This window comes from Peromyscus leucopus, chromosome 4 (genome assembly GCF_004664715.2).
Source record: "Peromyscus leucopus breed LL Stock chromosome 4, UCI_PerLeu_2.1, whole genome shotgun sequence".
NCBI lineage: Eukaryota > Metazoa > Chordata > Mammalia > Rodentia > Cricetidae > Peromyscus > Peromyscus leucopus.
Genome location: NC_051066.1, coordinates 75,825,314 through 75,969,492, shown reverse-complemented (window position 1 = coordinate 75,969,492; position 144,179 = coordinate 75,825,314).

The following is a 144,179-nucleotide window of genomic DNA, read 5'->3' as shown; positions in this document are numbered from 1 at the left end:
GATGGGCAATGCCATTGGAACCATCTTTAAAAGATGTAGTCTCTTACAGGCATATGTACAATTTGATAGCACTATCCTTTCCCTTTATTCTAATTTTTAATATTTCATGAGAACATGTGATGTGAAAGTCTTTAAGTCTTTGTTGCTACCTTTGGCATCTGAGGTTCTGCAACCAAGTCACATTTCTTAGAAAAGTCTTATTAGAAGGAAGCAATTAACTTTACAATGTAAACAATCCCAGAGAGATGGCTCTTTATAACTGCAGGAACCGATGGTTTTGTGTTTAAGATAGTTTTAAAATGAAGGCATATGTTAAGTATTTCCATTTGGACATTAGTGATTGTTAGCCCACCCAGCAGGAATGTTTGTATTTCCTATGAACAAAGGCTTTAGGGTGCTCCTGTTCATCCCCAACTGTGGTTTCACAGGAATAACTCTGGGTTGGGCACTGACTTGAATTTAGTAAACTCCATGACCCCATCAAGTTCTCTTCTTCCTTTTTCCTTGTGAAGATAAATATCAAATCATCAAATATGTGATCCATCCCAAGGCTTATGTGTGCTTGATTATAAATGATACCGTATATTCAGTCATGTTTTGTAGTTTTAACTGAAAATTTTTCTTTTTGTAGAATCAAAGTAAGGATTAGTTTCTGAACACAATCACAGAACAGACTATTTATTGTTCAGAGCATTGTTCCACAACAGAAGAATAAAACCCTGAATCACGAACAGAAATTATTTAATTTATGTCTCTTAGATATTAGGAAAACAAGATTATCCAGCACAGGAGTTAATTGTGTACTGTACATTCTGGTGAGTGTGAAAAACTTTCAAGTGACTGGAAAGAAAGGACGTTGTGATTACTCCTAGTGAAACAGAATTTAGAACATGTTGCTTCTCCCAAATCTACCATCCTCTGCCTCCTGGGATTGGTGTTTTGCTGAAGCCCCTCATTTATTAATGCATAGCATTCAAGTGGAACATGGGTCACAAAGCTAAGGCTTTGCAATGTAAGATGGACTTTCAATCAGGTGAAAATACTTCCTTTTCTTTGCTGGTGATGGCTCTTTCTTTCTTTTTTTTTTTTTTGATTCATCCATGATATTTTGTGATTGCCTTCTCTCTTCTTGGCAAATATTTAACTTTTTCTTCCTCTCTCTTGTCTTTGAGGGTTTCACTAAACCTAGGGGAAAGAGAAAACACTGCCAACCAATTATGTTACCAAACTTTGAAAGGTCAGAAATGTGAAGGCTGTCTGAGGGAGAGTGTAAAAGCCATTATCAGGCTGATGTCTCATTCGGTGGCTAACAATCCCAGGGGAATACCAGATGGCTCACCCCAAAACCAATTGCTTAGAAGTAAAGGGTATTAACGAGAAAGGAATAATGATATCAATTTCTTCTGTTCTCATTAAGCACCAAAGGCTGCAGTCTAGGGTCCTTTTTGGTTTTTATGCAAAGCCAGTGTGAAAGAAACAGCGTAAAAGAAGGGTCAAAGCAAAGAAACTTAAATTAAAACAGAGCATGGGGATGGCTTATTCACGCAAATATAGGTACGAATTCCAATTTTCAAAAATCCTAAATAAAAATCCTGGCTCTAATTTATCTCCTCATTTTACGTCACCATTGTCCTGCAGGAAGCCCAGGGGAAGAATAGCAACATTTCTGTTCTCAGAACACGTTATCCATTTCTTTGTTTCCATCACTGCTGTTACTCTTTCTTTTCTATCTGCCTTGTTTTCTCTGCATATATCAAAGCCTAATTGCTTTTCTAAAACCTAGTCTCCTGTATCCTTCATGAATACAACACAGAGTCACCTTCCTTTTGTGGAATCCTTCCCTATTCTGTTGGTGATATGGCTTATTTGGCACTTGAATATGAACAGGTTTAAGACATTATTCCATGTATGTCTCAAGGTTCCCAGATACATTAGATTATTCACTCATCGGTCAGTTAAAAATCTATCATTGTATACAAATTTTACACCAGACAATGCCAGACATCAACAAAAAATGAATAAAGTTGTACTTATAACTGAGTAGGACATGAGAGGAGAAAGCAACTCACACATATTGTGTCTAAGAAAGAGTGAATGATACTACTAGGAAGAGAAGAGACTTGAGAGAAGAGACCATGTGAGTGGGAGGAGGTGTTTTATAGATGACAGAGATGTAAGGAAGACAGGAGGTCATGGCAGGAAGAAGAAACAACGTAAACAGTGGTCATGGTGCAGGTGTGTGTTCATGGAGGGGCAAGAAGATTTGAGTAAAGAAAACCACATTGTGCAATATGCATCAGGAATCCACTGAACGAATAGTAGGCCTGGTGATATGGAAGCTCATTGAAACACTGATACTTCATGGAGAGAAGATTTGTGCTAATCTTCAGGTGATGGGAGCCATTGTGGTATTTTACACATTGAAGAAACTTGACCAGATTTGTGTTTCCTGTAATAAACTGGGACAAGATCCAAGACATGAAGAAGAGTTAGGAACTCCTGTGTGTCCACATGGAAAAAAGTTAGACAATGAACTGGTGTGGACAGAGATATAAGATATATGTTAAGCTATAGGAAGATAAAAATCTACAGAACTTTTACCTGACATATCTTGTACTCTTTTAAGCACTTTCATGTTGTGTTGATAATATTTGTTAAGTAGAATTGAACTGTCTACTATGTAAAGAAGACTAGATTTGGTTAGTGAACCAATGTATATTTTGAAATATCGTATTGTGGCATGAGATGTAGCTCATTTTGGTAGAGGTCTTGCCTAGCATACACAAAGCCATTGATTTGTTCTCCATTACCACATAGAGCAGGGAATGGTGGCTCATGATTGTAATACTAGAACTCTGGAAGTGGAGGCAGAGGGAGCAGAAGTTCAAGGTCATCTTTGAGTTCCAGGTTGCCTAGGCTGCTTGTGAGCCTTTCTCAAAACACACAACAATAAACAAATGTTACATTGAACCATAATAGTATTTGTGATTTAACACACTAATGAAAAAAAAAAAACTATTAGCAAATAATGCTTTCAAGAACATGCACAAATTCCCATCTCCTCCTGAAATCTAAGGGCAGATTTATAGCAGAGATTAAGCAATTTATGCAGGATATTGAAGGTTTTTGTGTGGAGGCTTGTTGCAGTCTCAAAATGCTATGGCATTAATTTTTCATAACTGGAATTTATTGATGGTATGGTTTGACATATAAGATGTTCATTTTCATTAAGTAAGCTAGTATAAGGTTGATGTCTGACCTGAAGGAATCTTAAAACTGTGCATCTGTACTAGATAGTCTAAGAAATCACAGACATTGTTGTTCCTTTCTGGATCAGGGTACTAAGTCATTAAATAAGAAGGAAATACCAAGGTTAGGGGGAAAGTCGAGACTTCCACTTAAAATATTTCTAGATACTGATGGAATAGAAATAACCACCAGATTATGACATCCTCCTATTTTCCCACCCCTAATTAAAGGTAATCATTACAGTGATTTTGGTACTAAGCATTAAGTAGAAGCTGAAGTGTACCTTCATACTTATTTAGGAAGAACAATTACTCCAGAAACAGCCATATGAAAAAAATCATTGCAGATGTCTTGAAATTCATGAATGAAAATACTATTTTGGTGAGACAGGAGCATAGTTCAATGCCAGCCTTGGGCTACATAGTGAAATCCTGTATTTAAAACAAACAAAACAGAGTGCCAGAGAGATGGCTTAGTGATTAAGGGTGTGTACTGCTCTTGCAAAGGACTCAAATTCAGTTTCCAACACCCATATCAAGAAGTTGACAAAGACCTATGACTCCCTCTCTAGAAGATATGATGACCTCTTATGGTCTCAACAGGCACCTGTACACTTCAACACACACAAACACACACACACACACACACACACACACACACACACACACACAATTTAAAGTAAAATCTTCAAAAGGAAAAAAGAGAACAATGCAAGTTTAACAAACACAGAAAAACAGGCACAATTTCTTATAGTGTACCTAACCACTCTACAATAAAAACAGGAATCTATGGCAATAGAAACTGTCGAATATATGTGAACTCATGGAGGTACAACAGCCCACTTGAGTAATGAATGAATCAAAACAAATTAAGAAGAAAATAAAAAATAATTCCTAGAATAAAATAAAAATTAAAACCATAGTATACCCAAATATGTGTATATAAGAAAATAACTCCTAAAAAGAAATTTTACAATTATAAATTTCTACTTTAAAATGTCAGGGAGGTTTTGATATAAACAACACAATGATGCAACTTAGGGTTTGGAAAAGAATGGAAGAAGACAAACTCTAAGTAAGTAGTTGGAAAAAGATGAGTAAGATCAAGGCAGAAATTAATGAAATAAAAAAAGAACAATGCAAAATCAATAACACAAGGATTTGGTTCTTTGAAAAGGTAAACAAGATCAACATACTCAACCAAACTAATCACAAGAAAGAGAGCAGACCCAAATTAATAAAATTAAAAATTAAAATGGATTCCAAAGGAATTTTGAAAATTACTGTGATTTACCTTAAGCACTTCTATTATTTTTATTTTTTGTTTTTTGGTTTTTCGAGACAGAGTTTGTGTAACAGCCCTGGCTGTCCGGGAACTCACTCTGTAAACCAGGCTGGCCTTGAACTAACAGAAATCTGCTTGCCTCTGCCTCCCGAGTGCTGAGATTAAAGACGTGCACTACCACCGCCTGGCAGCACTTACATCCGAATAACCTGGAAAATCTAACAAAATGGATGAATTTGTAGGTGCTTATGATGCAGGAGTAAATACAGATATGTAAGTAATGCTTACACCCAAACCAGATAAAACCACATCAAAATAGGAAGTTATACGTTATATTAAGCAAATAAGGCAGTCTCAGAAAGACAAGTACCAGTTTTTAAAATTTTGAATCCTAGAATTTTTAAATTTATACATGAAATTATATATGTAAGTGTCATGATGTGAAAGTAAATTGTTTGGGATAGTAAAAGAAGGGGATTAATAGAAGTGGAGGGTTTGTAAGAAAGTATGGGAAGAATATTCTTACAAAATCAGTACCAAACATGATTTTATATGCTGTGGTGGTTTGAATAAGAATGACCCCATAGGCTCATACATTTGGATGCATAGTCATCACTGAGTAGCACCACTTGAGAAGGATTAGTATGTGTGACCATGATGGAGGAAGTGTGTCACTAGGGTGGGCTTTGATGTTTCCTCTCTGTTGCCTCCCTATTAGATGTAGAACCCTCAGTTATCTTTCCAGCACCTTGTCAGCCTGTGTGCTACCATTCATTCTTCCCGCTGTGATCATGACAGACTAAACCTCTGAAACTACAAGCAAGTCTCAATTAAATACTTTCTTTTGGTAAGAGTTACCATAGTCATGGTGTCTCTTCATAGCAATAGAACAGTGACCAAGACATACTAATAAAAATTGAAAGTGTTTTGAATGCTTTCTACCAATCTGAAAAAGAATCTTCTCTTTCCCTTTGGTAATAATGCCTGACTTCTGAACATATAACTTTAATAATGATGTAGTAGTATACTATATTTCTTTGTGGATTAAAAATTATTACTTCATCATTGTAATGTCTTTTTCAGTGATAGTTAACATTTCATCTCATCAAATAGTAGAATGTATTTTTCTAACAGTAAAACCTTGCCTTGACCTTGTGACTTTTTTGTTCAATGGAATGCAGTCAAAGCTATAATATGACAGTTGTGAACTTAGGTCTCAGTTGGTCTCCAGTGAGCTTGTTCCCTCTTGGTCAGATTAGAATCTATGAGAAGTCAACTATAGGATGGCCTTCTAATATAATATAATATTATAATATTATATGTACATCATAATATAATATGATATATATAATAATGTATATAACAAGTACAACAGAAAAAGCCTTAGTAAATCTTCTAAACAAGGTAGGCCCAAGCTGTTAAGCCACAGGGTCAGAAACTCATGCCAACAAGTTTGTCCCAGCATAGTAGACCTGGAATCCATGCTGCAGAGCATAAGAACACATATTTCAGTGTTTGCCCATGTGTCATGCAGCATTAGACGTTGAGAGGCACCTGATATAGGCAGGTATGGTGTTCTTGATGAGATCAGGCAATTTACAGGTCACAGATCAAGACTTTCATCAAAATCCAATAAGTAAATAGAAGCAGTAAATCCCCTCTGAAGAGCCACATGTCTGGTTCACTGATTGGGTTAAAGATACTCAAGTGGAGCCAATGAAGCAAGTGGTGTATTTCCATGTAGCAAAATTATTCTGATAGAATCTGAAACTAAGCGACTAAGGCCAAGATGATTGATTTAAGCACCAGTAAAATTTATTTTATAAATAAATTTTATATTTATTGGCAATTAAGAGTTTTCTATATGCCAATATAACCTATTTAATTCAATACCTACAAAAGATGTTCCCTGTAGGAAAAAAATATTCTTATTAGTAACTAGAAGAGTCAGGGCACAGACTTGAGTTTTGCCTCTAAACTGCCCTCACATTAGGATCTCACTATGCTTCATTTACTGATGTTCAAAATGGGATGATAATGCTCTCTTTCAAGAGTTGGAGCAAAGATTAAATAAGATAATGTATGGAAGCACCAAGTCATTAGTGCTATTACAAGTTTAATTATGATTTTATCCTCAGAGCTCTAGATTTCCTTGGCAGGCTATATTTTCTCTCTGGAACCTTTGCAGCCTGTGTAATCCTTGTGGAATCTGGGGATCATTCTTTTTATTAGAGAGCTTTCAGTCATCTTCTTATTTGCAGGAAAAACACAATTCTACCCTGACCTGGTAGCTGGCAGACTAGTCAGGGATGATTTTTTTCTTCTTTCCAGTGCACCTAGTGGGTAAGGTCTGGTATAGAAATAGAAATTCCCCATTGAAAGGAGTACTTACAATTTTCTTTGATGTAGGAAATTGCCACAATTTAAAAGTAATGTTAAGAAAATATTAGTCCATGATGAAATGGAAAGCCTGGTATGTTAGAAATTTCTTTTGCATATGTCACATATGTCAGAACACACATGACTTAAAAATCTCTCTCCTACAAGTTTCCTGATTGGAAAAGTAATCCACACATGGTTTTGGAAGACATTCATTCTAAGAAGAGTGGTGGTCATAGACATTGCAAGTTCTACCTGATAGAATAGATATAGTGATTGAATGTCAGGGCAGCTGGGTCATAAGTGATCATCAGACCTCATCTGAAGTGTCCTTTTTACAATCATTGCTTGATTGCCCCAGTGGTTGAAAGTCACAGTTTAAGAGTAAAGGCCACACTATTGTGGAGAGAACTGATGAATTAATAGTGCCCTCTGATTTCACTTACTAAAACCCAGTTTTATGGTTTAAGAAATGCACCATACTAGACTCTCAACTCTGCTTTTCTGCCTTTAAACAAGGGATGCTTTTGGGTGAGGTGGCTGCTTCACGGCTGGAGAGGTGGCTCAGTAGGAAAAGGCACCTGCCACCAGGCTCGATGACCTGAGTTCCATGTCTGAGAACCACATGGTAAAAAAAGAGAACTGGCTCCTCAAGTTTTTCTCTGATCTCCACACATGTGCTGTAGCATGTGCATAAAGACACGCACACAGATGCACCAAACAAACAAACAAACAAACAAACAAATGTAATAAAAACTAATGCCAGCTTGTCCAGAGAAGGCAGCTGTTTATTATGTGATATTGCACTAATGTCAAATCAGATCATGAATAAATTATCTGACACCCAAAAGCCTAAGAAGTCTCTTTGAAACTGAGAATTTGTTAAAAATATCAAAATATTTACATAGTACAAACATTCCAACAGTTCTTTAAAAAATTAAGTGGATGACAGGGGATCCCACAAAAGATAGCTGACCTGAGCTCCTGGGAGCTCACAGGCTCTGGACCAACAGCTAGGGAGCCTGCACAGGACTGACCTCTGCGTGTGTGTGTGATAGTTGTGGAGCTTGGTCTGTTTGTTGGGCTCCCAGCAGTGGGATCAGGACCTGTCCTTGACATTTGAACTGACTTTGGGGAACCTATTCTCCATGCTGGGTTGCCTCGCTCAGTCTTGATGCAGGAGAGGAGCTTGGTCCTGCCTCAACTTGGTGTGCTGTGCTTTGTTCAAGCCCATGAGAAACATGCCCCTTTCTGAATGGAGATAGAGAAGAGAATAGGGTGGGGATAGGTTGGAGGGGAGGAGAAGAGAACTAGAGGAGAGGAAGGAGGGGAAATTGTGGTCGGTATGTAAAATAAGGCTTGGTGGCAAGTGTTTTTTACCAATAGAGGAACCTTTCTAGTTCTTTGTACAAATCTTCACTCTAGGTTTTTCCAAAGTCCTAAACATATATCTCTTTTAATAATATCACTTGTACAACATTTTGAGACTCTTACTGCTATGTTCCTGTGTTAAATGAACTTTTTTTACTTGCAAACAAGACAGTCATATGCAAACTACCTAATCTGTGATGATCAATCTAGCTAGATATTAGAATTATCTGGGAACTCTCAAACATAGATAAGTGTACCAGTCTCCAATTCCTAAGTAGATCTTTTGAATAAAATACTTGTTTGCCACCTGTGCATTCTCTTATAGCTAGAACAATGCCATTTTAAAGAGAAAATAAAAGAAAACCAAAAGACTCCTCAAAATAAGAATAGATGGCAAATACAAAATCAACCCAAGGATATTTTTGCAGATGTTTTTACCTCATATTGCTTTGTTTGGACTTTTTTTTTTTTTTGGCCTTATTGGTCTTTTGCTTGTATATTATGGTTTCTGATTTAGTGTTTTTATGCATTTTGTTTATGTTTGTCTCTCTCTGTATTTCCTCCCTCCCTCCCTCCCTTCCTTCCTTCCTTCCTTCCTTCCTCCCTTCCTTCCTCCCTTCCTTCCTTCCTTCATTCCTTCCTCCCTTCCTTTCTTTCTTCTGCGTTTTCTTTCTTTTTTTGTTTGCTGGTTGATTTGTTTTCTAAAGATAGAGAAGAATTGGCTGGGGAGGTAGGGAAGATCTGGGGAAGAGGAAAAGAACTACTAATAAAAACCAGGCTAAGGAAACTGTTACCATGCCTAATGAACTGAGTTTGATCCTTGTGATCCACGTGGGAGAAGGAGAGAGCCAGTTCCAAAATTTGTCCTCTTATCTTCACACATACTTGAGTATGTGTGCACATACATATACACATAAACACACACTAACAAAGTAAGTGTAAAAAAGTAAATTGAAGACAGGACATAGACTGTACCAACCATTTCCTTCTGATGCATAAGTCCATGTGAGTGTGCTAGCTCTCTCTGAGCTAGGCATGCTGGCTAATGCTTGAATCATTTTAATGTGGTTCCAGGAAGAGCTGCCAAAGGCTGGATGCTGCTACTTGGCTCTCAGTGTGCTCTCTTGTTCTGTTCTCTGAGTACATGGAGGGAAGAATGATCAGCTGACAAGCGAGGTGTTGCAGATAGCCAGCAGTCCTGAGGTGCATTCTCCTGGGATTCGTCCAAGACGATGTGTTGATGAAAAATTTTGGAACACATTCAAGGATTAGCCTTGTATTATAATGGCTTAACTCAACCCAACTAAGGATTAGACCCAAACTGAAGGCTACATTTGTGCTGAACTACCTCTTCCTGACTTATGGGTTGTAGTTTCAAAGACAGTAATTAAACTCTCCTCACAAAGCCGGCTTTAAGCACCTCCTAATTCTCCTAATTAAAAAGTGCCTGCTGTGCCAGTTCCAGTAGTAAATCATTTCTGGTCCTGTGTCTTGCTCTCACGTTCTTGTAGCCTGAGAAAGTGTGCTAATCTGATGGAACCTTCTGTGTCTTTGAACAGTGCTTATTTTCTTGGCATCCACACTGCTGGTTTCCTTGCTACTTCCCACACTCACTGATTTGCATGGGTGGTTGGGTTCATAATTTGTTCTGTACTTCACTGAATTTGAACTTCATCTTCAGTTCTGTGTGAGATGAGATTTTAAAACAAATTGCAGTATAAACATTGCCATTATGATAATATATAACACTTATTAAATATTTACTATATGTTAGGCATTGCTCCCATTTGATTCTTAGAGAGTCTATCATGGTGGGGGGGTCACAATTAAAGCTGAAGTAGCTAGGTCATGGGGCTGCAGGTCTAAACCCTTTCTATGGTTTTTCATTGTCCTTATATTAACTGTTTGTATTCTAACCTCATCAGTGATAGGATTACCTATTATTCCTTCTCCTCTTGTCCTTATTTATCATGTAAGCTTTAGTCTTCTCCCATAATCAGAGTTGAAGGAGTCTTGGTGATAATCAGGACAACCAGTTCTCTCTCTGCTACCTACAGTGTGTTTCTCCAGAGACTGTCATGAAAGTCTTTGCAGGGAAGAGTGGTTGGTGAGTCCCACAAGTAGACCAAGCTGCACAAACACAACATATATGCAGGCTGTCTCTAACACTTTTGCTTGACTTTGCGACCCATTTCCTCCTACTGGGTTGCTTTGTACAGCCTTAGTATGAGAGAAGGTGCCTAGTCATATTGCAACTTGATATGCCAGGTTTGGTTGATATCCCTGGGAGGTCTGCCTTTTTCTGAAGGGAAACAGGGGAGGAGTAGATTGAGGTGGTGGTGGTGGGAGGGACTGGGAGGAGAGGAGGGAGGGGAAAATTCATTCAGGATGTAATGTATGAGAAAATAAAAAAATATATAAAAAGAGTATTGAGTGAGACTTCATGTTGGTACAGCAAAAACTAAAGAGAAGATGGTTATGAACTGATGGCAGAATATTCATTGATAAAGCATGATGATTGGCATTTGGAAGAATGCTTAAAGGGCTCAAACAAACAAAAACAAATGAACATAAAACCAAATGAAAAAAACAAAGCCAAATTATGAATCTTGCTGAGGTATTTTTGATGACAGTTATTTCAGGAGTTGTTAAGCCTGGTTATCTGAAGGATAGCCTACATTCATACTGCAGATGATCCATAAAGAATTTTTAATCTGGCTGTTGCCTCTTACATGTGAGACTGACTAACAGTCTAGCCTCAGTTTACTCACTTTGTAAGGAGGTAAGTCCCACCCAGTGTTCCAACCTGCTGAAATAGTTTTAATGATTAGTTTATTTAATGTAAACAAAATACATTAATTCATATAAGGTGTCCTTGAGGACAGATGAGGACTAGAAAAGAAAGAATTGATGCATGATTATTTCAGATGTATTAAATAATACAGGAAAGATGGACCTGAAGTTTCAGGAAGGACAAAAACAAGTTATTTCTCTGGCCTTCGTAGTTGAATTTTTGGACCTTCTTCCTAGAATGATTCCATTAAAGTGACTCAATTGTAAATACCTGCCAGTATATGTGACCATTTCTTTTCAATTATAGATTTAGAGGATCCATCTCGAGTCCTATTATTTCAGCTTGAATCTGAATCTATCCTGGACCAATCCATCACAGCAGAGTCAACAGTGGTGGTGTCAGCAGGATGACTAGCAGCTAACACCTTTGAGTAGAGGGAATACATTTAACCAGACTACAGCAAAAAGGGGGAAGCAGAGATTAGGTCAGAGGAGTTTGAAAGGAAGCCAAGAGAGGATAACCATATTTTCTGCCAAAATGATATCTGATGCTGAGTGAGCTTTGAGTTTTTAGTTCAGCAGCAAGGATTTTTAACATTCATTCTGCAGAATCAATGATCTGGGGATAGATACACTTACTATCCAACCTCCCTTTATGAGTTCCTGGTGATAGTGACTGCCATGGATGAGAGGATTTTCAAAGGAGGCTGTAGAGAAGTTGCCTGCTGGGCATAGCAGGTGACCTCAAACATGCAGAAAATAGTGAAGAGAGAGGAGCTAGTGAATCACTGCAGTTCGAGTGTGCTGTTTTCTCAAATGTAGATTTTTGGTTATCATTTGAAGCTGCAGTTTTGTGGAAATCTTTAAAAATAACCTAGGCATCTTCCTGAAAATATCCCACTAATTAGAAAGAAAAAGCCCTTCAGTAGGTGTTGCTGACTCCCATGTGCAGATTGTGGGATCAGGAGTGCCTGTGTTCAAGTTATGTCTCTTCAATGTATTAGATATGGGATGACCTTTGCCAACTGTCTTGTCACACTGTGGTCTATGGAATGACAATAAAAGTATAGCAGGGCTGTAAGGACGAAGTGAGGAGATGTAATTAGTTTAGCACAGTGCCCTGGTGTAGGAAAAGCTCCACAAGTGCCAGTCACTATGGTTTTTTACAGTCTACTTTAAAGGTGAGGAGTGATGAATCCCCATGGAAATCCGAATCTAGAATAATTTCTTTTTTTTTTTTTTCTCACATTTTTTTTTTGGCATTTTATTTTTTTATTTTTTTTTACTGTAATTTTTTTTTATTATTATTTTACAACACCATTCAGTTCAACATAATAGCCACAGATTCCCCTGTTCTCCCCCTCTCGCCACCCCTCCCCTCCCCCGAGGACCGGGGTTGACCTGGTAGACTCAGTCCAGGCAGGTCCATTCCCCCTTCCCAGACCGAGCCAAGCGACAGCCTACAGAATGGGAAAAGATCTTCACCAACCCCACATCTGACAGAGGACTGATATCCAGAATAATAAGGAATAAGAAATTAGACATCAAAAGGAACAACAGTCCAATTGAGAAATGGGCTTTAGAACTAAACAGAGAATAATTTCTTTTTGGAAATGGTAGTGGTCAAAGTTTAGTAAAATGCTGCTTTTCCCCTATTTCACAGAGAGCAAATCCATGTGAAGGCTAATGGAACCAATTCATCTAGCCTTGATGACTCATTTAATAAATGAAGAAACTGAGGCACACATTATTATTATTAATTATTTTTAACTTTCTTCTTATTTATTCTTTCTGTCTTTCACATCATGCATCTTGATCCCATTCATTTCCTGGCCCTGCGTATCAACCTTCTGCCCTTGCAGTCCACCCCCCATGAAATTTAAGAGAAAAAAGAAGAAAAAAAAAAGAGAAAAAAAAGGGAGAAAATCTCGTAATGGAAGCTATGATGTAACATAATGAGTCACACAGTAAACCCCTTTGTCCATACATCTTTACTTGCAAGTGTTCGTTGCAAAGAGTCATTGGTCTACTTCCAGGCCTCTGATTTCTGCTATATTATGGATGCTGGACCCTCACTGGACCGTGCAGGAGACAGAATCCCTCCCTCCTCCATCAATATCTCAGGCAGGTGGGAGAGCTGGCCCTGAGGTCAAAAGAGCAGGAGAGCTGGCCCTGCCCCTAGTCGGCTTCGGCTCTTGGGAGAGTAGCCCTGCCTTGCGCCACACCTAGACAAGCCAGCAGAGCTGGCTCTGAAGGAGTAGATATGGACGATCTGACCCTGAAGACCTGAGGGCAGGAGAGCTGGCCAGGCCCTGCTTATGGCTGTAAGGGGTGAACTCGCCAGGACAATGCAAGAGTGTTCCCCTTGTGGTGAGGACAAGGTAGAACGTGTGGGCTGACCAACCCTGCAACTATCCAGGCACAGAACCAGGATTATGGCTTGGCCCACCCCAGTGTCCACCCCATCTGTGATCTTCTGGAGCACATGAAGGGACCAGTCCTGCAAACCCAAAGCTGCAGGATTTCCACAACACAGGGCAATAGCAGGATAACCAAGAGGAGACACGCATTATTAAGTAATTTTTAAAGTATTTATTTTTTTTAAAAGGAAGCAGAAGTTCTTTCTTAGTAGAGCTCAGATGGATGTGCAGCCTGACCTGAGCCCTCCAGGACTTCTTCAGGGAGTGGTGTATTTCCCCTTTGCTGGGATGAGGTGAGCAGAGTCTCTGTCAACTGAGAGTTTTCTGATCCCTTTCCAAAGCTTTGTTCCCAAGTCTTTGCCTGGTGTCCTACATCCAATGAGTAGATAGGTATAGCCTGCCCACAGGTTGGTAGAGACCAGGCAAGGTGCTTTCTACCAACTTAATTGGCCACTGGTAAGCAAGTGCCTCCTGTACCCTTGCCTGAAGCTGTATCACAGTGCTGTTTCTGTTTTCCAGCCCAGCTTCCTCTTCTTTGCCTCTCCAGGTGTCAACCTCTTTTAAATATTCTACACATCACACATTTTCACCATCTGATTCCAAAGAACCCAATCTGTGAGAAAGATCTAAATTCGAATAATAAACCAAACAAAGCCCAAACTTCTGTTCTATTTAAAAACTTAAGTAATTTTGCAGCGCCGCCATGTCATCTCAAGTATCGGAAGGAGCCAGCAATCAGGGAGCGTTAAGCATTTTAATTGCATGGGTGTTGGTTGCTGGGGAATAGACAATGAGATGGGGCAGGAGCTAGCTTTGTAGGCATCTCAGGGATCAACTGGCAATCAACCTCTGCTCCTCTGGCGCTCACTGCTCTCACTGATTATTGTGGTTGCTTTCCATAAGTTAAAATTTGTCTCCCTTGCAGAATCCGTAAGTTACTTGTTATTTCCCTTTGTGTTGCCTCTTTATTGTTCCTGGCCATTTTTATCCCATGTTTTCTGACTTTCTGCCTCAACCTCAGAAAAGTTTTAGAATGTTCACTTAAAATTTTTTCTTAGACTCATGGGAATGTCTGATACAAAGGTGTTCATAAAATTATATCATATAGTTGTAGATTTAAATGCTATAGACGTTATATTTTTCTAAAGGCATCATTTGAAATGGGGTTTTGTAATGTATGTTATATTTTTAAATATTACTTATGGTTATTCATGGAAATAGAGCTTATTTATTTTCACTATTGAATGTCACTGAATAAATAAATAAAGCTTATTGCAGATGATCATTTCTTCACTTTTTTCATAATTACAAAGAGCCCTGTAATTATCATTTCTGTACTCATTCTTTCTAAATATGTATGAATTCATTTATTTTTCTTGTTTTTCCCATCAATTTTTTGAATATTTCTTTCATTTTTAACACCATAATATAATTATATTATTTCCTCCTTCCATTTCTTCCCTCCAAAATCTCTCACATGTTCCTTCTTGCTCTCTTTCAAATTTATGGCCTCTCGTGTCATTAATTGTCATTACATATATATAAAGATTCTAAGATCTGGAGACCAAGGAGTTTGCTGTATGATAGTGTAAGACACACACACACACAAACACAAACACACACACACACACACACACACACACACACACACAAATTCCTAAATACAACCTGCTCAGTCTATGTAATGTTACTTGCATATATGTTTTCAGGGCTGGGCATTTCTTATTGGATAACTAATTGCTGTCCTCTTCCCTGGGAAAGACTTTTTCTCCCCCTCTCAGGATTCCTTAGCTGCCTCCAGTTCTTTGAGTAGGGTTAATGATTAATGGTATTTCCACTGTCTACTTTGGCATGTCTATTGTATTCCTTGTTCAGCTTATGTTTAGACATTCATGTTTGTGAGACATTATGGGTGTAGTTTCTGGCATTCCTCAGAGACATAGTCTTACAGCAAACTCCCTGATCCTCCAGATCTTAGAATCTTTTTTTTTTAAATTTATTTTTCTCATACAATACATCCCAGCTGTAGTCTTCCCTCCCTCCCTTCCTCCCAACTACCCTCCTTCTCCTATCCCCCAGATCCACAGCTCCTCCTTTTCCATTCAGTAAGAGCAAGCCTCCCCCAGTGATACCAACTGAACTCAGCATAACAAGATACAGTAAGACTAGGCATAAACCCTCATATAAAGGCTGGACAAGAAAACTCAGTAGGAGAAATTAGGTCCCACAAGCAGGCAGGAGAGTCAGAGACACCCCCACTCCCAATGTTAGGAGTCCCACAAAAACCCCATGCTAAAGAACCACAGCATGTATGCAGAGGGCCTGGTGCAGACCCATGTAAGCTCCATGGTTACAGCTTCAATCTCTGTGAGCCCCTATGGTCCCTGCCTAGTTGATTCTCTGGCATTCTCCTGGTATCTTCGACCCCTCTAGCTTCTACAATCTGTTCTCCCTGTCTTCTATAGAGTTCCCAGAGTTCTGCCTAATGTTTGGCTGTAGGTGTTTGCATCTAATCTTTCCTGACATTTCCTCTTCTGCAATATTCCTTGAGCCTTAGGTGTGGGATTGTTTTCTAAATGTGAAAGATTTTTTAGGATAAGTTTCTGGAAGTAAAATTCCTAGATCACAAATATATTCTTATAGTTCATTAACTATTTCCAAATTGCTTTCAAATTACACAACAGAAATGTATGAGTTCTTGCCTTCTATCATTACTCAAGAAAATGCTCACTCTACAGCTCACATTGGCATGTACTTACATACTTACATTGTAGACTATGTAGGGCAGGCTGGCCTTAAAGCTTGCATCAATCGTTGTGCCTCAGTTTCCCAAGTATTGATATTACAGTTATCGCCTACCACAGCCATCCTCCACCACTTTTGTAATCAGACATTCACTCTTGCCATTGTAATAGGAACCTAATAGGGTTTTAAACATTTTTATTTGTCCTGTTTCATTTATCAGAGGGGACACCATTGGATAGATTGCCAATTTTGGCTTTCTTTTTCTTTTTAACCCCCTTCTTTTTCTTTTTTAATAGTGTGTAACCACTTACATCTTTATGTATCTTTATTGTATGGAAATTTTATAGAATTTCAATCTATACCTGAGACCATTTTCTTATTCATAGTGTAAACTTCTCTTTGGCTTTGGTTTTAATGGTGTTGTAATGTCTTTTCAAAAAATTAAAAAAAAAACATTCAAATTTATCAATTATTTTTCAGTGCAAATTCTAACTTTTATTTGTTAAAGGACTCTTTTTTTTCTACTCTCAGTTTAGATAGCCTCCTAAAATTTAAATAAGTTTTATTTTAAATTAGGTTAATTTATGAAAGATTCATTTTTCATTGTAATGTGTGATAGGGAGCAAATAATTTGTGTGTGTGTGTGTGTGTGTGTCTGTGTGTATGCGCATGAATTTGTGAGTGTGCATGTGGAGCTAGAAGTCAATGTTGGTCTTCATTGTTTCCCCCTTATTTTTGAGACAAAGTCTCTTTACTAACCTGAGCGTTCACTATTTCAACTACAATAGTTGGCCATCAAGCCTAAAGATCATCCTGTGCCCCAATCCTGCAGGACTGGGATTACAGATATGTGTCACCATGTCTGGATTTTATGTGGATGCTAGGAACTGAACTCAGGTCCTCATGCTTCCAAAGCAAACATTTTAACTCCATATTAACTTCTGATGGAAAAAGCAAGCTTTCTATGTTGATTTGCCCTCAGAATTTTTTCAACTGCAGTTGATAATTTACTTACTTCTAAACTTTAGAATCCTGCATCATTTCTCTGAGGAATTGTGTGGGCATTTTGATTTAATTCCTTCAAAGTATTTTTGGAGAGCAATTAGCCAAGAATCAATGCGTCTTTGTGATTTCTTCAGTATAATAGTCCACTTAATTGTTTATATTGTATTTAAATGCTTTTCGTAAAGATAGCATCCATGGATGTGTTATGTCTACACATATAGATGTAGATATAGTTGGTCGCTGTTAGCTGTAAGTTCTGCATCTGTGAAGTAAAACAACTGTGGATAATGATATTCAGGAAAAGGCACAGAGTTGATTGATCAGTGTTAAGGGACTTTTTATTCTAGAAAACCTGAGTTCAGTTCCAAGCACCTAGACTCAGCAGTTCATTACTGCCTGTCAATCTAGGGTATATGATTCTCTGATGCCTTCTTCTGGCTTTCATGGGCACTGGCACAGTGTGACACACACACCCTCACATATCCACTCACATTCACATACTCACACACACATACACTCACACACTTGCACACACACACACACACACACACACACACACACTCATGTACATACACACAAACAAAAGTAAATATTTTAAAATGCTTAGAAAAGGTATGAAAGGGTCTATAATTTTTGTCTTTGGACTATACATTAAACAATCAATTACAGCAAGTATTTATATAGCACTTATATTTTATTTGCTATCATAGTAATATATAAATGACTTAAGATATAAAAAACTATGTAGGATATTTGCAAATGTGGTTTCACTTTAGAGAGGGCACTTGAACATCAATACATTTTGGTGTTCTATAGTTTCTTGGAACCAATTCACCACAAACTATCTGTCTATCTATCTATCTATCTATCTATCTATCTATCTATCTATCTATTTATCTGTCTTAAATATATTTAGTTATATAAGAGATATTATGGGTTTTTTTGTTGCTTCTGTGAATGGTATTCCAAGGTTACACATTTTAAATGCTGTGTGCACTGAATTTATACTTATCAATCTTATTAACATGGAGTGAGTATGATTAATAATTTGTGTTTTGGGGTGTTTATATAGACAAATTATGGCCCAAGGGAAATTAAAGTTTTGTTTCTTCCTTCCCAAATAACACCCATCTTTCTCATTTTTCCTTGTCATGATGTATTGATTAACATTTACATATCGTATTAACTAGAAGCAAGACTGCTAGTACTGTATCAGCTTTCCTTATATAAACATGAAGGTGGGCTCTGAAAAAAGCTCAGTAAAATACTTGCCACACAAACATGGGGACCTGAGTTCTATACATGGAGGATATATAAAAAAATATCCAGGGCATGCTTATAATCCTGGCACTGTGGAGGTACAGATAGGTGGTTGGTTGCCTGATCCTCTCTGGGTAGTCAGCATGACCCACTAGGTGAGCTCCAGCCAGTGAGTGATCTTGCCTCAAGAAGGAATGAGAATGGCACCAAGTGCAATAAGCATATATACTTTAAGTGGAGTTAACGTCTTTGGCTGACAATGCTCTACTCTCCCAAGAGAGTATTGTTCATAATAAGGACTTCTGGACTAGGCATGGGAAACCCTCTTTTGAGTTGTTGACCAAGAGAGCCAAAGGACTTCCAAAACAATATAGACTATTGCCATTGCCTTTATTTGCCTGTCAGAGATTGAAGATAATTTCTTATTGCTGAAAACTACATGGGCTTTGGAGAGAGGACACAGAAGATTCAAGCTGCTCTAACATGAAAGTCTCCTCCTGAAGACTAACTTTTGTGGAAGTGGAAAGTAATTCTAAGCAAACAGTAGTGTTAACCAGCTATCAAGTCTATGAACCACAACAATAACTAGCATGGTAAGATATCCTTAAAGGCATAATAGTGGCACATATATCTTGGTGCTGACCAGAAGCTATCTAATTGGACTTAAGGGTCACCCAGTAGGAGGGATATTATGCTTTGTACCTAGCCAACTTCCCAGCTCTAGTGAGGTCATGATAAAATTGACTGCCACCACTTTCCTAAAACAGTATAATTTCTAGTTGTGTTCCACATACTTACTCTTATGCCCACAGATGAGGGTAGTTTCCAACCCTCACCAAAGAAGCTTTTTTTTTTTTTTGCAACAGACAGAGACCATTATAGAAACCCACAATGAGTCAAGTGCAGAGAACAAGTGATCATGAGTTTCCCAGCCCCAATGGATACATCCACTACAGAATTCCTGCCCCTACAAGGCCTAATGAATATTGTAGAAGAGGGGCAGAAAGATTGTAAGAGACAGTCCCAGGCAATCTGGGAGGTCATATTTTCTATAAATGGCTGAGAAGCTTCATCCATGATACTTCAAAACTATGGCTTCCAAACAAAACGTGAACAAAGACAACAGCAGCAAGGAGGATCTCATAGGGTTCTCCCCTAGACAAAGACTAGAGACAACTAAGGGATGTTGGGAATGGAAGAAGTAATCTTAGTCTTCCCCAAGAAGAAGCCTTGTAAAATCATGTACACCCCCCCCCCCCCGCCCCACACTTAGGGAGGAAGAGACCCCAGGAGTTTGGGAGGAAATGGAAGTATCATATCAAAACCTGCAGGAAGGAAAGGAAATGAAGGGAAATGATGCTATTATATTTTAATTTTAAAGTATTTAAAGAAAGGAAGATGGCACCTGAGAAATGACAATGGAGGCTGAATTCTGACCTCCACATGCACACACACACACATACACACACACACACACACACACACACACACACTAAAGGCATCTAAAAACACTATTAGTGTCTTTCAAGAGTGATTGGCTGGTTAGGTAACTGTTATACCATCCATTTTGGGATCAATCACGGATTCAGTGTAGTGTAATCATAAATACTGAGCCTTGAAGATTACTATGAGTCACTCATAGCAATAAAAAGTACATTTTTTGTTCTAATCCAGGATTCCAGATGTTAGAATTTCTTTCTCAGTGTAGATGTGAGGAAAAACATAGGCACATAGCATATTAATAAATGCCCTCCCTAAAATACTTGATGGGGTGGCTGGAGATATAACTCAAATACAGAATAAAAGTTTTTATTATGAGTGAGGCCCTTGTTTTGATGAACAAAACAACAGTAAAATACTCAATACATCTGAGTAAAGTTAGCCCCTTGAAGACTTCAAAGGAAAAAGCAATTTCCCCAAATAAAACCCACAGAGTGAATCATGAACAAGAATAGCAGGTAGAGTAAAGATGGTCATGTCGGCAATGTATTTCTAAGGCCCCTAGCCTCTTGCTTGACATCCACTGCTACTGAGAGTATGTCTCCTCTGTCAGAGAGATATACAATGTTTGACCTCTGCCTTCTCATTTTTCTGGTCTCAAATTCCACATGACTGGCAATATAAAATGTCATTTTAGAACTTGATTGTTTTATATATTTCAGGATTGTAGTAGTACAACTGTAAAACCTCTTTTTTAACTGAATTTTCTTGACTTTCATACATATCACTTTCTTTAAACAAGAAGATAGCAAATATTTAACTTTTATGCTGTACTCTCTCTTCATTTTATAAAGATAAGTAAGAATGGAATAAACATTCAGGTTCTGCTTTGTACCTTATTTAAATTCATGTCTAATGAGAGTGAAGGATCAAGTTCAATGTCAGTGTTAGATTTGAAATGAAACTCCTTATTATAAAAATCCTTTTATTGTTTATGCCATTAGTTATATTATATGTTTGTCAGTTCCAGAGAATTCTATATTAGACCTTGGAGTCACTGGAAGTGTAGTTTCTCAAGCTTTTAAAGACTAAACTTTTAATATTGAAGAGGAGAATAGTAAGAAAATACATCAATAGAACAAATTCAGTTTGCAGAATAGTAAGAAAATGTATCAATAGAACCTCACCACTGAACTATTTGTTACTGATAGACTCAGGGAGTCAGGGAATCATTACCTTCAGTTATGTATCCCTTGGTGAACCCAGAAGGCTCCAATGGAAAATTCAATCTAATGTTCACACAGATGACCCTACTTACACTAAGAGGATCACAAAGAAAAACCAAAATTGTGACCCTGTTAATATGGACTTGTATGGATGAGGAAAGAAGGTGGATAGGTATAGGAGAAACATAATAGAAGGCAGAGAGAGAGAGAGAAAGAGAGAAAGAGAGAGAGAGAGAAATTTGAATAAATTATATATGTGTATGAAATTATCAAAGAAAAAATTAGCCAGTAAAATAGGAAAAAAATCCTGTTTCATATGCCCACTATTATAAATCTAGATCACACATGGTAAAAACAAAATGTTTTTTTACCCACTTACAGCTATTTTTTCCCACTTACAGTGAATCTTGTAAAATAAAAATTAAACATGTGATGCAGTCATTTCTACCTTTTCCATGGAATTCAATGACATAGTACTGGTGCTTTCCAGAGCCTTTGAATTGCTAGTTTAGCTACATGCCGTGAACTGTACATACAATAGAATGCATGCAGTTAAGCCAAGATTGCAGATGTCGCCCTATTTTCTCATTGAGCTTCACACGTGTGAATCAGCAGAGCTGGAGATTGCTTTGTTCTCACATAGGATTTTATAGCCTTATAAGTTCAGGACTATCATTCCTTCTGAGCAAGAATCAGATATAAATGTTAAAAGCTTATTTTTATTCTCTTTTAGTCTGAATGTGCCCAACTCCTTTACTGTTTTAAATTTCTATCAGAGAGGCATGTATTTGCCTGCTCCCTCATTGAAATCTTAATTCTTGGGATTTGATCTATACCTTTGGACACAGCAAGAATTTTTGTTTTGTTTTATTATAAAATAAGATTAAAGCTGTGCTTTGGGTGAATTTGTACAAAACTCCACCAGTGAATCAAACCTTTGAAGAATTTTTTTCATCTGATGAGACACTTTTCTAAGGTGGGAGACTTTGATTTTGCTTGTAAATCACATTGATTATCAAAATCTAATAAATTGGATATTCTGACCTCAAAATCTCATAACTCTGTCTTCTTCAGGCAAATCTCTAAGTTGTACTCAACCAACAAATAATGAAGAGAATTATCCGATGAGTACAAGTTTTACTGCTACTGACCCTAAGTTACAGAAAACAACAAGATCTTATTCATTTAGACTTCAATAGTGCCCCCTGACCCAGGTTTTGATTTCCAATCTTGCACAAAAACATGACAAAGAAGTGATTTTTTTCCTTGTTTCATTTTTGTTTTTCTACAAATTTACAAAAGAGGTGGAATAAGTAATTCATCCACTGGCTAATCTCTGAGTCATGTTACCTGAATACCAATGGTATATAATATGTAAACTCAAGCTTTAAATTCATTGTTAAAGAGAACATTCACACCAGCATGGCAAGGAAAGATAAGGGTTAACCAGTGTCGGCTCAAACACATTTCAAGCCTGGGCAGTGGACTATATTACAAGCCTCTGAAGTACAAAAGCATCCTATTTGTCCCCACACGCTAATGTCAATATTTGTGTGGATGATATAGTGTTTTATGTCAAATTATTCTGCTTTTGTGAGAACTTCAGTGGATCTCAGGACCAACATAATGAGAACACATGTGGTGAGGAACAGAAGCATCTTGTTCTTCATGGCATCTTAAAGAGGCTTTAAGTGGCACCTGCCAGAACCTTAGATAAATCCTCTATGCAAAGACTCTGCATGCAGATAAGCATTTCATTGGAAACTTAATCTCTTGAACCAACCAAGTCAGAACATCATCACTATTTTACATCAACAAAATGACAGATTCATACATCTTGTTTTACACTGTGCACCTGATATTATTTAGAACTTTCCACCTCTTCATATATATCATATGGTGTTTGAGCTAGCCTCAGACTGCCCCCCCTCTGTGTGTGTGTATCTATCTCCTATCTATCATCTATCTATCTGTCTATCTGTCTATCTATCTATCTATCTATCTATCTATCTATCTATCTATCTATCTATCTATCTATCTATCTATCTATCTATTTACCTATCATCATCTATCTAAAGCTCTTAAAATCAAGAATTTCTTTACATTATAGTTCTCATTAATTTCAGTGGACACCCTTCAGATCTGTTCCTTTTTTTTTTTTTTTTTTTTTTTTTTTGCAGGTAGATCCAATTACAGAGTTTTGACCAGAATACTATGGGCTGAGTTCACTGCATGCTGCATAAAATGTTTTCTGTGAAACAGAAAATACAGATTTTTTTTCCCCCACACCTGATTATTTCAAGGAGTTGCACAAAGCAAGTAAAAAAAATTAGAGCATGTACTTTGCATTTGTGATACTCCAGATCTAGCTTCATCTCTGAAATTTAAAAATTGAATCTATACTTGTAATTTATGGATTTTTGTCAGTGAAGGGTTTTACATGTGTACCTCCATGACCATAAGTTATAATCACCCATTTCCTTAAACAAAGAGCAAATGCACCAGTCATTTTAAGGTTATTGTGGTTGGATTTGTGAAATCTTCAGAACAGTGTCAATTATAGCAACAGTGAAGAAAGGTAAGTGTGCTCCTTGTTGCATTTCACAGAGTAAGAGTGGCCAACATGATGGATCGACAGTCAGTGTTCATAAGCTGTTTCTGCCTTCCCTGAGCATTCTCTCCTGATTTACACTTTTATTTATATGTCTCAGAGTGCTTCTTATTCACCAAAAAGTTATGGAGGGGGGGAGGGAAGGGTGGATGTGATGTATATTCTTAATGTATAAATTCTCAGAAATTTAAATTAAAAATATTCCAAAGGAATCAGGTGAAGATGGTGCTGACAACTATTTTAAACCCTAGAAGCTCAGTCTACAGTGACTTGGAGTGTTTAAGCCTTAAAATTGAATTTGTACGCTTCATAATGCTTCACTGCTTATGAGGAACCTTGGAGTATGTGAGATTAGCTATACATTGTCATAATGAGGTAGAGAAGAGAAATGAAACAGCCCCATTCTACGCAGGAATAAATGTCTTGTCAGATAGATAAGGGAAACTGCTAAACTAGTTCAAAAAGTTCTTTTCTAGCCAGGGGAGTCATGAAAAGCATCGTGGGTGAGACAGCATTTGACTGAATCTTTAAATATATATATATATAGTGTGTGTGTGTGTGTGTGTGTGTGTGTGTGTGTATTTGTTTGCAGAAAAGTGATTATTACAGCACATTTGTGGTTGTTAGAAGAGAATTTGGGGAGTTAGCTGTCTCCTTCTCCCACAGATGGGACTCAAGTCATTAGGCTTGGCAACAGGTGCCTTTACCAGCTGAGCCATTTCCACAGCCTCTGAGGGAACCTTTAAGGCTGAATTGTTTCTGTCCAGTTAAAAATGTGATGTTGGCTCTAAGGCATTACAATTATTATTACATATAACACTACAAGAAAGTTTCAGAAGAGGGAAGGATGGGGTAAGTTTGAAAAGTAGTGTCATCTTAGTGTAACCAGAGAATAACTACAATAATCTGCATTTATCTTGTATATTAGATATTACACAAGTGAAAAGAACATTAAATACAAAGTCATATGAACATTTCAAGATTTAATTTTACCACCTAGGGGTTGGAAATACGTTAATTTTGATGACTTCTATTTTCCCAAGAAAGACATCAAAATGCATATTGGAAGATATGAATGCCATTTTAGTTAAATATTCTACAGTTTGAAACTTACTTCAATAATTAATGGAAGGTTAGTGAAATAATAATATAGAACTATTATAATTGAAAAATTATGAAAGTAGAACAAATATGTGAAGACCCCAATTAAACCCGTAGGAGAGACTGAAAGAATTATCAGGAATGATTTCAGATTCATCAGTTTTGCAAGAGAGCAAATGGTATAGTAATAATAGGAGTAGAAGGAACAGCAGGGAGATGAGATGAGGCCTAACACATGTTTTGCTTTAGCGTGGAGACTATGTATTCATCATGTTCTTTATAGTGTAGCAGTGACTAATCTACCCTAGGTCCCCAAATTCATTTTATTATATAAATTCTAACGCAGATTCATTTTCTTCTTTGTTAGGCTTGTACATTGCACTGCCTGTTAAGGTAGGTACATTATGGTTTTGCTTTTAGTGATATTTATAGGCCAGGCTATGAGAATAACATGGGATAATTAGTGAGCTGAAATCATACAGGAGAACTAAGAGGAAAAACTGTCACCAGTATCATAAACTAGAAAGAAAAGTTGCTAATAATTTAGCACTACATAAAATATTAAAATAATATCCCACAGGGACTCAAAGGCTGTTTAGTTGAAAATGACAGAATTAATGGATTTATTGATCTAAACTTATAGTACTAATGTTCAAATTCCTTTCCTTTCCATACTGGAAACTCCATTCTCCAGTTATTATAAAAATAATCGAGAAGAGAAGAAAGCTATCCTCACTTGTGTCTTTTTGTTTTTTACCAATGTTTTCTTGTGAAGTAAGTAGAAATAGACTCCACAAGATCATTCTTTCAGTGACCTTTGTCAAGGCCATTGCTAGAATGTACATATTGGGAGGGGGCCTAGTCTTAAAGGAGGCCCATCTAGCACTAACTTCTTTTAGTTAGAAGAGAAATAAGTGCTGACATCATTTTCTTTGTCAGATTTTAATCTGAGAGTGTACAATGGAAAAGCCAGAAAGCTGTGCTCGCCAAGGTATTTTTGCACAGTCCCTATTTTCTCAGTGTTACATTGTCATTCTTCAACATCAGATGTATGACAGAACAATGGCACATTTGTTTAGAGTTGGACACAGTCAGTAGAGGTGATGGAGTAACATAATTCTTAACTGCTATAAAACATAATACTAGCTACAGGACCCAGTCAGTAGAAATGATGGAGTTACATGATACTTAAATGAGTAGGCACATTGAACTTGAAAATAACTTTCTGTAAAGTATTTATGAACTTGTTCTGTGTTTGGAAAAGAGTCAAAGAAGAAGTAGTAAGTAATGGAACTAGGTTATGTAGAACAAGCAGGGATGTCCATGTACTACCCAATAAATATGCAACAATTTTACTGGGCCTATGTTGAAATGTGGTGCCCATTTCAATAGGGACTTTTTAAATGAAATACACAACACAGGTTGCAACAGCAGCTTTAGACAATGTAGTATTGAAGACCATCAATATTTGTGCCATTTTTCAAGTTGGACACAGCTTTACTCATACTTTTCAAATCTATTACACCATCAATTCCCATGTGGAATGTCAGCTAACATAGGTCACTCACCTATATGCTGGCTTTTAACCTGTTCTGCAGCCAAAAATGAACTTGAACTCTTAATCCTGCTGCCTCCAGGAGTTACTGCTATGCACTACCATGTCAATCGTAATTTATATTCCATAATTATATATAAGTAAAACTAGAACAGTTTCAGAAAACCCAATTTTCTAATTGGCTGTTTTTCATCAGCAATGAAGAGTAATTAATAAACCTTCCATAGATCTATTGGTGGGAAGATTTCAAAGGACTATGGCACATTCAGGATCACTTAAGGAGAAGTAGCACTGTAGTTTCTAATGCAACGAATGAGCTTATCTATCAGGAGAAGAACACAGATCTATAAGGTGATCGGTATTTAACACAACTAATAGTTTATTTGTATGAATTTATAAAGCCAAAGAAACTTTGCCTTTGCTAATGGCTGTAAGACTTCTGGTGATTTAGTAGATACCCTTTCTGGAGACTTAGTTTATTGGTGATATATTACTTTAAACATTTAAAATTACATTTACTTAATTTTTGTGTATCAGGAGGGGCATGAAAATGCCATGGTGCTATACATGGGGGTCAGAGGAACACTTGCAGAAGTGGGTTCTCTCCTTCATCATGGGTGTTCTGGAGATTGAAATGAGGCCATCAGATTTGGCAGTCAGTGTCATTCCTCTTTGAGTCACATCACTGGTCCCTTGGGATACATCTAGAGCATTTTCAGAAAATCAAAAATAGCAAAACAAAATGCAACATTTTATTAATCAGTAGCTCATTTGTACAAATTCCATTGAATTAGATATTTTAAAATGTGCTTTTTAAAATTAGGCTAGAGATTTCTCATTTTAGTTCTGATCTTTAAGGCACCTGGAAGCAATTGCTTTCTCCAGAAGAAAAATGGAAAAATTGAAAAACTGATAGATTTCTTCAACTCATTAGAGAACTGGGTTTGCAAGTCGTACCACCTAAAGAACAAATGAAGCTAAAGCTGCACCTGACATCTGCTTTTCAGTGGCACACACTATTGCAAACACATAAATGGTAATCCTGAGGAGTTGCTGAAGTGAAACAGGTACTATCATAAAGGCAAAAACCTATGAGACACGACACCAGGATTCTACCCAAGGAGCCCCCACCACAAGGTTACAGTAAAGATTTGGGAACGATCTCTTTCATGTTTTAGCAAGAGATGGGCTAGAGAGTAAGGACTACAAAATGAACTTATGCTGTTTTTCACAATAAAGACTCAGGCTCTATAGAAAAACTTAACCAGAGCCTAATTATACCTTGTTCATAGACACTTATTTCTTAGGTCTCCTCCAGCATTCTTGTGTTGTTATACAGTGGTAAAAGAAAGTTATACCATTAAGAAGGATTTTGAGGGACCCACATTGAAGGTACCAACCTACTAAATGGTTGCGGGTTCCACTATAGACTATAGAACATGTTTTCTGTATATTGTGCCTCTGTAACAGGGCTCCAGGGAAACAGCAGACTACAGCTGAAAACCTTGCTGTCTTTCTATCATGGTATCTCTTTCATTGCTCTCCCACTCCATTTCCTTAAGTTCTCATCCCCCACCCTCTACCCTCCATTGGCCCCCCTCATCTTCAGTTTACTCATGGAGATTGCATCTATTTCCCCTTCCCAGGGCGATGCATGTGTCTTTCTTTGGGTCCTCCTTATTAGTTAGCTTCTCTGGAGCTGTGGATTAGTCTGGTAATCCTGTGCTTTATATCTAGTATCAATTTATGATCGAGTATATACCATGTTTGTTTTTCTGAGTCTGGGTTACCTCACTCGGGATAATATTTTCTAGTTCTATCCATTTTCCTGCAAATTCCATGATGTTTTTTATGGCTGAGTAGTACTTGGAGACCAGGCTGGCCTCGAACTCACAGAGATCTGCTTGCCTCTGCCTCCCGAGTGCTGGGATTAAAGGCGTGTGCTACCACCTCCTGGTGTACCATATTTTCTTAATTCATTCTTTAGTTGAGGGGTGTCTAGGTTGTTTCCAGGTTCTGGCTATTACAAATAATGCTGCTATGAACATAGTTGAGCATGTGTCCTTGTGGTATGATTGAGATTTCTTTGGGTATATGCCCAAGAGTGGTATAGGTGGGACTTGAGGAAGATTGATTCCCAATTTTCTGAGAAACCACCATACTGATTTCCAAAGTGGCTGAACAAGTTTGCACTCCCACCAACAGAGGAGGAGTTTTTCCCTTGCTCCATATTCTCTACAACATAAGCTGTCTTCAGTGTTTTTGATCTTTGCAAAGGTGTAAGATGGTATCTCAGAGTTGTTTTGATTTGCATTTACCATCCTTCCAAAACTGCACAGTTAGGTCTGTCAGCAATAGTCAACAATCTGGTGCCATTTTATGTGTAGCTAAGGTTTCTATTGCTGTGATAAAACACCATTACCAAAAGCTACTTATGACCAGGCTGTGGTGGCACACACCTTTAATCCCAGCACTCAGGAGGCAGAACCAGGCTGGAGGTATGGGAGGAGGGAAGAGGGAGATCTGTGATTGGTATGTAAAATGAATAATTAAATTTCTTAATGAAAATTTTAAAAAATAAATAAAATTAATCTTTTTCCAGGTTAAAAAAAAACTTGCTGTCTTAGAGTTTCTACTGTTGTGAAGAGATACCATGACCATGGCATCTCTTATAAAGGAAAAAAAAAACATTTAATTGGCGTGGCTAACATTTTCAGAGGTTTAGTCCATTATCATTGTGGTGGAACACGGTGGAATGCAGGCAGACATGGTGCTGGAGAAGGAGCTGAGTTTTACATCTTGATATACAGGCAACAGGAAGTAGACTGAGACATTGGGTGTGGCTTGGGCATATATGAGACCTCAAAGTCTACCCCTACAGTGACATACTTCCTCCAATAAGTCCACATCCACTCCAACAAAGCCACACCTCCTAACAGTGCCATTCCCTTTGGGGGCCATTTTCTTTTAAACCACCCACCACCCTTGCATAATGTGGATGCTCTGAGAAACAGCACAAAGCCAAAAGCAAAAGAGAAGTGGTTTAAAAAGTCATTGGAAAAAAATCTTACAGGAATAAGAATGATGTTGGCAAAAACTACTGAAGCAAAAAGAGAGCAGAGGGACAAGTTTCAAGTTTTAGAAGGAAAAATTCACCAAGCATTTGTATCCTGTTTTTAAAACTTTGCTTATGAAAATAAATATTAGTTTATTACATAATTGAAAAAAGTACAAGTAAAAGCTAATTGACAAAACGTACAAGTACAATTCACTTTCATAACCACAGAAAAGGTGGAACAACAAAGACAGATACAAATAAGGGGAAGATTGTGTGTGTAGGAAGGGTGATGATTTTAGATTATGTTTATCAATGTGGTTTAGATAAGTTGCATTCTTTGTATTAAGTTTTTGATGGTAAAGTCTGTAAAATAATATTTAAGTCACTGGATTATAAAGACAATGGAACAGCCTAAATTTTTTTAAACCAGAAGCAAACTTTATTCCAGAAAAATAAAAAATAAAAAATAAAATACCACAGGGCACAAAGCTTATCAGCCTCCTGAGACCATAGTCAATGTTGGAATTCTGAGGCTGTGGTCCTAATTTTTAGTCTTTTATTTTAAGTCCAAATATTAACAATATAGAGCATTTTATAAACTTAAAATGTCCCATAGCCTTAACAATTTAAATATTTTAAAAACTGTTCTTAAAAATGTTAAGATCTCTCAAATGTCTTTTTGCAATATCAACAATAAAGTGCCTTCTTTTTCTTTAAGAGGGAGAAGACATGGCATCACCACAATCTATATAAAGTAAAACCAAGCTCCAGAGTGCAAACAATCCCAAAGTTCAATATCTGGGATTCATTCATAATCCTTTTGGTTCTTTAACTTAGAGGCTTGGATCATTTCCTTGGATAAATGAAGACCCCATGGGAATAGGAAGAAGCAAAGTGCTAGAGACGTTCCCAGAAATCCACAAAGATACCTCCACAATAGACTACTGGCAATGGTCAAGAGAAAGCCCAAACTGACCTACTCTGGTGAGAGGATGGCCAAAAACCCTAACTGTTGTGCTAGAAATCTCATCCAATGACTGATGGAAGTGGATGCAGAGATCCATGGCCAGGTCCCTTGTGGAGCTCCAGGAATCCAATTGGCAAGAAAGAGGAGGAATTGTATGAGCGAGAATTGTTGAGACCAAGATTGGAAAAAGCACAGGGACAAATAGCCAAACGAATGGAAACACATGAACTATGAACCAATAGCTGAGGAGCCCCCAACTGAATCAGGCCCTTTGGATAAGTGAGACAGTTGATTAGCTTGAACTGTTTGGGAGGCATCCAGGCAGTGGCACTGGGACCTGTCCTTAGAGCATGAGCTGGCTATTTGGAACCTGTGGCCTATGCAGGGACACTTTGCTTAGCCTGGGAGGAGGGAACTAAATCTGCCTGGACTGAATCCACCAGGTTGAGCTGAATCCCCAGGAGAGTCCTTGCCCTGGAGGAGATGGGAATGGGAGGTGGGCTTGGGGAGGGGGGGGGAGCCGGGAGGAGGGAGGACAGGGGAATCGTGGCTGATATGTAAAATTAAATCAAATTATAAAAATTTAAAAATATATATTAAAAAAGAAACAGCCTAACTTTTAATAGTACTTATTATAGATTACATGCAGTTTATACTATATAGTGTGAAATATGTTTTTAGCTAATATTACTCTACTGCTGTGCATCAAAAGGAAAATGATCATAAGCCAGTTAGAATTAGAGACAACTCTTTATTATCTACCCTCCAGTACTTTGTGCTGCTTTGGCTGTTGTGTCAAGTACCTTAAACTATGGTTTACTTTCTTGAAATTCTAGGAGTAAGTAAGACAATTAGCTTTTACAGTTACTCAGTGGTGAGGATGAAAGATCATACATGCCTCATTTGTAGGAAATAAATAACTTTACCCATGTTTAATGTGTGAAAACAGTCTTGCAGTTTTGTAGAAAATCCAATATGCATGTTTTCATTCATTTATTAAATTTTTCATTGTATTAGCTAATTTGAAGAATTGGTTTTAAGCAGATTAAAGTGAAATTGTGTACTCAATTTTTGCATATTTCCATAGGAATAAATGGACCTCAATACAATTCCAAATATGGACTTCAGTTTGAACTTCTGTTTCAGAATCAGTCAGACAGAACTTAAGATAAGAAAGAAGAAAATAGAAATGCCATGAGCTCAATCTTGGCCCAAGCCTGTGGATGTAACAGCCTCAGGCATTGATGTGTGTCAGCAGTATTCTGCAAGAATTTCAGTTCATAGCTACCCCAGGAGTCTGAATCTGTTACACATCTGACCCATGTGTCAAGAAGTAAAGGTTACAAGTCATATTCCTCCTGGCATCGAAGTCCTGGCAGAGGAATTAAAATGGCCAAAGGAAGAAGTATATTTTCTTAACATATAAAGCAATCTCTGCCCTTGTAAATATTTGAGGTCTTTTTAGATGGTTGATGGAAATTTACTAAAAGAAACATGAACATCTGAAAAATAGCTTCCATAGCTTTAAACTAGAATTTCTATTTGTTAGAGAGAAGGGGGCACCTTCTTCTTTGGTTCATTTGATATCAAATTGAATCCATATTCTCATGCTGTGAGACTGGGGATCATGCCATCAATTAAATTAACTGGAAAATTTGGCAACTCCCTAGGTTAGGGCATCATAGTCAAGATTTCTTGTTTCTACAAAATTACTTGAGCACAGCCCTTTAAAAACTATTCTTTCTGAAGGACACAAAACAAAATATTCAGTTGTAGTGTAGTGAACAAGCATTCTGCTTCATTAGAACACAATGATTAAAAAAATGTTAGGATGGGGCTGGCAAGATGTCTCAGGTGGAAAAGGTACTTGGTACTGAGTTTGATACTTGGGATGCAATCTGTGAATGTGAAGAACTAACTCCTGAAGATTGTCCTCTGACATGCACATGTACTGTTGCATACACAGACACACAATGAAAAAGAATGTAATAAAAGTTTTAAATAATGTTAAATGTCCACATTTCATGCTGACAATTAGAACAAAAGCAAGATATGGAATGGGTTCAACTAAATCTAAAGTCATTCATACAAGGAACTCCTAATTCAGTGTAAAATAGTGTGAAGAATATGTACTAAAATGAGATGTTTTTGGTAGTGAGAATATGGGGTTTTTATTCTTTACTTTTCTGAGTTTTCCAGTTTTCTATTGAGTTCTATAAAATTACTAAGAAGAAAAAGTATTTTTTTAAAAAATGTGGTTTGGCAGAATGACATAGATCTCACAGAGGAGGAACTGAAGGTGTGGAAAGGGAGAAGTAATATAGAGATAGGAAAGAGTAACCAAGGGGGATTATGACTAAATCACATTATTTATATACATGTAAGGAAATGTCATAGAAAACTCTTACTCTGAATAATTAATATGCAATAATAAAAACAGATAAAAGCAGTGTGAGCGTCAGATTCTTTGCTGAAGTGTAGAGACTTGGGATGTAGATTTTGCTCTATGATGCTTACAGTGTAGAAAAATGTCAGATAGTTAAGTAATCAAACTAAATGAAATTTATTAGTGGAACATATATGAATTCAAAAATTGTCTAACGAAGGGGATGGTTTGCTGGAGGAGAAGGGGAAATCAAGAAGGCTGTTTCATATTGTCTTACTCATTTTGTAATTGAGCAATATATATATTTAGGGATCAGCACATAAAAAGCCTTTTTCTAGTATTAAGAATCTGACGGTGAACAAAACAGATTAAGATTTCTGCCCTCAAAGAATTTAAACTCCAATGGGGAAGATAGAATATAAATAAAACATGAAGTGATGTACAAGAAAAAGATGTAGTTAGCACTATGGGAAGAAAAGTATAATGAAAAGCAAGGGAGGTCAGAAGCACAGGCAGGGTTTGGGAGCAGTGAGTAGTTAAAATGCGATTTAAGTAAAGAGAACAGAGAGGGCCCCAGTGAGAAAGATAAATGTGAACTAAGATTTGAAGATGGTGAGAAAAAGACCAACGCAGATACCTGGAGTAACATTACTCAGGTTCAGAGAAAAGCCAGTTCAAGTAAGTATCTGCCAGTAAGAACACACTTTGTGTGGTTGAGCAAAGCAAAGAAGGGGCGGGGTAAAGTGACAAGTTAGTAGCAGATGAGTGCAGACTTTTAATATCGTAGTTAGCGTCTGAGGTCATCGCATCAACTTCTTTTCTCTCACACTAAAACCATGAGTCATAGCAAAGTTTTAAGCAAAGAAAAAGCCTTCCCTGACTTCTGCTGTAATGGGATTCTCTGGGCTACTGGGGAGAATACACTCTAGGGACAGGAGGAAAAGAAGGGTGTCAAGTTAGGAGTCTCTGACAGTGATTCAGGCAAGAAGTAATAATGCAAGGGCAATGAGAGTTTCAGGTGCAAAAGTAAGAGGCAGATTATTCAGCAATTTTAAAACCAGAGCCGAGAGACTTCTGACTAAGTCAATGAAAATAAATTGACACTTTAAGATGACTCAAAGGGTTTTAAGCCATAGGTTACCCAGAAAAAAGCATTGTAGAGAAAATTTTGGAAAAAAAAAATTGGAAAAGACCAAATGCTAAATTCTTAAACATCATAAAACAAATAGGGTGGAGAGCAGATGAAAATAAGAAAAGGAGACTAAGAATGAGAAAACAGTGAATGAAGAACAATCTAGAAGAGTCTAAAACAGTATTGTAGAAGCTCGTATAAAATGGACATCAACAGAGAGGAAGTTATGATGTCGTGTACTGCCCATCAGGGTGAAGGCCACTTGGGGACTTTGACATGAGCAATTTGGTTGCTGTGATGGTTGGGATGAAGATTTTAATAAAATAGGATTGTGATGAAAGGAGAAAACAATTGGAAGAGCAATTTTGAGATTTCTTTCAAGTTGGCTTCCTGAAACGATTGCTGACAAACTGTAGGAACCTAAGAGATAGAGAGAAACTTAAAGCAGAAGCAATGTGATCATGCTTTTATGCCTGTGGTTACTACCTATCTGGGAATATGTGTTGATGAAGGATAGCAGAATTGCTGGAGGCGTGTCCATGAGTGAGAAGAGTACCACATAAGGACAAGTAGAAACTTAGGGATTTATGGGAATAGGAAGGGCCCAGTGAGATGGCTTAGTGGATAAAGGTTCATGCCACTAAACCTAGACCTAAGTTCAGTCCCCAGTCTCCAGTGGTGGAAGAAGAGGACAAACTCATGCAAGTTGCCTTCTGACCACCATGTGTGCACTGTAGCACAGACACACCCATACACATAGACACAATCAGTCCATCCATCAGTCAACTATACACTAAATTAATATAATAAAAATTTCTTAAAAGACAATTAAAGGTCATTTACAGAGATAGGATGGCAGATAGACTGACTAAGAGCATCAAAAAAAAAAAAAAAAAAAAAAAAGGATATGGTGGGTATATACCAGCAGGTGATGCTCCAGTTGTTTATTTTTATTTTTTAAATAAAAACATTTGCAATTTTTATAATTAATGGGTTGAAAATATAGGACATTTGAAGACAAAGTAAGATGCTTCTAATCTTGAGCACTGAGTGCCTCCAAGTCTTCAGATTTTTCTATATTTTTCCTCTTCCTTTTTTTAAAACAACATTTTATTGATTCTTTGTGGATTTCACATCATGCATCCTGATCCCATTCATTTCCCAGCCCCCTTGCTTCTGCCCTCTGTCCTTGTCCTTGCAGCCTCTCCCTTAAAGCAAAACAAACTTTAAAAGTAAATCCAAAATCCAAAAACAAAACAAGTCTCAGTGTGGAAGCTATAGTGTGGCCCAGTGAGTCACATAGTATTCCCTTTAGTCCATACATCTTTACTTGCAAGTGTTCATTGCAATGAGTCATTGGTCTGGTTCGAGGCCTCTGGCTTCTGCTACACCCTTGATACTGGGCCCTCACTGGGATTCCTCTTGGATATCCTGTTGTTGCCTTGTGTCATGAAGATCCTATAGCTTTGGATTTGTAGGTTCATTCCCTTCACATGCTTCAGCAATTCATACACAAGGTCGCTGCTGTGGTGGGCTAACTCATAGCTCTGGTTCTGGGTCTGGGTGGTAGCTGGGTTGTCAGCCCTCCAGCTTTCCCTCATCATCACCACCTAGGTGAGCTCTCCAGTAGTCCCCTAGCTAGCTCACCCAATGCAGCACAAAGCAAGGAGCTGGGCCAGTTCTCCTGCCCTCATGCCTTGGTGTCTGGTCACCCACATTCACACAACCAGGGACAGCTCTACTGTTTTGCCCAGGTGAGGTGCAGGACATGCTCTCCTAATTGTTGCACTGGGTGAGGGACAAGGCCAGCTCTTCCATTCTCATGGCCCTGAGTCTGTCTCTCCCGCCTACCTCAGGTGGCAATAAGTAGGGACATCTTTCTCCCACCCATGCCACCACATAGCAGATGTTTCGGGGGTGGGGTGGGGTGGGGGCAGAGTCATCCTGCTTGCTCTCACACTCTTCAGGCTTGCTTACCTGTGCCGCTGCCAACAGGGGAAGCTTCTATGCTGCCCTGGTGAGGTGCAGGGCCTGCTCTCCCCAGTGCGGCTGCCTGTGAGGACTGGTGCCAGCTCTCCCACTCTCATGACCCCAGGGCCAACTCTTCCCCCCACCGCAGGAGTAAGGGGGTGAGGTAGAGGGAGATCGTCTCTCCTTTACCCACTCCCCTGTATGGCAGATGAGGGGTGTGGCCAGATCTCCCATGCACATTCATGAGGCTAGATGACCTGTACTCTGTCAACAAGATCAGTTCTACTTTGCTCCTTGGGTAAGGTACAGGGCCTGTTCTCCTGGTGCTGCAGCCAGTGAGAGGCAGGGACAGCTCTCCCACTCTTGTGATCCCAGGGCCAACTTTCCCAGCATACAGTAGGTGAAAAGTTGCGAGAGGTGAGGATGGAGGGGGTTATCGCTCATGCCACTGTGTGACAGACAGTGTGGCTATCACTCCCACTCTCCAGTATTCAGGGCCATCTCACTTACACTCCTGCCAACAGGGACAGGTCTACTGTGTACCCCGGGGGAGATGCAGGACCCACTTTCCTGAGTGCTGCAGCCAGTGAGGGGCAGGACAAACTCTGTGCAGCTCTGTTCTTACTGCTTTTGGTGTTAACAGGGGCCATGGACATCAACACAGAGGTGTGGCAGGGTCACAGACCCAGACATTACCATGGTCCTGAGTGGTAAGCAGGCCATGCCTCATCTCTTCAGGTCTGCCTCTCTTTCAGATATGACTCATACTGCCTCTCTGTCTGTCTGTCTCCAATTTCCCCACCCGGTACTCACTCACCATAATGGTGCCTGACTGCCTGGTACCAGAGGCAATCAATTGATTTCTCTTGGTTGATTCCTGCCCACCCCAAGCCCAAGGTGGAGCTATGGCTGTCTTCCTCTAGTTGTCTCTTTTCACAAATGGAAAGCAAGGTCATCAGTGAGAATGAGGTTAGAGTTGTTGAGGATTTTAGGAGAGACTGAAATGTATTAGGGAAGTGAAGGGGATATTGGATATAGAAGATGTCATCTGGAGTTCGGAAGAGACTTGTGTGTGTGTGTGTGTGTGTGTGTGTGTGTGTGTGTGTGTGTGTGTGTGTGATCGAGTATTTTCTTCAGTTTTACCCAGGTGTGTTTTGTGGCATCAGCCTGTGAGGTAGCATGAACTGACCAGCTGAGATTGTCTTTCTCCTTCCTTATCCATCTTAAATCCTATGAGCACCATCACCCCCTTTGCAACTCTTTACCTTACTCCTTTGAGTTCATAATGAGTTCTCGACAAAGCCAAGGTGAGTAAACCCTTACCCCTACCTGCTTCCTAAGATCATAAAATAATTCGGAGCAATTTTAATGGATTATCATGGATTCCTGTTATATTAGTTTCCAAGAATCCCAGAAGTTATTTTAATATGATAATGTTAATGAAACAGAATGAATACAGAAATAGAAATCCATATGGACCCTTTTGTACTCCAAGGACTTTCAGTATGAATCATCTTGACTTTTCCTGGATCTGCATGCTCCTTTGGTCAGTATAAAAGTGTCCTCCCTCAAGCAGACACTGCTTCCCCATCATTAAGGAATTATAGTCTATAAACATGAAAAAAATGAAAGTTATTTCTGTTTTAGCGGTTCAGGTTATGATTCTGTTCAACATACCAAGAATACCACACAAGTAGATTAAATTGATTGCCCATCCTTTTCTTTACCAGGGAAATTATCAAGTAGCCAGCACTATGAGAATTGAGTCACACTATTTTGATTACTTCTTAGGCTTTGCTGTCTAATATGGCACCTACATTCTTTGGAGGTGGCACTAGCTCCTGGTCCCTGCCATACTTGCATCTAATAATTGCACTGAATTTATGGGTACTGATTTGACAGGAGCAGTTTCAATTATATCTCCTTTGGGGGAAGGTTGAGAAAGAAGATGAAAGATTGATTAACTGCTTTAGTGTCCTGCAGAGGAAGGTAGTCCTGCAGAGTGAAAGCTTAGGAAGATCCAACTGTTGCTATGAATTTATCTTGTAACACCTGCTCACGTATCATGGTAGTATGCGACTTGAGGTGCTCATTATGCATTGGAGGTGTCTGCCTCATCAAGTTACAGCATCTGGTGCATGCAATAGTTCTCCTTTAACAAACAGAAGTGTTATATGTGAGATACACCTCAAGCAGAACTCTAAAAGTATAAATAACTTATATGAGAAGTAGGTCAGATACCATGGTTCTTATTCTTGTTATATCATTTTGCTTTCCAGCTCACACTTTCACTGTCAGAGGGAATTTTCTATTGTGAATTGGACAATGAAGACGAAATTTAGGCCTGGTTTATATGTGGGACCATACAATATGGACAGTGTATGAAAGAGATAGCTATAGGTCCATAGTTCCATTTTGTGACATCTTTAAAATGCAGTGGTTAAGAAATCTCAGAAGGCCTAAACTGAAGCATTGCACTTGGATGATTCATTCTGTAGCCAGATGTAATGTTTATGTCTATTTATTAACTCTGCCAGTGGTTTGGCTGAATGGTCAGGGACTTACAAGAAACATGTCTGGGAAATTGATGACAAAGAAAATTAGGCAAAGGCATAAAGCTATTTGAATATGTATGTTTATGTGAATGCCCAGCAATGAGTGACCTCGGGGGATTGTGAAGTCATGAGTCAAGAAGATCTTTTCTATGGATACCAACTTCTTTTCCCAGGCCCTTCTTTCATTGTCTAACAGGATTGTACAATAAGTGGCTTTGATGTCATGTGTGTCAGTTTTGTACAAATTCACAATATGGGGCTTCACTCACAAAAGTGACTGCAGATGCTTCTGGTACCAGTTTTCTACATCAGCGTATTAATCCCAAGTCGTTAGGAGCACCTCATTCCCAGGGAATGTCAGGTAACTCAATAGGACAAGTATATTGATGCCTGATGTCATGCAAAAGTGGCACTTTGTTTTTCTTCTCATAGGCCCTTGGATACAGGTGCTGTTCCTGCATACTTCTGCTAAAATATATATGGAGAGTTCCTTGCATACATTCACAAAATAGATCTCTTCTCCTAAGCCTGTGATATGTATTAAATAAGACATTTTATGAATTGAGAATTAGCAGAGATTTATAGAATGACAATGTCCTGAATAAGAAATGAATCTCAACTGGCCATCATTGTAGCTAGGCAATGCTTCCAGTGGCAGGTCTGGGCTGCATTCAGTTGAGTTGTTGGCCGAGGGGGTCCCATGGAAATACTCAAACAATCTAGAATGATGCTAACACAAAAGGTTGCTCCCAGAAAAGTGACAGCAGAGCCCCTTTTCCAAGGACAATATACACACAATTCATTGAACTTGAAGAAGTAGAATGGGTGCCTACCTGGATCCTTCACCCCTACATTCTAATATTTTTGGGATGGGAAGATACTCTGCAGGCTATCAAAAGAGAAACATAAACACTAACCTAGCCACAAAACTTTTAAGCTACAATCTGTCCTGCCTGAAAAATGTGCTAGGACAATGGTGGCACAGAATGTATAGGAGTAGCCAACCAATGTCTGATTTGAAATAAGACCCACTCCAGAAGAAAGCACCCATATCTGACACTGCTTGAGTAACCAAGAACCAGAGCCTAGATAACTCAAAGAAGTAGAGTAAAACGAAACCAAACATGACTGGTCAACAAAACAAAACACTCAAAAAAAAAAAAAAAAAAAAAAAGCACAAAAAGGAGGAGGAGGAGGAGGAAAGAAAGACATGGAAAAAACTCAACAAATAAACAAAAATAAAAGCAAAAACAGAACAAAAACAAACCACCACCAAAAGAACTTTTTCCCAAATGTTGCCTGTGGCCATAACCTGAAAATCAGAATGAATGGATTAGTTTATCCCAGGTAGTTTTAGAATGGCCACTGGCTTCTGTGTTGTTTATTGCATGGACAACTTCCTTAAATATCTCTAGTTTAGAGAACAGGTCATAAGAAGGCATTTATTCCCCTACACATGACCTGCATTTTTCTCCATTAACACTGCATTTGGATAGATTAGAATCCTTTTGAGTAACAGGGAAAACTAAAGTGTGTGTGGGGGAATGAAATATTCATAAGGAACTTTACAAAGGATTTGTGATTTGTGTGATCTTTTAGATCAGGTAACTCCACTTGGAAGATCCAAAGAAAGGACCAAATTATTTTTACATGTGAGTAGCTCAGCGTAAGTATAAATTGAAGCAGATTTTGTGGAGTATAGGGAATACATGGAGGCTCTATTGAATGCAAGGAGTGGTCTTTGGAGTTTGGGTTTCATCCTGTAAGGAAGAGGAGGTATTGAGAGCTTATGAACTAAGAACTGACTAGTTCAAACAGAAATTTAGGGCATATTCTCTGAGGAAAGGATGAGGAAGAAACTGCTTTCAAAGTACAGAGACTAAGTCCTGTGCTGTTATTTTTGCTTATTTTGTGACAGAGTGACTGATGTTATAATGCTGAATATACAATGTGGAATTAAAGGTACAGAACTTTGAAGTAGATTACTCAACACATTCCATGTGGGCAGTGTTTGTTTTTATGTGATGTATTTGGGCTGGGAAGGTTTTTTTTCTTTTTTCTTTCTTTTCTTTTCTTTTTCTTTTTCTTTTTTTTTTTTTTTTTTTTTTTTTTTTGGTATGATAGCAATGCATTTTGTATAAGGTCCAGAGAATTAAAGCAAAATAGAAAGTAAATAAGACATTATGATTTTCATTGTGTTTTGGAAAGAAGACAATCTTTCCAATAAGGGAACAGAGGGAGGAATGATATGTCTTTTCCACAATTCACAGAGTAGGGCACTGTTATAAGCACATTTTTGTTATTTATTTTGGACATAAATCTGATGGCAGCTTTTATTCTTCTTATTTTATAACTGGAAGTTGGAAATCTGAGACAGAAAACTAAGGTATGTGCTGTTGAGGGAAATGAAAGTATTTGAGTGGACAGTGCTTAAATTTCTAAGGGTGTGACAAGGAAAAGGAACAGGAAGAAAACATATCTAATTTACAGAGATTGAGGTGTGAGCTCAGGGCCAGAGTGCTTGCCTACCAGGTGCAAAACCTTGGATTCAGTCACTAGCACTGTAAAAAAAAATCACAAAAATAAGATTAAAACAAGCAAGCAAACAAATGAAAAACAAGGGAATGTATTTACACTGACCATTCTGATGATTTGCATAGATTTCTGAAGTTCATAAGCTGACTTGCTGACATCAGGTCCTAGGTATGAAAATCAAACCATTGAAATCATCTCATTTTAAGCATGGTGTTCAAGGCAAGATAAAAGCTGTGATACAATGATAGCCTCACTACAATTGATGGTCTTAATTTAAAATTATTGATCTTCTGTAACAAAACCTTGGGGCAGAAGCGAGATTAAAATGAATCATTTTGAACATTAAAATCAATGGACAAAAACATGTGAGGACTTCCATAATAACTCATAGAAATCACTTTATCTGCTGATTGCACAACATACAGGTTAAAAAAATATACCTGTTAGGTATGAACTGATTATTTATACATTCCAAGCAGAGTTCTTTAAAGTATCCCATAAACATATTGGTGAATAACGCTCAGGCAAAAACCCTAAATTAATGACTTTCTTATGAATATGTGATTTGGAATTGTAAATAGATTCCAGGCTTCCCCAAGTGTGTTCTGGAAACCTTGTATAGTAAGTCTATCATGTACCTCTTAAATAGGGCTATGATTGAGAAAGTAAGGAAGTTAATGGTTTTAACAAACTTACACAGCTTCTCTCAAAACTATGTTCATGCCAGTGGAACCTGCCAACATTAAATTGATAAAAAGTGAGTGTATTGCTTCTGAAGTGGATTTCTCCATGTGCCCTCCACATTTAAAATCAGTTTTCTTTATAATTCACTTCATAAAATGAATATAAGTATCTATAATATACTATGTTTAATGCATTAGTATGCTAATATATTACCTAATGGTGTATGGAAGTCTATTTTCTCCTAATGGGTAAGTCTTTCTTCCACTATGCCATTATTTAATATGTAATTGGCATTTTCTGATTATAAATTACAGAATGTCATTAAAGTATAGTAAATTATCTTATCACTCTGTCTAGATATGTTTACTACATTGTGTTATCACATATTTTGTTGATGTTATACTATGTACCTATATTTTTAATTCATTTTGTTTACTTAATATTATAATTACCCTATTAAAATAGGTCTTGAAGATATAGATTAATATAGACTTATTTGTGCTTCTGGAGAATACGAGACTACCATGAGGAGAAAGAGCATATTATCAGGAGAAATATGTTTATTTTCAGTTTCTGTTACATATGAATAGAAAGAATAATAAAAATTGAAAATTTGGAAAGTACTAGATATAAAGTTTTGTGTGTTTCTCTCAACATTATGTTTAAAATATTTTTACACATACTTAAATTTGCCTTTAAAGTAATGGCTTTCAACCTTCCTAATGCTATGACCCTTTAATACAGTTCCTTGTGTTGTGGTGACTCCCAACCATAAAATTACTTTCTTTGCTACTTCATAACCATATTTTTACTACTGTTATGAATAGTAATGTAAATACATGATTTGTAGGATATCTGATATGTGAACCCTGTAAGAAGGTCATTTGACTCTGTAATGGGTCAAAACATACAGATTGAGAACCACTGATTTAGAATATGAGATTTCATCATTAATTAGCATAGAATCATTAGTCATTTAAGTATATGCGGGTCACTGTACTTTCTTCCTCTTATGCATTACTTGGAGAAATTGCACCAGATAATTGGTGAGATCACTGTTGACTTCTAAATACTGCGACTATGTGGTTCCTGTGTCTGAATTAGACAGTGATAGAGTTATTAGGTTTCTATGAATACTTTCTATAGTGCTGTGGCTACACCAATAATAATTAGAAAAAAAGCCATTATTATCTGCCTTCTGGCATTTTCTACTCTATATTTAAACAAGCAACAAAAAATTAACATTAACCACAAAAATCAGTTTTTGCATTCAGTTTAAAAATATGAATTCTTATGTAATTAAAAATGTTTTCTGCTGTAAAGGATGTCTATTTTTGCTTACACAATTGGATGATTATCTGACTATCTATGTAAATTGTAGTGCATCTGAAGTGATTTGGACCTTGCAATTTTCAAATATCAGACGTTCCTAGGCTCTTGACAAGCCGCTGGACTGGTACATGGAAAAAACCCAGTCTTTTTCCGCGATCTTCCTCCTGTGCTAAGTGGTGCTCTAAAAAAGACTTCCATTTTAACATTGACTTTACTTTCATTTGACATTAAAAAGGCATGCCACCCAGAAATATAATTACAACATTTCTCCCTTTCTTTTCTTCCTCTAAACTCTCCCATATTCCCCTCTCCACTGTTCTTCAAATTCATGGGCCCCTTTTCACTAATTGTTATTCCACGCTACATGCATAAGTATGTACATACATGTTCTTAAATATAACCTGTTTAGTCAATATAATGTTATGTATATGTCTTTCTTCAGGACTAAATGTTTGGCGCTGGAGAACTAATTAATGTGTGTGTTTTTTCCCCCTGGAGAAGACGCTTGTGCTCCCAGCTTTTGGCAGTTGCCTGTAGTTATTTATGTAGGGCTGAGGCCTACTGGGCTTTTCCTCATTCGCTTTGGCATGTCTGTTAGTGTTATCTTTGTCCAGTTCCCATTTGGATAGTCATGTTAGTTAGACTTCATGGGTGTAGCTTCTGATATCACTAGTAGACACAATCTTATATCAAGCTCCCTGATCCTCTGGCTGTTATATCTTTCTTCCCTCTCTTCTACAATGTTTTATGAGCCTTAGGTACAGGAGTGTTGTTATAGAGAGTGGAATAGCAATGTAAAAATGATCTGATCAGGGAAATGGGAGAGGGGGGACTCTTTAGTGAGTGGGAGGGGATAAAGTTTGGAGGTACTGAAAGGAAGATAAAGGGGAGTAGAGGGACAGGAGTGATCTGATGGAGAAATGGGGAAAGAAGGCTCTTTAGAGAGGGTAGAAGAAGGTGAATGTAGAAGAAAGAGGGAATTGGATAAGTAAAAATAAGGATGTCTGAAAAGATATCAAGAAACTGTACTATTAACTATTTACCTTTACAATCCAATAATATACAAAAGTCCACATATAAATATAGATATATAGGTTTTTTTTTTTTTTTTGGTTTTTTGAGACAAGGTTTCTTTGTGTAGCTTTGCGCCTTTCCTGGAACTCACTTGGTAGCCCAGGCTGGCCTCGAACTCACAGAGATCTGCCTGCCTCTGCCTCCTGAGTGCTGGGATCAAAGGCGTGCGCCACCACCGCCCAGCATAGTTTTAATAAACTTTTCTTATCTTGGCTGACAGTATTCCCTCCAAGAGTCAAAGGCCACTTAACAAAAACTCCAATAGCATACATTAGAAGCCCTCTTTCTTTTGTTAGCCAAGGTTGTCCAAGAGACTCCCAAAATATATAGTCTATTGTTGTTGTCTTTGGTTGCCCACACCTAGAGGTGAAAGTGGGTCTCTGTTGCTCTTCAGAAAGAGGCCCCTGAGACTCCTGAGATGGAACTGACCTGGATGACTTCTCCTTGAGGACTAGCTCTTTTGATATCAGAAGGTGCCATTCAAGCTTCCAAAGGAGGGAAGCAACCAATATTCCTCGGCAACTATGAGGTCTATGAGCCACATTAATGACCAGAATAACATAATGACTCTAAGGGTGTTGTAGTGGCACATATATTTTGGTGGTAACTAACAAATCTCTAATTTTACTTTTAATCTGCTCAACAAGAGGGAAACCATGCCTTGTCCTGAAAAAAACTAGCTAACTACTGAATGCTAGTGACAACATGAATCTTGGAGGAGAATCTGCAACCACTGATTTATTAGCCAACATAATTTCTAACAATAGTCTGTAGATATTTGTCCTTATACCCACTGGTAAGTGTAGTCTTTGTCCTTCATCCAAGAAATGTCTCTTTGGAACAGACAGCAATTGCTACAGAAAACTACAAGCAATCAGAACACAGAGTTGCAGAGTCCAGTCCTAGAAGTTTATTCTGAGGGAGGAACCAGTTGCTAGTTTAAACCATCATTGTTTTTAAATAACTGAAAAAAAAAAAGTTTTTTTGACATGATATTTTGTCACATGCATCAGTAATAGTCTCATTTTCCATGTTATTAATCGGAATCATTGCCCTTCAGAAATTGTCATTAAGTTTTATTTTAGGGGACATTTCAAATATCTACCATGTGTATGTATGCACAATATATGTTGTTAGATGTTGGGCCTTTGGAATATTGGTGTGTCTTTTCTTTAGTAACCCATAACACTCCCTTTCTTATTCAGCCCTCACTTTAAAAAAGATGCTCAGTTTGAGTCAAAGAGCATGTGGGATTATCCTGATTTAAGTACAAGTCTTACGAGTTGAAGTTTTTAAAAATATTTTTGTTTATGTGTATGGATATTTTGAATGAATATATGTCCATGCCTGATTGTAAGAGTAAGGATTCAGATCCCCCTGGAAATGGAGTTACAGATAGCCATGACTTGCCATGTGAATGCTGGGAATGGAACCTATACCTATGCCCTCTGAAAGAGCAGCCAGTACTCGAAACTCCTGAGCCATCACTCCAACCCCTGAGTTGGATTTTTAAGCAGACTTGAGTCCTTTTGAGTTTATTTAACAGGGTTTTTATTTTTTATTTTTTATTTTTTTGAAAACAAAGATTCCAGATTAGGAGAGAGATGGTGAGCTGAGAAAGGCAGTCACTCTGCTGTCAAACAAGTCCCTCCAGATGAATATTTCCGGCTGCTTGGGAAATGTTTGTATTAGTTAATATTTTCCCGCTGCTGCTTTTCAGAGTGTAGGTTAGACAGTGAGCAAAAGAGAAGGCTTATAAAGGACTGGCCTGAAAACATTCTGCTTCCCCTAAGAATAAATCACCACTTTATATATCATACGCTTCAGCACCTAAAGTGATTGCTAAACTGACAGCCTGAAATAAGCATTTCATTTTTCACATATAAAACTAGTCGCAAGTAAGAGTATGCAACTATCTTCATAAGAAAACACAAATTATTTTAAAAGATGGTTCAGAAAGAAAGAAAATGACATGGCAATGTATACAGAAAAAGTTTTGTTTCAAGAAAGTCTGTCTAGAACAAACTGTTCTATTTTGGGCTGTCTGAGAAGATGGCTCAATTGGTAAAGTGCTTGCCTTCCAAACTTGAGGACCTGAGTTCAATCCACAGTACCCACATCAAAAGCAAGGTTGGTGGTAAGTGGTTTTAATCTTAGCTCTGGGGAGACAGAGATAGACAGACATTCATCTGTTAGTCAGGCTAGCCTAACGGAAGAACTTCAGGTATCAAGAGAAACTGAGTAAAAAAAAAAAAAAAAATCAGATGACTGACTTTTGAGGAACACTGCCAAAGGTTGACAATTAGGCTCAGCACACACACACACACACACACACACACACACACACACACACACACGCGCACACACACACACACACAGAGCGAGAGAGAAAGAGAGAGAGAGAGAGAGAGAGAGAGAGAGAGAGAGAGAGAGAGAGAGAGAGAGAGAAGTTGGGGAAATACCATTTTCTCTCATCAACTGATAGCCACTTATAAAAGTTGATAAAACTGATCTCCAATAAATGGGAGTATAAATTGTCACAGTTATTTGTTTTTCACATTTGAAAATGCATACCCATTGTCTTTAAAATTTCACATTATTTGTCTTTACAATTTAGCTTGTAGGAACTTAACTTTTAAAAACCAAAGAGAGATGTATAAATAAGTACATTTACATCTATAGCAGGAAAGTATTAGTAACAACTGAGAGCTCTAGCTTTAGGGAAATATTTGCACTACAGCGCATCCTTCCATCTTGTGTAGTTTTATACACTCATTAAATAATCATGGTTTCAAAGAACATTTAAGTATATCTAGAAATGTTTGTAATAAAATATTGAATGAGAGTTGTAAAACTTTATATTTAATGCTTTCTGAATTTTTGTTTTTTATCACTTCTTCAATTTATATGCCTCTTGAAGCCCAGATCAAGGTAGATAAGGGGCCTCAGGGTAGAAGAACAAATAAATAAAAGTCAGCAAATGTATAAATAAACTCCATGATTCTTCACAATAGACACCAGTTCATATGTTTCCCGAGGGAAATAATTCAGGACTATTGGTATCAGAGCCCAGTGCAAAATTAGAAGACAGAGCCAGTGCTTTAAATAAATCTTAATGGGTACACATATCCTCTGGTCTGCCAGCACCTGGTCCAGACAGATAAGAGGTTCTTGGACCTTCTCTACTCATACTACACTTCTACCACCCTCCCAGCACCTAGGCCAGAAAGATGAAATGTTGCTGAGTCCTTCCTACACTTTCTCATTCATATCATTCATTGACTCCAGGAAGTGCAGGGCCCCACCTGGTGAAGCCAACGAACCGAACTCCCTCTTTTGGCCTCAGTGTAGGCAGACTTATCTGCCCCACAAGCCAATTCCCAAATAACCACACAGAGACTTATTATTAATTATAAATGCTTGGCAGATAGCTCAGGCTTGTTACTAACTAGCTCTTACATTTTAAATTAACCCATATTTCTTATCTACACTTTGCCATGTGGCGGTACCATTTTTCAACATGGCAAATTCATCTTGCTTCTCTCTTTGTCTCCCCATGACTCCTGAGACTCCTCCCTTCTTCTTCACATTCTCTCTTTGTCTCCCCATGACTCCTGAGACTCCTCCCTTCTTCTTCACATTCTCTCTTTGTCTTCAAGTCTCGCCTAACCTATATCTGTCCAGCTATTGGCCAGTCAGTTCTTTACTAACCAATGAGAGTAATGCATATTTACAGTGTACAAAGATTGCTCTACAATGCCTCAGTATACACTGTGGTAGCTGCACATAATTCCTAGGAAAGGATGTAGTCATCCATACCTGTTGCACACACACAAGACATTGATCTCTGTGTGTGCTTCTGCTCATGAAGTTAGAAGCTGTGAGTCTTAAGCCTGATGCCCATTCCTATATCTTACAAACCTTGACTCTAGATCAGGAGATGTGCCAAATGGCTGCTCTTGATATAACACACCCCAACTTTACTGTATATGGTTTGTGAGGTCAGAGGATATGCTTTCCCCTTAAACAGATCTGAGATCATCTTCAGCTATCATATCCATGAGTCCACATAGAGTATGTTGACAACTAGAATTTAAATAATACTTACCTGGGCCAAGACAAGTAAAGCAGAGGTAATAGCAATCAATGGAAAAATTACTCTTCCCTTCAGACTTACAAGAAAGTCAACAAAGTAACATGGAAAGTCAATGCAATATGTCTCCTCCAAAAATCACCATTCCATAGTGATTACCACTAGGGAGACTGACTTAGATTAAATTTAAGACAAAGGATTCAAAGGAATAATTTTAAATGTGTAACAATATCTCAAGGAGGACAAAATCACAGGATATAAATAATTCCCTGGACAAATTCCAAGAAAATACAATCAGCTGAATGAATTAAATATATCAACTCAGCATATGGAAATGGAATTCAAGGAAGTGTTAGAATTACCAAAGAAAAACTAAAATTATGCTGGAGGAGGTGGGAATGGGGGGTGGGCTGGGGGGTGGGCTGGAGGGAAGGGGAGGGGGGCAGGAAGGGAGAGAACAAGGGAATCCGTGGCTATTATGTAGAATTGAATAGTATTGTAAAATAAATAAAAAAATATGAAAAAAAAAAAGAAAATTTCAACGAGCCAGATAAATCCTTATTGGGAAGCCTTGACAAAAGAGTGAGTTTCAGAACTTGAAGACAAGGTAGAGAAAAATCTTAGCTAGAGAAATAAGCCAATAGGAGAGAAATGATACAAATGGCCAAGAAAGAAATCAATGTAACTTTGTTTGTAGATGGTATGATATGATATACTACTGCTTCAAGGACTTTATTTGCTCCTGATAACTCACTCCTCACATCTTCCAAACTATTTCACCTTCTATTAGCACATCTGTTTTATATGTAAAAATCATTTTTTAATTCATTTGCAAGGAATAAACTTAAAATGAAAATAAGAAATTCCATTTGCTATGGTATTATAAAGACTAAAATACTTGGCAGTAAACTTATCCAAAGCAATGCAAAATATAAGTTCTGGAAACTATAAAATATTATTGAAAGAAGTTTATCAAGATAACAGTAATTTGGGCTATGGAAATAGATAAGTAGAAAACTGCCTGTCAGTAAGTACAAGGTCCTGGGTTCAATTTCTTATACAAAAAAAGTCATAATAATTGGAAAGCACTCATGTCTTTTTTTTTTTTTAGTAAATTTAATTAGTTACCTAGGGATCCCTACTAAAGTACTTTGTACTAGATCTGTATGGTTAAGTATTTTGCTTAAAAGCACATTTCCACACACATCTCTAATTAACTTAGCTATATAAGCTTGTATGCACTGCCAGTCTGTCAAATATCTTTCAGTATGTAATTTTGCCATTTTGAATTTTCAAAATGATTGCTCTAAGGTAATCTGACAGAAAATACAATCAGAAAACTACAAGAATAGTCATATACTTTATGCTCTGGTTAGGTAATGAACACATAAATAAAAATCCCTTCTTACTATATTAGAACAGTAGAGTCCCTGGGAAATCCTCCACCATTGTTCAAATTGTCTGATGGGATTTGCTTGAAAGACAACTGGCTTTGTCTGCTTCTAGATATTTCAGGTTCTGAAGTGAATGTATATTTGATTATAATATAGAGGGCCATGAATACACTGTATTAATGTTTCTTCAGCATATAGGTTTGGTTTGACTTATTTATTTATTGTGAATAATGAGCTGAAGATGTTTGAATCATGCCATTTTATGAGAAGGTGATTTCAGAAAATGGGTTTAGAAGCAAAGAGTGTTTTGGTGCCTGTGTGGAATGGCTATGGTGACAGTCACTATTCTAAATAGGACAGTGTGTTCCAGAGCTACCATTTGCTGTGTTTTCTTTTGCCTTTCCTGCTTTTATGTTCTTGGAAACATAAATTATGAAGGTAAAACAGTAAAATGTCTATCTGTTTTGGACCAGGAGCCTTCTTTTAAGAAGAAGGAAACTGTTCCAGGAGACAATGTGAATGCCATCTATTTTTCAGGGCACAGAACATTCTTCTTCTTTTATCTTTATCCTACATTATTTGAAAATTTAAAATTATTGGCTACTAAGCCATACAAAAAAAGGGGTGTCTAAATTTGGACCTTGGACTCTGCAGTTGGCTGACCTCTGTTATAAAAAAAAATCCTTCAAAAATGATCAAGTAAAAGAAAAAGTGGGAGAGAATTAGTACTGAATAAATGAGTGAATGAATTAAATGTAATTAATACTATATGACCTTGATAATAAATGCATCATTATTCAAAAATTAAAATTTAATTGTCAGATCTAGTTAAGTTTTGCTTAATTAATGACTTAATTCCAAAACTGTTAAGGTTACAGATAGTTTTCAAGAATAGTTCATTTTGCATTATAAAAGCAATGCATAGTTACTGCAGAAAACTTGAGAACTCTGAAGGGATAGACTAACACACCAGTCTTCCTCACCTTCTGTCAATACCTGCTATCACCTTCCCATAGAACCATTGACTGAACAAACATCTTTGTGCAGTCAAGAAGTTCCAAGGACATGGTTTCAGCACTATGGTGTTTCTTTCTTTATTCGGCTAGCTCTCAAACTGCATGCCACACCTGCTTGTGTGTAAATTCTACCTTACAGGTCAGCAGTTCCAGTAAGGTTTTTCTCTGGAGCATGACCCATGTCTAACTGTTCCTGCCCAAGCATAAGTTTTTCCTTGCTGCTGAGAAAATGGGAGCAGTCAATGGTTCCAGCAGTTACAAAATATCTGTTATCTCCAAATTTCAGCGTGGGATGTTTCCCTAAATCATTCACTGGAAAGTGACACCCAGCATGGGCTCTGCTATGCTTGAGAGTCCTTTGCTCCAATGGCAATGATATTTGCTCTACTGGAGATCCATCTGTGCAAAGCATCCTCCTATGCATTCTTCATCCTGTCTGCCTTTGCTCTCTCTCAGTCCAGGCAAAGCACAACTGAATACATAGGTTAATAATGTTGATTCCTGGGTGCTTGGCCCCTACCATTTACCAGCTCCCTCTTATACCTCTAGGCTGAATGTGCCTCACAGGATTAATTTTGATGTAATTCCTTTGCTTCAGGACAGAATTTTCCATCAGGCAATGTTCTCTGGAGGCAGGCTTCCTCTTGAGAACACAGACATTTCATCTGTAGGAACTGCACCCTGCTCAGAGCCTTTTGGAAACCTCCAGTGACTATTTTCTTGGCAATTTAGTTTCTTCCCCCCCTCCATTTCTTCTCTCCCTTGTTCAGAAAGCTATCTTTTTGTGGGTGGGCAAAGGAGTGATTGTAGGCATTGCTTTCACTACTAATATTTTTTCCAAATCATTTGTGTCTGCTTCCAGAACTATCTTTTTCCCTAAGGGCTTAGACGCCTGGAAACCAACTGTGGGATGGCAGCGATTTTCTCTGCTTTCCACTGAGTCACATCTCTCCCCAAGGCATTTCACACTATAGAGAACTGGCTTTAATTGGGACAGTGAAGGAGTCTGGGTAACAAAGCAAACTATCTTGAGAAGATATTGGTTTCTACCTAAAAAAAAAAAAATACTATCTGCCTACTGGTTAAAGATAGTTTTTTTTTTCCTTTTCTAATTTACTTTTTTTTTTTAAATCAAACTCTTAACCCATTAAAACTAAATGAACAGCTTTGAACCCCTGTGTCACACATTCTGGAAATTGTGACCTTAGATTATTAGGCTATCCAAAACATTCCTGTTTGTCATTTCATTTTAGGAGAGTTTCAGTCAAGAGAATTCTAAAAGGTATTGATCTGTTTCCTTGATGCCTTCCAAGATACCTATGGAAGGTAAAAGTTCATCATCAACAGTTGAGGTGCAGTACAGATAGAAGGTTTATGAATCTTCATGGCTAAGGAAGGGCTATGATAACACAGCTATTGTTTTCACATACATGGATTGGCCATTGTCACAAGTCAGGGACTGAACTAGATTGCTACCCATCCATAGTAGACATGTTTATCACAGTAATTTGAGAATAGTGACTACCATTCTCAAAAGGTGTTTATTTTTCTGTGAGAATTTCTTGATGCTCTTGTTTTCTACCATGGGCTGTGTGCACTTTGGGACATCACCTTCTGGTAGAACATCCTACAGCAAAGGCAGGGCTGTCTCTATGCTGATCAGTAGGGTGGCTGCACATGAGCACTCTCACTTAAAATGTAGACAGTATGATTAAGAAGAAAACATTTGATTTGGGGGGAGGTGCTGAAAGAGATAACTCAGAAGTTAGGAGGACTTGCTGATTCTGTAGAGGTTCTGGATCCAGTACCAACACACACAATGGGCACCGCATAGTTGTCTGTAACTCCAGGAACAGGGCAATCAACACCTTCTTCGAGCCTCCACTAGTACCATATGCATATTATGCTCATACATACACTTGGACCCACCCATCTACATGCACAATTTAAAACAGTTTAAGAAGGTTTTTTATTGTTAATTTTATAAATGAAAATAATGTGTTTTTAACAAAAGTCTCTCCCCTTCAATTCTTCCCCAACACCAGTTTTCCCTCACAACTTCAGTATTCTGTTTTTTAAACCCACCAAGTCTATTTAGTGCTGACTGTACGTACATGAGTATAGGTCCATCTCCTAGACTGTAGTAACTAGAGCCTAGAAACCACTCAGGGCCCACATCTATGAAGAAAACTGACTTTCCTTCCCTCAAAGCCAATGATTATAACAGGGCTTCAGCTTGGGGTGGAGCTTCCTCAGCTCTCCTACCTGTAGTAAGATGTTGGCTGACTTTATCTTGTGTTTGTTTTGTTCATGCAGTCCAAGGTACTATGAGTGTGCAATATGTGCATTGGCACTGTCCTGATGGGTGCATATTATTTTTACTGGTGTCTACTCCTGCTGGTTATTACAAGCCTTCTGAACTCTCCTCCACGAGGATCCCTCAGCCTCTTGAGGAAGGGGTGTGACATGGTTCTCCCATGATTTTCTGCATGTTGACCATTTGTGGGTTTCTGCAGTCATCATTATCTACTGCAAAAATAGATTTCTCTGACTGAGGCTACTCTATGGGCATAAAGATCAGATCTTATGGGACATTGTATTACTATTTCCATTTAGCAGAATAATAGTATTAGGTCTACCCCAAGGGCTTATGACCTAGTCATTCATGTCTGTCCATTTAACAATGCCAGGCATGGGTTCCATCTTCTAATTTCAACAAAATAGTGATTTGTTACTCTAAAAACTTTCATGTCACTATTACACCAGTGGGCATATCTTGCCAGTCCAGTTATTATTTCTCAAAGGGTTCACAGCTGGTAAGACTGTTGATTACTTTTCTCTCCTAATAGTATACATAGGACCTTCCAACACAATGAAAGATAGCCAGTAGGGATGAAGTTTCTAGGTCAGTACCAACTTGATTTACTCATGATCTATGACTTAAGTACTGAGTGTCTTCAGCTATATAGGGTCTTACCATCAAGTTCTGAAAGGTAACCAAAAGCAATGGCAACAGCTTATGATGTTTCAGGAGGTTGAGAGGATCCTATAGACCAGGGGTTCTGCAACCTGTGGATTCACAACTCCTTTGGGGGTTGAATGTCCCTTTCGTAGGGGTCACCTAAGACTATCAGAAAATACAAATATTTACATTATGATTCATAACAGTAATAAATTTACAGTTATTAAGTAGCGAGTAAAATAATTTTATGGCTGAGGATCACCACAACATGAGGAACTGTATTAAAGGGTCACAGCATTAGGAAGGTTGATAATCATAGTCATAGCCCAACAATGTAAAAAGAGTTAACCCAAACATGGGAATGGGCTCTTCAGTTGATAACCCATGGTATGAAGGACAAGCATTGTCCTTCTGTTCTCTTGTTACAGGGTAATTCCATTTAATCTTTTTTATGTACACAAAAAAATTCAGGAAGCTTCTGCGGTATTGTTTCCATGTGGCATTTTAAAAAATATTTAGTATTTGCTATCCTTCCTCATACTCTCTCCACTTCCGTACTCACCCTGCTTAACCTTTGCTTTTTCCCATTCCGCCATTCATACCTCCTGTGTCCTGCCCCCCTTGCATTGATTGGTTTGAATTTTTATTGGCTTCATTTTAAACAGCCCTGTGGGGCAAATACTTTCCATACTGGAGAGTGCAGCTTTAAAACCTTTTGAGACATCAAAAGTAACCCATGTACTCATCTTCTATCAAGTGTTTAGTGTTTGTAGAACTCTTTGGTTTTGTGAGGCAGAAAGTCAGTCTGTATTATTTCATGTAAAAAGGGGCCTAGTGGAATAGTGGGCCAAATAGTGGGCTAGCAGAATTTTTCAAAGAAGTCTTCTTCGGGCTTGTGAAGTGGGGAACACTCAGGGTAAGAAGGAAAGCTGAGTGCTCCTGTCAGCTGTTATTCTAGGCTGCAGTCCTCTGCTGTGTCTGCATGACAAGCTATACAATCCATGCTCTAAATTCATGCTACTGTCTGCACGTCCTGATATTATTATGCCCGTTCAAAATCAAAGGAGATAGTGTTTGATTGGCTAAGTGATTTACTGATGGATGTCTCCATCCATGAATCCATGCCTCAATCTTTGCTACTGTCTGGATGTCCCAATTTCATTATACCTATTCAAAATCACAGGGAGCATTTGATTGGCTAAGAGCTGTAACATGCCCTTTCTGTTAGTAACTTATCTTGTTGCTGTGACAAAATACCTGACCAACACCACTTAGGGAAGGAGGGGTTTCTTTTGTCTCACAGACAATACTGTGTATCATGGCAGCAGAAGCATGAAGCACCTTGTGTCCAGTCAGGAGTCAGGAAGCAGAGTCATGGATGTGTATGCTTAACTCCCTTTCTTTGCATTCATGTAGGACCTGAGCCTATGGAATGGTGCCACACACCTTGAATGTGGATATTCCCACATCAGTTAACATCACCTAGAGACTCCTTAACAGATGTGCTCTGAGGTTGTTTCCACAGTGATTCTAAGTCCCATTACATTGACAATAAAGAAGAACCAGCACATCATCCAGAAGGTATGAGGAACTGTTCATAAGCTTTCTTCCCTTTACCAACAAAACAGTGCCTGTGTCCAGCACCTGCCTTCCTCCCACCTACCCTGCATACAGTGGGGTAGAAGCAATCCTTCCTGGTGTGTTATCACAGTGTTTCTTACAGAGGTGTGATTAGGTAGATGAAAACACTCCAAGTACTTCTCCATGCAGCAAACACTTCTAGACCTTGTAGGTTAACAAGATATCTTTATCAAGATGAATACAAAGTATTTAAGTGATGAAGTCCTTCCATCTCCTGCCTTTGATAATTTTGGAAAATTACTGAAGTGTGATAAATTAAAAATGATCACTGATTACTAATCTAATGTTGTTGACCTCATTTCAGAGATGAGGAAATTTTAGCCCCTATGATTAGAGTTCTCCAAAAAAGTAATGATGAGTTCTAGAAAAATCACACCTTATTATCCTATTAATAAAAGGATGTGACAAACATTCAGAAATTTCCTTTACTCAACTCAGGGATAATGTAAGATCTGTATTACATGCTGGGTCATATTTATTACTTCGCTTGTTTTAAATGTGTGTGATATGCACTGCGCTTTGCTTTGAGTATACATTGTCAATGAGTGAAATATGCCCTCCCCCCACGTTGAGGCAAGGGGGAAAAAAGCACCTATTATTTATTTAACCCATAGCACAGAAATTCATATATACAATTTATTTCTCATGTTAACATTTCAGGGCTGGGGATTTTGATATTAAAGAGCAAAGTCTATGATTGGTGCCAGGTTTTAAAATGCAAAAGAATGCAGCTGAAAGCCAAAGGTCTCATTTTTTGTTATTGTTTCTAGGGAGCTTGTTGTGTCTACAAAGGCATTTTTAAAGTACTTGTGTGAATTATTTCTCTGGTATCATTTCTAAAGTTGGGGAAATTGGGCAAGTTAAGAAGCCTTTCCCTGGAAACAAATCCAGGTTTCAGGGGTTCTTTAAACATCTTCCAGGAGGTCTCCCTCTTTTCCTCCCTGGGTCTGACCTCCAGTTGGAGAACTAAGCAAAGTATGACAAATAACATCTGGAATGAAGTGTTTTTTTTTTTTTTTTGTTGTTGTTGTTAGTAAACATGATTGAATCACCATTAAGGAGACTTGCAGTCACATCATCTAGCAGTCTGATCTCCCTAAATTCTGGATTGCATGGTAGCACATGGAAGCTGCATACAATAATCTTATTGCCACACTCTTAGGTAAAAGCCTACTGTTTTGGAAGGACACTGATAGGAAAGGGGAAAGGCCAGGGGAGGGGAAAGGCCAGGGGAGTATGACTGAAGTATTTTATACACATATATGGAAAGTGACAATGAAGTATTTTTTACTATTAATGATAAATTGCCTGTTAGATAAACATACTTCCTTACTGTAAGGCAGTTAGGACACTTGGTTTACCACATGCAGACTGAGCCTTGTCTTTCATGCTTAAGACAAATGAAGTGAAAATTCAGTGCATTCAAATATTTCGTAGTATTTTATGAATTGTTTTAGACCTTTATAGACACAAAAATAACATAACAGGGTAACAGAGTTAAGTGTGCAAATGAATTTTTTGCTAATGTGTTCTTCTGTTTTAAAAGAATTATTTAATTTCATTTTGTGTGTATGGATGTTTTTGCCTGCTTGATTATCTATGTACCATGCATGTACAGTGCCCATGGAAGGATGAAGATTGTTGGATGCTCTGTAACTGGAGTTATGGATGTTGTGGGCCATGGTGTAGGTGCTGAGTACCAAACGTGGATCCTCTGCAAGAACAAAAAGTGCCCTTAACTGCTGAGTCTCTCTTTCCAGTGTTAATAAGTTCTTATTAGATATGTGAAGCCTTATCAATATTCTTGTCATACATCAAGCTTGTTGTCTATTCTTCAAACATTAACTTTGTTTTCATGAGCTTCCTTTGGGTTCCTTAATAGCCACTCACTCCTGTGCCTCCCTTCATATCTTCACTACACCCACAAATTTTATGAATTATTGACAAGGTTTCATTCTTTGATGAGTTTTAAGGCTGTTTTCTTCAATTTATCTTTGGTGGCTTCATTTTTAATCTTATCTTCTGGTTCATGTTATAGATCTTTTAGTATTCTTAACCACTAGTCATCAATAAAGTTTGAAACAATCCATTTTCAAAATGAAATTGGTATAAAGTAGTACCAACCACCTCCTCACAGTGTTGGTGAGATTCTTGGATAAGAACATGCTGGTTTGTGTTTGAGGCTGTATGCCTGCACTTCCATTTCCTCATTCAAATCATTACCATCAAACCCAGTACACTGAGCTATATTTACCTTTCTTTATTAAGTACAAGTGGAATGGCATAAAAAATGTGAATGATGGAAACTGATGAAACATGTCAAAATATGTTTATTAATCCTATTAACAAAATCTGAGAAGGAAACACTGAGAGAAATGATTGGGCTGGGGAGATTGCTGAATGGAGAAAACATGTGCGGCACAAGCATAAGGATCTGGGTCTGGATCCCTGGAACCTCTACAGAGCCAGATATTGTTACACGCACTTTAATTCCAATACTCCCACAGCAGCATGGGAGGCAGAGGTGAGATACTCTCTAGAACTTCACAGGCCAGCCAGCCTGTGGTATGCAGTAACAAACAGCAACTAACTCTGTCTCAAACAAGGTGAAAGATGAAAACCCACATCTGAACCTGCCATCTGATTTCCACACATGCACCATGGCACATGCACATCCACAGACATGAACACACACACACACACATGCACACGCACACGTGCACACACATGCACACACTCACCACATACACACACCAAATATACATACACACACACCACACATATACCACACACACACCACATACACACACACCACACACACCACACCACACACACACACACACACACATACACCACACACACAACACTCACACACATACACCACACACACACCACATATACACACACCACTCATACACATACACCACATACACACACACATACACCACACACACACATACACCACACACACACACCACATACACACACCATGCACACACACAACACTCATACACATACACTACACACACACACACACACACACACACACACACACACCATACACATACACATATGCACACACCAAGCACATACACAAAGTTTTGAAAAGGATAGAAAAGGAGTAACATCTATAAAAATATAAATTAAATTGTCTTACCCACCAGGTGGATTTGTAGCCCTAAAATGTTCTATACTCAATTTCCTCAACCAGTGGTTCTCAAACTTCCTAATGCTTTCATTCAGTTACTCATGTTATGATGACCCCCAACCATGAAATTATTTTCATCACTACTTCATAACTGTTAATTTTGCTACTGTTAATGAATCATAATGTAAATATCTTTGTTTTCAATGGTCTTAGGTGACCCTTATGAAAGGGTTGTTTGAACCCCCAAAAGGGTCATGATCCACAGGTTGAGAACCTCTGTCCTAGAGCTACATACATGAAATAATTTTTCAATATAAATATATAGGATATTTATTGTTTTAATTTTTTGATTAATTCAAAACTCAAATGTTTCTCCTAGGCATTAAAATAGTGAAAAAAACAAAACATCTGTCATGCTTACATTCTCCTGAAGGAAAATAATCAAATAATTGTATATAAACTTATAACATATTATGACATGAAGCACATGAAGGAGAAAGAGAATGTAGCATGGCAGGATGGTGACTTACCCTTAGATGTAGATTTTTACCCACAGCAGCTAAGTAAGGCTTTGTTCTGAACTCTGACCTGAAGAACATCAACCATGTTGCTAATTGGCACAAGGCAGCAAGTGTAGGGGGCTGATATGGGTGCTTGTCTGTTGTGTTCCAGGAAAAGATATGAGGCTTTGGAGTTTGGAGTGGAGTAGATAAATAAAGAGCAAGAGATGAAGATGAAGGAGTGATGGCAAGGTTGTGTGATGTCTTAGTTGGGGTTTCTATTGCTATGAAGAGACACCATGATCATGGCAGCTCTTATAAAGGAAAACATTTAATTGGGGCTGGCTTACAGTTCAGAGGGTTAGTCCATTATCATCATGGCAAGAAGCATGGCAGCATGCTGGCAGACATGGTGATGGAGAAAGAGCTGACAGATCTACATCTGGATCTACAGACAGTAAGAAGAGAGAGCTTTTGAAACCTCAAAGCCAATCCCCAGTGACACACCTCCTCCAACAAGGCCACACTTTCTAATCTCTCTCAAGTAGAACCACTCCCTAATGACCAAACATCCAAATATATGAACCTATGGGGGCTGTTCCTAGTCCGACCACCACTTGTGTTCAGCGGAGAAATCATATAGTGGCTTTTACTCCTTGATTGTGCTTTTTAGTGAGATGTGACAATCTGAGTGAAAGGAGTGATGTTTTCTTTTATACATGATTCCGTGGGTTACTACACTGGGAACTGACCAAAGTAGAAAAAGGTAATCAACTGAAGAGAATTTGAGAGGTTACTGTGATGATTCAGAAAACATACAAGTGTGGAGGTATGGGGACATTTCTGGATACATATTTCAAATAGTATCTACAAGATTTGCTCAAGGGTTGGTGTGGATGTGAAAAGAAAAGAGAATGGCTTCAAAAACTCTTTGAACACAAGGACTGCACGCTATGAAGGGTAAAATCAAGAGCGTATGCAAGGAATTGGGAGATGAAAACATCTATCTCACCTTTGTGTTGTGAGTACAAGGAAGAATGACACCTCAGAGTAAATATCTGAAATTATGTACCCTGCCTTGATTAAAGTGTTTGCTTCTGAGGGGTATAATCACAGGTAATTTACAGTGAATGTCCATTCTTTTTTTCATATCCTTCCATATGGGTATGGCTGTTTAAAATACACTTGTGTTTAGTCATTACTCAACAGCTAATAATATAACATCTAGCTTGTTTCCAAGAATCTGAATGGCTCAATCTTGATAATTGTCTATCAAGCTGCCAGGGTTATGTGAATGTGGGTTGCAGGCATTTTAATAAATCATTAAGCACATCATAGCTAAGCCCACCACTTGGCTGTATAAATTAAACAAAATGTAAATGATAAAGTACTTGCAGTGTTCAATTTTATTGTCTTTGAACACAGTATGTTTTTCTGATGTAGTTCACAACTTTGCTCAGAGCCGAAGGAGAAACCACAAGCCAAGGTTTAATTTGCTAGTGAGCTGTCCTTATCAAGCTTGGCAATGTGGAGGGCTCAATCAATCTGACACAGGTCAGTGGGTCTCACCCTGAGAAATCTCTGCAGCAAGTATCTGACTTTGTCCCTTCAGTGGTCACTGAGTGAGCATAGCCTCGGAGCAAACCTCAATGCACCCTGTCTGGAATTAATAGACTTGGGGTTCACCACTGCCTTGCTCTGTAACCCTGGACCATCCATATAAACTCATTTGCTTTCTTTTCATTTGAGGACAGAAATGAGAAAATGAATACCAGCTTCTTACAAATCTCATGGACAAACTGTGGGAGTGTTAGGGGTATAGTAATCCCTTAATGAACAGATCACTTGGCATGTTTGTAGCTTGATATTTTTATTTAAAAATATCAAAATTTGATGATTCCTGAAAAACAGAGCAGTGGGAAATGTCTTACTTGTGAGCAAGCTTCAATTGCATAATTCTCTTTGTCCTAACAAGAGGCAAATAGTAATTTCTTTGGCACAAAGTAATAATTAGATTATGGAATGCAAATCCAGCATTTCTGAGGCAACTAAGCTAAGGACATAATGGGAGCTTCTTCCATTAATTCCACAACTCAATTCTTGTAAAACTGTTACATATCAGACCTCTCTTCCATAACTCCACAGCCACTAAACATTTTTTGGGGGGAGAAATTGGATTAAATGTAATACAAAAACACCTCAAGAGGTGAGATGCTAAAAGCTGTTGAAATGTCTGTATTGGGGCTGCAGATTCTCACACCTGAATGAAGGTGTGATGGGGAAAAATAACCATGCTGAGGCATAAGTAGAAATGCATACAGAATCATTTCTTTCTCAGTGGACTCTCCTTACATAGCTGTGAACAGATTACTACTTCCTGAAACTTTACCTGCTAACCCATTCATTGACTCTTCCTGTTGATAGAGAACTCCCCCCCCCTCCACACACACATGTTTCTTTCTAAAGATCTCATTTAGATCAATTAGAACAAAAAGTTGAGGTCAGAATTTTGGATGACTGTCTCTATTCCTCCTGTCTAGGGCAACATTATAAGGCTGAGAGAAAGCTGAAGATGTGTCCTCCCTTTGATATCCTTTAAGAGATCCTTGAAAGGTTTGAAGGATCAGCCAGTTTGGAAAGCCAGTTGGTACTACATTTTGTACTAAACATTGGATGCCATGAAGCAGATCCCTAGTCTAGACTGAAGAATTTACTTCCCCAGTAGCCGTAAGGGAGGTGTGTGAGTGGATAGCGCTTAGCTCTTGCTCTTTCTGAGACTTGCTATAGGGAATAGAGCTTCTTTTCACAAGATTGTAGCAGGAATCTTTAAGATTCCTTAAGAGTCTTATAAATAAAATGAAACCTGAGGCCAGTTAGTGAGTTGAATGCTGGAAGATCAGAGAGACAGAACAAGCCACAGCTAACCTCACCTGGCCAACTTCTCAGCTGGTCTTGTTTCCTCAGACTGGAAGCCTCTGTGTCCTCATATCCGAATGGCTCTCAGTTGAACTGTGCTGTTCAAAACCTAAAAGCTTAACCAGCCAAATGCTTCTAGTTTCTGGTCCTCACGCCTTATATACCTTTCTGCTTTCTACCACCACTCCCTGGGATTAAAGGCTCACTTCCTGGGATTAAAGGCGTGAGTCACCATGCTTGGCTGTATCCTTGAACAGATGGATCTCTGCCTCTGGAATGCTAGGATTAAAGGTGTGTGCTACCACCTGCCTATCCTAAGTATTTAGTGGCTTTTCTGTTCTCTGACCCCAGATAGGTTTTTAGGGTACACAATATTTTGAGGAACACAATACCACCACACAAGGTGTCCCCTACCCCCACCCCTTTCTTGAAAAGAGCCTGTGTCTAAATGACTTCACAATCGTCCAGTAGTTTTACATAACTGCCTTAAGGTATAATGATTGGAAGCAATCAGAATATCTTTAAGGATCCCTGTGGAATTCAGCTTTGTTTTACTGTCTCACTTCTTTCCCATCTCCCATAGTGTTGAGCTTGTGAGCACCCTGCAGACAGTACATGTAAATTTTAACACAGTATCTGCCCCATGAAGAAACTAATATATGATTTCTAGTAAGGTTGGAGAGAGGTATATTATAATCCAGCAGTTGTATCAATCGTGTTCCTTAAAAGTTGCTACATGATTTGCATCATTAGATATATGAGAATACTCAGAGAATTATGATTTACAGTATCCTCAATTTTGATTGGGCATGGTGGCACACACCTTTGATCTCTGCAATTGAGAAGCTGAGGCAGGGGATCTCTGTGAGTCTGGTGCCAGCTAGGGCTACATAGTGTGACCCTGTAACAAAATCAAAAACAAGCAAGAACAAAAAGATCCCCAATTTGGGAAAATAAAAGTAAATCTGAATGTCCATCTTCTGTAAAATCATTAAATAAGTCAGAAAAAGTCACACAATTAATACATATATGTGATGAAAATGAATTAATTGTAGATTTATATACACAGCATGCTGTATATCTGTTTGCTTGTGTGTATGTGTGTGTGTATGTGGTGTTTGACCTGGTAAGTATAGTAATGCCCATCAGCGTAAATATGCAAAAGTGTACGTTTTCAAATCAAGGGCAAAACATGGACTATATTGTTTTAGAGATGTGTATGTAGGATTAAAATTGTGAGAAAAGAATAACTAATTTGCATAAATTTTTAGGTAAAGATAATTTAACAGAAGAGAGCTAATGATCAGCTAAAAATACACATGGAAAATTTTAGGGAGTGTAATATCTCTGTTGTATATTGAGTTGATATTAGCATGGATGTTTGCTTTTGACTGTTCAAAAGTATTCTGGCATGGAACTCTGTAACAGGAAGGGCTATGTAACTTGGATTTAATTGTGTTATATACCTGTATAAGCTTATCTATCTCTGTTAGTGAAAAATGATTATTATTCATGACACCTTTAAGCACCAGACATGCTGAAAATTCTTTTTTTAACACAGGATTATTACTTGAAGAAAAATAACATCCACACACTTCAATTATAAACTTGGTTTATGTGATCAAATTTAGTTTATACATTTTTTTTTAAAATCGGGTTTGTTACAGGCACTTAACTAAGAATGTTTGGAAGAACATTACTCATGTCTATCTGGTTCCACTACTGTGTTGTTTTTGCCGATCATGGAGCACATATCCTGATGATAGCGGTTGGAGTAGTCAGGAAACAAAAGAGAAGAAGAGGAAGGCAGGGTATCCTCAAATGCCTTTATAAGAGATGTTCTGGATGGCCAGAAGATCTCACACTAAGCTCCACCTCTGAAAAGTCTCCTGCCTCCATCCAGTGTTGCAAGCTGAGGACAAATTCCTGAACAAATGACCCTTTGAGGAATACTTAACCAAACCACAGCACCCATTTTATTGCAGACATTCTCCAAAGTACTAGAAAAAAGAGAGAGAGAGAAATGACAAGAATTTTCTGTCCCCATAGAGACTTTACTTGTAAAAAGCCCAACCCTAACCCTGATAGCCCTCACACCATTATACTCAGTACTTAAGAAGGGAAGTCTTAAAGCTTACTGCTCTGATTTAGATAAAAATTCCACTCATTTTGAAGAACAAAAACAAAAAATCAAAAAATTAAAAAAAGAAAGGGTGGAAACCCTACTCATTTGTAAGCCTGGATAGCTAGTTCCATATAGATAAAGAGTGAGTTCCATGTATTCTTTGTCATAAACAATGATAAATTTTCTTACAGAAGAAAAGCTCAGATTATGATTAAACAAGATGGCTAAATAATAGAATCTAGATAAATAATATTTATCTTGTGTTTGAGTTTCTTTTCTATTGTTGTGACAAATACTGTGACCAAAATCAGCTTAAGGTATGAAAGGGTTCATTTTATCTTGCAGGTTATAGTACTCTGAGAGAATTCATGGAAGATATCAGGCATGAACTTCAAGTAGAAACCATGGAGAAATGATGTTTGCTTGTTTATCTTCAGGGGTCATAATGAGCTAGCTTTATTACGCAGCCCAGGACCACCTGCCTAGGGAATGGCACCACCCACAGTGGACTGAATCCTCCTTCTCTTACAGCAATAAATAATTAAAACATTACCCTGTGGTAATATATTGTGTACCCTAATAAAATTTGCCTGAAGATCAGGGAACAGAACAAGCTACTAGATTAAATATAGAGGCCAGGCAGTGGTGGCACACACCTTTAATACTAACACTCAAGAGGCAGAGATCTGTCTGGATCTCTGTGAGTTCAAAGCTACCTGGGACTACATAAGATTGACTCAGTCTAGGAGAGAAACAGAGCCAGACACTGGTGGCACACACCTTTAATCCCAGCACTTGAGATCTCATGCCTTTGCTTGGGAAGCACACAGGCTTTTAATCCCAGCACTAAAAAGGAATTCATATGGTTGGGCAGAGAAAGGTATATAAGGTGTGAGGAGACAGGAACCAAAGCTGTTTTGGCTGAAGAACTTTTTTGGCTGAGGAAATCCTTTTGGCTAGAGGCTTTTTGGCTGGAAACCTTTCAGGTGAGGACTCAGAGACATTCATTCAGAGGATTTGTGGAGTTGGTGAGGTGAGACTCGGCAGTGGCTTATTCCTTTATCTCTCTAATCTTTTAGCATTTACCCCAATATCTGGCTTGGAATTTTTTATTATAAGACCTATTAGAATTTGTGCTACATCTGGCGCCCAATACGTACGCTTACAGGTTAGTATAATCTGGGAAATTTCTCAATCAGAGCTTTCCTCTCGGATGACTCTGGGCTGTGTCAAACTGAATATTAGGGCTAACTAGGGCATCTGCATCCTCACTAACTTGTGTTGTAAGACTTCTGTGCTCTTCAGAACACAGAAAGTTTCAAAATATTTTTCAACTTCTAAATGCCTTCAGACTCTGAACAGACTATAATATTTCTGTGAGGAAGAAAGAAAGTTGTGAATTACAAGTGCTCAATATACTTTTTGCACAGTGTTGGTCATCTCCCTGGAATGAGTTTTCTGTCTCCACAGGACTCCCATGGATTCCTAGTCATGACTGCTTTGACGCATCTTTCCAGGGGCTGACTGGTTTTCTGCATGAACTTCTTGAAGAAATATATCTTACTTTTGCTGGTTGTGAATGAAGGAAGCCACCCCTATCATGAGAAAAGGGAGATTAAAAAAATAGAGTTTGATTGTGGGTGATAATATGGAGGTCCTGGACTGAATTTATTTTGTGAATATGTTAACTATGTGAACCAAAGCATTCTGTTTATAGACTTCTTGGTCTCAATTTTTGTTATGTCTAATAAAACATCTTCTCAGCATGAAATAGTTCATTAAATGTAACAATTATATTTTGAGTCAAATATCAAAAGCTTTTAATGTAACTGAGAAGTTTACTTAGAGTATGAATGGATTTTAAAAAGTGAGATAGACACTCTGGTACATGGTATTCAAACATATGGTCTGTAAACTTTCACTAAATTTTAAAATTTCTCTCCTGGAATGGAATACTAAAAAGAGAAAATCTGGAAGGAATTACATGCATTTAAATTCTTTAATTTACCATACAAATTAGAAATTTACACATCTAAGTTTAATCGTAGCAATATTAAACTCCTTCACCTACATACCTCCTTGATGCCTTTTATTTCAGTATAGCTTGCTCTTTCTTGCCCCTGGAAAATGCCTCTAAGTCCCTGAACCTGTCAGGTATCACAAGCGTGTAATTTCACTTTAACTAAATTCTAAAAACCAGTAAGAGGTGCATTTGACATGGAAACTGTAAAAGAGTCTTATCTACAGTGACACAACTGTTACTCCCCTAATATCTATTAAGTAGCACGGAATTATAGTGTAACAACTCCGAAATTGCTTGTGACATCTGCATGAATACTAAATAGATTCGTTATGTTCAGACTTATTACAAAAAGGACTTTCTGAATTTTAAATGATTAAGACTTTTACAAATTAATAGTTACCCAGTGAATCACTTTCTAAAGGTACACACATTATTTAAAGATCACAGTTTAGCAGAATGTCAGCAACGACACAAACGATATTGCCACTTGCTTGAAAGTGTCATTTAGAGTGGTTAGTCCTAATGTTGAAAGCTTTCAGATGACATTATTTTAAGAAAAGTACACCTTTCCCCATCACTTTAAACTGATTCCTGTCATTCTTCCTATCTCCCTGGAGACGGTGAAGGAAAAAAAAAAGTAACGAAGGAAGGAAATGATAAATGTCCACATTATGCAGAATTTGCCTTTTTGAAATCCCATTCCCACTGAACTAGCTAGAATTTTATAGAGATATAAATCACAAAGAAATAAGAAGCCAGTAATGAGATAGAAGTATATTTGAAATATGGATGCAAATTCTTACCACCTGCTGAGCAAAAGGAGTCTGCAGAGACTGCCCTGGGAATGGCGGTGCCGTTAGCATCTTGTAAGATCTAAATTTGCAACAGCGGAATAGAGGACTTATGCCTGCGAAATGCCAAAGGCCCCTCTGATTTATCTCTCAGCTGAATGCTTCAGCCACATCTACATAAATATTTTAACGGGAATTTAATTTTCATTTTCATCACGTGACAAATCTTTTTATTACATGCCATCGTTTTGACCTAAATGAGCTGTTTTTCATGCAATTTGTGTTCATTCTTCTTTTGTGTTTGATAAATGCAATTTTAATATACAAAGGAGCAATGGTTTTATTTACACAAGAGCCTTGCTGGGGCCTCTTAATTTCAGCCACAAATTCTAATATGTTCTTTCAGCCACAAATTTATTTTAATGTGATTTATAAAGCTGCTACCAATTGGCTAATATGTAACTGTACCATTTGTTCTTAAGACTTGGGCATTAGGAAAATAGTGGCCATGAGAAGAGGAATTAAAGTCATGTTACAAGGGCATGATCTTAGTGGATGTGCACTTAGAGCATTAGCTGCGAAAGTGTGCACAATATTTTATTATTATTATCACCATTATTGCTGGGTTTCATCAAATGCTATGTGAAGATGGAGGACAGTGAAAGTTTGATGGAGTCACATGCTATTTAAGTTTCTTGTGCTACACTGACTGTTTGACCTTGTGACTGTATTCAGTAAAAAGGCTGGTCAATTTTTTTAGTCCACTGGAGAAAAGTAAAGAGCATTGCTTTTTCCATGCATGCTGAGACAAAGAGTAGCACTAAGTTGACCATCAATCTGGTATGGTCCAGATGCAAAAGCACCTCAGCAACTGGGCTAGTCAGCAGCACATTGACAACTAGACCCTTTGCCCGTATCAGCTCCTCTTAAGTTTTCAAAATATTTTATGACATTTTACTTAAAGACACAAACAGAATAGAGTTGCTTTGAAATGAATAATGACAACAGGACAAGAAAAGTGTTCATAGGCTTTGTTTTTGTTTTTTTGCTCTTGGTTTGTTAAATTTGTTTTTTAGGACTGAAAAGAGGGAATAATGGTTAAGAGCACTTGTTGCTCTTGCAAAAGACCTAAGTTGGCTTCCCAGCACCCAGATAGCTGCTAAGAATCCTTTGTAACTCTTGCTGCAGGAAGATCTGATGCCCTCTTCTGTCCTCTGCCTGCACTGCATGCATATGGTGCATACATATATATGCAGAAAACACACACACACACACACACACACACACACACACACACATATATAAATAATAACTATCTATATATATAAGAAAGATAAAAATAAATTTGTTCTTTGACAATATCATACATGGGTATAAAACATTCTGATTACTCTCACACACACACCCTGGCTGTTTTGGATGAATGGACATGGTCTGAGTAAAACTGGTAAGTTGACACTCATTGTTCCACTTAGTAATTACAAATGGTCTTCTGTAGTTGATTTCAGCTTCTTTCTTTTTACATACAGCTTATTTTATCAATTGGATTTTCTAAAAGAAAGGTCTTTCATTTTTTATAAAGACAAATAATTTTTAAAATTTATACCCAGGAGATGATAGATTTGTCTACGTATGCGATTCCTTTGCTCTACATGAAGGGCCCTAATTTTCATCTTCCTGTGATGCTCAGTCATATAGAGGGGCTGAATCAGTCCAATAAATTTGGCTGCTCATGTAGATCTTTTTGCCTTTGTCCATTCTTTACTGCCTACATGAATCATGCCCAGTCCCAAGTACAATGAACACATCTCTATAGGATATATTTCTCACTTCAATTTCTTAGAAGCATGACACACTCTTTTTTTAAAAAAAAAAAGTATCTCATTCTATTGTAGTTCTTTTTTTTTTTTTTTTGCTGCAATTTGTATTGGGTTTATTATTGCAACTTTCAGGGTTCCCACCAAGTACCTTGTACATAGTAAGGATGCAAAAAATACTTATTAATAGATGGCTGAGTGTCTTATGAAGAAATCATTTTCCAAGCACAAACAGGATTAGCCCAAATTTTTCTGTTACTACTAAGTTAAATGAATAAAATAAAGGTAGATTACTTTTGACTGAATAAAGTTTTAACTAATATGTATAGTTACTGTGTTGACTATTAGCTGTCATTTTACTTCCTGGGTCCATTATTTGTAAATTCTGACATGTTGTGCCTGAGTTTCCTCATGACTAAAAGACAGATGTGATGATTATTAAGGAACCAAGAGAGTTAAATTAAATAGATTAAGGTGTGCAGAACCTAGATGTATGCATGGGAGCCCTGGCTCCCTAAAAATCCTTCACACTATTATCCTCTTAGCTGATCTTATGCTTATTGCTATTGGTAATAAGGTTGGGTTTATTTTCTAAACCCCTTCCCCTCGACTCTCATAAAGTTGTTTGGAGATGGTATATCGCTACCAGTTTTCCTTCTCAGTAGACACATCCTTGCACCCTCAGGTCATTTTGAGGTACCCACCATCCTACTTATACCTCAGTTTCTTAGGCTTAGTACTGGATGATATATTTGTACAGCTGTGTGATTCCCTGGGAAGAACATGGTAAATAGCTCTCTTTGTGGTCACATTCTACTGATATTCCTTTATGTCAAAATAATAATGGAAAATATTTCATCTCTCACTTTTGTTAAGTCTGTGAAAATGGTCTTTTCAGTTCTCATTACGAAATCTCTTCATTTGTTCATTTCCTTTCAGAGAGCTGAAAAGGATGTGGCTTTTTAACGAGGGGAAATATGAATTGAGCTCCAAACAGGTCAGGTTTCGGAAGATACAGTCTCAGAAAAGGCTTCAATAACATTGTAAGTTTCTTAAATGAAAGAGTGGTGGAAATGGAAGAGGGTGTGTCTGTCTCTACCCCAGCTCTGTTACTAGGTGAGAAAGAAAGCAGGCATTTTACATGCTTGAGGAACTGAAGGAAGCCTTGATGGTCTGGAATACATAAATTTAGGGATGGAATATATATATATATATATATATATATATATATATATATATATATATATCACAAAGCAAATGACTTTTAAGATATTAGTTGCCAGAGCAAGCATTGCATGATATTTATCTTTATTTTCTAATTTCCACTTCATTTTAAATAGCAAGATAAATGTTTGGTTACTCAGTGTGGGAGCTGATGGTACTTTATAAAGTATGTTTTGTTACCAGTAAATTCTGGTTTACTCATACTTCAAGAGCCAGGAATGGAAGAAAAAAAAAAAAAAAAAAAAAAAAAAAAACTGTTTTTTTAAATTGTATTTTATTCAAATTTCTGATTTAATAAATAAAACAGAATGAGCAGAAGTAAAAAAAGAGAAAATAATGACAAGAAACACTGAAACCAGAAGACGACGAAAAACCTGTGCTATGATTTATGTGGTTTTTGTTATAGAAAGCAAGGTTATACGTGAAAAAATCCTGTGCGTTCTGACAGTGGACATGTGACAGAGCCATTCAAAAAAATAGCTACAAAAGCAAGTTTCTGACTTGCTTAATGACATTTACAGCACTCTCTAAAAGTTATAGCAACCCAGACATTTCCAGTCATTGTTAGATGTCCCCACTGGTTTCAAGGAATAATTACTAAAGCTCCAGTAAATAAGTGCTAACAACATTTTAAGCACTGGGCTGAACCATCACATTCAATTCTTGTAACAATGCTGAGAGCCACATACCATTGGCTTCAGTTTTATAAATGAAGAAATGGAAATAATGGGAGGTTAAGAAATTTTTCTAAGTTTGCACAGAAAGCAAATGTTGCCAATGATCAAGTGTTTATGGTGTTCTGTGTGACCCCCTCATTTGACATAGAGATGGTTACTAAATCTTTCATCCTTAGTTGCAAAAATAGCGAATTATAGAAAAAGAATGCATTTCAGGAATTTCATCAGGTATCCTTCACTAAATTGTTTGTTTTAATGTGGCACACATTGTGCCATTCTTCTTTTAGTTTCTATAACTATTTAGTTGCTGAGGTCATGGGTGTGTGTGTGTGTGTGTGTGTGTGTGTGTGTGTGTGTGTGTGCATGTGCACATGCTGTGCTACAAGTCAGCCAGTTAGAAGACAATCTCTGTTCTGTGGAGACTGAACTCAATTCTTCAAGCTTGGCGTTAAGTCCCTGTTCAGACATCCCACCAGTCATGCTGCATGGCTTTTATACTAAACAGATTGGATACACCCAGGAAACATAATTAAATGCAGTGTGTACCTTAGATTGAATCTAGAATGAAAATAACAAAAAAAAACCCACATCAATGGAAAAGCTGTTGATATCTGTTTTTTTTCAACAATAACTTCTTAGTTTTAATAATTGTTAGCTTTAGAGGAAGTTAGTGAAGGATATATAGGAATGGGAATTTTCTGTATTATTTTTACTACTTTTCTTTAAGATTCTTTTTGGGTGGATATGGGGGAAAGGAGAGATGGCTGGGTGGAGAGATTGGGTGAAAGGAGGGAGAGGAAACTGGTCAAGATGGAATATATGAGAGAATGATAAAGAAACTTTAAAAAATGAAATATGTAACAATGAAACCACATTATATTTGGGTTCTTATAATTTTTCTACTTTCTATCCACATTTTTTAGTATGGCAAATAGTTACAATCTATAAATTTTAGTTTTTACAACTAAGAAAAAAGAAAACACATTATCTAACCCATTCGTAGACATGAGCTGCTCACTGTACAACTTTAGTGTACAGCTGCTTACTTCTGTCTCTGCTAAGTAATGGCCTGCTATCTCTCTAAAGTCTCATGTCTGTCTCATCTTTCTGTGTCTTTCTGTCTGTCTCTTCTCTCTCTCTCTTTCTGTTTTCCTGTCTCTCTTCTTTGTCTCTGTCTCATTTTGTGCTTTCCTCTCTTTCTCTCTCTCTCTCCCCATGTTAAATATTGAAATTTAATGTTGCAATTGCTTTTAAGTTATAGAATGTGACACAAGTATTTGAGGACGGTGGGGATGGATTTTTAACTGGCCCAGTAGATTTAGTGCTGAATGACTCAGCCATCACACAGATTTCTTTGATAGATGAAAGATTATAGGTGGTCGCACTTATGATGAAGCTAAGAGTATATACTCAATTTCTAGAATTTCCATTAAGAAATGCAAGAATATTACCACTCAATCTGGCTAAGGCATTCTCCCCTATAACGACAGTAAAAACTCAAATAAAAGGAGTAACTTTGTCTAAAGTGTTTAGGGACTCTTCAGCACATCAGTTGTCTTAAAATATCTTTGTATGTATTCCCAACACCAGTGGCTATGCTTTGGGATCTACATAAATTTGATAAGAAAAAAAAGTGGTTTTAATCATAATGAATCAACTGTGAAGGATTCTTGAGCAAAGCTTGTACTAAAACTTAACTGTATTATGCTCCAAATGTACACTTAGGTTGTTTCTTTTCGAGCTGGGGGAGATTGCTCAGTGGATAACAACACTTGCTCAGCAAACACAAGGACCTGAGTGAGAATCTGCAGCACCCACGTGAAAAGCTGGGCATGACTGCTTGTGCCTGTAACTCCAGCATTTGGTGGCAGAGACAGGAGGATCCTGGGAGCTTGTTGGCTGGCCAACTGGTATAGCCCAAAGGACAAGCTTCTGGTTCACTGAGAGAGCCTGCCTACAGGCAGTAAGGCAGAGAAATAAAAGCAGCACATGTGGAATATGATAGGACATATATACGCACTTTGATTCCCACTAAAGATGGATTCTTGCATGGCATTTATTATGTAAGCACCTGTCTCATTTAGATACCAGTTTCTTATTTACCTCAGATAATTTACCTTGCAAGGGTACTTTAATATGCATCTTTTCTCTCTGGAGATGATAGGCCAGGAAATTCTCTGCCATTATCATTGTCTGTTAGAATCATAAGTTAGTGTCCTGGGTTTGAGAAATTCCAGCCCGACTGAGCCAATGCTGAGCCAAGAGGCCAGAAAAGGGCTAGAGGTTGAGGTGAGCAGTTATAGCAAGAGTTGCAAACTGAGCTGGGAATTTGTATTGGGGTTCACCTTTTATCAACTGGAGACTCTAAATAAATTACTTCCTACTTCAAGATATTATGACAAATTTGATGGTTTTAAACAACTTTTTTTTTTCTTAAAATTTAAGAAAGCCAGAGGTTCAAGATCAGTTTTACTGAGCTATCATTGAAATATTTTCAACATAGTGTGCTTTATTTAGGGAGAACCCAGGACTGAAGTATAGGTTCCTTTGATTTTTACAGATGTTAGAAGTGCCTTCCTGAACTCAAGCCTGTCTCCTCTCCTCCCAAATGTGCAGCAAGGCCCACTTCTCAGACGTCAGATTGCCCACTGTTTCCACAGTGAAACCTTTCTACTGCACTTTCCTAAAGAGCTCTGATTATATCTATGACCTACACAGTTAATCCAGGATACTCTTTCCTCTCAAAATCCTTAATTTCATTTTCAAAGTCTCATTGCACATGTAAAGTAGGACCCCACACTCTCAAACTTTAACCTTCTCTTTCTTGTTACTGCATCTGACTACTTGTTCAATCTGTAGAAAACAGAAGCCACCAAGTCCCCTGTTAATCCATGTGCTATTCCAGCAGATGCAGACATCCTGCCCCCTCTCTCTGTTAGCAAATGAAAGGAGCAGACAGGAGAAAATTTACATAGTGTTTTTTATTACCAGTGATTCATTATTCATATTTATTTGCAAAGAAAGAATATATATGTTGGGTATTTCATCAGCTTGGAGTATATTAATCAATACAATGACATTAAGTATTAATCAACTAATGCATAGTCATAAATGGTGACCTTGAAACAGCTTCAGAATTATTGAAAAAGGATTTAAATTTTTAAAATTTAACAATCTTGAAAACAGTGTGCATGATAAGATCTGATTTGGCCACATTTGTTAGACACCCTGATACTTGGTGACAAATTTTTTAGAGCCTCAGAGAACTGGGGCTATATGTGGTGTCAGTTGAAACAACATGGGCCACGAGCTGTTCTTTAACCTTGAAATGTCCTACTCCTCATCTGCTCTTAAACTTCCATGGTTTTTATAGGGTGAATTGCCTATTAAATTGTCTGATCATATTGACTCATTTATTATATTATTATTTCCTCTGACACCCACTTATTTGATACATTCATCATAATACCTAGTAGTTACAGAGGATACAAAAAATTATAAAGAAGAAAGCAAATTACTTCTTGCGCTTCATAAAATAGTTTTTATTAAAGTCCAGAGTAAACAAAGTAGGGCCTTTCCATCCACAGATATGTTTACACTTAAGTGCTTTCATTTTTAATTATATTTTGATTGCTTTTCCATGTCCTTTTTATTTCCACCAAATGTTATTTGTATTTCACTGTATTTCAAATAAAAGAATATTAGAATATTATTAGTTAGACTGTTTCAGTTTCCTATGTAGATGACAATATGAAAGAAATTTGTATACAAATCCTCAACTTTCTGATAACTTTAGCATGTACTTTCAGAAGTGAACTTATAAACTAATGTTCTATAGAGGAATAAGGTAAAAGTGGTGGCAGCACCAATTGTGTGCTTGAAATAGATCATTCAGAGAATTCTGCAAGTTTCCAACACAAGAAAATGATAGCTGTCGTAGGAGTTGAATGTATCAGTTTCTCTAATTTAACCATTGTACGTTACTTACACATAAGGAAAAGTCACATATAAATCTATGCCCACTTATATATTAATTAACCATATTTAAAATAAACACATTCACAGAGTTAAGGTATGCTTTACCTATTGATAACTTTTAGGTCATCATATAATTAATACATATAAGTTAGAGGAAGCAAGCACATACAGATAAAAAATTTCTAAAACTTATATCATAATCACAGAAATAATTACTATAAATATGGTTAGGTATATATTTTTAGACTTCAAAAACTAAATATTGGTATCAACTTTATTTTTCAACAATATCTTTATTAATTTTTTGAGAATTTCACACAATGTACTTTGAGCATGTTTATAAACACCCTCTCTACTTTCCCAAATCTTCCCACCAAGCTTTGAGAGTTCTACTTTTTCTTTCCCTCACTCCAGTTTGTGTTGCCCAGGTAGCCTGAGGAGTAAGACATGTCCTACTGCATTGTAGACTTACCAGGGACTAGGTTCTTGATGAAAATTGAGTCTCTATCTCCCAGCAGCAATTAAGTACCAATAGTTCCTCAGTGAATGGCTGGATTTCCTCTCTACTTCCTCCTTGTATGCTCAGATTCTTTATGTCAATTCAGGGTCTGAAAAAGAATCATTTTGCTGATATTATATTTTGACCTCTTGTGGCTTTCTAAAATAGTCTCTGCTCTGAAAAAAAGTCTTCAGTGAGGATGAAAGGTACACTTACTTGTGAATATTAAGTTTAATTTCAGATTGCAGTTAGGGATTACGTTGCTTTAGTAAGGTGGCGATAGTAGGTTCTTTTCTAAAACGCGCGACCTCATTCACCCTGAACAGTTGGCTGTTTTCAGTACATGCCATGATTTCTTTCCTGCTGAGTAGGCTTTTTGTCTTCAGTTAATGTAATCAAAGAGAGAGCTCAACACTTTGAGAAGGAGTGAAGGGGATGTGGGAGGAGTTTGGTAGAGGGGACATTAGACAGGCTGTAGAGAAGAAAGGGAAGGGGGGTGTGATGTAATTGTATTTTAATTAAAATATTAATTAAAAAGTGTCATTCAGAATGACTTTGGACAATATTCATATAATGGATATTTAAAATTTTATATGACCTGTACTTTTTTTTAATTTGGTAAAGCATGTTTTATGGCCCAGAAAGAGCTACATGTTGGTGAAATATTCCATGGGAACCAGGAAAGAATGTGTATTCTGTTGTTTTGAAATAAAATATTCTACAAATGTCCAATAAATCAAGGTGATTTATATTATACTTCAGTTCAACTATATCCTTGCTGACTTTATGCCAGGAAAAAGCCTCAAGGACAGTTACTCAAGAAACAGTGGAGTAACAATGGCCCTGTCTACGTCTCTATGTCACTTTATATCAATTCTTCATACATTTTGATGCATGCTCTATGCATAGAGAGTTGTGATGCCTTTTTGTAGAATTAACATGTTCATCATTATATAATGTATATCTGTCATTGAAAATAGTCCTGTTCTGAAATCTGCTTTGTCCAACGTTAATATAGTCATTTTTCTACACTGCTTACTTTTATTTTTAAATCTTCTCCTTCTTCTTCTTCTGTGTGTCTATAAGGCTGTTGTGGGATATTTTGATCGAACTCTGGCACTCCGGAGACTACCAATAAAATTTACTTTGAATACGAGCAAGGAGCTAGCTACTAGCTGGCCAAAATTAGCCATAGAGGTTTTGGAGGACTGGGGACATATAGAGAGACACAGGAAGTAGTAGGAAGGGGCTTAGAAAGATTCTTGGCCCTTTTGGATCGAAAAGGGAGAGAGAGGAGGTCACTGGTCACTTCTTCACTGCTTCTCTGATCAATCACGTTATTACCCCAGTATTTGACTTCTGAGTTTTTATTGATAAAGATTAATTAGATAAACTCTTCACCTGGTTTCCAATGTGGGGCACGAGGTCATGAGGTAACCACTCCCTGTCACTGGCTTTGTAGCTGCTAGAGTCCTCACCATGGCTGGATTTCCCTTCCTTCCCCCGGGTCCTGCATGCAAGTCTGGGGTTTTCCCGTTTCAGCCTCTTGCGAGTAGCCTCCAGCTGCTGCCAGGCCTCAGCCACAAATGTCAGACATCTGGGCCCTAAATGCCACTGGAGTTAGCCACCCACCCTCAGCCAGCACTGTCATTCAGGCAACCCCTTTGCCCTCACTTTCTATCATGGGGGCTTCTTCCGCACGTTCCTGTGTGTCTGTTTTTTCAGGTGGCTCACTCCCTCTCCCTGTGGGTTGAGAGCTTCCACTAGATTCCCTCCTCGGCTGCTGCCACAGCAAGTTGGCGGCCTTGACACCTGCTCAGGCTTTTACTGCTGCTGCCACTGCCACACACACTCAGCCCCCAGCTTCACACAGGCAGCTACAGGTGCCCTCAACCAGGCCATGCTCCACCCACATCCTCTGCCCAGCTATGTGGTTCCGTGACAGCCAGCCTCACCCCTCACTGTCATCATAGGCAGATCTGGTAAGATACCTGGGAATTTTTTTTTTTTTTTTTTTTTTTTTTTTTTTTTTTTTTACGAGACAGGGTTTCTCTGTGTAGCTTTGTGCCTTTCCTGGAACTCACTTGGTAGTCCAGGCTGGCCTCAAACTCATAGAGATCCGCCTGCCTCTGCCTCACGAATGCTGGGATTAAAGGCGTGCGCCACCACTGCCCGGCACCTGGGAATTCTTAAGGGGGGAATTAGGTTTTGTTTTCAAAAGTAAGTTTTTACCCACATGAAGAATGGGGGTCAATATTAGGATGCAGGGAGTTAGGTCTCTGTATTGTTCCACAATGGATGGTTTGAAAATGGAAAAGTTAAATGAAGGGAATTGACATAATCTTGATTATAATCATTATCAGTTTTGTAATTCATATCTTATGCTTAAAAATGTGGTTTGATATTGCTGCCAAATATGAAAAATTGATGGATAAGATACAATCTTTAGAAAGACCTATAGCAAGAATCTTAAAAGTTCTTATTAATAAAATCAAACCCAAGGCCAGTTATTGGGGTGAAGGCTGGAAGATCAGAGAAGCAGAACAAGCCACAGTTACCTCACCTCACCGGTTCCTCAGCTGATCCTGTTTCCTCAGACTGGAAGCTTCTGAGTCTTCATCCAAATGGATCTCAGCTGAATTGCTGTTCAAAAACCTGAATGCTTAACCAGTCAAAAGCTTCTAGTTTCTGGTCCTCACGCCTTATATACCTTTTTGCTTTCTGCCATCACTCCCTGGGATTAAAAGCTTAAGTCACCATGCCTGGCTATTTCCAGTGTGACCTTGAACTCACAGGGATCCAGAGGGATTTCTGCCCCTGGAATGCTAGGATTAAAGGTGTGTGCTACCACTGCCTATCCTCTATGTTTAATATTGTGGCTGTTCTGTTCTGTGACCCCAGATAAGTTTATTAGCATGCACAATATTTCGGGGAACGCAATACCACCACAAAGACCAACTAATGAAGCTAGCAAAAATAGTCACAGAGAGACAGAGGAGTTTAGAGCAGAACCTACCACGCCATTATATTACTGAAGAAGAGCATCCCAAGGTTATTAGAAAACAAATTTTAATTTATCCACTTACCAATTCAAGAATGACAACTAGATGATAGGCACCCCCAAGACTACATAGAAGTCAACTGAGATCCTGTAGAAGTGTTAGATTTGAAGAGATTTAAGGAAGTAGTAGTTTCATATGATATCCATTTAATAGTTTCATATGATATCCATTTACCTTTTGTGAAGCAGGTGTTAAATTTATGGGCAATTCAGAACAGAATTATTCCATAATACTGGAAAGATTTAGCTACAGCAATGTTGGAAGCTGATCCTCAGTTACAATGGAAAACACAGTAAAGAGATGAAGCCAGGGTCATAGAACAAGGAAGTAGAGGTAGAGGTATGGAACTTTCCTAAGATTAGCTTCTTGGTCAGGCAAGTATGCTGATTTGCATAGACTGTTTAGATTTGATAATCACACCTTGGCTCTATGCTGTATAGCAGCTTTGAATGTTTGGGACATGATAGAGAATCAGGAAAAAGGACTGGGTCATTTACTAAAATTATACAAGGCCCAAAATAAGCTTTTACTGATTTTTTTTAACAAAGATTGACATCAGCTATAAATAGAATGATTCAGAAATTAGATAAATATTAATTGAATCTTTGGCTTTTGAAAATGGGAATTCTGAATGAAAAAGAGTGATTATGTCTTTAAAGGTAAGATCGGCACCAATAGATGAATGGATTAGAAATACAACTGATATTGGATCTCACACTTATGATGATATTTGGATGGGAGAAGTGATTTCAAAAATTTTAAGAAAAATCAAAAGGTTAGATGTTTTAATTGTGGTAAAGCAGGTCATCTGAAAAGGGACTTTAAGCAAGACATTACTAGAAATAATGTTTTTTTTTTTCTAGAGATAGAAACAAACAGAAGGTCCCAGTCTCCTGGAATCTGCAGAAGGTGTAGCAAAGGCCAGCATTTGATTAATGAATGCAGATCAACAAGGGACAGGCAATGCAACCCTATGTCCTCAGGAAATACCTTAGGAAGCCTTTCTCAGGTCCCAATATCAAATTTGGTTCAATCATTCCCTGTCAGAATTGAGGAAACCCCTCCACAGAGCAATTAAAAGATTTAATACCTGTTGTTAAAAACCATATGGCTCTGAGTGACAGCAGATAAAACAAAAATTTCCAGAGAGATCATAAAACAAGTGTTTTGGAAAACTTTTATAAATAATCAAGGACCAAAGTGAAAAATATGAATAAATGGCATTCTAATTGAAGGTTTACTAGATATAGGCATGGATGTAACAATAATTTTGCCAACATCTTGGCATCCAAATTGGCCTCTTCAGGAGGTAAATATTCAGCTTCTAGGGCTTGGAACTTTATCTCAGGTAAAACAGGTACAAGGTGAATTGAGTGTATACAGCCAGAAGGACAGGTAGGGAAATTAAAGCCATATGTGACTAACATAGCAAGGAATTTATGGGGATGTGATTTGTTCCAGCAATGGGAAACCCAGATGAACATTCCTCCAATCTCAGAAACAAACCATAAACTAAAGTATGCTTCTTAGAAAAATTTAAAAGGTGTTATTAAGAACAATCACTTACCCTTCAGGTTGTACACAAACAGGGCACAGCAACTGCTGATTTTTCAACGGTAGCAACATTCCTACCTTTCAAGTGGTTAACTGACAAACTGTGTGGATAGAACAATGGCCTTTGATATCAGAAAAATTACAGGCACTAGAAGTTAGTATGGGATCAGCTAAATACTCAATATATTGAAGAATCATCCAGTCCCTGGAATTCTCCTATATTTGTCATTAAAAAGAAATCTTGAAAATGAAGAATGTTAACAGATTTAAGAGTTATAAATAAGGTGATTCAGCCAATGGGCTCTTTACAGCCTGGAATTCCTTTGCCTTCTCTATTTCCTAAAGGATGGTCTATTCTAGTGATTGATTTAAAAGACTGCTTTTTTACTATACCTTTACATAACAGGTTAGAAAAAAATTGCCTTGACAGTGCCTACTTTAATAATTCCTAGCTTGTTAAAAGATATCATTAGAAGATTCATCCACAAGGGATGTTAAACAGCCCTACCTCGTGTTAATATTTTTAACAACCATTGGAAATAATTGTAAACAGTTTCCTCAGTCTATAATTTACCATTACATGGATGATATCTTACTAGCTGATTCAGATGCAGATATCTTAGAAAATGCTTGATGATGTAAAGAACATTTTGCCTTGTTGGGGATTACAAACTGCTCTTGAAAAAATACAAAGAGGAGATTCTTTAAATTATCTAAGATATAGAATAGGTTTACAAAAATCCAACCACAGAAAGTAGAAATCAAGAGCAATCAATTACTCACTTTTAATGATTTTTCAAAAATTGCTGGGCGATATTTACTGATTATGACCCACAATCAGATTAAGTACTCAAGAACTAAGTAATTTATTTCAAACCTTACAAGGTGATAAGAACTTAAATAGTCCAAGAAAATAATCAGCTGAGACTGAAAGAGAATTGGCTTTGGTAGAAGAGAAATTCCAGGAGGTACATGTGGTTCACTGTATCCAGAGTTTGATTGTATCCTAGTCATACTACATTCTATGCATTATCCTACAGGAATCCTTATGCAGAGAGAAAATAATATCTTAGAATGGATATTTTTACCACACAAACAGAGTAAAAAATTAAGGACCTATGCAGAAAAGGTTACTGAATTGATTCTGAAAGGAAACTTGAGAGTTCATCAATTATCAGGAATAGACCCAATAGAAATTGTGGTAACTTTTACTAATGCTAAAATTGCCTTGTTATGGGCAGAAAGTGAGCACTGGCAAAGAGCTTGGAGTCACTTCTTTGGAGAGATTAGCAAAACAATATCCCCAAAGCAAGAGACTTCAGTTTATAAAAAGAACTAATTGAATTCTTTCTCACATTGTATGAGGAACACCATTTCTGGATACCCTACATTTTATACTGATGCAAATAAATCAGAAAAGGCAGGTTACAAGTCATGAAGTTTAAGTAAAGTAGCTCAAACCTTTTATGATTCTGTTCAAATGTCAGAAGTATATGCTATTCTTGTGGTATTATTAGATTTTCCAGAAACTCTTAATATATTTTTGGACTCTCAGTATGCAGAAAGAGTTGTTTTACATATTGAAACCACTGAACTTATTAGAGATGATTCAGAATTAACTTTGTTATTTATTCAATTACAAGAAATAATTACAAATAGAAATAATCCCTTGTATATAACACATACCAGATCTCATACAGGTCTACCAGGCCCTCTAGCACAAGGTAATGATAAAATTGATCAACGATTGGCAGGAAATGTGCTCGAAGCCTCAGAATTTCATAAGAAATACCATACCAATAGTAAATGTTTGAAGAAAGACTCTTCTATCCCTTGCAAACAAGCCAAGGAAATTATAAGAAAATGTCCTACATGTCTTTTGTATAACCAGTTTCTACTACCTGCAGAAAATAATCCAAAGAGTATTAAAAGAAATGAAATTTGGCAAATGGATATGTTTCATTTTCCAGAGTTTGGAAAATTAAAGTATGTGTATCATACTATGGATACACATTCAGGATTTCAGTTGGAAATTGCTTTGAGCTCTGAAATGACTGATTCTATAATCAGACATTTATTTGAAGTCATGTTCCCCCCCCCAAGATAGATTACACCATGATTTATTAACTTTAAATTTTTAAAAAGCTAACGAGAAAGGAATAGCACCTGCAGAGAGATTCTGGATTGTAGAAAAAACAAAACAAAACAAAACTGCTTGATTAAATGAGCCTGTATGCTTTAACCATGTGTTAACCTCAGAATGGAGATCAGGATGTGTGTTACAATGGGAAAGAGGTTTTGCTTTTGTTTCTTCAGGAGAAGAAAAGCTATAGATACCATCAAAATGGATAAAGCTTAGATTCAAATAGGAGAGACCATTTGATTAGAAGTGATAGTTCATCAAACAGCATGGCCATTCAATCTAAACTGATTTATAAAACCAACAAATGCCTTTCATTTGATCAGATATAACCTTACAGAAGGGGAAACTCCTCAAAGTTAGGCTTGGGGCAGGATTTTGTTTTTGTCTTTCCAGGTGAATAAAGCATCCAGCTAAGGAATCTGAAGACCACTAGGCAAATGAGACATTTGGAGAAAAAAGAATGAATTATATAGAGTAAATGTCCCAAGAAAAAGGAGTAAATTAATATAACACACTTCCAACAGGATAAAATCTCATAAATCTTCCCAAATGTTTGGGTTTTTTTTTCTGTTCCCTACAGACATATACAGTAAATAGTCTTTTGTAGTTCTAATTCAATTAAAAATTAAATCTGGCTTTGGAGTTGGAGCATTGCTTTCTCCTTCTCTAAACCCAACCATGCTTGTTACATGAAAATCCAAAATCTCTATCTTATGTCACATGTTAGAAGAGCCTCCTGATATGGGACAGAAGAAAAACCATAATTAAGGTACTATTCTATTGCTACTATTTTCATAATCCTTTTATTTTGACTCTTTAAAACTTTTTTAAGGCATGAATATTATCTCAAATTTTACAAGATTAATATATGTTTTCTGTCATGACATTAATGGCCAAATAGAGTACTAATTCTTGAAATAAGTTTCATCTAGCTTCTTGTATGTGATTTCAGGTCTGAGTATGAAGCAGGCAATTAGGAATTAAGTTTGTGTACTACATATGTACGTAATGAATCCTTTAACCTCTCTGAGATCTCCTGCATATGACATTTAAAATATTTAAGTTTTCTGCAGTGAACCATGACCATTTATAGTGACCTTTGAAGTCTCCAAAAGTATAATGGGACCCCACAATGACGATTCCACCTGGATTTTGTGATACCACTAAGCTGACAACCACCACCCAATATCAGCTTTGGACTACAAACTGCTCAGGATAATTTCAAGCTGGTCAGCTAAGATGATCCAGCCTCATAGACTACTCCAGCTAGGGCTTCAGATAAGCCCTGCACTTTCCCATCATACCAAGACTGGACAATAGCTAGCTCTCCCAGGACTTGACCATTATCTCAATTTTCTCAGGGTCCCCTAAAGGTGCTGTTGTCCCCAGACAGCAGGAAGAAATTTTAAGAATATGATGCCCACATTCCCAAGAGTTGGGGTGGGTGGTTTTTGGTCATTCTTCCAATTGTGGATGTTTATCATCATTTGGGGAGTTGTTTGCAAGTTGTTATTGATCGTAGTCAGGGAGGAAACTAAGCAAAGGAAATTAGATTCAGAGATCTTGTTCTGAAAAGTGAAAGAGGGATACAGGAATGATAGGATAAAATGGTAGATTATTAAATCTACTTTTAAACTAAAAAAAACTACTAATTTTAAATATTTTACATTGGTATCAATTTTTCTACATTGATCGACCTTTAAGGTTATATTTTTGTTATACCACATGTATGTTTCTACTATTGTTTAAGGTGTTGTACCTATGCAGGTCATTTAGCAATGTAAAGTTCTAGTCCTTGAAAGTTATTATTACAAACAATTTAGGATAATTAAGAAATACAGGTTAGTAATTAGTCATCTATAATAATCAAACTTGTAGTCATGTTAGGTATATTTTCAAAGTCAAACAGAGATATCTTTTAGGTAGACAGGTGGTCTTCAAATACTTCAGAGATCTAAAGAACATGGAACTTAAGATGCTTTAATAACTTAAGGCTTTTCATGACAGTGAAACATGTCTGCTCCTCACAGTACCATTCTACTTCAGAGAAGATGTTGGGCCAAAGAACCTCTATATGGAGCTTTCTTTCATTGTGGCAAAGTTAGCCACCGGACAAAAAGCTGCCCTTGCTTTGACTGTTGACACACCCTAGAGAATGTGTCCCCAAAAGCCATTTCATGCACCCACGATAAGTCCTGGTCCCACTGCCAGGGGCTCCCAAAACAGATCTAGCCACATAACAGAGAGGGTCTCACTTTGCTACCAAAACTGGCCTTGAAATTTCCATCCTCGTATATCAGCCTTCCTAGCAGTTGTGTGTAAAACTCTGTGCATCTAGTAGCAGTTTTTGATCAACAGAAAGATGAACAGAAAGAAGCCATCTGCATGAATACTTCAGACATTTGGTCCTAGCCTGGGATTGACTTATGTAGAGCACAGGAAAATTGGACCCCAAATGTGGCTTCTGAGAATAGTTTCTGAGTATCTTTATCTTCTGTTCTCCCACCAGCAGGTTCTTCATGCCCATAGTCCTGTCTAATTCCATTGTTGACTCTTCTGTTGGTTCTCTTGGTTTTTGTGTATAACCATAGATTTAACTGTGAAATGTATGCTAATCTGCTAGATTTTCTTGGAATTTACCTGAAAGCACATTTGAGTATGAAGTCAAGTTACATAAGCTATTTTTTACCTTTGGCTTTAGAGATTCCACCACAAAACAATAAAATGTTACTAAAAGTCTTAATAAATAGTTAAATTAAAAGTATCTTTCAATTTTTATTTAAAAAGAGAAAAGTGTCTTTTAGAATTGCCCATATTTCTTCTCAATTATGTCAACATAAAGTCTAAACATTTGGGGCATCTGACATAGTCCTTGTGATTTGTTAGGTGATAAATGAACCCAAACAATTCCTGATTGAGCTGTAAGCTGTCTGAGTGCGGTAGTAGGGAAGCAGAAAACACGCGAGTAGGGCAGTGCATACTAAGCACAACGTTAAGAGGCGAGCACTAAAGTCCTAACTATAGGACTAATTAGCTCTGTCACTGTAAGGATGAGCAGTTACATTATGGTATCGTTATATCCTTAAATATACAATATGTAATTTGTCTTGATGAAGTTCAGCTAAACCCTGAAGTTTTATCCACAGTAGAAGTGCTCTTCAATAAAAAAAGAGATGGACAAATAACTTTGAACTGTGTGGGATGGGAAAGGATATTATAAAGTTTATAGACTGAGGAAAATTGATACTTCACGTAGTGAAGTGAGGGAAGAAATGGCGTCCAATGAGATGGTGACTGTACAAATAGTCCATTGAAACAAGAACATATGGAGATAATGTGTGCTACATTGAAAGTGGTGCCAGGGTGCCAGTTTTCTTTCTTTCTTTTTTTTTTGTGCTGTGTTGAATGCATTTGGATAGAGTTTAGAAGGAAAAAGAATACAGCTGCACCCGCTCCCCGCCCCTCACCTTGGCTGAGGAGCTCTCCAAGAGAGCAGATGGTTCTGAGTTTCAAGCCATGAATCATTGTCAAGGGATCTCCTCAAGCTGCCTTCAGCAAGAAGAGTCGACAAGCCTGAAAGGGCAGTACTTTATTACTATGGTGTCAGTCACATAGATGCCCTTGCTGCTGGGATCAGAGTTACTGTTAATAAAGCCCCATAGTTTGAAAATGAAATAGCAAGTCAGCACATTATTCTGATGTAAAGACTAATGAAGATTTTTAAGGCTTTAATATCCCCCAAATGCTCATCAGTGAAGACAGTAGGAAAACACATTTCTTCATCTTTTTCTTTAATTTTGTCTGATTTCAATGCAAACTGATAGATAAACTTGGTAGGTGTCTTTATGACTTAACAAATTATATTTCAAAGCCATCATTGGTGCTATAGTATGTGATCTTAATTTGTTAATTTATTATAAAGTTGGCAGATAGTTAAGAATCTGTGTTTGATCAGGTGTATAAGGTTTGTGCTGATGCTGGCATGTGAATAGGCCTGTATGCTATTTAAGGAATTGTGACAAATTAACATGACTCTTTTAGTATCTGGGATCTGTGAACTCTTTATAGAGAGCAGCATAAGATTATAGTGGCTCTATTCATGAAAAGTCTGGTATATTTTTGTTGTATTTATTTAAAAGTCTTTCAGCCACTTTATTTGCTTACTAGATAGCATCACTCTTAATAATCTTAGTTAAAACTATGTCTTGGCATTGTCTGGTATTTTTTAAACAAGAGTTAGTACACTCCAGTATACCTCTACATATTTTGAACTGGGTTAGCATGCACCTCAGTATATTGCAGAATTAGTATGAGGAGGAAGGGAAAGTTTCTATTATCTTTGTATTTTATCTACCGTGTGGTGGCTGCTCGGTGCAGTCATTGTTAGTTTTCTGCTTGAACTGTTTCCTGACTAGCTCTGCTGTTCTCATTTTAATGCTCAGATCATGTACTCTGGGGAGAACAATACAAACTGTTACTATGTCAAAGACGAGACAACACATGTGAGAGGTGAAAGTGATAATAGAGAAACAACTTTCTGGGAAGGACTCAGTTGCTGTTGGATTTTAGGACAGAAGCCTTGCATATCTTTCCCATACCCCACTGTTATATGGAATGAAGATAATGATGTCCCGTTAGCTCTTCTAGACATGTTCTACAAAACATTATTGCTAATGACTACCACTGGAAGAAAAAAGTTCCATGTTATTATTTTTTAAATCTCTAGATGCCACTTTTAGAAATTTTAGGCAGTTTTGGCCGGGCGGTGGTGGCGCACTCCTTTAATCCCAGCACTTGGGAGGCAGAGGCAGGCAGATCTCTGTGAGTTCGAGGCCAACCTGGGCTACCAAGTGAGTTCCAGGAAAGGCGCAAAGCTACACAGAGAAACACTGTCTCAAAAAAAAAAAAAAAAACAAAGAAAGAAATTTTAGGCAGTTTTCATGACAGTATGGCTAATATGGCTTGTGTTAACAAATAAATTGCCATTAGTACAATCCAATTTCTGCCCCTTCTTTGTGGAAAAACACAATTTGGAAATTCTGTGTTTGATACTCCTTATGCTCTTTTTAAGGTTTAACCTCAGTAATATTTTCCAAGTTATAAGTCTTACAGAAATTATCAATTTAAAAGGTATGGAGATTCCAAAAGCTTCCTCTCTATATAGTATATATATACATATGTAGCATATGTGATATTCACATTACTGTTAGAGGGTTTACATTTGTTTCTTTTGATGATTCGATGGTGTCTATCTAATTTATGCCACCTGCTCCTTTTTCTAGCTTTTAATTCTGTAAAGAGTGTGGGGATATACACTATATGAAGGATGTGAAATGTAAGTTATTCTAATTATGGGTGCATGGCATTTTATTACATTGATATTTGCTAGAATAATTTTCATCTATCTTTTTTTTTCACATAATGGTAGAAATGTTTCCTTTAGTTTAAAGTCCTCCTGTATGTGTGGAAGAATTTTTATGTGATATCTCACTCATCCTTCTCAAACAAGGACATAGCCATAAGGAAGATGGAGGTGGTAACTGCCAAGATAGGTGTTGCTTTCTAGCAGCGTTTGTTCGTCTTGCTAATTCACAGTCTGGATCTAGCAGTTACTCCTACCCAGTAAATGGGTTATCTGGGGGAACCCATACTGTCAGGTCTTCACTTGTCTCCCTACACATAATGATGTTGCCATGCCATGCCACCTTAGATATCAGGCAAAGGGAAAATGATTACTGGGGCCATTTCTCCCACCTCAACTCCTCCATTGAATCACTTCTGTCACTGTTCTGAATTATTCATCACAAATTATCTCTAGCTGTCTCTAGGACTTTTCTCTTGGCTCTGTTTCTTGCTAGCCGTGTGGCTTACTCTTAAACTTATTATTAAAACATTAATATTTGTGAGAAACAGAATGAGGAGTTAAAGTATAATTGCTTAAAAGTTCAGTAAGATAATTAATCATAGCACTAACTACCAAGTGTGAATACAGGGAACATGTTGGAAATACTTTCTCTGTTGTTTTGAGGTGAGTGCAGATTTTTATTCATTTTAAAAATCTTTGTTGATTTCTTGACTTAAAACTCTTGTGTCCTTCTTTCATAAACAACCCTATTTAGTGTAACAAGATCCTCTTTTAAAGTTTCAGATGAGGGAAGATGCGTAACTCAAAGGCAGAGCACTTGTCTAGCATACTCGGTGTCTATTTTGATCCCAAGCACTGAAAACAAACAAACCAAAAATCTCACTGCACCCTGCATATCAACACATATAAGCAGATGCGTGTTTGCATCCTTATGAGAGCTGCCAGTTCTCCATGAAATGGATTTCCTAAAAGCACCAAATCATGAAGTGTGCCCTATTGGATGTGTGACCTTGTGCCAACCTTCAGCCAGGATGAAAGCACAAGAATATCAGGGCTTGAGAATAGAATAAAATCTCTTTCTACTATAGTTATTATCCTATTTTGAACATTATCTGATGTTATTGGATACCATAATTACATTTTTATGTCTCTGTTTCTTTGTACATGTTTTCCTAGCTGTCTCAAATGTCTAGGAAACTCGGTTCTATCTCTGTCCTCAATCCAGATGTTGGATTGCTGAGTGGTATCATCATCCATTAGTGCCACAGGAGCCTCCACTAAAGTGTTTTCAACACTGTATCTCACTTTCTTTCACTCTTTCCCTCCCTTTCTACCCCATCATTTCTCCTTTTTCTTGCATGATTCAATAACTTTTGTGATTCTGCTTCTCAGCTGCATCAGTATCAGATATAATACCTGATGAATTTTTTCAGTTTGATGACTGAGAATCACCATGAAGAAGTGTGCACTTCCTTCTCAACTCCTAAACAACATTACCAGTGAAATACTTTATTCTTGACATCTAGTAGGTATTCATGTAAATGCCTTTGCATTAAACAGATTATAGTCTCATTTATGATCTAGTAAGTAAAATGTGAGTGGTCTTGTTGCCCATCATATAGGCAAAAACCAGAAAGTGAATCTTTTTTTTTTTGTGCCAATTTAAATAGTATTATTAGACATTCTATTTTTCATCTCTTTATCAGACATTGCATTTTCCATTTAGGATACAATACTTATAAACTACAATGTTTTATTTATTTCCTCTCCTTGTGCACATGTTCCATGTTCAAGTATTGAGAATTCCAATAATTTATAGTAGCAGCTTAAATTTAAAACTGCCATGAAACGTGTTCAATTTGGATCCTTCAAATGTTTTCCTGTGGAACAATGTTACAACTCTATGTGGATTGATTTAATCTACCTCTTCAATGGCAGGCCCTGAAGAAGCACCACCAGATGGAGGAGCTCCCCAACTAGGAGAACAAGATCACCATCACCAAAGACAAGGGCCACTTGAGGAAGGAGATATTGAGTGCATGGTCTAGGAAGCTGAGAAGTACAGAAAGTGAATCCTTAAGCTCTGGCATATTCAGAGAACAAGCACTCTGAGAAAATTGTGCGTTATTCTATGAAAGACATATCTTTCATGTCATCTTTAACAAGCAGATTCCTTAGGGAGAGAGACTAAGGCAGTCACACTTTGGAACATTTATCCCTGCCCTTCTGGTCAGGTGGTCCGTTCTGTCTTTGAGGTTTAAGTTGTTGGTAATTTTCTCCTTACCTTCTCCTTTTTGTAACAGGGTCACAAACACCAAGGCTTATATTACTCTGGACCTGGTCACTTGAGTGACATCTAGATTAAAAGTTAACAAAAGCAACCAAACCATTAGCCTTGTGTGTGTGTGTGTGTGTGTGTGTGTGTGTGTGTGTGTGTGTGTAGATTCCTTACTACAGAATGAAGTACAGATGTGTTTTTGTAATTCAGTGTCCCTATAATTGTGCCTTCATCAAAATGCAATCAAAATCACTCAGCTAAAAGTCCCAGGTATTGCAAAATTACTGAGTTCTTGTAAGGGGTTGAGAATTGAATAAAGTCAGTTTCTCCTGTCATTTGAGTTATCTTATTTCTCCACATTTTCTCGGATGTTTTACATACCATAACTTTAGAGCCATAACTCATAATTACTTAACTATATGAAGTGTACTTGCCATTCTTTGAAAAGGTTAGTGCTATCACAGGACATGTAAATCTTCTTTGATGAAGAAAATGACAAGTGAAATTGCGATCTAAGTCAAGGTTTTATGAAACGTTGGCTTGGATATGCATGCTCTTGAAGTAATTTTAGCTAAATCCCTCATTAGGAATTCAATCCTTATTTATGTATGATTATCAAACTGATAATATTTAGCGTCATTGATGAATGGACTTATGGAAATAAGGACAACTTTAGAATTTTCTTCTCTTTGGAATCACTGAATATTTTACATTTCACATTACTGTTTTATAGACTTTCAATGACTAGATAAATAGGGCCTCAGGTTTTACATTTATGAAGACATAAATAAATGAACAGAGATGTGTCCATGATGCCTAAAGATAAAGGATGTAAATTGAGATGTAACCACAGGAAATGTAGAAGCAAAATAACCTGCATAACCATTTCTGCTGGTAAAGGACAATCGACCTTGACAAAGTCACAGGCTTTGAGTCCGTTTTGATAGGAACAAACCCCACATTTAAAACAGCAAAATTATCTGGGAAGTTAGCTATCTTTTTCCAAAATGGCAAGTATTTTCTAGTCTGAAACATTAGACTTTACATATCTTATCTCTAAGTTGCTGCTTCTCTCACATACTCTTTTTCTGGGTAATCTTTTAAGGTTATTTAAGCCTGAGACTGTAATGGAATAACCCATTACACAATACTGTGCAGCCAACAAGAACTTCTGAATGCTCTGGTTTATATAACAGAGCCCTTTGTGTTCTAGATAATGGGAACTGCTGATCTTAGCAGAGGCTGGCACACATTGAGCTAGACAATAAGCAGGGGGGCTTTAAGGACTCTTGTCAGTATGTAGTCTGATGTTATTTTTATATTTTTTAAGCATTCATGGGGGGTAGTGGGAATGTTTGTGACCCTGGAGTAACCATCAGCTAAGGTTAAAAGAGACTTAAAGAAGCTCAGAGAACATTGGGAGCACTTTGGGCTTAGGAGTCAAATCCACATGAATTAGGCTTCCAGAACTAGTTTAAAGAGTTCTAATTCATCTCAGGCTTAATGATCTCTCCTCTGGATTACTGTACTTATGAGTGATGGGTGAGGGCATATGGGATGCCAGCTTGCTCCTTCGTTTTTGCTGAGGATACTGATAAATATTTTTCCTGTAGGTCTCAATCTTCTGATGGAGCTTTGCCTGATGTCATTCCCAGGCTGACTTCATTCACAACCACCTCTTGCTTCTGCTCATTTACTGACTCTGTGAATAGCTCCTTAATCAGTCATTTGCATATCAATGTCCACTTCTGGGCAATCTGACTTATGGAGATAGGGACTTCTAAAGTTCCTAGTGAGGATTACCAACAATAGGTATAGGATATGTGCCAGAATACCATGGGCAAAATAAACACTAATATTCTTTCGTTTAGTCAAATTGATAATTTGTTTCTGCCTTTATTTTTACTCTGTATAACTCTATTTGCCTTTTTGAAATTAAACTTCTAAAATCCTCCATTGTATATTCTTTTCAGTCAGGAAATGTACAGAAAATAATGGGAGCGAGCACATTTTTCTCCCTAATACTGGTTTCCTGAGCCTTCTTGCATGCCCACATGTACATGAAAATTGAATCAATCAGTACTAGATTTTAAAATATTAAATTAATGTTTTATCATGTTTCATGTGGGCCAATGGTTAAGAATATAAGTATTTAGCAGGCGGATCTCTGTGAGTTCGAGGCCAGCCTGGTCTCCAAAGCGAGTTCTAGGAAAGGCGCAAAGCTACACAGAGAAACCCTGTCTCGAAAAACCAAAAAAAAGTATTTAAAACCTCTTTAATTGGACTTAAGAGTCACTCAATAAGAAGTTAACTACACCCAATGACGGAGAAATGATTGAGATCTACATGAACAGCCTGGACATGAGTGGGAGCAATGAACGGCGAGGGTCGAGGGAAAGAGAGCGGGAGATCCCACCTGGATCAAGAACAGAGAGGGAGAACAAGGAATAGGAGACCATGGTAAATGAAGACCACATGAGTAAAGGAAGAAATAAAGTGCTAAAGAGGCCCACAGAAATCCACAAAGATACCCCCACAAAAGACTGTTGGCAATGGCCGAGAGACAGCTGGGACTGACCTACTCAGGTGATGGGATGGCCAAACACCCTAATAGTTGGGCCAGAAATCCCATCCAAGGACTGAGGAATCTGGATGCAGACATCCACGGCTAGGCCCCTGGGTGGAGCGCTGGGAGTCTAATTAGTGAAAAAGAGGAGGGTTTATATGAGCGAGAATTGTTGAAACCAAGGTTAGATAAAGCACAGGGACAAATAGCCAAACGAATGGAAACACATGAACTATGAACCAAAGGCTGAGGGGCCCCCAACTGGATCAGGCCCTCTGAATAGGTGAGACAGTTGATTGGCTTGATCTGTTTGGGAGGCATCTAGGCAGTGGTACCAGGTCCTGGGCTCACTGCATGAGATAGCTGTTTGAAACCTGGGACTTATACAGGGACGCTTGGCTCAGTCTGGGAGGAAGGGACTGGACCTGCCTGGACTGAGTCTATCAGGTCGATCCCAGTCCTCAGGGGTAGCCTTGATCTGGAGGTGGTGGGAATGGGGAGTGGGCTGGGGGGAAGGGGAGGGGGCAGGAAGGGGGAGAACAAGGGAATCTGTGGTTGTTATGTAGAACTGAATAGTATTGTAAAATAAAAGAAAAAAAAAGTAAAAAAAAAAAAAAGAAAAAATATTTAAAAAAAAGAAGTTAACTACACAGTGCTAATGAAGTTATGGTTGTTGGAGGAGAATCTACACCCTCTAATTTACTAAACTAGCACAATCCCTGCTAATGATCTGTAAACACTGGTCTTCCTATCCACAGATATATGTTGTTTTAACCTCTCATCAAGGAAATTTCTCTTTGCAACAGACAGAGATCATAGAGAAAACCACAACCAATCAAAATGCAGACTTGTGGAGCTCAGTCCCAATGCGTCCATGCTCAGGGAATATTGTGGAATAGGGAGTAGAAAAATCATAACAACCAGAGGATCAAGGAGTTTGTTATGATACTTTTGTCACCTAGTAATATCAGAATGGAAATCCATAAAGTCTCACCAATATGACTACCCAAATGTAAGCTGAACAAGGACATGCCAATGGACACACCAAAGTGGACATGGAAAATTCTACTGATGCCTCAACACTACGCAGAATACTGTAGGCAACTGAGGAAATCTGAGAGCAGGAAAAGAGATCTTCCCTAGGGACATACACATCAGTTTGTTATCAGGTGCCAAATAGTCAGCCCTGAAAATATACAAGTATTTTATATGAACTGAACAGGTTACATTTAGTAATATATGTATATACATATACATTTATGCATGCAGTAACAATTAGTGATGACAGGTACCATACATTTTAAGGAGAGCAGGGAGGGAGGGGTTAATGAGAGGGTTAGGAGGAAGGAAAATGAAGGAGAAATGGTGTAATTATATTATAATCTCAGAAAAGAACATAGGCATTAATAAGGCAACAAATTTCATTCACTTCTGAGCCCTTGGAAAATGAGAATGTAACACAGCTGTAGTGTTTTAACCAAATGAAACTTAGGATAAGGACTGGCATGGAATTGCTGAGCAAACAGCAGTTTTTTATAGCTTTTTATAACAATCGTATTTTGTTCCATTCCAAGATCCCAATAGTCTCTTACCTTCACATTTTGATGAGATTCTCCCAGATACACTGTGGTTCTATTATGAAAGGTTACTCTCTCTGCGGTTTGTTTATTGACAGGCCCAAAGCAAGTCTGGAAAGCTCCTAAACACATTTCTCGGTCCCTAAGGTCTTGTTCAGTGAGTTACTGTTTTAAGGGCCACATCAAGAAAATATTTCACCTGTCATAGCAAGTAGAGTAGTGATCCTGTCAGACTAAGTTGTGTAGACTGTGTTGAATAATTTTCATGGAGAGAAAAGAATTATCCTTGCTATGTTTCTTTCCTTGACATTTTTGTGAACTGGGACTGAAAAACTGTAATAATATAGATTTTGTTTTTAACCAATAAGTATTGATAATGTTACCTTGAAAATTTAAAAACCAATAAAGAACATAATAGATAATTATCTATCAAATGGTTTAGATTGTTTTATCTAAAAATTCAGGATTGACATGAATCAATTTTTATGCCTCTTATTCTGTTACTTTAAATTTATCAACCCGACCTTTTTGGTAATCTTGAGGTCAGATATGAGAGGTTCACATTTTAATTTTTGATTTCTTTACCCTGGCTTGTATTTTCTTCATCTTGCCTTTTAATTTAAAGATGGACAGACTTTTCCTTCTATCAGTAAATATATAAATAGCACCAGCAACCTTTTTTTTTTCACAATATTAGCATGTGAGTCTAGCAAACCTACACGTTTTGGAAAGATTTTAGATCGCTGACTTTTATTTGCCTCTGGGTTTCCAGGCTGATCTCTTTTCCAGTCTGCTGTGAGTGCTCTTGGGCTACACTCCTGGGGTTCACAGGTACACAGGTTAAAATGCTTCTGAATGCAGGCTATCCCCTAGACCTCTAGTTGAGGACACTTACTGAAATACCAGCAAGGATCTGTAATGCTGAAATTTCTCAAGACTTCTCTACTTTCTTACATACTTTCTCTACAGAGTAATAGTAAACACCCCAGAGGATGACAGTTCTTATCCACTGTGCATTTCTTTTATTAGTTGACATTATAATTCGTCTTCCTTTCCCACATTGTGCACTTTTTCAACACATTTTGAGAACCACCAATGGCAACAGAACCTGCACATTTGGGTGTGTACATGCACATTTATACTCATAAATCCTTTGATAATTTAAGGATGTCCTAATATAACCTATTAAGACTTACTTGTCACTATGAATTTTAAGAGATCAGTCAACTTGGAGATTATGAAATATCATTGAGCAACTGACTTATACTTCAGTTTTAATAACTATATACAACTAATAGTCATAGCAGAAACCCAATTTTATTTCTCTGAAGATTCAATCCCTACATATGGGTGGCGTCTTTAATGTGTAAAGTTTCAGGTATTTTGGTTAGTTGGCAAAAAAGGAGACAAATTTTTATGGTTTGTGAAATTTATCCTTTGGAGAAAGGGGACAAATTTTATAAAAATCTTGTCATGGTAATATATATTTCTATGAAAAAAATGTCTAAATATTGTGATGACATTCAAAAATATAAGTTTAAAATATAAGTGATGTCAAAGAGAAAATTAAACAGTAGGATGATAGGGCGGTTAAGTAACTTCTTCTAAGTTAGAAGCTTCTTTTAAGTGGCTAAAATGTTCAATATTGCTTACCATATAACACAATAGTTCCTAGCCTAGATATATACCCAAGAGAAATGAAAATATATATCCATACATTTACATGAAAGTTTATTAATAGCCAGTGAGGAGAAACAATCCAAATGTCCATGAGCTGATGGATAGATAAGTGAAATGGAACAACTGTGTGAGGGAAGATTGCTCCAGAACAGAGAATAAAATATTGATAAATGCTACCTCATGGTCCGATCTCAATAACATTCAGCTAAATGATAGAAGTCCATATCAAAATACAGAATATTGTATGACTCCATTTATTTGAAATGTCTACCATCTGCAAATGTCTACAGACATAAGATAGATTAATGGTTTCCTGGAACTGAGAATAGGAAGGTATTGTAGAGGTCCTTTTTGGGTATTGGAAGTGATATCACATTAGACTATGATATTGCTGCAAAAATCTCTAATTTACTAAAATTAATTGGGCATAATTTTGAACGTGGATTTGGGAAATTTCACAAGGCCCCACCCCTGGATGAAGAGCTACAATTAACCAATGGCTACTGAGAGATGGAAATTAAAATTTCCTCAGGGATGAGGCCCAAGTATTAAATCAAGTCCCAAGTGTTAAATCCTAAAAACACAAACACATGAACAACATAACATGGATTTTCTCTCTCTCTCTCTCTCTCTCTCTCTCTCTCTCTCTCTCTCTCTCTCTCTCTGTGTGTGTGTGTGTGTGTGTGTGTGTGTGCATGTGTGCATGAAATGAATGAAATTCAAGCCATGCATGAAATTCTCCAAAAAGGAACTAAATAAAATTGATTTTAAAAAAGATAAAATTTGGCAGTGTTAAACTGATTTAGGTATCTAGGTTCTAAGCAAAGTTTGGCAGGAAGAATTTTTTTCCTCTTCAGTTGGTACCCACTGGGGAAGCTGAGAAGCTGGAGTTAGAATAGTCAAGCCGTGATTCTATATACTCTCTGCATGGTGATTTCAGCACAGTTGAGGTGAAGGATTCCATGTAACTTGTCTGGACAGAGACAACCAGGACTCATATGACTTTTGTATGGACTTCCATTAGGACACATGTCACTGCATTCTCATTATCAAAAATTCAAGTAGTTAATACATAAAATAATCACCTTTAAAAGAAATGAAAAACCCCAGCACATGAAACAGGATGGTTTTAAGGGTAAAATAATCCAGTCAAAGAAGGATGTGCAATGCACAACTGGAGTGAGATGAGGAATCTAAAATGGTCCAGCTGACAGAAGCAGAGGAGAGATAGTGGCAGCTAGGGCCTGGGATGAGGACCAGGGGATGTCTCTACAGCATTGCAGTCGAGCAGACTGAATAGCTCTGAAGATCTGCTGCACACCCTCAAGCCTTCAGTCAGTCGTTCTGTATATGACATGACTAGGAAGCAGATAATACATGGTAAGAATATAGAAGAAAAATAGGCAGGTTTTGAGTTTCCTTCATTTGCCAACAACATATTGTCAAGAAAGATGGCAATTTTCTGGTCCAGTATGAGTGTAGTAGCTAATGTAAAAGGACAGAGACAGATTCCAGCATGTTTGGACATGATTTTCTGGTAGTTTTCTTTTTGCTTTAGAGAAAGGTTCTCACTGTGTAGCACTGCCTGGGTGGAAGGAAACTAATTTTGAAAATCAAACTAGCCTCAAGCTTGTGGTGATCCTCCTGCCTCTTCTTTCCTAATTCTAGATTATGGGTATGAGCTACCATGCCTAGAAAGACATGAACATTCATGGGAAGGTGTTATCATTTTAGTAATGCATTTTGAAGTTTTGAGTCTGTTTATAGTCAGAACATATCCTTGAAATTTACATTCTACTGTGATTGTGTCTGTGAACCTTTGTCTGAGTCATTCTTTACAATGGAATTTCCTCTGGATTCCTAGCATTCCTCTGGATCTTTGTTACAGTTCTTACTTTATTCACTGGTGCCTTTAATTGGTTTTAAATTCAATAGGAACAGACATTCTCTTGTTGCTGAGGGTAGACTTTTCACAAACTTAGCACTTAGGAACACCTGAATTAAAGTGAAGGATAAGGATATCTGTTTTATCAGGAGGAATTTGGAAATCACACCAGAAGCACATAATACATTACAATGGTTAATGTGAGCTTCAAAAAGCTCAGGAAAGGGGAAATGGAATGTTGTAAGTGGGTTCTCCACTAGCAGCTCTTAACATATCTTGTGCCTATGGGAAAAAGGAGGGAATATTGTCAATTGAAAAGTAAATTAGGATGCTAATTAATGACATAAAACCAACCTAATAACAGAGAACTGGATATATTTGCAGCACTCCATGGGGTGTGACTTCTCATTTCTTGTGTTCTGAGTTTTAAATCATTGATTCTACACAATAGCACTTTCTTGATTCTGTAATTTCAGGCTAGTGCATCTTTTGTCCACTTTTCACATTAATGTTCTAGGAATTTTGCATTTTTGGAAACATTAGCTGAGTGACATATTAGTCTCTGTTATATGAACAATTGATATCTCTGGTGCCCTAGCCCCAAGAGAGCCACTGTGATTTTTTATGATTGTCAGCTTGACAGAGTGTAGAATCGCTTAGGAGATAAGACTTGATATGTCTGTGAGGGATTGTTGTGTTTGGGGTCGATTCTGGGAATGGCTACTGGAGATTATCCACACTAGGTTAATGGAGGTGAAAATCATCCTGAGTATGGGTGCCACTATTTTATTGGTTTGGGTCTTGGGCTGGATGAAAATGAGAAAACTCATTCAGTACTAGCATTCATCTCTCCGTGTGTCCTGCCTGTGCATCAGTTATGACCTGGCTTCCTCATGCTTCTGCTGCCATGGTTTCCCTGGTATGATAGATCATACCCATAAACTGTCAGCTGTTGTTACTTTCCCCACAGGAACAAGACAAGTAACTAGTACAGCCATCACCTAGCATTTCAACATACTTGTAATTCCAAACCAATGGTTAAATCTATAGGTCTCCTCAGTACTATTCTTCAGGTTTGAACTTACTGTTTGTGGGAAGAGATCAGTCTGAGGTGTACACTTTTTCCAACAGCCTCTAATTTAAAACTTGTCTTAGATCTTTTGCATATATACTATGATTTCCAGTTTTGTGACTTTATAGATTTCTGTGTGTGAGATTATATACGTCTCTCCATTTATATGTTTCTCTTATGCTTTTTCTTCGCTTTTTTCCCCTACTATTTGTTTGTTTTATCCTATTCTAGTTTGTTTTTGTTTTATCTTATTTAATTTTACTATTATTTTTTATATGCCTGTTTTCTAACAATGGAAAGAAAGGTTATAGGAGGAAAGGTGGGGAGGATTTGGTAGTAGTTAGAAGGAAAACTGTAATCAGAATGTAAACATATGAAAAAATCCACTTTCGATAAAAGAAAAGCAGAGAAAAAGAAAACAACAGCAGTGACAACAACAACAACAAAGCTTATTTTAGGACGTCACATGATTGACATTAGCTGTTACTGGGTGACTTCTGGGAGCAATATTGTTTTCCATTCCCTGAACATCAGAACTCCAGTTTTCCCAGCCTTTGGTTTCTGAGACTTAAAAGAGTAACCCCCCCTGGATAATTTTGGCTTTCATCTTTCCAGGTTCTCAGCCTTTCACAGTTGCTTTGATCTGCCAGTGTTTCTAGATCTTAGAGACGACCTGTTGTGGGCATTCTCGGCGTTCTCAGTCATTACATGCAGAGATAGTTTCCCCCAATATATCACCACTTTATCATTTGTCTATCTATCTATCTATCTATCTATCTATCTATCTATCTATCTATCTATCTGTAGTCTGTCTATCTATCTATCTATCTATCTATCTATCTATCTACCTACCTACCTATGTGTCATCTACATTATATATTTTATCTATCCTGTATCATTTATTTTTCTACCTGTCAACAACCTATCATTTTTCCATTGTCTATCCCCCCTCCCTCCTTCTACCTTACTCTGTCTATTCATCCTCTATTTATCTAACCACTCATCAGGCACATACCCATCTATCTAGTGATCTGTGCATCCATCTTCTTAGTTCTGTGTCAATGGAGAAATACACACACACACACACACACACACACACACACACACACACACTCGCAACCCATGATAAAATTTTCTCTTAGGCAGTTTATAAAATAATTGCTTCTCCTCATGAAAAATAATTCTAAAATATAAACTTAAAAGTTTTGAGCAGAGTAGACAGTAGAAATAAAATAGGAGAAGAAAATGTCAGTCCAGAAAACACTGAAGCCAAATTACTGAGAAATTTCAAAGCCTAATGATAGAAAGACATTTATTATTAAATTAATGTAATGAATACTGTGTATTATTTCTGAAGAAAGATTTCCACTACTTAATATGAATCTAATTTGATGCAATTGATAACTTCTATGGATTGTGAAATTATAAACTTTTTCTTTATATATTTAATAATTTATAGAATTCTAACTTATGTTCCCAACATACAATGGATAAATATAAGGTGTTTAATAGTTTCTGTCCATTGTTTGAAACAGTCTACATTTCCAAATTACTTCTACTTTTTTGTTTTTTGTTTTTCTAAGACAAGGGCTTAAGAAAAAGGTTGGCCTGGAACTTACTATATAGACTAACAGCTTAGGCCTCCATGACCAAAAACTTCAAATTTCATTTAATCACTCTGGCTATTTTAATATTCATTACAATTTCTTTCTTTCTTTCTTTCTTTCTTTCTTTCTTTCTTTCTTTCTTTCTTTCTTTCTTTCTTTCTTTCTTTCTTTCTTCCTTCCTTCCTTCCTTCTTTCTCTTTCTTTCTTTCTTTCTTTCTTTCTTCCTTTCATTTCTTTTTTTTTTTTTTTTGATACATGGTTTATTTGTCAAGCCCTGGCTGTCCTGGAACCAGCTCTGTAGACCAAACTGGCCTTGAGCTCACAGATATCTGCCTGGCACTGCCTCCTGCGTGCTGGGATTATTGTGTTTTTTTGTAATGTGTACTTATGATAACCAAATGTAAGTCATTATCTATTTTGTAGAACTAAACAAATTAAATTTTATTTACTGTGGATCAGATATTATATTGAGTGTTGGAAATCCAGAGATCAAAACAACAACAACAACAATCTCTCTCTCTCTCTCTCTCTCTCTCTCTCTCTCTCTCTCTCTCTCTCTCTCTCTCTCAAGCAGCTGGTTGGTTATTGTTCTCAACCAGCTCATTAAATCCATGCACACTATCCTGCTTCGTAAGGATGAGTCTATTTTATGTGGTCTGTTAGCACAATTTAATTTTATTTCCTGAGTTGAGTGCCAACTTCAGAGCAGCTAAAGAAGTCTTCAAGTTTCCATGGCAAGGACCACTCATAAGCTTATTGAGTATTTTCGATAAATACACAACAGTTAACCAGAAAGTGAGGTGGTTACTCTTAGATGATACTATTGCCTATTTAAATAAATGATTGAAAGATTGATTCCACCAGAATCTCCTTGGCATTCCTGCCTAGCATCGTTGTCATTATAGACTATTACCTAGTTCTGGAAAGACTGGCTAGGCCAGCAGGCTCCTGGTGGGAACAATCATGCACCAAGGCTGTGTTTATTGGTTTCTCTTTATGTTCTATATTAAAAGGCCAGCAGCAAGAAAATGGATTTCTTTTCTTTGCCCTGTTGCTGTGGTGATGAACAACTTGAAGCTGTATGACTGGCATCCATGGGAACCAAAGTTTTGCTCAATCTTGAAAAATGTCAGAAAGTATTTGTTGTATGTATATTGAAAGCCCCTGACATATTTTTCATTTTGGCAGGTTATGACTTGATTTGAATGAAAGGAATTAGAAAAGCCTGATGGCCACAGTGTAAATACTTTCCTTTTTAATTCTCAATATTGCTGAGGCAAGCCAAATGATCCTTCAAATATTTCAAATATTGCTGATGTTATCATTAAAGTTATTTATGGTTGTTAGCTAGCAGTGGAAGTGATACAAGTTTAAAATTAAGTGTCTTGGTTGCTAAATGGAGGTTTTAAGTTCTGCATGAAATTTAGTATGAAACACAAGGTGTAAGATGTAAATGGTGAATTACTCTACAATTAGTTTGTAATCAAGCTCACAATGATATGGGACAATCATTGAGTCAATTCACAGATGACTTCAAACTTATGTTATGACATTGGGAAAAGATTTATATTGTATTATGCTTGCATGTCATCAATTAGGTTATCCTTTTCTCCTAAATGTCATTATCATAGTTTATCTTTGCATGATATGTAGCACACAAAATTCTTAGCTTTTTTTTCTCTCTCTCTGCGTGCGTGCGTGCATGTGTGCATGCGTGTGTGTCCTGAGAGTTTGGAAAGGGTAAGGGCAGTTATTTCTGTTGAAGAAAAGAGATAACAGAGGTATGCAGTTTTCAAAGTTCTTACTTATGAGTAGTCTTTATTATTATTATCTTATTTATTATATTTATATTATTTATTACTTTATTATTATTAACCAATGCATTATTGATTAATGCCTCATCACTTTTATGTAGTAGTACTTATGGTAAGTAGTCCAGTCACCATTTGCTGCTAATCTCTATACTGTTTGAAAGTACATTAGAATTTCTTAGCAATTGTGATATGTTAAAAGCAGAAGATAAATGGAAATTATTATAGAAATAGTTTTAAAAGAACTAATACTCCAGGATATTTAGGTAGGCTGAACCTTTTAACTTAAATCTAATAGTTTTTATCAGAAGTTAAAGTAAAGAAACCAGATGAGACACATTAGAGTTCATCCAGCAAAGTATAGTAAGACTAATATTAACTCTTATTGAGTTAGCTTGAATTGTTTCTAGTTAACTAGATATCCTCCGCAATTAAACTATTCAAGACTGTGACTATGGTCTTGTTTTGTCACTTTACTTTCTGTTGCTGATTTGATGAAGAAAATTGTGTTGATAGGTTCTTGTGGCAAAAGCTTGAGGGATGATTGAAGCAGTGTTCATTAAGGAATTGAGGCACTTAGCGTAACACTGTTAAGGAACCAAATCTTGTAAACAGACACCCAATATGCTATTTTATTTTGCATTATTTTAGTTTGAGACAGGTGCCATGTAGCCCATCTTGGCTGTGAACTTCCTAAATACTTGAGGCTAGCCTTGAACGTCTGATCCTCCTGTGTCCACCAGCTGAGTGCTTTAATTACAGGCAATTTATCACCATGCCCACTTTATATTATGTTGGAGATTGAACGCAGGACTTCCTTCACACATGCTAAGCCAACATTCTTCCAACAGAGATACCTTCCCAGTCACTCAGTGTACTACTTCCCTTCATCAGTTTTTGGATCATACACATGTATCCCTAGATAAGAAATGCATACGTTATACATATGGGTTCCTGTACAGCAGGAGCTCTTGGACAACAAATTAGTAAGAGAGAAATGTAATTCAATGAATATTTTATGAGCATTCTATAATAAAAACAACTTCATAAAAGTAGACTTTAACTCACAAAGTCTTTAAAAATTTAGGGGAAGTTAAGTAACTATTGAACATGAAGACAGTGAAAGCCGTCACCCCATTAGCCAATCCAGTGCAGTGATAGGTCTGGCAGAACGTGGGAGAGCAGCTAATATGTCCTTTAGGTCTGAACTTTAAAACCAGGCATGTCAAATGAGCTCTCTGAAAGTGCTTGGTGGTGGTGGATTCTTGGCTGGACCCTCTCATGAGCGTGGCAGCGCAGGCATTCTGTGCTGGAAATTAACTTCTCATCTTTATGGTTTTATGTGTGATGTGTAGGTAGAAAGGTGATTATCCAGAAATTCAGAAACATCACTTATGCTCTGATATTAACAGAGGGCCATTCAGTTCCCATTTATCGGAAGTGCTGCCATGGTGACTTTTATCAAAAGCAGAACTTTGAATTCACTAAAATGTTTGGCTAAGGACTTTGAGGTCCTATCTATCCATGACATTTGCTGAGAAGTTTTCACCTGAGTTAAGAGATGTTTTAAACAACTGAATCCCACACACTGAAAAAAAAATCTGAGTTTATACTGTGTGCAGCATCTAGTTTAAATGGGGATTTCTACCTGGTGCCCATGTTAGGCTGCATAGCTGTAAATAGTGACCTCAATTAATTGAATGACAAAATGAACCTTGTTGAAAGAATTATTTGGAATCCAGTGTTTCTGTATTTGAAGAGAATTGCTGAACCCCTGCTAGCAGTTGACTTTCATACACAGCTGCCAGTCATTATCCATGGGGCATGTGTTCCAGGCACATCCATATATAACGAATTCTGCAGATGCTCATGTTCCTTATATTACATATAAATGTGCTTTCGTGTGACCTACTCATCTTCCCATACATTTCAAATCATGTTGAGATTATTTGCTAGAGCAATAAGACAACAAAAGGATACCAAGGGGTTACAAATTGGAAAGGAGAAGTTAAACTTTCACTATTTGCAGATGATATGATAGTGTACATAGGTGATCCCAAAAATTCTACCAGGGAACTCCTAGAGCTGATAAACACCATCAGTAATGTGGCAGGATACAAGATAAACTAAAAAAAAAAAAAAAATCAGCACCCCTCCTATATACAAATGATAAACCGGCTGAGAAAGAAATCAAAGAAACATCATCCTTTACAATAGCCACAAATAATATAAAATGCCTTAGGGTAACTCTAACTAAGCAAGTGAAAGACCTGTATGACATGAACTTTTGTCTCTGAAGAAAGAAATTGAAGAAGATATGAGAAAATGGAAAGATCTCCCATGCTCATGGATAGGTAGGATTAACATAGTAAAAATGACAATCTTACCAAAAGCAATCTACATATTCAATGCAATCGCTATCAAAATCCCAACACAATTCTTCACAGACGTGGAAAGAACAATACTCAACTTCATTTGGAAAAACAGAAAACCCAGGATAGCTAAAAGAATCCTGTACAACAAAGCCACCTTTGGAGGCATTACCATCCCTGACCTCATGCTCTATCATAGAGCTATAGGAATAAAAACAGGTTGGTATTGGCATAAAAACTGACATGTGGATCAATAGAATTGAATTGAAGACTCTAACATTAACCCATACACCTCTGAACACCTGATTTTTGACAATGAAGCCAAAACTGTACAATGAAAAAAAAAAAAAACATCTTCAACAAATGGTGATGGCATAACTGATTGTCAACATGTAGAACATGGCAAATAGATCCATGTTTATTGCCATGCACAAAACTCAAGTCCAAGTGAATCAAAGAAGACCTCAATATAAAACCAGTTACACTGATCCCGATAGAAGAGAAAGTAGGAAGTCTTGAATGCATTGGCACAGGAAACCACTTCCTAAATATAACACCAGTAGCACAGACACTGAGAACAATTAATAAATGGGACCTCCTGAAACTGAGAAGTTTCTGTAAGGCAAAGAAAACAATAAATGAGATAAAACCAAAGTCTATGGAATGGGAAAAGATCTTCACCAACCCCACATCTGACAGAGGGCTGATCTCCAAAATACAAAAAGAACTCAAGAAACTAGACATCAAAATGACAAACATTCCAATTAAAAAAAATGGGCTATAGAGCTAAACAGAGAATTCTCAAAGGAAGAATTTCCAATGGCTGAAAGACATTTAAGGAATTGCTCATCATCCTTAATTATCAGGGAGATGCTTATCAAAATGTCTCTGAGATACCATCTTATACCTGTCAGAATGGCTAAGATTAAACACACTGAAGACAGCTTATGTTGCAGAGGATGTGGAACAAGGGGACCGCTTTTCCACTGTTGGGGGCAGTGCAAACAGGTAGAGTCACTTTGGAAATCAGTGTGGCAGTTTCTCATAAAATTGGGAATCAATCTTCCTCAAGACCAAGATATACCACTCTTGGGCATATAACCAAGGAATGCTCAATCATACCACAGAGACACATGCTCAGTTATGTTCATAGCAGCATTGTTTAAAATAGCCAGAACCTGGAAACAATGTCAATGCCCCTCAATTGAAGAATGGATTAAGAAAATGCGGTTTATATACACAACGAAGTACTATTCAGCAGAGAAAAACAGTGACATCACGGAATTTGCAGGCAAATGAATGGAACTAGAAAATATCATCCTGATTGAGGTAACCTAGACCCAGAAGGACAAACATGGTATGTACCCACTCATAAGTGGATACTAGATGTAAAGCAAAGGATAAGCAGATAACAACCTGTAGAAGGAATCTTAAAGAGTCTTTATTAATAAAACAAACCCAGAGCCAGGTATTGGGGTAAACTGGAAGATCAGAGAACCAGAAAAAGCCACAACTACCTCACCTCGCTGGATCCTCAGCTGGTCTTGTTTCCTCAGACTGGAGGCCTCTGAGTCCTCATCCAGAATGGGTCTCAGCTGAATTGCTGCTCAAAAGCCTGAATGCTTAACCAGCCAAAATGCTTCTTGTTTCTGGTCTTCACGCCTTATATATCTTTCCTTTCTGCCATCACTCCTCGAGATTAAAGGCTCACTTTGTGGGATTAAAGGCGTGTGTCACCATGCTTGGCTGTTTCCAATGTGGCCTTGAACTCACAGAGATCCAGAGGGATTTCTACCTCTGAAATGCTAGGATTAGGGGTTGGGGATTTAGCTCAGTGGTAGAGCTCTTGCCTAGCAAGTACAAGGCCCTGGGTTCGATCCTCAGCTCAAAAAAAAAAAAAAAAAAAAAATTGCCTTGGCCAGATGATAGTGGCACATGCCTTTAATCCTAGCACTCGGGAGGCAAAGGCAGGTGGATCTCTATGAGTTCGAGGTCAGCCTGGGCTACAGAGCAAGTTCCAGCATAGCTAAGACTACTCAGAGAAACCCTGTCTCAAAAATAAGTAAGTAAGAACTACCTTGGCCATGGTGTCTCCTCACAGCAATAGAAATGCTAGGATTAAAGGTGTGAATACCACCATTTTCTAGCCTTTGTATCTAGTGGCTGTTCTGTCTCTGACCCCAGATAAGTTTATTAGCATGCACAATATTTTGGGGAACACAATACCACCACATTTGACAGATTCAGACAAAAAAATTCCATTATATATATTACAATGTCCAGTCCAGTAACATTTGATAAACTCAGACAAAAATTTTTCATTACTTATCTTATTTAAAACAAGTAGTTCCTTTTTAAAAGTAGATTCGATAATCTCCCTTTTTATCTTATCATAACCATATTCTCTCTTTTTTCTTTTCAGGTGAGGTAGCTGTGGCTTGTTCTGGTTCTCTGATCTTCCAGTTCACCTCAATACCTGGCTCCAGGTTTGTTTTATTAATAAAGACTCTTTAAGATTCCTGCTACATCTGGCACCCAACGATCGTGGTACGAAGTCACGAAAAAGGTGCTTGGGAGGCAGAGCCAGGTGGATCTCTGTGAGTTCGAGACTAGCCTGGGCTACCAAGTGAGTTCCAGGAAAGGCGTGAAGCTACACAGAGAAACCCTGTCTCGAAAAACCAAAAAAAAAAAAAAAAAAGTGCTTGCCTGCGGTCTTGTGGGCCAGTTGTGGTGGCGCACGCTGGTAGGATTTGCTGAAGGAGGCAGAGGCAGGAGGCCAACCCAGGACCCAGTGACAAACGGTGGTGAAACCATGAAGGCAGTGACTGCAGCTCTGAGTTGCTGCCTACTTCTCATCATGTTGGTGACTGCGGTGATGCTGCTACCTGGGACATAAGGGTTTACCGCTGCTTGTTCAGAGAAGAATTGCCAGGACCATCGTGTTACAAGAAAGCATCAGCAAAGGTCAGTTAGGAAAAGTTTGGCCAGACAAATGGTGGGGAGAAATTGCTGTGAAGATTTTCTCTTCTAGGGAAGAACGTTCATGGTTACGAGAGACACATTGATCAGACTATGATTGCTCCAAACCACAGAGGAGGCACACACACACACACACACACACACACACACACACACACACACACAACACACACAGAGGTCTGCAGTGAACCATGACCACACCTAACAGTGACTTTGAAATCTTCAAAAAGATGACAGGATCCCACAATGATGATTCCACATGGACTATGGCAAAGCCATTAAGCTGATTAACACCACCCAAAGATGGACTTTGGACTACAAACTGTTCAGGACAATTTCAAGTTGGCTAGCTGAGATGATCCAGCCTGACAGACTACTTGAACAAGGACTTGAAACAAGCCCTGCACTTTCTCATTATGTAGCGACTGGACAAATGATACAGGACTTGACAATTAACCCAGAAACTTTCTTTTCAGGATTCCTTAAGGATGTCTTCACCCCTAGTAAACAGGAAGTAATTTTGAGAAAATGACGTCCACATTCCCAAGAGGTGGGATGGGAGGTTTTTGGTCGTTTAATGAGTTTTGGATATTGTCATTATTTATGATGGTTGATTACAAGTTGTTAATTGTTAATGGTCAGAAAAAAAAGCTGAACAAGATTCAGTTTTTGTTTAAAAAAAAAGAGAATTATAGGATAAATGGGTAGATCATTAAATCTACACTGAAAAGAAAAGGGGAAAGATATAAAAATGACAAAAGGTAGATTACTGAATCTATTATGAAAAGAAAAAGTACTTTAAAAAAGAAATTACTTGTTTTAAATAGGATAAGTAATGAAAATTTTTTGTCTGAATTTGTCAGATATTACTGGACTGGACTTTGGTTATATATTAATGTAGTTTTTTGTCTGAATCTGTCAAATGTTAATGGACTAGACACCATTAATGTAATCTTGACTGTATATTGTATATACTTATTGGATATAATTTTTCTTGTATTAGTTATAGGCTTTTTTAATTTTAGACAAAAAGAGGGGAAATGTGGTGGTATTGTGTTCTCTGAAATATTGTGCATGCTAATAAACTTATCTGGGGTCAGAGACAGAACAGCCACTAGATACAAAGGCTAGAAAATGGTGGCACTCACACCTTTAATCCTAGCATTCCAGAGGCAGAAATCCATATGTTCAAGGATACAGCCAAGTATGGTGACTCACGCCTTTAATCCCAGGGAGTAATGGCAGAAAACAGAGATATATAAGGCATGAGGACCAGAAACTAGAAGCATTTGGCTGGTTAAGCATTTGGCTGGATAAGCTTTCAGACTTCTAGCAGCACAGTTCAGCTGAGAACCATTTGGATAAGAGGACACAGAGGCTTCCAGTCTGAGGAAACAAAATCAGCTGAGGAGTTGGCCAGGTGAGGTTAGCTGTGGCTTGTTCTGCATCTGATCTACCAGCATTCACCCCAATAAACTGGTCTCAGGTTTGATTTTATTAATAAGACTCTTTAAGATTCATGCTACAACAACCCACAACTCCAGAGATGCTAGCTAACAAGTAAGACCCAAAGAGGGATGCATGGATCACCATGGGAAGGGGAAATAGATGAGATCTCCATGAGTAAATTGGGGATGAGGGGTGGGCAATGGATAGGGGATAGGGGATGTAAACATAAGGAAATGGGATGGTCAAGCTGAAACAGAGATGGAGTGGGAAAGCAATGAAAGAGATACCATGATAGAGGGAGACATCATGGGGATAGAGAAAAACCCGGTGCTAGGGAAGTTGCCAGGAATCCCCAAGGATGATCCCAGCTTGGACTACTATAAATAGTGGAGATGGTGCCTAAACTGAACTGGCTTACCTGAGTGATTAGATCGGTGAATACCCTAACTGTCATCACAGAGCTTTTCTCCAGTGACTGATGGAAGCGGATGCAGAGATCCGCAGTCAAACACCAGGCAGAGCTCCAGGAGTTCAGTCAAAGAGAGAGAAGAGGGATTCTATGAGCAACTGCATCAAGATCATGATGGGGAAATCTGCAGAGATGACTAAATCAACCTAGTGTGAATTCATGAAAGGTGGATCAACAGCTGTGGGGCCTGCATGGGAATGGACTAGATCTGCTTGGTGGGCCCCCTGGTGGTAGGATCAGAATCCATCCCTGGTGCATGAACAGGCTTTTTGGAGCCCACTACCTATGAAGGGACACCTCATGCAGTTTTGAGACAGGGGGACAGGCTTTGACTTGCCTCTCTACTGGATGTGCCTCCCCATGGGAGGCCTTGCCTTCTTGTTGTGGGGACTCAGGGGTGGGTTGGGAGATGGAGGCTTTGGGGGGGGGGCAGGAGAAGGGAAGAGAGAGATCTTTGGTGTGTAAAATGAATGAAAAAATTCTTAATTAAAAAAAACATAAAAAAGACTTGGCTGAGTAGTACTCCATTATGTATATACAACACATTTCCTTAATCCATTTTTTAGTTGATGGGCATTGAAATTATTTCCAGGTTCTGGCTATTTTGAATAATACTGCTATGAACATAGTTGAGCATGTGTCCTTGTGGTACGATTGAGTATTCCTTGGGTATACACCCAAAAGTGGTATATCTGGGTCTTGAGGAATTTTTATGAGTAACTGCCATACAGATTTCCAAAGTGACTGTACCAGTATGCACGCCCACCAACAGTGTAGGAGTGTTCCCCTTGCTCCACATTCTCTCCAACATAAGTTGACTGCAGTGCTTTTGATCTTAGCCGTTCATATAGGTGTAAGGTGATAGTCAGAGTCATTTTGACTTGCATCTTCCTGATAATTAAGGATGCTGAGCAATTCCTTAAATGTCTTTCAGCCATTTGAAATTCTTCCTTTGAAAATTCTCTGTTTAGCTCTATAGTCCATTTTTCAATTGGAGTGTTTGTCATTTTGATGTCTAGTTTCTTGAGTTCTTTATATATTTTGGAGATCAGTCCCCTGTCAGATGTGGAGTTTTTGAAAATCTTTTCCCGTTATGTAGGCTGTCGTTTTGTCTTATTTGCTGTATCCTTTGCCTTACAGAGGCTTCTCAGTTTCAGGATGACCCATTTATTAATTGTTCTCAGTGTCTGTGCTATTGGTGTTATATTTAGAAAGTGGTTTCCTGTGCCAATGCTGTTTCCTACTTTCTCTTCTATCCAGTCAAATAGAGAGAAGAGGGATTCTATGAGCAAGTGCATCAGGATCATGATGGGGAAACATGCAAGGATGACCAAACCAAACCAGAGGGAACTCATGAAAATTGGATCAATGGCTGTGGAGCCTACATGGGACTGGATTAGACCCTTTGCATGGTGAGACAGTTGTGTAGCTTGTTCTGCTTGGGAGGCCCCCTGGTGGTAGGATCAGAATCCATCTCTGGTGCATGAGCGGACTTTGTGGAGTCCTGTGATGGGACACCACCATGTGCAGCCTTGAGGCAGGGGGAAGGGCTTGGACTTGCCTCTACTGAATGTGCCTCCACATGGGAGGCCTTGCTTTCTTGTGGGAGGGAGTGGGGGATGGGTTGGGAGGGGAGGCTATATGTGTGGGAGGGCTCTTAATTAAAAAAAAAAAAAAAAAAAGATGTTGGCTGCCCAGCTCATTGTTTTGTGGGATAGGAGGCTAAACATGTATTGATCTCCATTTAGCAGAAAAGAGTTTTTTTTCTAATGCAAACTTCACTGAATATTTTAGTTTTGCTCTGTTAAATTGACTTCTGAAATTATTGGTTAGTCGGAGTGCTAACTGCTTTGGATTTTTTGAATTCCATTATATTATTATTGTACTCTGGACTTGTTTTGTAAGATATTTTTATCTTTACTGGTAGCTATACAGAAATATCAGAAATTTTACAGTAATTTTATTGCTTGTTCCACCTGATATATTTTCATTTCTACTGTGCACAATGAAATTCGGCACAGCCAATGCATTTCAGGAGTAGTCATTTTGTTCAAACGTAGGGCTTGATGATAACTGCAACTTTCCTTAGAGATCTTTTTATGTCAGCATAGGTGTGCTCCTTCAGGAGGACCTGGCATTGCTTACTTAGATGGGTGGTATTTGTAAAGAGGCCACTGACCCTTTGCATTCAAAGATGCTCTCTGGTTTTAACAAGATATTTACTGATACTGTTTTAAAATGAATTTTCAGAAAACAGTATGTTCAGATGACTTCTGGGAATTATTATGAAGCATAGCTGATCATAAATTTTTGTATTTCAAGCTTTTACCTCTAAAACATTTTCAAAGATTTACATTCCAAGGAACATTTAAAAGTATTTCATTGCATCTTCTCCTGAGATTTAAATCAGTTGAGTATACTCAAATTTCTTACTAATATTTTTGTTCTCCATGGAGAGAATCTCAAACTGTTAATTATAAGCTTACCAACAAAAGTAAACCACAGTTCATCATTACATTTGAAGAAAATCATTTACATAAATAAATTCAGGATGAAAAACAGAAGACAGAATAATGAGTTGGCTTTCTAAATGGATCTTGAATTTGAGAAAGGAAGTGATAAATAGGGAGTAGCCTAATAAACATCTTGGTTCTTGTCAACAGACAGTAATAATCTAAGCTATTTCTATTTAGACAAATTTATTTTAAGAGAAGAATCTTCAATGAAAGTGAACTAAGTGATACTTTACTGAAAACATAATTTACAAGAAGGCTGGTATAAAACTCAGGCAGCCATATTAACTTAAAATAACTCAGTGATTTTTTTTCTCCTGGGCTATGAGTCTCTTGACCTAGGGAAGAAAACAGTGAGACAGAAATGTTTGAGACTTATTTACCCAATGCCTTATCGGTACAATCACTTCTTTTGGAAAGAAATACCAGCCATTGCCAGTCAAGACTATTCCATTTCTTTACAATCACAAGAAAGTTTAATTAAGAAACATCAGCATTATTACTTAAAAAGCTAGCATTATACTTCTCAAACTGAGTACTCTCTGATAAGGTCAAACTACATATTTATTCAAGAAGCTTGCATTTTTTAAAACTTGTGGAAATTTTCAGGGGGAAAAGGGTAACATAATTGCAGATAAGTTTTGAGAATAATTTTTCTCTCTTTTCTCTTTTTTTGTTCTGCTCTTGATAAGGTCTCTCATAATGAGTTATTATGAAAATAAATAATTGTGGGCAAAGGAGCAGTTTCTTGTCATAGATTAAAAACTGGTTAAGCTTCCAGCAAGGAGAGTCTTCTGCCTGAATGATAGAAGGTTAATGGGAAGATGCCCTGGGGTTGGAGCAGGAGGCAGAACTACTTGATGTATGTATTAATAATTTCACTCAAGATGATGCTATACTCTAACAGCTACTGTGAAAAATTCGAGGTCTGGACTTTTGGAAATTCAATGAACAGTTCTCTGAGCAAACTTGTCAGCTTGTCCATATTTCTTTGTTTAGAAAGAAAAGTTTCCAAGTTCATATCTTCTAGCCTCAATTTTAATTGTTTAGCACTGTGTCTCCTGGAGGGTTGTTATCTATTTTCTTTTGACACAGAAAGCACTGAAATATGAAGTAAAAATGTCATATCTGTCATCAGGTGCAGGACCCGAGTAACCATTCTCCTTTGATAGGATTTGGAAACAAACTCTGAAAATGGTAGTCTATTGAGCCAGTGTAAGTGTGGTGAACAGTGATGAGATGTAAGACTCCATCCTACTAATCAAATCCACACACTTATTGCTCACACCCCACCATGCCACATCCCTCAGTAAGCTCTTGTTATTATGGGGAATGGGTTCATGCAATTGGAAAGAATAAAAATCTCATGGAAAATATCTTTCAGTTGTGAACATCTCAAAGCAAGAAACACACAGTAGCTTTGTCCATTAGATAATGGATTTCATTGATTAAAATGCTGTGATGCATTATCAGAAAAGATCAGTTGATGGGCTTTAGGCTATGTCTACAAGGTTGCCATCACAAAACATCTTTTAAATGTTTGAAATTACAACAGTGCTAATCTCCTGGTAGCAATTTGGTGCATACATGCAAGGCTGTATGTGCATACATGACAGGTAATATGTACATGCATGACAGGTAGTGTATATCTGCATGCAGGTAGTATCTACATGTGTCTGGGTAGTGTATGCATGAATGAAAGGTAGTGTGAGCATGTATGCAGGTAAAATGTGATATAGGGATGGAAAAATGGTAGGTAAATAAATTTTCAGAGAAGAGATAAGTGGAGACTAAGTGGGATAAACCAAAAGAGTCATGTTTGCAAGACTTTAAAAATTCTTCAAAGACAGAAATACCAGATGGTGGCATGTTATACACTAACATTGCAGGAGCTGACTTTCAAGATGGAAAGAAATCCTGCCTAACCAACGATTGGTTTGCTGTGAGGCCAGATCTTCCGAAGGGTGATAGCATAATTAGCAATCATCCTGTGCGTAGAAACTACAGGAGGAGATTGCAACTGAAAATACTGATTTGTTCCCGGCAACTTCCATATACATTGTCTTCCATACTGTAAGATTTCAGTCAGGGAGAAATGACCTGATTTTTATGTTTAGAGATGGTTTTACACCTAGTAAAGCAGTTCCTCTTTTTTTGTCCCTTTGCTTCTGATTTGCTCACTCCCAGGAAGACTGTGCCTCATTCTATCATGGCTCCTCAGCATTTTGGTGGTATGGAGCTTTGCAATGGCTGCCCTTTTATCCAGAAACACTCACTCCACAGTCAGCCACACAGCTTCTTGCTTAAATATCATCCCTTCAAAAGAGCATCTGTTGTTCTTTGTCTTAGAAATTTGCCTAATGTCTCCTATAAATTAGACCCCAGAAAGGAAAGACTATGTTATACCCCACCCTATCTTCAGCACCTCAGACAACACTGGGAATCCACAAAGCCTTCAGAAATATATGAACAGATGAAAACTGTTGCATGCAGAATCCCTCTTTGTATAGGAGATGTGTGCCAGGACCTGCAGTGGGTGCCGGAAACCTCAGATACTGTCCATCTGTATTTGTTATATTCTAAAAATATGCCTCTTATGAAATTGAATCCATAAGGTAGACCCAGCAAGAGGATAACAACAAATTAATTGACTAATTAATAGTTTAATAACTAATAATATTGTAAAGTATAATATACTGCAAGAAGATTACATGAATTTAATTTTTCTCTGTTGAAAGAGCTTAGATCTCTCTTCACATTTTTAGACAGCCATTTGCCCCAGGTGACTGAAACCATTGAAAAAGAAACCCTGGTTAAGGGAGGGCCCGTGTGTTATTATCTGGCTCTCCTTTGGGCTGTGGATTAAAGTCAAGAGGTCTTCCTCAGTAAATACTTAGTGAGATGTGGATTTTGAAAAAGACTCTAACTGAGGAAATAGCAAGGAAAGACCAATATTTGTTCTTTTCTCTTCTGTCGCTCCCCCACATTCCACTTCCTGCTCTACACTCTCCCCTTCAGATTAGCTACACAATCGCTGTAGTTTACTTTGCCACCAGACTTTCACAAAGCGGCACTTACTCACAGCCTTGCTGTTTTCACTCTCTTAAACCCACTTAAATAAATTCTAGCAGTGGCACAATTTCAACAAACCCTTGGAATACACTTTCTTCTTCAGCATGTTTGATATTTGCCAGTCATTTCTCCTTCAGCATTCTGCCAGGCTCTGACCTTGAAATCATTATTGCCCTAACATTGGCAGGCTCCAGCTCATTACAGTTTCTCTGCTCCATGGGAGATCTGACTTTGTGAAGTTTTAAATGGGGGAAGGCTGTAATGAACACCATTTAAATGACAAGGCCCCATTAATTTGCTGCAGTATGCAGATGGGAAAAATGAAAGTCCCGCCTAAATTTTGTAGGGCTGACCAGTGCAGGAAGCGTTTGTCCTGCTACAAAGGTTGCTGGGTCCTGAAGTGTGGAGTAACTGACATAATTGAGTTTCTAGAACACTTGCTGTGCAGCTTGGAAGCTCTCGGGTAAGAAGCAGATGGGTGAGTCATTAGGGTAAGAGTGGGAGAGTGTGGAAGAGTAGTCACCACCTACTGAGTAGACTAGAGCCACTGTTGCCACTGAGCTTTGAGCAGGTTCCCCTGGCTGTGTCTCTTGCAACTTAAAAAAAAAAAAAAAAGAAAAAAGAAAGAAAGAAAAGAAAAGAAAAAAGGGAAACAAAACGAAGCAAACTCCTCTGAGCCTTTTGATCACCAGCTCCCCAATCTGGAGGCCGGGAGACCTGACCTGGGACCATTTTCTCAGTTGTGTCTAATCGCCCCCAAATAGACTTGATTCCCAGGGCTTGCTTCCTTTTGAGACTTATACCTACTTTGGCACTTTGCAGGGAAAACAGGTCTGTTTGGACCTGAGTAATTGCTAGAGATAATCTCTTTATATTAAGGAGACTGTGTTATTTCCTGTCCAAAGAAAGATGCTTTTGAAACTAAAAGGGGTTAACTGAAAATAATTACAGTTTTATATATAGATATATATTGGCTAAAATTTGTTTTATTATATTCATAGTTTCAAAAATTCTAGATTATTTACATAGTAAAGTCACTTTTAATAATTAAACTAACATACAAATATACTTACTAAAGCAAATATAAAGTTCTTAGTAATGACGCTAGCATTAAAATAGTAACCAATAAGGATTCTTGGTAAATGTTCACGAACCTTTATCTCTGTGACAGTGTTGTCTTTAATAATACACTGTTAATATTTTTCTGATAAATTAATTTCTTACAATGTTTAAATTAAATGATATCATTTATCTGAAAAGGTGCATTTATCTCATTAATATCTTGATATTGGAATTTTAATTTGATTTGTAATGTTCTATCTTGAGAAAGTGTTTTTCTGTAGCTGCTGTTAGAACCTGTGAAATGAGACCAAACTGTGCTAAGTGAGTGGAGATTCTATTTTGTTTGACATGTAGAAGTGTGACTACCCATGTTCTATGTATACTGTTTTTCTCTATTTCATTCTAAGCATCTTACTTTGAAATAAATTTCCAAGTTCAAAACTTTTTCAGATAGTGCATAATTCTCAATTTCAATATTGTGCCCATTTAGAATACAATTGATTTCAATCAAAATACAATCTCAACACAAATATTTTTCTCAGAATTTAGAAATTCTCTAGTGTCTTAGTTGTGAACCTCACAAGCCATATTTTTTAATTTTAGTATAAATATATAAATTAATCATTTAATTTTCAAGACTCTGCTCTTGGTTTGAAACAAAATTCCTTTTCTTTATTTATTTTTATTGTAGTTTGTGTAAAAATTTATCTGGCCAAAAATGAAGAAAAAAGTGAAATTATCATGGTACAGTTATAAGACTAAAGAAAGGCATGGGTTTTACTGGATTGCTCAGTTTTCTAGTTTATTCCTGGGTCTTATACTATTTCATAAATAGAAGTGAGGGGCAGACGGTTCAGATTAGCTAGAGGCAAGTTGAGTTTGGGTCAGAATTATGAGCTGTGTTGACCACAAACTATTGGAGAATGTGAGATGTGTAAGCAGTGGACTCTTAACAGAAAACATTATCACAGCAAAGCTAAAATGCACAGCCCCTGCCTACTGAACACTCATTTGGTTATAAGTTCATTATTTACTTGGCATTTCCAGGAGAGAAAAGATGCACCAATAAAAAAGCTCCTCACAAGGAAGTCAGACATGCATCTCTGAAGCTGGTGTGGGGAAGGCTTTCATTCTTTGGTTACATACAATAAGTTTGATCAGTATCTGACTGAAGTGTAGGTCGGCCATTGTCTGAAGTAAGTCTTGGCTCTCTTCTTTGATCATGTTTTCATCCAGGTCCTCAGTCACCTTTCCCAGTTCTGAAAGTAAACCAGTCTCTCTGCAAACTCTAGTGGGGTCTTAGCATCCTTCAGACAGAAGTTTCATCTCTTCATCTCTTATTTTGTTTCCTTTATGGATCACTTTCCAGGCACAGCCTGGCCGATAGTGTCAGTTTTTAATTCTTCGTCTAGGCTGCTGTAGAAAGCTCCTCAGCTCACTCTAGATCACTCTCGAGGATGGAAAACTTAGAGGCAGTGGGTCCCTTCAGTCATGGGTAACTTCTCTACAGTATGTACGGTCTTCACTAGGTATACTTTAAGGTTTGCAGTAACTTACCAGATGAGTCTTAGAATTCATGCACACTAGGTAAAGCTTATTTCCCACTAAGAAACCAAATGAGCTCTAATGTGGACAGTTACATTTTACCTCATCAAGGATCCTATTTGAACAAACGTGTGCTGGTTTTCTCACTGCACGCCAACTAGCATTAGAAAATGCCACAGGGTATCAAGACATAAATGCATAGCATTTTTATTTTTTAGATGTTTAAGTCACATAGCCACACCTGTTCCATGCACTGTACATTTGGCTAGTGTGCAAAGGAGCAAAATAGAATCTCATGGAGCTCTTGACTTGATTATTCTATCGGCCTAATGCATATGTTAGGAAAGCACTTGACTGCTGCCTACTGTTTATGTGCTTTTAAACTGAGATGATTGAGTTAAAGGACCACATTTTCCTTCACAATTCTAAATTGGAGACTTTTTATATAGTTTTGTTCTATACAAATGAAAAAAAAAAACTTGCCTGCTTCCCTTCATATTGTGATCCCACCCCAGAAGTCAAAGTGGGAGTGAAATAGGGCTTTATTTTTATACCATGGTGCTTTACTCACAGAGATGCATCCCTTTCACTGCTGGACAGTGTCTATTTGCAAAGGGATTTTGTGTCTATTTTGCAAATGAAAGAAAAACAGAAAGAACAGCATGTCCACACCGTATCTATTTGATGCTTGTATAATCGTTACATTTTTCACCACTCTGACATGTTTGTCACAGTACTATTTCTATTTTTTTTGTTTTGTTTTTCTTTCATTTGAACATCAGGTGGGAAGCATTAAATTAACGCACTCTTCACTTCAGGTTAATTAACTTTGCAAAACTCCTTTCCTGTTTTCTTCTTACAGTTATCAATATTTAACACCCTAGTCAGTTTTGTTTCTCCTCTGTCAAACACTCTCATTTTTGAGATTTAACATATTGTATTGTATTCACTCTAGCAAAGTGCTTGATGCTGTTTTTATTGTGTGTAATTTTCAAGAAAATCATTCTTTGGTGGGTGCCATTCTGTTTCCCATTCTTTTCACCCAACACCTATTTTTGTTATTTACTCTTTCTGCTATGTGCACTCTACTCCACCCTATGACTGGTCAGTGTATTCTCTTACCTTCCTTACATGTTGTCTAGAAGAAAAAAAGATTTCTTCCTCCTCATTGCTAAATGCAATGCTATTTAGATAGATCATTTTTTTGACTTCTTGAGAATTCGGGTGGGCCAAGTCAGGAAGTGTACTGATTTTATAGACAGCAAGTATATGCTTAAGTTGCTTGTCATTTTTAACTGCTCTTCAGTGTGTTTGTCTTCATGAGAACATTATGGATTTTTGTTATTGTCCAACACTATACCTGTATGCTGTATGCAACAAAAAATTCCTTTATAATGTTGTATATTAAAATATAAAAAAGTAATTTATCTCTTCTAGAGTTTGCTACATCTGATGTTTTGTCAGAGGAAGGGTATTATGGGAAGAGTTTCCATAAAGATTATTATAAAGAAATGTATTTTAATATCTATGTTTTCTTCTGGTTTCTAAGGAAAACATATAACTATTCTATACTGCAAACAAAATATCAAAATTTGTTGTTGGTGTTCTTCCACCAGGAGACACATTACAGCTTACCTGTCCCAGATGCCTGAGATTCCTTTCTCTAGTAGATATTGTGCTGCAGATGTAGCATCTTCCCATTTGGCTTTAATTTGTCTTTTCTTGAGGAGTAACAATATCAAGCCCCAGTTTAAATTTTTATTTGAAGTCCACTTATTGAAGTATAAATTACTTGTTAAATTTTTTCCCAGTTTGAAAATGATTGTTAAAGAATATTTATTCTGAATATACATCCTCTATCAGAACAATATGTTTCAATCTAAATGTTTAGTTTTCATTTCTCAAACTGTCAACAGCATCTTTGTATAAACACATTATTTTGTTCAATTCTTCAATGAAAATAGTTTATGCTTCTCTTCAAATAATCCTTCTCTGTTTCACAGTCATAACAATGTTCTCTTTTCTAAGAGTGCTATATGTTTGGCAGGATTCATGTTAAGGTATACAATTCATCTTGAGTTTATACTTATGTACATTGGTGCTGGAGTAAAAGGTGATTTTTATATGAATGTTCAATTTACAATGTGTTGGTTATTGTTTTTTTTTTTTTTTTTTTCATTGCTGTGACCAAACACCTAACAAATCACTATGAGGGAGGAGAGGCTGATTGTGACTCATGGATTCAGAGGGTCACAGTCTATCATAGCAGGGAAGACAGGCAGAACTGCTTGGTGCTTGGTGGTGGACTTGGTACTGATGGCTTATGTACATAGCTGTAGGGCAGGAGACAGAACATCTGGGCAATACTCTTTTATAAAACACCTTGCAACCTATAGGTTGTGCTTTAAATCATGGTCCTGAAGATGCACACTTAAAATTGAAACAATAACAGAAAATATTGGGGTGATTTCTATAAAGCAAATAGGAACCACAAGAAAAAAATATTCCACTAAGAACGACCTGGGATACCTTCATCAAATTCTTTGGTTTTAGCTATCTCTCTTGTCTATTATCTCACACATTTTAATTAGAGACATAAAACCAGATTACTTTTATGAGGTTTGGGCCTATAAAATCCTATAGTTATGATACAGTATCAGGAGCTAGGAAATAAAATCAAGTGTCACAATTTTTATCTCCCTGTGTTTCCTCACTAAACTCCCAAAATGAATTTTCTCTCCCTCTTCTCTATAATCAATGTCACCTTACAAAAAGTTTATGATGAATATTTATTTATTTACTTGAAAATCAGAATACAAGGCTTATTTTAATTATCCTCAATCTTCTGATAGGAATCCAATATTCCTGTGCATTTTATAAGTTATTTTATTTTCTGTTCCTTAGCATACGTGTTAGTGTTGTGATCTAAGTCAATGGTACACTTCCAAATCTGTTCATCTACTCTCTATGCTTTATTTTGAGTAATTGTTATTGTTGAATTCTTGAGTTTACTAGTTTTTTCCTTTTCAGTTTAACCCATTTTCCATCCCATCCAGTGTGCCTTAAATTTACATGCTGTATTTTTATTTATAGACACTGCAAAGAAGCCTATTTTAAGAATATTTCATTTCAGCAGAACACTTATATTCTCATCTGCATTCTGGCACAGATGGAACACAGTTATAAATGCTGTTTAGCATCCTTTTCTAATAACACATTACCTGTCATTTTTTGATCTGCCTGTTCACTAACATTTGTCCTGATATGACTCACAATAAATATTCTACTTTTCTCCCAGCTTCAAACTTTTTAATTCAGAGGATGTATAGTATAACTTTTATGTTCTTTTATTATATTTATTTATTTACTTACTTATTTAATGTGTGCATACTGGGGAGGTATTTACACATGCCATAGTGAGCATATGCAGATCAGAGGAGGATCTGAAGGAGTTGGTTCTCTCTTTCCATCATGTGAGATCTGAGGACAGAACCCAGATCATCAGGAGTAGCAGTATATACCTTTACTGAATAAGCCATATCATTGACCCAGTTTTACAGTTTTGAATGTTAGTTTGCATTTTCCCTATTTTAGTAGTTGATTTTTGTTATGACAGACAAGCAAGTTACTTGGGTTTGGTCAGAGGATTTTTTTTTTTTTTTTTTTTTTTTTTTTTGGTTTTTCGAGACAGGGTTTCTCTGTGTAGTTTGCGCCTTTCCTGGAACTCACTTGGTAGCCCAGGCTGGCCTCGAACTCACAGAGATCCGCCTGGCTCTGCCTCCCGAGTGCTGGGATTAAAGGCGTGCGCCACCACCGCCCGGCCTGGTCAGAGGATTTTAAAATGTGCCTTTACATGACTTTTTATGCATCTAGCCTGGATTTCTAAATTATGTGTAATCAAGTGCATTGAAACAAAGGATTTTCCAGTGACTCCACATGATCCCTGTAAGGAGGAGCTGTTGCTTTGTATAAACTCTGGAAGACTCTTGCCTTTCCCTTTCTTATGAATGTTTTAATTGTTTTCTGCTTCAGATAGTTTTATGAGGACCCTTATGAGTGTCTACAGACGTATCAGAGAAGTTCTCTCTTTCCTAGAACCCTTTCCATGAAATGTAGTCAACTCCTCTTTCACAAATGCTAATTTTTGTCTCCTTTCCAAAGAAAACTGCCACTTATTCTCTTCCTGACCCACAGCCTGGAATCTTCCCTCAGGCCACAAATCACTGGAGATGATTCCAGAACTCCCTTACCCCTGTTCTTTCAGATGTCAGGTTTGGTGCCCATTGTTCATTGCTAAAGTCAGTGAGTGATATGTAGGTAGTTAATATGTTTCTCCAGGCTTTTAATTGTTAAAGGAAGTGGGATAATTCTGTTTCCAATAACTAGGTCATGATGCTAACTTTAGTTTCTTCCCATTCATTCATATATATATATATATCCATCCATTTTCTTTGTTGAAGTAGAGGCCCCAGTATCTGTATCCTTTTTCCTACTTGCCTTTTCATGGCTGAATTTGTCATAGCAGTATTTACACACATGCTTTCTGCAAAATGATCTTTTGTAATGTGCTGACTATAATAAGAATATTGTAGAATATTGTTATCTGATTGACAAAGTAGAGCCAGTTCTTTGTCTACAGTGTGCTAATCTGAGGAAGCCAGAAATTAGGTTTGGTCACTGGTTTTCAGTTTTCATTACCTCTGAGAAGTGTAGCATAGCTGTGTGTCTAAAAGTAAAGAAAAAAGAAGAAATGGTATCAGGAAGGTAATGAAATGACCACAAAGTAAAGCTTCAGGGAATACACGCTATTACATAGGTTCTGCAATAAATCTCATGGGTTCAAAAAGTTATTGTGCAGGAATTACTCCTTGCTAGCATGACTATTGTTTAAACTTCAAGTTTGGGCACTGTCACTTATAACTGTGCCATTTTCTATACTATGTGTAGGAAGAAGAAAGGAGGAGGAGGAAAAGAAAAAGAAGAGGAGAAAGAAGAAGAAAAAGAGGAGGAGGAGGAGGAAGAAGCAGCAGCAGAAGACAATGACAGTCCTTTTCATTACAGTACCCATTTCCAAATAAACACAAATAACAATGCTACTCCAATTATCCCATGTGGAGATCACATTTTAGATGTTAAATATTTCATGCTACATGGAACACCAAGCATTCAGTTAATGCTCAGAGCAGTTTACTTTATACTCAGAACAAGTGGCCAAGACATTTCAGGAAGATAGTAGTGTTTTGCTAAAGTTAATTGCCATGGAAAACTTTATAATCTAACATTTTCAGCACCAAATTAGGTAGTATGTTTAGCAATTTTTGAGTTTAAAAATTATTGTATATCACTTCTCCTACCTTGACTTTAGTTTTCTAAGATAGCAGGTTTGCTTCCAGGATCTTGGAAATTTTAACATGAATGTTATTTTAGGTAGAATGTTCTTAATACCTAAATATAAATTTTGAGAACATTTAACCTATTTGAAAACATATTATTTTGGAGTAAATGATTTATTCTATTCTGTAAATATCTATCGAAAACTGTAGATGTAACCAATCATCTTATTAAAATAAGAAACACAGAGCCAATGTAAAAGAGAAAGCCGAGAGGTCAGAGCTCAGAGCTAAAATCTTACCTCCTGCAGTGCTCCTAGCTTCCCCGAGAGAGAGCTAATTATTCTTTTGCATTCTGCCTTCTCATTGGTTGTAAACCCAAACACGTGACTGCCTCATCACTGTCTATAGGTACAGCCCCCCAGGTCTTAAAGGCATATGTCTCCAATGCTGGCTGTATCCCTGAACACACAGAGATCTATGGGGTTAAAGGCGTGTGCCACCACCACCACCACCACCACCACCACCACCACCACCACACTCTGTCTATGGCTCTAATAGCTCTGACCCCCGGGCAACTTTATTTATTAACATACAATCAAAATCACATTTCAGTACAATTAGAATATCACCACAGAAAACATCACACTGCAAGTCCATAAGTATGTACACTTATTGAACAATTAATAATAAAGTAGCTTAGCAGACTAATGAAATACTAAGAAGAAAGCATTAGATTCCAAGTTCAAAATTCCTTTAAACAGAGCCCTGGATACATTTTTTTCTTCCTTTTATTGAACATAGATTCCTGCCAACCATACTGTGGTGTGGGTATGGGAGAGCTGGCCCTGAAGGTATAGACACTGGAGAGCTGGTCCTGCCCCTTGCTGACTGCAGTACTTGGGAGAACAGGCCTGTACCTCACCTGGCCCATGTGGTAGAGCTTGCCCTGGTGGCATGGGCACCCAGGCTTTGACAGTCTGGTAAGCTGGTTCCATTCCTTGCCAGGGAAATGCTGGAGAACTGGCCTTGGTGGTGTAGTTGTAGGAGAGCTGGCTCTAATGGCATGAGGGTGGGAGAGCTGGTCCTGCCCCTTGCCAGCTATCACAGGCAGGAGACCTGGCCATGCTCCTCAACTTGGCAAAGGGAGAGCTGACCCTGCGGTGCATGTGTAGGAAAGCTGGTGGGCTGATAACTCAGCTACCACCCAAGCCCATATTCAGACCTTTGAGTTGACCTGCCTGCACATCTACTCTGTATAAGAACTCCTGAGGCATGAGAAGGGGCCAGTCCTGTAGAAACTCCATGACAAAGGGCAACAGAAGTTATTCCAGAGAAATCCTGGTGAGGATCCAGTAGTGATAGTATAGCAGAAGCCAGAGGCCTCTAACCAGACTAATGATTCATTGCAATGAACATTTGTAAGTAAAACCATTTGGACAAAAGGGCAGACAGGGTGACACACTGTAATGTCCATGGTGAGGTGTTTTTTTTTTTTTTTTTTTTTTTGTGTGTGTGTGTGTGTGTGTGTGTGTATGTATGTATGTGTTAGGCCCCAGGGGCACATTTTGAGTCCCTCCTCCATCCATTGTAAAACATATTTTTTTAACCATTTTGCTAAGCATTTTCATATATATATATATATATATATATATATATATATATATATTACCTTTGACTTTTTAACATTTGTCATAATATTTAAGTGACTGAGAAAAGGAAATAAAACTGATGATCCCAATAATCATGAAATATTTAATTTCTGCCCCTTCTTGAAAAAGAAATAAACTTCAAAAGATAATAGGAACATAGGTAATTTGAGATGCACAAGGTGGTATCCTTTAGTCGACCTGTCTTCACATTGGGTTTTATTTCTTCTTTTGTGAGATTTGATGATTAACGAACTAACTTCACAGATGTTTCAAGAAAAGCTTTTAATGGGAATTTGAACCATATAAATGTAACTAGAATTAAGTGCTTTTATTCAGTGATTAGATATAAATTCCTCAAGGTCATTGTTAAAGTTACTCACAGGCCAAGAAATAGAGCTTGAAAAGCCAACATTCTTAGAAGTATTCTTCAAAATAAAATGATGCAATGAAACAGTTAGTCTCGGGTATATTCAATTCCATGTTGAGAGAAATGGATAATAGAATCTGCCATAATATTTGAGTAAATAGATGTGCATGACAATGGAAGTTAGCAAATGTTTATCAAGAATTGCCTCTCAGTTTCAAGAGGTCCCAGAAGCTTTTGTAGGGTAAAGGACATGGTCAACAAGACAAAATGACAGCCTACAGAATGGGAAAAGATCTTCACCAACCCCACATCTGACAGAGGGCTGATATCCAGAAAATATAAAGAACTTAAGAAATTAGACATCAAAATACCCAACAGTCCAATTAAAAAATGGGCTATAGAGCTAAATAGAGAATTCTCTACAGAAGAAGCTCAAATGGTCGAAAGACATTTAAGAAATTTTTCAACATCCTTAGTCATCAGGGAAATGCAAATCAAAATGACTCTGAGATACCATCTTATACCCGTCAGAATGGCTAAGATCAAAAACACTGAAGACAGCTTATGTTGGAGAGGATGTGGAGCAAGGGGAACACTCCTCCACTGTTGGTGGGAATGCAAACTTGTACAGCCACTTTGGAATTCATTATGGTGCTTTCTTAGAAAACTGGGAATCAACCTCCCTCAAGACCCTGCTATACCACTCTTGGGCATATACCCAAGGAATACTCAATCATACCACAAGGACACTTGCTCAAGTACATTCATAGCAGCATTATTTGTAATAGCCAGAACCTGGAAACAACCTAGATGCCCTTCAACTAAAGAATGGATAAATAAAATGTGGTCATATACACAATGGAGTACTACTCAGCAGAGAAAAACAATGACATCATGAGGTTTGCAGGCAAATGGATGGAACTAGAAAAAAAATCATCCTGAGTGAGGTGACCCAGACTCAGAAAGACAAACATGGTATATACTCACTCATAAGTGGATACTAGATGTAAAGCAAAGGATAACCAGACTGCAACTCACAACTCCAGGGAGGATACCTAGTAAAGAGGACCCTAAGAAAGACACAGATATTGCCCAGTGACAGGGAAATGGATGAGATCTACATGAGCAAACTGGGGGTGAGGAGGGGTAATGGATGGCAAGGGTTGGGGGGAAAGAGAGTTTAGGGGAGCAGGATATCCCAGCTGGATCAGAAACAGAGTGGGAGAACAAGGAAAGAGATACCATGATAAATGAAGACTCCATGGGAATAGAAGAAGTAGAGTGCTAGAGAGGTCCCCAGAAATCCACAAAGATACCTCCACTGTAGACTACTGGCAATGGTCGAGAGAGTGCCTGAGCTGACCTACTCTGGTGATCGGACGGCTGAACACCCTGGCTGTCATGATAGGACTCTCATCCAGTGTCTGATGGAAGCGGATGCAGAGATCCATGGCTGAGCCCCAGGTGGAGCTCTGGGATTCCAATTGTCGAGAGAAAGGAGGAATTGTATGAGTGAGAGATATTGAGACCATGATTGGAATAAGCACAGGGACAAATAGCCAAACTAGTAGAAACTCATGAACTGTGAACCAATAGCTGAGGAGCCCCCATGGAAGGGGACTAGATAGACCTCCTGGATAAGTGAGACAGTTGATTAGCGTGAACTGTTTGGGAGGTCCCCAGGCAGTGGAGCCGGAACCTATCCTTGGTACATAGGCTGGCTTTTTGGAGCCTGAGGCCTATGCTGAGACATTTTGCTCAGCCTTGGTGTTGGGAGGAGGGCACTGGACCTGCCTGGGCTGAGTTTACCATGCTGGACTGACTCCCCAGGGGAGACCTTGCCTTGGAGGAGGTGGGAATGGGGGTGGATTGAGGGGGAGGGCTGGAGGGTGGGAGGAGGGAGGACAGGATAATCTGTGGCTGATATGTGAAATTAAGTTAATTATAAAATAAAAATATTAAAAAAAGAATTGTCTCTGAGAGTAGTTGTGCGCAACATAAAAATCTTGGTCAAAAGAACAGGAAGAAAATGAATAATTATTTCATACAATTTTCACTGGTATTGGAAAAAAACATGAGGACACAATATGGAAGAGAATTAGCATTGAAGTGTCTGATAAGATTTGGAATTGAAATGAATGGAAAAGGTCATGCAGAATTCAAGACAAAGAATATTCTGTGTAAGGAACAGCTAGTATAGATGCCTGGGTATAGCACCAAAAAGAAGAGTCCATATATGGGGAGAAGGTAAGGTTTGGTCAGACAAAACGATTTAGACTGTCGTAAGTCAGGAGTTTAATTTTTAATTTTAATATAATGGTGCTTCTAATGAGGTACAGGGTGGGAAGTGATCTGTCTTTGACACTTTATAAAATGTTATCTCTCTGCTCTGTGAGGACAAACATGAGGACCAGAGAAATCAGTAGAAGATGGTTTTAGGTGAGAATAAATATGTGTAGAATAGACAATTCTCATGTGTTTTCTTAACACATTGGCTAGAGATTTAAACACATACATTCATGTCTTATGAAAATGGCACAATGACATTTTATATACAAACAAAACAAATTATTTAAAATTTCTTAGTTTGAATCCAGGTATTAGTAAACTATGTTCAGATTTGATGCTTATTTTGTAAATATAATAAATGTGGAAATTAATGATGACTATGAAGAATTTAGAAAACAAATTATCTTTACCTGAACATTGGATATATCATGATATCATTGCTTGATAGTAAAAATATGACTTTATATTATTTTAGTACAAATTATCCTGAGGATTGGTTTGATGCCTGGCAAGTGTGACTTGGTAATAGAAATGAAGAGTAGGAAGTTGCTCACAATCTGCCATACTATACAGAAGTCAAGTCTGAAATGGGTGATTAGGGTTAATTGTTGCCAGAAGAGCAAGCACAACATTTAATAAAAGGACTGATAGCATATGGTTTGATAAAATCAAAATGAAAATTTTCTAATGGCAGATGCCCAAGATGTCCAATATCTACAAGGATAATTGAAAAGGTTAAATATTGAAACAAAAGAGCTGCATAAAGATGCTAGAAGAAATTGCCTCAGATTATGTCTACTTCATCATGGCTTAGGTTGTTGCTTTCAAGTTTTCCTAGTCACTAATCTTTTTTTTCTCTTTTTATTTTTGGTTTTAGAAAAGAAATTCATTTGTTGAGTTGATTTTTGTTTTGTTTTGTTGTTGATATTTATATAACCTTTTAAGTATTCAGTTGATATTTTTTAAATTATTATAGGATGTCTTTCTTTTTTAATATTTAAAATATGTTCTACTTATACTAGCTGTGCTTACTTATTTATACAAGACCCACGATAAATCCAGCCTAAAGTCCTGCATATATGGGGGAAATAATCTCCAGGCCCAACTTACTAAGGAGCTATTGGTAAGTGGTAGCTCCTGGGAGTGGGAAAGTGTTCTTGGAATGGCCAACTGGTTCTAGTGCATGGTCCTAAACCCCCAAACCCATGCACACATTACAACCTTAATAAGCCCTAGTCAAAGAGGAGGAGATCTGGTCATGATTATTTCTAATGACTATTGTTATCAAAATATTTACCCAGGTGTTTCCCTTCACAAGATTTGTACTTTAAGATATTTTTGCAATTTTTTTTATTGTTAAAACATTTAACTTAAGATATCCTGGAAGCACTAGCTTTGATTTTCTCATTCAGATATTTCCAATTTTATAAATGGAGCAGAATTATATCTACCAGATTTTCCTTTGCATTGATGATTATTTGCAAGGATCCCAATTTTCTTCTTGCTGTAGCTAATGAATTGCTATCTTATTTGATTCTCCTTCCATCAAGTTGTGGAATTACTATGCTTTAGCTGTTAGGTGAAAGTTTTAAAACTTATTTGGTTGGTGAATTTTGATGGAACTGGTATTGTAGTATTTGGGTTTCTATGCCACAAGAAAATTTATATATTTCAATTCTATCTCTTTTTATTGGTTTTTAAATACAGGGTTTCTCTGTGTAGGTTTGGTGCCTGTCCTGGATCTTGGTGCCTGGCTGGCCTTGAACTCACAGGGATCTGCCTGGCTCTGCCTCCTGAGTGCTGGAATTAAAGGCGTGCACCACCACCAACTGGCTCCATTCTATCTCTTTTAACACTCCTCTTTCATTGTGAATCTAATCCTGTCTAGACTGTTGAAGGATAAAAGGTCACATAGAATATAGGTGAGCTATCTCAGATGAAGATCTATATTTATTACTTTTCCTTTGTGGTGGTAGATATCTATGAATAAAAAACAATGTAAGGGAGAAAAGGTTGATTCTGGCTGACAGTTTGAAGTGACACATATGAACATGGCATGGAATGCATGGTGCTAGGAGCAGGAGGCTAGTTCCTCATTTGCATCTAGAGTCATTAAGCAGAGTATAATGAATGTTAACTTTCAGCCTGCTATCTCCTTTTAATTTAGTCTAGGATTCCAGACTATGGAATGGTGAAACCCACAGCTCAGACAGATCTTCCCACCTCTATTAACCTTATCTACATAATTCCTTATAGTAGTGTTTGAAGAACCAACATAACCTAGAAAATCTCTTGCAGATATGCCTAGAGACAAGTCTCTTAGGTGATGCTAGATCCTGTCAAGCTGATTGTCAGGATTAACACCATGCCATCTCACACTAACCAGCTTCCAGCTGGACTACCTTTATGAAGACACACTAGTATATTGGATTATAAGTTTCATTATTTTGAGTTGCATCTAAGTTATTAATTCACAGAAGCAAGAAATAAAAATCTTTATTGACCTCTGTTGGATATGTTTGTTGCATAGTAATAGATAACTGATTCATTTCATTTTAATCCTTATATAAATTGATAAAGGTATAGAAGTGAAATCGCCGGGCGGTGGTGGCGCACGCCTTTAATCCCAGCACTCGGGAGGCAGAGGCAGGCGGATCTCTGTGAGTTCGAGGCCAGCCTGGGCTACCAAGTGAGTTCCAGGAAAGGCGCAAAGCTACACAGAGAAACCCTGTCTCAAAAAACCAAAAAAAAAAAAAAAAAAAAAAAAAAAAAAAAAAAAAGTGAAATCATAGTAGCTTAAGCTAAAACTTTTGGACAAACATAATGTGTTAAAATTCTAGAAAGATGACTACATTATATTTTAATGTTCACATTTAAATTACTACTGAGTCTGTTTGTATCTTGTCTAGAGCACAGGGCTAGAGAAAAAAAAAACAAATAGTACATTCCTTATGGTATTTCAAAAGCTCATCTCACTTCATTGATTTTTTTCCATGTATGTACAATAAGGAGTTAAGATGAGACTGGAAATTCCCATTTTCTTTACTTGTAAACTTTCATTGGTACAGAAATAGACTTTAGGAATAAAGAATATTTCATAAATTGGGTGAAGAGATTTTATTCTGTTAATTAAGTTCCATGACCCCATCATGTCCCTAACATGAGCATACTTTTTGCTTTCACATTTTGGGAATAATTTAACTAATAATACAATTTATTCGTCTCTATAACATTGAACACTTCTATACAAGACTATACCATTACATGGCAAGCTACACAGATAGGCTATGAGTCTTAAAAGAAGGTTTTTCTACTGTATTAAAAAGATTACAACCATTGACAAAAAAATTCACCTTTTCTGATCATCTATGGAAGATATTTTCAGTCTCATTTCTTTCTGGAGAACGTGAACATACAAAGCAGTAGCAACCCTAGATTGCACAGCATGCTTTGGTCTCAGGGTTTCACATAAGCTACCCCACATGTAAGAAGCAAGAAAATTTGTCTTTCTGTCTTTGGAATAAGCAGGGAGATGTTGAGCAAATAGAAATCCAGGATAACCACATCCATCCACACATATTCCCATAACTTCATCCTTTGTGCTGTACAAATGATATTTTCTTTCTGGTCTATGAAATAAAAGCTATAGAGAGTACCACTTCACCACCTCGACTCATTAGAGTTAGCAGAAGCACATTGTCACATGACTGATTACTCTTCTCAATTTTTCTATTTAAAAGTCTTTACCAGACTTTGACTTTACTCTGTGTAAGTAACACTCTCTAGACCCAAATAGAACATAGTTGATCTATAAGAATGTGCTTTTGAAGACACTCTAGTGTCTGCTGTTCCACTAATTGATACAGCCCTCTTAATTCCACTCAATTTTAGGGATTTCATCAAACTTCAGTTCTTTTGTAACTGTTGGCCAACTTATTTAGCCTACACTACTTTATCTTCTTTCTTAATCTGAACTCTGAAGCATTTAAGTGCCTACCACAATGTTAATTATTAAAAGTTATAGACCACCATAGCCTCAATTAGCAAGAACTACTCTAGTTTAAATATTAATAGTTTTCTAAATCATGCATGACAGTGCAGGGCATGTAGTAACATCTGAATTTAACACTTATGTACAGGCTAATAAAGCATAGAATCAGTCCCTAGGGAACACAGACAACTGTATTTAAAATTTTTAAATGAGTAAGAGGGAGATGGGAGCAAGAAATGGCTGTATTAAAATCAAAAGCAGATGAAGCCCACAGAATAATGAGCGGTAACAAGCAGAGCAGCAGAGCAGTTACTAAACATTAGAAAGTCATGCACATCAATGAACAAAACACAACATTCTTATTAGTCTTTATAGTTCTTTGTGGTGCCTGTGGGTTCCGCACCAGATGTGATAGTATGGATAGTTCCTGAGTTTTTGTCTTGATATTGTTACTATGTTGTCACTACACTGGGAGCAATGAGACCAAGGAAAGTGGAGTCAGTAAATGAGGCAGACTAAAGTCTCATACAATAGTCAACTTTATTCAGAGTCTTAGACAATTTATACTCTGAGGGTTAAGAAAAGTGACATGAGTAAAGCTGCCATGAGTTCAAGCTGACACCACAAGGAAACTCACAGAATGAACCTGGGTTCATTGGGGCTCACAGCGACTGAAGCAACAACCAGGGAGCCTGCACAGGACTGACCTAGCCCTTCTGCATATGTGTCAAGTTGTGTAGCTTGGTCCTCTTGTGGGACTCCTAGCAGTGGGAACAGGTGATTCTTTCACTGGCTTTTGGGACCCTACTCCTCATACTGGGTCTCCTTGTGCAGCCTTAATACATGGGGAGGTGTTCAGTCTTACTGAAACTTGATATGCCATGTTTTGTTGATATACATGAGAGACCTGGCCTTCCCTAAACAGAAATGGAGGAAGAGTGGATTGGGGGGTGGAAACAGAAGGATTGGAAGGGAAGGAACTGAGAGGAGAGAAGGGAGGGGAAACTGGGGCTGGGATGTAAAATGCATATTTATCACAATCACAAGGACAAGCTGCGTGTGGCAAAAACATGTTTTTCCATAGAGGCATATAAAGGAGAGTTTAAACATTTAATTGACCAATGATACCCTCCCCCACCCCCATACACACATCAAAAGAAAGAAAGAAAAAGAAAGAAAGGAAGGAGAGAGAGAGAGAGAGAGAGAGAGAGAGAGAGAGAGAGAGAAAGGAAGGAAGGAAGGAAGGAAGGAAGGAAGGAAGGAAGGAAGGAAGGAAGAAAGGAAGAAAGGAAGAAAGGAAGAAAGAAAAGAAAAGAAAGTCTGGACAGGAAGCCGTTTAAGAGAGTCCTTAAAAATTGATGGCTTCTGGTGGGGTGGTGGTGGGGTGTGAGAAAGGACTTAGTTATCTTTAACTAAGATAACTAAGGGTCTGGCCGCTGAGCGTTTGGCCATGCTCCAGTGAGTATATGGGCAACACAAATTGGATTCAGTATATTTCTTTCTTTTTTTTCCCTTTCTTTGTGGAAGAGCACAAGGGTGGGAGGGTAGACCTGGGAGGAATGGGAAGCCAGTGTGATTGGGGAACATTATGTGAAATTCCAAAATAATCAGTAAAAATATTATAAAAATTAAAAGAAATATTAAGTAACAACTGTAAGGAATGATGACTAATCAGAAGGAAACAGACTCCAATCTGCTACAACTGGTAGGAACACAAAAACACATTCCAGTAACAATCCTTGTTTATTAGAAACAAGGCTCTTGTCTATGTGTTTACTATATATAAGTATTTAGTGTTTGCAGTGTAAATGGTGCAATATGTAGAAAACATAGGGATATTCATATAGTATGTCTCTCACATATGAACCAAATATTTTATATAATAAAATAATTTAGTCATTTAATAATTTGGAAAATATTGAGTAATAATGGTTTATAATAATAAACTGTTTCATGTAAAATATATAGCTTATAGTACATAAATGTGTTATTTTAATACAGTTAATGTCAAAACTATGGGGATATATTCTGATACACATATCATTGGACATTGATTTCATTCAATAGCCATCACAGAGAGTACTCATACAAACTAAGGTGGCTACAATTTCAATTTCAATAGGAAATAGAATCTCAAAGGTTATCATTATATGTGGTTCTCTATTGACTGACATGTCATAGACACAGATGGTACCATACTGTGTATTAAATAACATAATGCAGTAAACAACATATCCATGTTCAAATAATAAAATTATTTGCATTATTTATGGAAAGATATTTAGAAATATCCTTCTGTGTCTTTCAAATATTTCTACAATTTTAATATGAATACTTTCTTATTTTTATAAAGAGTGTAAGGATTATAAAACTTAAAATGTATCTTTTAAAAGCACATGTTATCCTCTTAAAATTAATAGTTCTCTATCCATCTTGCCATATCTAAGGCTTTCTAATGCTACAGATAAGTTATCAGACTATAGTTACTCCAATGTACTCCAGTCATGTCCATCACTGTAAAAGATGATGTATGAATTTATATTATGAGACATAATATATAAAAAGTAAACAGTTCAATTAGTTGGCTTTACACTGCCACCTTTCACAAACTTAAAAAAAAAAAACTCACCTGTTGTTGGTTGGTTTTGCTCTTTTGAGGAATATGGCACCCAGCTCCCAAATAAATCACACACAGAGGCTTATTCTGAATTATAATTGGCCAGCCTTAGCTTGGCGTATTTCTAGCCAGCTTTTCTTAACTAATCCCATCTGCCTTTTGCCTCTGGGCTCCTTCCTTTTCTAACTTTTGTTATCTGACTTTCACTCTTACTCTGTGGCTGGCTGTGTGGCTCAGTGGCTGACCCCTTCTTCCTCCTCTCCTGGTTCTCTTGTTCCTTCTTCCTCCCCTCCTAGGTTTCTCCTTCTATTTATTCTCTCTGCCTGTTTATTCTTTCTCCTGCCTTGTTATTGGCCATTCAGCTCTTTATTAGCCCATCAGGTGTCTTAAACAGGCATAGTAACACAGCTTTACAGAGTTAAACAAATGCAACACATCTTTGCATCATTAAACAAATGTTCCACAGCATAAACAAATGTAACAAATCTTAAATAATATTCTACAACACCCACCCAAGTTATTTACCTAAAGAATGAAATTCCCTCTTTTATTGTTTTAAATAAATGAGTCTTTTTTTTTTTTTTTTTTTTTTTTTTTTTTTTTTTTTTGGCAGCAATGCAAGACATATGGGTATGACTCAAATCCTGGGCCAAAATCCAGTCTCTATTCATGCCAGCCCAGTGAACTTTTTCTGTTATAAAAGTGATCTCACATGTCTGTAAAATAATGTCCTTCTTGTGATTAGTAACACAGATCTGACTAATTGATATTCTTAGATTCACAATTCTGCTTCTTCATGACCTTCTGCGAGCTTGATTTTTAGGCATATCAGCTGTAAAAAAAAAAAAAAAAAAAAAAAAGGAGTGATAGAAGGTCCATTATCCTTATTAATAGGATCAATATCTATAAATTGTTTAGTATGTACTTAGCATTATGAATGCTATAAATATTTTTAGTTAAAAACATCTCACATGAGCTGTGTAGGATGTACACAGACTTAGAAATGAGAGAAAACCAGGCCATATATATTATAGTCCTGACTCAAAAAAAAAAAAATGAGTTTGGTATCCCTTCTTAATAGGTAGGATTAAAAGTATTTGAAGATTTACTCTCCATCAGTAATGCAAATACCTAGAGAAAATATTCACAGAACTATTTAATTGTTCAACATATTTAAGTACCACTTTGCCACCCAATGAAAATCTGAAATAATTCAACATTAACCTGATAAATTAAAAACGCTAGACTTTCTGTAGTTTTTAATTTATTTACTTAAATTTAAATATCATACCCATATTTCTTGACTAATACTAATGTTAAAGAAAATTTTACTGTACATTTTTCTTTTATTTTGAAGTTATTATAATATAATCACATCATCTCTACCTTCCCTTTCTTCCCTCCAAGCCCTCCCATATACGTGTCATTGTCTCCTTCAAATCCATGGCCTCTTTTTCATAAGTTGTTATTGCTATTGAATGCATATATATATATATATATATATATATATATATATATATTGCATGCACACACATATAACACACACATATACATACACACACACACACACACACACACACATATACATATATATATATATATATAAACCTGCTTCTGTGTAATGCTATTTGTATGTGTGTTTACAAGGCTGATCATTTATTATTGGGTAACCAACTGGTGTGCTCTTCCCTGGTGAAGATTATTTCTCCCACTCTGAGCATTTCTTAGTTGCCTGTAGTTCTTTGTGTAGGTTTGAAGCCTCGTGGGTTTTCCCTTTTGCACATTACCATGTTTCTTGATATTCTCCTTGTTCAATTCATATTTAGAATTATACTTTTAATGGTGGAAAAAAGCAACAAAAGATCTCCAGAAACTGTATGGCCAGAGAACAAGCCAGAGAATGAGAGAAACTTCAGTGAACTTTCAATAGAATATTTTTTGTTATTTGGAAAATTTGCCTTTTAAAAACTTCATTGAAAGGTAAGGTATATCTCAATGTTACTGCTTTATCAAATGCTAACCTGGTATCTCTCTGTCTCTCTCTGTCTCTCTGTCTCTCTGTCTCTCTGTCTCTCTCTCTCTCTCTCTGTTAGAAAAGTGACATCTGCAGCTACATTTCTACAAAAAAATGCCCATCCACACAGTAACAAGCAGTACTAATGGCATTATACTTCTTCATTTATAGATAACCTTTAGAGAGAATTGTAGTTATTACCTTATATTACCCCTTCATTTATTAATGGCCCCTTTCTGAATTTCTTCCCTATTATATAGAAGAAATAGAAATGCATGACTTGAAAATAGGGAAATATGATTTGAGCCTAATAATAGCTCAAGGCTCTCAATTTTAATTCAATTTTTTTCTCATTTGAAGGGTTGGAAGCTGATTCAGGTGGCTACCAGATGATGAATTTTTGGATGGAGATTTATTAAAAACTTTATTTGTGACCATTAAATTAATCATAAAATGCATTTTATTTTTCAGATTTGGTAGTGTTCATTAAAGCTATGAATGTTCTGTTAGGACTGTATCCTGAGATATTATTGTTGAGAAAAACAGCTGAACCATAATAAAAATGACTGATAAGGACAGTAATAAAGAATAAGAGCATTTCATTTTATATCCTCACTTAAATCTATACTATCAAATATTTTTAAAGACTATTAGAATGGTTGATGAAATGAGCAACTAAAAAAAAAAAAAATGACAAAATGGCCATGATTGTAAGTCAAGTAATGACCCCGTCTAAGGCTCTCGATGAAAGAAAAAGGCAATTTACTTTTATTTCTTCTTATTGAATATTGATTAAGAATTTATATGAAAGTTCTCAGAACCCTGGGGTGGGTAAGATAAGATCTTCCCATTTTCTTCCCCCATTTAGGCTATGTATTCAAGGTGATATATTTTATGTTATCACCTGATATTCATTATTAGTTGAAGCTCCCATTTTTTTTCTTCCTGTTTAAAAACTTTTTTAATCCTAGTTACTTTTAAAATACTATATTTCCATTTTCTTTAAAAAAGTTTTTCAGGAAATTAGGACATTGCAATGTCTACATACTATTTTAAAAAGTGTGGAGATAGTAATTTTATGTTCATCTTAGCTGCATTTTGAATGGTTTGTTACCTTGTATGTGATATAAACCACCATAATTTGCTCTGAAACCATTGAGAAACTATGTGACAACTGCCTACATGTGTTTCATTTTTCCTCTCATTTAATTTAACTTAATTGTACTAGAGATTTTGTAGAGTTAGGAAAAGATGGAAAATTACAAGTCACATATGCTGTATAACATGTTTTATAAAGACATTCTTTTAAATGACAGTGGTGATACAACACTTGGCTTAATGCAGCAAAGACTTTAATACTTTTCTAGAGATGTGAGTCAAAGCATCTGAGTTTGAATGATCATTTACCTACATTAAATGGGCTGTGAATCCTTACTAGACACTTCCCATTGTTTTCCATTTCACCTTTTTGTTTTGAGTACCTTGGCTATTTAATTTGCTTTCTGATTTAATTGAGGAGTCTCTCTCCTCAAATTTGTTTCTATGTGACATTAACTTAGGAATCTCAGTTCGTAATAGAATATGCCAATTCGGAAATAAATAAAAACACTCAGGAGAAACATGGTACTGGGTAAAGGTCCAATAAAAAATTTAATGCAGTTTTCATATTTTAAATTCAAAATCTAATAATCTCAGCTCCTACCTTATTATACTTTTTTGAATGAACTTTACTTTAAAAAATGAACAAAACCTTGTCTTCTTGATGCTAGCATAAACTTAGCAAATCATGCAAATGTGTTCATAAAGGCTGATTTCATCAAGAATTCTAGAATGAAATAACAATAATAATAATAAAATGAAGCAACGTATTTCTTCCTAGTTTCATAGTGGATCCTGTCCTTCTGAAGAGACTATATAATTAAACAGAAAAGTTCCTGCAGATGAACTTAACTTTATCTGGATGAATATCTTCAACATACAACAGAGAAGTTGACATTTTGTTTATTTCTCTGTTCTGTTTATTTCTGATGAGATTGTAAAGACCATATCTGGGAATGTTGGGGCAGATCTCCAGTCAGTCAAGGCTGATAACCATGGAGACACCATTTCTGCTGTCCTAAAGAGGCACCGCTTGGACTAAGTGCCTTCCTTGCTTCTAAGATGATGCTGACACAAATATCCAAAAGAGAATTCTTTTTCTTCTCTTTATCTCTGGAAAAATTACATTTATTTCCATAATACAATATAAGAAAGATTAATAAATAGTTTGCAGGTATCTTTTCTTTCTTCCCTGCCAAATTGACTATTATTCTGAGGAACCATTTTTGGAATGTTATCTAAGCAAAAGAAAGTGTGAATACATGTGTCCTAAAAATTGTCACATGAATTTTCAAATAGAGAAGATAATTAAGATTTATTTTGATCTACCAAAATACAGGGTGGTGTATTAATGTCTTTACCTCAATATTTCCTGAATGTTTGTTACCATTCAGCCAGACAGATCTTTTTTGTTTCCGTTGCATATCTGAGAAACAGAGGCTCAGAAAGGAAAAGACATTTTGTTTTCCCCAAGGAAAACCAGCAGTATTTAATCACTAAAAGGTGTCCACTGGCTGAACAGGGTTACATGGTCTGAGTCCTCAGTGAAGCACAGTCAGAATTCTTCTCATTTCACAAAGTAGTTTAGTGGTCATCTCTGCTATTTAAAAGATGTTTTGAGATCAAAAGTCTCTTGTAAAAATTATTCTCATAACATCTCTAAACTGTAATGAAACTATATTCAAAATGTGCTACTGGACCATGAACATTAGCATCTCCTGAGAACCTAGAGTATATGCAGATTCTTAAGCTTCCCCAAGAGATACCAAATCAGAAGTTCTAGGTATGGGGCCAGTAATCTATTTTAACTAACCCTCCAGGTGATTCAGATATATTGAAAATTTGATCAATATTGACTTCATTATCAACTTACAGAGCAGACAATCTCATAGTTGCATATAGTTCTCAATTTGTTTGAGCACAGTTTCCCATTTTAATGAAGTACGTCAATTGTGCAGTATTCTGCAGGCCCTAGCATGGAGATTTTCTACTAGTGCTACAAAATACATTATCAATGAGAATCTTCCTTTGGAGACATGGAGAGGAAAGCTTGGTAACCTATAAAAATCTGTTTCTCCTCTCTCTCTCTCTCTCTCTCTCTCTCTCTCTCTCTCTCTCTCTCTCTCTCTCTCTTTCCCTCTCCCCCCCTCTCTCAGAAACCTTATATTCCAACAGAAACTCTTCAGCATATATACACAATCATCCTCTGGGTACATGATTCTGAACCTAAGAATTCAAAAACTCCCAACTGAAATTATGTTTTAAAATAGTGAATCCACTGAATATGTAAAGATTTTTTTCTTGTTATAATTACTCATGCAACACAGTTTAGCAACTATTTACAAAGTCTTACATTTACTAGGTGTTTTAAATAATGTATAGATTACTTTAATTATATGAAAGGAAATGTATGTGTTTACATATAAATATTGCACATGCTATGTTTTCTATTAGTGCCTTGAGTACCAGTACATTTTGGCATCCAGTGGGATAGTTATTGTTATCCACGGATGAGGATTGATAACTGTATATAAATATACACAGGTATTTGAGTTTCTCAGCTGAGCGAGCACAACTTTAAATGTCCACATTGCAGGAATAAAAGGCAGACAAACAATAGTGCCAAGAGAAATCATGTTATTTTTATGACAACAGCTGGATGGTAGCTGTAAAGAAAAAGGCATAAAGGCTGCAGACTAGAAATAGCATGGAACAAAATACAATCTGGAAGCGACTTGACACATTAGCTTGTCATTGTCACCTTTTGATTTTAAAAATGCACCGGAAAGTAACAAAATAAACCCACTTAATGAAAGCAAAGGCATCCTTCCATCACTGAATGATCCACCCAAAGCAGAGTAGCAGGAAAGTGTGGGAACGACGATCTTCGAGTGTACCACTTTATGGAAATTACAACTATAGCTACATATGCATACATGTGGATGGTGAGTGTCTTCATTTTTTCCAGTACAGCTTTGCACATAACTTTGCACTATGTGCAAATTTGTTGGCCTATAGTTGTTCAGTGTTTCACTGGCAATTAATTGAGTCTCTGCTGCACTACCAAAGTACCAAACTAGATAGGCCAGAGGTAAGCACAGCTCAGCGTTGCTCAGGAGACAAATGCATCAACCAAATCCATTAAACTATTTACATAAAATTGCTAAGTGCTGCTAGAAAATATAGGCTGACTTAAAATTATGTAACATAGGCCTAGTTAGAGTTTTTCAAATTAAAATTAAAAGTTGAGTGGGAGTTAATGTAATGAAAGGCCAAGGAATATTAGGACTGAGAATACCACAAGCAAAATAACGGTCTTGGAAAATGATTAGGGAGTTGAGCAAACAAATATTAAAATAATATAAAATGATTGACTGTAAGAATGAGGCTGAAGAAGAGAGGAGGCAAATCACACAGTGAGGAAGTAAAGTGTAAGAATAGTGGAACTGTTTCTCCGTCCCTGTCTCATTACTTCAATTTGACAATGCAGTGTATCTGAGCAGTGCTTTAGGAAGAAATGAGTTCAGATCTCTAGGGAACCTACAGAAGGGAAGGTGCTGCTCCTAAGCTGTGCCTGCCTAGGGTAGGAACTGGAAGAATTACTTCTGTCCTTACTCCTTGCTCATCACTTCAAGTGGTGAACTAGCCAGGGCAGTGCTGGAGAGTTCACCCTGGTGGTGAGACAAGGGAGAGCTGGTGGGCTGACCAACCCTGAAACTACCAGGGCCCAGAACAAGGGTTATGAGTTGAACCACCCCAACATCCACCCCATCTGTGATCTGCTGGAGCAAATGAAGGGGCCAGTCCTGCAGAACAAAAGCTGCAGGATCTCCATAACATAAAGCAACAACAGGATATATGAGAGGAGTCCCATATAGATAGGGCCCAGCATAGATAGTGTAACAGAAACCAGAGGCCTTGAACCAGACCAATATCTCATTGCAATGAATACTTGCAAGTAAAGATATATGGATATCTTATTGTGTCATACTACAGCTTCCATAATGAGTTTGAATTTTCCTTTTTCTTCTTTTTTTCCTCTTAAATTTTATTTTATTTTATTTGGGGAGGGGGAGGTTGCAAGGGCAGAAGGCTGATATGAAGAGACAGGGAAATGAATGGGATCAAGATGCACGATATAAAAGACACAAAGAATAAATAAAAAAAAGTAAAACACATGCTGCTCATTTTTATATACTTCTGCTTTATTGAGCAAAGCCTTAATGCCTACTAAACTTACACTATAAGGTGACAGTTATATATGATGTCTTATTCTGAATATACCAGTTAACTTTGTACCTGAGAAAACAGAGCTCTATAGATGGGTGCGATAAACATAGGTCAACTGAAGATTTTATTGGTAGATTTAAGATTTGAATTCTACCCCCTAGTTGATAGCTGATATTTATTGCATACCTTTAAAAATATTCTGTTACTAATATTAGATAATATCTATCTATCATCTGTCTATCTGTCTGTCTGTCTTTAGATTGATCTATCTATCTACCTAAGTATTCAACAAATGCAACCTCTGGAATAGAAAATTACAACTGACCAGTACTATGTATCATTATGGGAATAGATTTTATTGTTCTATTAAACATGCAGGCTAGGATACAATGTGTAAAAAATAAAATGCAAATAACATCCAAATAAGCTTAGATACCAAAATACAGGGTTAAGAAATAAAAAAGAATGTTGTCCAACAATAACCTAATTTGTACCTTTTAGAGTAAAATTGGACCAAATTAGACAAAATTACTGTCTTCAGTGTGGATATAAATATATTATTTTTACAAAGACAGGATAATACAAATGCTCCTGCAGAATAGTGATTCCCCCATACAGCCAAAGATAAAAATGTATGGAGCAGAGCTGTGTATGAGACCTCAAATGGATCTGTATTTTCATGCCCAGAAGTACTTGAAGTCATTACACTAGAGTGGTTCTCTGTTAATTTTGTTAGTAGGTGAAATATATGTGCTATGTTGACTGTTCAGCTTTTACTTTGAATGTGATAATTTTTATAGTTTGAAAGGGAAATAGCATATAGGATGCTGCCTCCCAGGCAAGGAGCAGGAATGCAAGTGTCCTTGCTGTTGAAGCTTTGCAGTCGGCTTTAGTAGGCCCTGAGCACCTTGTGATTCTGTGTGGAATGAATGGAAATGACTTAAAGCGACAAGGGGCCTAGGGCTGCCCCGGAATTCGTCATATTTCAGCGAGTGCATTTGATTCCTAATATTGAGACACGTAAGGATGTCTTGCCGCCTCTGAGGACTTCAGATGTGTGACGGATTTACTTATTCTGTCATAGTGTTACTATTCATGGAAGCCATATAATCATGATTACAGGAAAAGAGAATAAATGTCCAACTTCAGATCTTCACTGTGGTCAGGCAAATGCATGAGAGTTCACGTGATATCTTTAATTTCACAACTTTCAAGTAGATGAGAAATATGTGTTGTCTTGGACAATTTCCAGGTATTCTTTGAACTCTCTCAGGAAACTCTTTCCCTATGATGTGACTCTTAATGTTTCATTCTTTTCTGTGACTAGTCATAGGAGCAAATAAATAGTTAACACAAATGCTGAATGCCTTTATGTAGAGAGAATTTTTACCTAAGAACAAAGCAACAGAAAGAATCAGCATCTGGCATAGACAATCATACACACACACACACACACACACACACACACACACACACACACACACACACGGGGGGGGGGGGAGAAAGCTTGAAATTATATATAATTTCTTAGCCAGTTCAATACTTTGTCATTAGCCAATTGTGATTTTGTTGTTACTGTAAGAGCTAAGAGCTAAGTCATTATTTTGTGTATTCCAGTATATTTAAGATTTGAATGGATTTTTATTAGTTATATACTATGTTAGTTATGGTGGTATTTTATTTGCATTGAAATGTGATTTTAATTGTATGTTAATAAATAGAGTTGCCTGGGGGTCAGAGCTATTAGAGCCATAGCAAGAGCGTGGTGGTGGTGGTGGTGGTGGTGGTGGTGGTGGTGGTGGTGGCACATGCCTTTAATCCCAGTACTTGGTAGGCAGAGCTAGGTAAGTCTCTGTGTATTCAGGGATACAGCCAGCATTGGAGACACACACCTTTAAGACCTGGAGGGCTGTACTTACAGGCAGTGACGAGGCAGTCACATGTTTGGGTTTACAACCAATGAGAAGGCAGAACAGAAAGACTATCTAAAGACAAACACACAGGAAGTAGGTCTCTTTTGGAGAGGTAGGACCACCGCAGGACAAAGGGTAAGGTTTTAGCTCTGAGCTCTGACCTCTTGGCTTTCTCTTTTACATTGGTTCTGTGTTCTTATTTAATAAGCCGGTTGGTTACATCTACAGTTAGTAGTTACTGAAGTATCATAAAGTTTTCAACAATGTCTTTTACCAGCATCAGGACCTGAAAAGAAACTGGCAAAATGTAAGAACTTTGTTTAGAACTCTTTTAAGAAGTGGGGCAGTTTTAGATAGGCCTAACCCAGCAATGAATTACCTAACCTCCTGCTACTCATTGCAGAGGAGAGTTTGTTCCAGTTGTGATTCTAAGGGGATCTTTAAATTTGACATGCAAATAGAATAGATTTCTCTCTTTGTAGAGACTCTGAAATGTCCCTGCATGTTGGAATTGCAAAAGGACCTTTGAGGGTTTTGCAATCTTGTCATCTCCCTTCTGTACACAGCACTACTTTAGCATGCTATCTGTTATTCTTAGTTCTTGTTTTTTCTCATAATGCATATATCTACAGTAGCATGTGCACTTCCACAAATAGTCATAAGATTCTTCATAGGAACCAATCCATGCTTTTGTTAGCATGAGACAAGGATCAGCTAAAGGATACTTGTCTATACTAATACTGCTGAGAGTTTTGTGCCAGATGGATTGAGCAGCAGCAGGGACGGTGTACAGAACTTGAACCTGATGCTCATGACTTTAAAAAATGTGGTGGGAAATAAGAATTCTGTTCAGATGGGTTTAATTTGAAGTCATGTTATATTCAGAAACGAGGAGACAGAGTTTGTGAATTTGGGGTCATACAACAAAATAGAAACGGGAGTTCTGCCACAGTGTGCAAGTTATGAAGAAAGTGGCACACATTAACTGGTATATGAATTGTGAACTGCAGCTACCGTATGTAAAACTTGATCATTTCTTTAATCCATTTTCCTCCTCCATTAAAATGTGGAAAATAATGAAGATCAAATGAAATATGTCAGCAATATAGAAGCATCACTTAGCACAGTGATGGTGTCACAATAAGCAGAAAATAAGTATTGTATCTTAAAATGCATGAAAATCCTTATTAAATACCTACCGTGTTCCTGGAGGTTTAGAGAAGTCAGCCATCAGGGTTTCCTTGTTCTACCTTCCCAAGAAAATGACTACTCATATTAAAAGGATGTAGATTGGATCTTGGTATAGTTGAGAAAGTTGTCATTTAAAAATACATTTTCTCCATATTTCTTCAATACATGTTGACTGTTGTACATCCCTTTGGCTTGTGCCACCTTCTCCCTTGGAGGTGATTTATTGTGAATACCTGTGACTCTGGCTTGAGATGATTTCTTTTTGACACAAGAGAAATCTAGAATTTTACCTGTGACAAGTTAGAAGTGTCAGACTTATCTGGGATAAGTCTGAGGTACATCTTACTTTGTCTTCTGCATTTTCCCAGTGAGAGTGAAGGCCAGTTACCCAGAGACCAAGATGTAGATAACACCTTCCTATTGGATTCACTTGAGGCGCCTTTTCTCTCTTTCCCTATGATCACCTCCCAAACTATCACCTTTACTTGA